Source organism: Oncorhynchus nerka, linkage group LG13, assembly GCF_034236695.1.
Source record: "Oncorhynchus nerka isolate Pitt River linkage group LG13, Oner_Uvic_2.0, whole genome shotgun sequence".
NCBI classification, from domain to species: Eukaryota; Metazoa; Chordata; class Actinopteri; order Salmoniformes; family Salmonidae; genus Oncorhynchus; species Oncorhynchus nerka.
The window spans coordinates 50,551,741-50,695,919 of record NC_088408.1 but is presented as its reverse complement, the minus strand read 5'-3'; positions in this window follow the sequence as shown (position 1 = coordinate 50,695,919).

Sequence of the window (144,179 nt, the reverse complement as noted above, 5' to 3'; positions counted from 1 at the left end):
ATTTCAATGTTGCAACTTGCTGAAAATTGTCCACAGTGTTCATATCATATCAAATAAACAGCACAGCAAAAATTGTACATCCAGAGTGCATCAAACATGATTTAGACCTTGTTTATGGAAAAGTGTTTATTTCTGTATTTCAATGTTGCAAATTGCTGAAATTGTCCACTGTGTTCATATCATATCAAATAAACAGCACAGCAAAAATTGTACATCCAGAGTGCATCAAACAAGATTTAGACCTTGTTTATGGAAAAGTGTTTATTTCTGTATTTCAATGTTGCAACTTGCTGAAAATTGTCCACAGTGTTCATATCATCTCAAATAAACAGCACAGCAAAAATTGTACATCCAGAGTGCATCAAACATGATTTAGACCTTGTTTATGGAAAAGTGTTTATTTCTGTATGTTGCTGCAAATTGCTGAAAATTGTCCACAGTGTTCATATCATCTCGAAAAAACAGAACAATTTTTTTTTACATCCAGAGTGCATCAAATATGATTTAGACCTTGTTTATGGAAAAGTGGTTATTTCTGTATTTCAATGTTGCAACTTGCTGAAAACTGTCCACAGTGCTCATTCAGTCTCGAATACACAGAACAGCAAAAATTGTACATCCAGAGTGCATCAAACATGATTTAGAGCTTGTTTATGGAAAAGTGGTTATTTCTGTATTTCAATGTTGCAACTTGCTGAAAACTGTCCACAGTGTTCATTTAATCTCAAATAGACAGCACAGCAAAAATTGTACATCCAGAGTGCATCAAACATGATTTAGAGCTTGTTTATGGAAAAGTGGTTATTTCTGTATTTCAATGTTGCAACTTGCTGAAAACTGTCCACGGTGTTCATTTAATCTCAAATAGACAGCACAGCAAAAATTGTACATCCAGAGTGCATCAAACATGATTTAGAGCTTGTTTATGGAAAAGTGCTTATTTCTGTATTGCAATGTTGCAACTTGCTGAAAACTGTCCACAGTGTTCATTTAATCTCAAATAGACAGCACAGCAAAAATTGTACATCCAGAGTGCATCAAACATGATTTAGACCTTGTTTATGGAAAAGTGTTTATTTGTATTGTATTGCAATGTTGCAACTTGCTGAAAATTGTCCACAGTGTTCATTCATCTCAAATAAACAGCACAGCAAAAATTGTACATCCAGAGTGCATCAAACAATGATTTAGAGCTTGTTTATGGAAAAGTGTTTATTTCTGTATTTCAATGTTGCAACTTGCTGAAAATTGTCCACAGTGTTCATATCATCTCAAATAAACAGCACAGCAAAAATTGTACATCCAGAGTGCATCAAACATGATTTAGACCTTGTTTATGGAAAAGTGTTTATTTCTGTATTTCAATGTTGCAACTTGCTGAAAATTGTCCACAGTGTTCATATCATCTCGAATAAACCGCACAGCCAAACTTGTACATGCAGAGTGCATCAAACATGATTTAGACCTTGTTTATGGAAAAGTGGTTATTTCTGTATTTCAATGTTGCAACTTGCTGAAAACTGTCCACAGTGTTCATTCATCTCAAATAAACAGCACAGCAAAAATTGTACATCCAGAGTGCATCAAACATGATTTAGACCTTGTTTATGGAAAAGTGTTTATTTCTGTCAATGTTGCAACTTGCTGAAAATTGTCCACAGTGTTCATATCATATCAAATAAACAGCACAGCAAAAATTGTACATCCAGAGTGCATCAAACAAGATTTAGACCTTGTTTATGGAAAAGTGTTTATTTCTGTATGTTGCTGCAAATTGCTGAAAATTGTCCACAGTGTTCATATCATCTCGAAAAAACAGAACAATTTTTTTTTACATCCAGAGTGCATCAAATATGATTTAGACCTTGTTTATGGAAAAGTGGTTATTTCTGTATTTCAATGTTGCAACTTGCCAAAAATTGTCCACAGTGTTCATATCATATCAAATAAACAGCACAGCAAAAATTGTACATCCAGAGTGCATCAAACATGATTTAGACCTTGTTTATGGAAAAGTGGTTATTTCTGTATTTCAATGTTGCAACTTGCTGAAAATTGTCCACAGTGTTCATATCATCTCAAATAAACAGCACAGCAAAAATTGTACATCCAGAGTGCATCAAACATGATTTAGAGCTTGTTTATGGAAAAGTGCTTATTTCTGTATTTCAATGTTGCAACTTGCTGAAAACTGTCCACAGTGCTCATTCAGTCTCGAATACACAGAACAGCAAAAATTGTACATCCAGAGTGCATCAAACATGATTTAGAGCTTGTTTATGGAAAAGTGCTTATTTCTGTATTTCAATGTTGCAACTTGCTGAAAATTGTCCACAGTGTTCATATCATATCAAATAAACAGCACAGCAAAAATTGTACATCCAGAGTGCATCAAACATGATTTAGACCTTGTTTATGGAAAAGTGTTTATTTCTGTATTGCAATGTTGCAACTTGCTGAAAATTGTCCACAGTGTTCATATCATCTCGAAAAAACAGACAGCAATTTTTTTACATCCAGAGTGCATCAAACATGATTTAGACCTTGTTTATGGAAAAGTGGTTATTTCTGTATTTCAATGTTGCAACTTGCTGAAAATTGTCCACAGTGTTCATATCATCTCAAATAAACAGCACAGCAAAAATTGTACATCCAGAGTGCATCAAACATGATTTAGAGCTTGTTTATGGAAAAGTGGTTATTTCTGTATTTCAATGTTGCAACTTGCTGAAAACTGTCCACAGTGCTCATTCAGTCTCGAATACACAGAACAGCAAAAATTGTACATCCAGAGTGCATCAAACATGATTTAGAGCTTGTTTATGGAAAAGTGTTTATTTCAGTATGTTGCAACTTGCTGAAAATTGTCCACAGTGTTCATATCATATCAAATAAACAGCACAGCAAAAATTGTACATCCAGAGTGCATCAAACATGATTTAGACCTTGTTTATGGAAAAGTGTTTATTTCTGTAGTATGTTGCAACTTGCTGAAAATTGTCCGTGTTCAAATCATCTCAAATAAACAGCACAGCAAAAATGTACATCCAGAGTGCATCAAACATGATTTAGAGCTTGTTTATGGAAAAGTGTTTTATTCAATGTTGCAACTTGCTGAAAATTGTCCACAGTGTTCAAATCATGTCAAATAAACAGCACAGCAAAAATTGTACATCCAGAGTGCATCAAACATGATTTAGACTTGTTTATGGAAAAGTGTTTATTTTGTATTGCAATGTTGCAACTTGCTGAAAATTGTCCACAGTGTTCATATCATCTCAAATAAACAGCACAGCAAAAATTGTACATCCAGAGTGCATCAAACATGATTTAGACCTTGTTTATGGAAAAGTGGTTATTTCTGTATTTCAATGTTGCAACTTGCTGAAAATTGTCCACAGTGTTCATATCATCTCAAATAAACAGCACAGCAAAAATTGTACATCCAGAGTGCATCAAACATGATTTAGATCTTGTTTATGGAAAAGTGTTTATTTCTGTATTTCATGTTCATGTTGCAACTTGCTGAAAATTGTCCACAGTGTTCATTCATATCAAATAAACAGCACAGCAAAAATTGTACATCCAGAGTGCATCAAACATGATTTAGACCTTGTTTATGGAAAAGTGGTTATTTCTGTATTTCAATGTTGCAACTTGCTGAAAATTGTCCACAGTGTTCATATCATCTCAAATAAACAGCACAGCAAAATTGTACATCCAGAGTGCATCAAACATGATTTAGACCTTGTTTATGGAAAAGTGGTTATTTCTGTATTTCAATGTTGCAACTTAGCTGAAAATTGTCCACAGTGTTCATATCATCTCAAATAAACAGCACAGCAAAAATTGTACATCCAGAGTGCATCAAACATGATTTAGAGCTTGTTTATGGAAAAGTGTTTATTTCTGTATGTTGCAACTTGCCGAAAATTGTCCACAGTGTTCATATCATCTCAAATAAACAGCACAGCAAAAAAATTACATCCAGAGTGAATCAAACATGATTTAGACCTTGTTTATGGAAAAGTGGTTATTTCTGTATTTCAATTTTGCAACTTGCTGAAAATTGTCCACGGTGTTCATATCATCTCAAATAAACAGCACAGCAAAAATTGTACATCCAGAGTGCATCAAACAAGAATTAGATCTTGTTTATGGAATAGTGTTTATTTCATTATGTTGCAACTTGCTGAAAATTGTCCACAGTGTTCATATCATATCAAATAAACAGCACAGCAAAAAGTGTACATCCAGAGTGGATCAAACATGATTTAGACCTTGTTTATGGAAAAGTGGTTATTTCTGTATTTAAGTGTTGCAACTAGCTGAAAATTGTCCACAGTGTTCATATCATCTCAAATAAACAGCACAGCAAAAATTGTACATCCAGAGTGCATCAAACATGATTTAGAGCTTGTTTATGGAAAAGTGTTTATTTCTGTATTGCAATGTTGCAACTTGCTGAAAATTGTCCACAGTGTTCATATCATATCAAATAAACAGCACAGCAAAAATGTACATCCAGAGTGCATCAAACATGATTTAGACCTTGTTTATGGAAAAGTGCTTATTTTTATTTCAATGTTGCAACTTGCTGAAAATTGTCCACAGTGTTCAAATCATGTCAAATAAACAGCACAGCAAAAATTGTACATCCAGAGTGCATCAAACAATGATTTAGACCTTGTTTATGGAAAAGTGTTTATTTCATTGTATGTTGCAATTTGCTGAAAATTGTCCACAGTGTTCATTCATCTCAAATAAACAGCACAGCAAAAATTGTACATCCAGAGTGCATCAAACAATGATTTAGACCTTGTTTATGGAAAAGTGTTTATTTCTGTATTTCAATGTTGCAAATTGCTGAAATTGTCCACTGTGTTCATATCATATCAAATAAACAGCACAGCAAAACATTGTACATCCAGAGTGCATCAAACAAGATTTAGACCTTGTTTATGGAAAAGTGTTTATTTCTGTATGTCGCAACTTGCTGAAAATTGTCCACAGTGTTCATATCATCTCGAATAAACAGCACAGCAAAAATTGTACATCCAGAGTGCATCAAACATGATTTAGACCTTGTTTATGGAAAAGTGTTTATTTCTGTATGTTGCTGCAAATTGCTGAAAATTGTCCACAGTGTTCATATCATCTCGAAAAAACAGAACAATTTTTTTTTACATCCAGAGTGCATCAAATATGATTTAGACCTTGTTTATGGAAAAGTGGTTATTTCTGTATTTCAATGTTGCAACTAGCTGAAAATTGTCCACAGTGTTCATATCATCTCGAATAAACCGCACAGCCAAAATTGTACATCCAGAGTGCATCAAACAAGATTTAGACCTTGTTTATGGAAAAGTGTTTATTTCTGTATGTTGCAACTTGCTGAAAATTGTCCACAGTGTTCATATCATCTCGAATAAACAGCACAGCAAAAATTGTACATCCAGAGTGCATCAAACATGATTTAGACCTTGTTTATGGAAAAGTGTTTATTTCTGTATGTCGCAACTTGCTGAAAATTGTCCACAGTGTTCATATCATCTCGAATAAACAGCACAGCAAAAATTGTACATCCAGAGTGCATCAAACATGATTTAGACCTTGTTTATGGAAAAGTGTTTATTTCTGTATGTTGCTGCAAATTGCTGAAAATTTTCCACTCTGTTCATATCATCTCGAAAAAACAGATTTTTTTTTTTTTACATCCAGAGTGCATCAAATATGATTTAGACCTTGTTTATGGAAAAGTGGTTATTTATGTATTTCAATGTTGCAACTAGCTGAAAATTGTCCACAGTGTTCATATCATATCAAATAAACAGCACAGCAAAAAGTGTACATCCAGAGTGCATCAAACATGATTTAGACCTTGTTTATGGAAAAGTGTTTATTTCTGTATTTCAATGTTGCAAATTGCTGAAAACTGTCCACAGTGCTCATTCAGTCTCAAATAAACAGCACAGCAAAAAGTGTACATCCAGAGTGCATCAAACATGATTTAGACCTTGTTTATGGAAAAGTGTTTATTTCTGTATTTCAATGTTGCAAATTGCTGAAATTGTCCACTGTGTTCATATCATATCAAATAAACAGCACAGCAAAACATTGTACATCCAGAGTGCATCAAACAAGATTTAGACCTTGTTTATGGAAAAGTGTTTATTTCTGTATGTTGCAACTTGCTGAAAATTGTCCACAGTGTTCATATCATCTCGAATAAACAGCACAGCAAAAATTGTACATCCAGAGTGCATCAAACATGATTTAGACCTTGTTTATGGAAAAGTGTTTATTTCTGTATTGCAATGTTGCAACTTGCTGAAAATTGTCCACAGTGTTCATATCATCTCGAAAAACAAACAGCAAAAATTTTACATCCAGAGTGCATCAAATATGATTTAGACCTTGTTTATGGAAAAGTGGTTATTTCTGTATTTCAATGTTGCAACTTGCTGAAAATTGTCCACAGTGTTCATATCATGTCAAATAAACAGCACAGCAAAAATTGTACATGCAGAGTGAATCAAACATGATTTAGACTTTGTTAAAGGAAAAGTGTTTATTTCTGTATGTTGCAACTTGCCGAAAATTGTCCACAGTGTTCATATCATATCAAATAAACAGCACGGCAAAACTTGTACATGCAGAGTGCATCAAACATGATTTAGACCTTGTTTATGGAAAAGTGGTTATTTCTGTATTTCAATGTTGCAACTTGTTGAAAATTGTCCACAGTGTTCATATCATCTCAAATAAACAGCACAGCAAAAAATGTACATCCAGAGTGCATCAAACAAGATTTAGATCTTGTTTATGGAAAAGTGTTTATTTCAGTATGTTGCAACTTGCTGAAAATTGTCCACAGTGTTCATATCATATCAAATAAACAGCACGGCAAAACATGTACATGCAGAGTGCATCAAACATGATTTAGACCTTGTTTATGGAAAAGTGTTTATTTCAGTATGTTGCAACTTGCTGAAAATTGTCCACAGTGTTCAAATCATGTCAAATAAACAGCACAGCAAAAAATGTACATCCAGAGTGCATCAAACAATAATTAGACCTTGTTTATGGAAAAGTGTTTATTTCAGTATGTTGCAATTTGCTGAAAATTGTCCACAGTGTTCATATCATATCAAATAAACAGCAGAGCAAAAATTGTACATCCAGAGTGCATCAAACAATAATTAGACCTTGTTTATGGAAAAGTGTTTATTTCTGTATGTTGCAAATAGCTGAAAATTGTCCACAGTGTTCATTCATATCAAATAAACAGCACAGCAAAAATTGTACATCCAGAGTGCATCAAACATGATTTAGACCTTGTTTATGGAAAAGTATTATTTCTGTATTTCAATTTTGCAACTTGCTGAAAATTGTCCACAGTGTTCAAATCATCTCAAATAAACAGCACAGCAAAAATTGTACATCCAGAGTGCATCAAACATGATTTAGACCTTGTTTATGGAAAAGTGTTTATTTCTGTATTTCAATGTTGCAACTTGCTGAAAATTGTCCACAGTGTTCATATCATATCAAATAAACAGCACAGCAAAAATTGTACATCCAGAGTGCATCAAACATGATTTAGAGCTTGTTTATGGAAAAGTGGTTATTTCTGTATTTCAATGTTGCAACTTGCTGAAAACTGTCCACAGTGTTCATTCATCTCAAATAGACAGCACAGCAAAAAATGTACATCCAGAGTGCATCAAACATGATTTAGAGCTTGTTTATGGAAAAGTGCTTATTTCTGTATTTCAATGTTGCAACTTGCTGAAAATTGTCCACAGTGTTCATATCATCTCAAATAAACAGCACAGCAAAAATTGTACATCCAGAGTGCATCAAACATGATTTAGAGCTTGTTTATGGAAAAGTGGTTATTTCTGTATTTCAATGTTGCAACTTGCTGAAAATTGTCCACAGTGTTCATATCATCTCAAATAAACAGCACAGCAAAACTTGTACATCCAGAGTGCATCAAACATGATTTAGAGCTTGTTTATGGAAAAGTGGTTATTTCTGTATTCAATGTTGCAACTTGCTGAAAATTGTCCACAGTGTTCATTTCATCTCAAATAAACAGCACAGCAAAAATTGTACATCCAGAGTGCATCAAACATGATTTAGACCTTGTTTATGGAAAAGTGGTTATTTCTGTATTTCAATGTTGCAACTTGCTGAAAATTGTCCACAGTGTTCATATCATCTCAAATAAACAGCACAGCAAAAATTGTACATCCAGAGTGCATCAAACATGATTTAGAGCTTGTTTATGGAAAAGTGGTTATTTCTGTATTTCAATGTTGCAACTTGCTGAAAACTGTCCACAGTGCTCATTCAGTCTCGAATACACAGCACAGCAAAAATTGTACATCCAGAGTGCATCAAACATGATTTAGAGCTTGTTTATGGAAAAGTGCTTATTTCTGTATTGCAATGTTGCAACTTGCTGAAAACTGTCCACAGTGCTCATTCAGTCTCGAATACACAGAACAGCAAAAATTGTACATCCAGAGTGCATCAAACATGATTTAGAGCTTGTTTATGGAAAAGTGGTTATTTCTGTATTTCAATGTTGCAACTTGCCAAAAACTGTCCACAGTGTTCATTCATCTCAAATAAACAGCACAGCAAAAATTGTACATCCAGAGTGCATCAAACATGATTTAGACCTTGTTTATGGAAAAGTGGTTATTTCTGTATTTCAATGTTGCAACTTGCTGAAAATTGTCCACAGTGTTCATATCATCTCAAATAAACAGCACAGCAAAAATTGTACATCCAGAGTGCATCAAACAAGATTTAGAGCTTGTTTATGGAAAAGTGTTTATTTCTGTATTTCAATGTTGCAACTTGCTGAAAATTGTCCACAGTGTTCATATCATATCAAATAAACAGCACAGCAAAAATGTACATCCAGAGTGCATCAAACATGATTTAGACCTTGTTTATGGAAAAGTGTTTATTTCTGTATTTCAATGTTGCAACTTGCTGAAAATTGTCCACAGTGTTCAAATCATGTCAAATAAACAAACAGCAAAAATTGTACATCCAGAGTGCATCAAACAAGAATTAGATATTGTTTATGGAAAGGTGTTTATTTCAATATGTTGCAACTTGCTGAAAATTGTCCACAGTGTTCAAATCATGTCAAATAAACAGCACAGCAAAAAATGTACATGCAGAGTGAATCAAACATGATTTAGACTTTGTTAAAGGAAAAGTGTTTATTTCTGTATGTTGCAACTTGCCGAAAATTGTCCACAGTGTTCATATCATCTCAAATAAACAGCACAGCAAAAAAATTACATCCAGAGTGAATCAAACATGATTTAGACCTTGTTTATGGAAAAGTGGTTATTTCTGTATTTCAATTTTGCAACTTGCTGAAAATTGTCCACGGTGTTCATATCATCTCAAATAAACAGCACAGCAAAAATTGTACATCCAGAGTGCATCAAACAAGAATTAGATCTTGTTTATGGAATAGTGTTTATTTCATTATGTTGCAACTTGCTGAAAATTGTCCACAGTGTTCATTCATATCAAATAAACAGCACAGCAAAATTGTACATCCAGAGTGCATCAAACATGATTTAGACCTTGTTTATGGAAAAGTGGTTATTTCTGTATTGCAATGTTGCAACTTGCTGAAAATTGTCCACAGTGTTCATTCATCTCAAATAAACAGCACAGCAAAAATTGTACATCCAGAGTGCATCAAACATGATTTAGACCTTGTTTATGGAAAAGTGGTTATTTCTGTATTTCAATGTTGCAACTTGCTGAAAATTGTCCACAGTGTTCAAATCATCATCAAATAAACAGCACAGCAAAAATTGTACATCCAGAGTGCATCAAACATGATTTAGAGCTTGTTTATGGAAAAGTGTTTATTTCTGTATTTCAATGTTGCAACTTGCTGAAAATTGTCCACAGTGTTCATATCATATCAAATAAACAGCACAGCAAAAATTGTACATCCAGAGTGCATCAAACATGATTTAGAGCTTGTTTATGGAAAAGTGGTTATTTCTGTATTTCAATGTTGCAACTTGCTGAAAATTGTCCACAGTGTTCATATCATCTCAAATAAACAGCACAGCAAAAATTGTACATCCAGAGTGCATCAAACATGATTTAGAGCTTGTTTATGGAAAAGTGCTTATTTCTGTATTGCAATGTTGCAACTTGCTGAAAACTGTCCACAGTGCTCATTCAGTCTCGAATACACAGAACAGCAAAAAATTGTACATCCAGAGTGCATCAAACATGATTTAGAGCTTGTTTATGGAAAAGTGGTTATTTCTGTATTGTATGTTGCAACTTGCTGAAAATTGTCCACAGTGTTCATATCATCTCAAATAAACAGCACAGCAAAAATTACATCCAGAGTGCATCAAACATGATTTAGAGCTTGTTTATGGAAAAGTGGTTATTTCTGTATTTCAATGTTGCAACTTGCTGAGAACTGTCCACAGTGCTCATTCAGTCTCGAATACACAGAACAGCAAAAATTGTACATCCAGAGTGCATCAAACATGATTTAGAGCTTGTTTATGGAAAAGTGCTTATTTCTGTATTTATGTTGCAACTTGCTGAAAATTGTCCACAGTGTTCATTCATCTCAAATAAACAGCACAGCAAAATTGTACATCCAGAGTGCATCAAACATGATTTAGACCTTGTTTATGGAAAAGTGGTTATTTCTGTATTTCAATGTTGCAACTTGCTGAAAATTGTCCACAGTGTTCATATCATCTCAAATAAACAGCACAGCAAAAAATGTACATCCAGAGTGCATCAAACAAGAATTTAGAGCTTGTTTATGGAAAAGTGTTTATTTCAGTATGTTGCAACTTGCTGAAAATTGTCCACAGTGTTCATATCATATCAAATAAACAGCACAGCAAAAATGTACATCCAGAGTGCATCAAACAAGATTTAGACCTTGTTTATGGAAAAGTGTTTATTTCTGTAGTCAATGTTGCAACTTGCTGAAAATTGTCCACAGTGTTCAAATCATGTCAAATAAACAGCACAGCAAAAATGTACATCCAGAGTGCATCAAACATGATTTAGACCTTGTTTATGGAAAAGTGTTTATTTCTGTATTTCAATGTTGCAAATTGCTGAAAATTGTCCACGGTGTTCATATCATATCAAATAAACAGCACAGCAAAAATTGTACATCCAGAGTGCATCAAACATGATTTAGACCTTGTTTATGGAAAAGTGTTTATTTCTGTCAATGTTGCAACTTGCTGAAAATTGTCCACAGTGTTCATATCATATCAAATAAACAGCACAGCAAAAATTGTACATCCAGAGTGCATCAAACATGATTTAGACCTTGTTTATGGAAAAGTGGTTATTTCTGTATTTCAATGTTGCAACTTGCCAAAAATTGTCCACAGTGTTCATATCATATCAAATAAACAGCACGGCAAAACTTGTACATGCAGAGTGCATCAAACATGATTTAGACCTTGTTTATGGAAAAGTGGTTATTTCTGTATTTCAATGTTGCAACTTGCTGAAAATTGTCCACAGTGTTCATATCATCTCGAATAAACAGCACAGCAAAAATTGTACATCCAGAGTGCATCAAACATGATTTAGACTTGTTTATGGAAAAGTGTTTATTTCTGTATTGCAATGTTGCAACTTGCTGAAAATTGTCCACAGTGTTCATATCATCTCAAATAGACAGCACAGCAAAAAATGTACATCCAGAGTGCATCAAACATGATTTAGAGCTTGTTTATGGAAAAGTGGTTATTTCTGTATTTCAATGTTGCAACTTGCTGAAAACTGTCCACAGTGTTCATTTAATCTCAAATAGACAGCACAGCAAAAATTGTACATCCAGAGTGCATCAAACATGATTTAGAGCTTGTTTATGGAAAAGTGCTTATTTCTGTATTGCAATGTTGCAACTTGCTGAAAACTGTCCACAGTGCTCATTCAGTCTCGAATACACAGAACAGCAAAAATTGTACATCCAGAGTGCATCAAACATGATTTAGAGCTTGTTTATGGAAAAGTGGTTATTTCTGTATTTCAATGTTGCAACTTGCTGAAAACTGTCCACAGTGCTCATTCAGTCTCAAATACACAGCACAGCAAAAAATGTACATCCAGAGTGCATCAAACAATGATTTAGAGCTTGTTTATGGAAAAGTGTTTATTTCAGTATGTTGCAACTTGCTGAAAATTGTCCACAGTGTTCATATCATATCAAATAAACAGCACAGCAAAAATGTACATCCAGAGTGCATCAAACATGAATTAGACCTTGTTTGTGGAAAAGTGTTTATTTCAGTATGTTGCAACTTGCTGAAAATTGTCCACAGTGTTCAAATCATGTCAAATAAACAGCACAGCAAAAATGTACATCCAGAGTGCATCAAACATGATTTAGACCTTGTTTATGGAAAAGTGTTTATTTTGTATTTCAATGTTGCAACTTGCTGAAAATTGTCCACAGTGTTCATTCATATCAAATAAACAGCACAGCAAAAATTGTACATCCAGAGTGCATCAAACAATGATTTAGACCTTGTTTATGGAAAAGTGTTTATTTCTGTATTGCAATGTTGCAACTTGCTGAAAATTGTCCACAGTGTTCATATCATCTCAAATAAACAGCACAGTAAAAATTGTACATCCAGAGTGCATCAAACATGATTTAGACCTTGTTTATGGAAAAGTGTTTATTTCTGTATTTGTTGCAACTTGCTGAAAATTGTCCACAGTGTTCATATCATATCAAATAAACAGCACAGCAAAATTGTACATCCAGAGTGCATCAAACATGATTTAGACCTTGTTTATGGAAAAGTGGTTATTTCTGTATTTCAATTTGCAACTTGTGAAAATTGTCCACAGTTTTCAAATCATCTCAAATAAACAGCACAGCAAAAAATGTACATCCAGAGTGCATCAAACAATGATCCTTGTTTATGGAAAAGTGTTTATTTCGGTATGTTGCAACTTGCTGAAAATTGTCCACAGTGTTCATATCATATCAAATAAACAGCACAGCAAAACTTGTACATCCAGAGTGCATCAAACATGATTTAGACCTTGTTTATGGAAAAGTGGTTATTTCTGTATTTCAATGTTGCAACTTGCTGAAAATTGTCCACAGTGTTCATATCATCTCAAATAAACAGCACAGCAAAAAATGTACATCCAGAGTGCATCAAACATGATTTAGAGCTTGTTTATGGAAAAGTGTTTATTTCAGTATTGCAATGTTGCAACTTGCTGAAAATTGTCCACAGTGTTCATATCATATCAAATAAACAGCACAGCAAAAATGTACATCCAGAGTGCATCAAACATGATTTAGACCTTGTTTATGGAAAAGTTATTTCTTATTTCAGTATGTTGCAACTTGCTGAAAATTGTCCACAGTGTTCATTTCATGTCAAATAAACAGCACAGCAAAAAATGTACATCCAGAGTGCATCAAACAATGATTTAGAGCTTGTTTATGGAAAAGTGTTTATTTCTGTATGTTGCAACTTGCTGAAAATTGTCCACAGTGTTCATATCATATCAAATAAACAGCACAGCAAAAATTGTACATCCAGAGTGCATCAAACAAATGATTTAGACCTTGTTTATGGAAAAGTGTTTATTTCTGTATTTCAATGTTGCAACTTGCTGAAAATTGTCCACAGTGTTCATATCATCTCAAATAAACAGCACAGCAAAAATTGTACATCCAGAGTGCATCAAACATGATTTAGACCTTGTTTATGGAAAAGTGGTTATTTCTGTATTTCAATGTTGCAACTTGCTGAAAACTGTCCACAGTGTTCATTTAATCTCAAATAGACAGCACAGCAAAAATTGTACATCCAGAGTGCATCAAACATGATTTAGAGCTTGTTTATGGAAAAGTGGTTATTTCTGTATTTCAATGTTGCAACTTGCTGAAAACTGTCCACGGTGTTCATTTAATCTCAAATAGACAGCACAGCAAAAATTGTACATCCAGAGTGAATCAAACATGATTTAGACTTGTTTATGGAAAAGTGTTTATTTCTGTATTTCAATGTTGCAACTTGCTGAAAATTGTCCACAGTGTTCATATCATCTCAAATAAACAGCACAGCAAAAATTGTACATCCAGAGTGCATCAAACATGATTTAGAGCTTGTTTATGGAAAAGTGGTTATTTCTGTATTTCAATGTTGCAACTTGCTGAAAATTGTCCACAGTGTTCATATCATCTCAAATAAACAGCACAGCAAAAATTGTACATCCAGAGTGCATCAAACATGATTTAGATCTTGTTTATGGAAAAGTGTTTATTTCTGTATTGCAATGTTGCAACTTGCTGAAAATTGTCCACAGTGTTCATTCATATCAAATAAACAGCACAGCAAAAATTGTACATCCAGAGTGCATCAAACATGATTTAGACCTTGTTTATGGAAAAGTGGTTATTTCTGTATTTCAATGTTGCAACTTGCTGAAAATTGTCCACAGTGTTCATTCATATCAAATAAACAGCACAGCAAAAAGTGTACATCCAGAGTGCATCAAACATGATTTAGAGCTTGTTTATGGAAAAGTGGTTATTTCTGTATTTCAATGTTGCAACTTGCTGAAAATTGTCCACAGTGTTCATATCATCTCAAATAAACAGCACAGCAAAATTGTACATCCAGAGTGCATCAAACATGATTTAGACTTTGTTAAAGGAAAAGTGTTTATTTCTGTATTGCAATGTTGCAACTTGCTGAAAATTGTCCACAGTGTTCATATCATCTCAAATAAACAGCACAGCAAAAAAATTACATCCAGAGTGCATCAAACATGATTTAGAGCTTGTTTATGGAAAAGTATTATTTCTGTATTTCAATGTTGCAACTTGCTGAAAATTGTCCACAGTGTTCATATCATCTCAAATAAACAGCACAGCAAAAATTGTACATCCAGAGTGCATCAAACATGATTTAGATCTTGTTTATGGAAAAGTGTTTATTTCTGTATTTCAATGTTGCAACTTGCTGAAAATTGTCCACAGTGTTCATATCATATCAAATAAACAGCACAGCAAAAAATTGTACATCCAGAGTGCATCAAACATGATTTAGACCTTGTTTATGGAAAAGTGGTTATTTCTGTATTTCAATGTTGCAACTTGCTGAAAATTGTCCACAGTGTTCATATCATATCAAATAAACAGCACAGCAAAACATGTACATCCAGAGTGCATCAAACATGATTTAGAGCTTGTTTATGGAAAAGTGGTTATTTCTGTATTTCAATGTTGCAACTTGCTGAAAACTGTCCACAGTGCTCATTCAGTCTCAAATACACAGCACAGCAAAAATTGTACATCCAGAGTGCATCAAACATGATTTAGAGCTTGTTTATGGAAAAGTGCTTATTTCTGTATTGCAATGTTGCAACTTGCTGAAAACTGTCCACGGTGTTCATTTAATCTCAAATAGACAGCACAGCAAAAAATTGTACATCCAGAGTGCATCAAACATGATTTAGAGCTTGTTTATGGAAAAGTGCTTATTTCTGTATTGCAATGTTGCAACTTGCTGAAAACTGTCCACAGTGCTCATTCAGTCTCGAATACACAGCACAGCAAAAATTGTACATCCAGAGTGCATCAAACATGATTTAGAGCTTGTTTATGGAAAAGTGCTTATTTCTGTATTGTATGTTGCAACTTGCTGAAAACTGTCCACAGTGCTCATTCAGTCTCGAATACACAGAACAGCAAAAATTGTACATCCAGAGTGCATCAAACATGATTTAGAGCTTGTTTATGGAAAAGTGGTTATTTCTGTATTTCAATGTTGCAACTTGCTGAAAACTGTCCACGGTGTTCATTTAATCTCAAATAGACAGCACAGCAAAAATGTACATCCAGAGTGCATCAAACATGATTTAGAGCTTGTTTATGGAAAAGTGCTTATTTCTGTATTGCAATGTTGCAACTTGCTGAAAATTGTCCACAGTGTTCATATCATATCAAATAGAACAGCAAAAACTTGTACATCCAGAGTGCATCAAACATGATTTAGACCTTGTTTATGGAAAAGTGGTTATTTCTGTATTTCAATGTTGCAACTTGTTGAAAATTGTCCACAGTGTTCAATCATCTCAAATAAACAGCACAGCAAAAATGTACATCCAGAGTGCATCAAACATGATTTAGACCTTGTTTATGGAAAAGTGTTTATTTCTGTATTGTATGTTGCAACTTGCTGAAAATTGTCCACAGTGTTCATTCATATCAAATAAACAGCACAGCAAAAATTGTACATCCAGAGTGCATCAAACATGATTTAGACCTTGTTTATGGAAAAGTGGTTATTTCTGTATTTCAATGTTGCAACTTGCTGAAAATTGTCCACAGTGTTCATATCATCTCAAATAAACAGCACAGCAAAAAATGTACATCCAGAGTGCATCAAACAAGAATTTAGAGCTTGTTTATGGAAAAGTGTTTATTTCAGTATGTTGCAACTTGCTGAAAATTGTCCACAGTGTTCATATCATATCAAATAAACAGCACAGCAAACAATGTACATCCAGAGTGCATCAAACAAGATTTAGACCTTGTTTATGGAAAAGTGTTTATTTCTGTATGTTGCTGCAACTTGCTGAAAATTGTCCACAGTGTTCAAATCATGTCAAATAAACAGCACAGCAAAAAATGTACATCCAGAGTGCATCAAACAATGAATTAGACCTTGTTTATGGAAAAGTGTTTATTTCAATATGTTGCAATTTGCTGAAAATTGTCCACAGTGTTCATATCATATCAAATAAACAGCACAGCAAAAATTGTACATCCAGAGTGCATCAAACATGAATTAGACCTTGTTTATGGAAAAGTGTTTATTTCTGTATTGCAATGTTGCAAATGCTGAAAATTGTCCACAGTGTTCATATCATATCAAATAAACAGCACAGTAAAAATTGTACATCCAGAGTGCATCAAATATGATTTAGACCTTGTTTATGGAAAAGTGGTTATTTCTGTATTTCAATGTTGCAACTTGCCAAAAATTGTCCACAGTGTTCATATCATATCAAATAAACAGCACGGCAAAACTTGTAAATGCAGAGTGCATCAAACATGATTTAGACCTTGTTTATGGAAAAGTGGTTATTTATGTATTTCAATGTTGCAACTAGCTGAAAATTGTCCACAGTGTTCATATCATATCAAATAAACAGCACAGCAAAAAGTGTACATCCAGAGTGAATCAAACATGATTTAGACTTTGTTAAAGGAAAAGTGTTTATTTCTGTATTTCAATGTTGCAACTTGCTGAAAATTGTCCACAGTGTTCATATCATCTCAAATAAACAGCACAGCAAAAAAATTACATCCAGAGTGAATCAAACATGATTTAGACATGGTTTATGGAAAAGTATCTATTTCTGTATTTCAATTTTGCAACTTGCTGAAAATTGTCCACAGTGTTCATATCATCTCAAATAAACAGCACAGCAAAAATTGTACATCCAGAGTGCATCAAACATGATTTAGATCTTGTTTATGGAAAAGTGTTTATTTCTGTATTATGTTGCAACTTGCTGAAAATTGTCCACAGTGTTCATTCATATCAAATAAACAGCACAGCAAAAATTGTACATCCAGAGTGCATCAAATATGATTTAGACCTTGTTTATGGAAAAGTGGTTATTTCTGTATTTCAATGTTGCAACTTGCCAAAAATTGTCCACAGTGTTCATATCATATCAAATAAACAGCACGGCAAAACTTGTACATGCAGAGTGCATCAAACATGATTTAGACCTTGTTTATGGAAAAGTGGTTATTTCTGTATTTCAATGTTGCAACTTGTTGAAAATTGTCCACAGTGTTCATATCATCTCAAATAAACAGCACAGCAAAAAATGTACATCCAGAGTGCATCAAACAAGAATTAGATCTTGTTTATGGAAAAGTGTTTATTTCAGTATGTTGCAACTTGCTGAAAATTGTCCACAGTGTTCATATCATATCAAATAAACAGCACAGCAAACAATGTACATCCAGAGTGCATCAAACAAGAATTAGACCTTGTTTATGGAAAAGTGTTTATTTCAGTATGTTGCAACTTGCTGAAAATTGTCCACAGTGTTCAAATCATGTCAAATAAACAGCACAGCAAAAAATGTACATGCAGAGTGAATCAAACATGATTTAGACTTTGTTAAAGGAAAAGTGTTTATTTCTGTATGTTGCAACTTGCCGAAAATTGTCCACAGTGTTCATATCATATCAAATAAACAGCACAGCAAAAATTGTACATCCAGAGTGCATCAAACAATAATTAGACCTTGTTTATGGAATAGTGTTTATTTCTGTATTTCAATGTTGCAAACAGCTGAAAATTGTCCACAGTGTTCATATCATATCAAATTAAAAATTGTACTGGCAGAGTGCATCAAAAGAATCAGACCTTGTTTATGGAAAAGTGTTTATTTTTATTTCAATGTTGCAACTTGCTGAAAATTGTCCACAGTGTTCATATCATATCAAATAAACAGCACAGCAAAAATTGTACATCCAGAGTGCATCAAACATGATTTAGACCTTGTTTATGGAAAAGTGGTTATTTCTGTATTTCAATGTTGCAACTTGTTGAAAATTGTCCACAGTTTTCAAATCATCTCAAATAAACAGCACAGCAAAAATGTACATCCAGAGTGCATCAAACAAGATTTAGACCTTGTTTATGGAAAAGTGTTTATTTCTGTATGTTGCAACTTGCTGAAAATTGTCCACAGTGTTCATATCATCTCAAATAAACAGCACAGCCAAATTGTACATCCAGAGTGAATCAAACATGATTTAGACTTTGTTAAAGGAAAAGTGTTTATTTCTGTATTGCAATGTTGCAACTTGCTGAAAATTGTCCACAGTGTTCATATCATCTCAAATAAACAGCACAGCAAAAATTACATCCAGAGTGAATCAAACATGATTTAGACATGGTTTATGGAAAAGTATTATTTCTGTATTTCAATTTTGCAACTTGCTGAAAATTGTCCACGGTGTTCATATCATCTCAAATAAACAGCACAGCAAAAATTGTACATCCAGAGTGCATCAAACAAGAATTAGATCTTGTTTATGGAAAAGTGTTTATTTCTGTATTGCAATGTTGCAACTTGCTGAAAATTGTCCACAGTGTTCATATCATATCAAATAAACAGCACGGCAAAACTTGTACATGCAGAGTGCATCAAACATGATTTAGACCTTGTTTATGGAAAAGTGGTTATTTCTGTATTTCAATGTTGCAACTTGTTGAAAATTGTCCACAGTGTTCATATCATCTCAAATAAACAGCACAGCAAAAATGTACATCCAGAGTGCATCAAACATGAATTAGATCTTGTTTATGGAAAAGTGTTTATTTCAGTATGTTGCAACTTGCTGAAAATTGTCCACAGTGTTCATATCATATCAAATAAACAGCACAGCAAACAATGTACATCCAGAGTGCATCAAACAAGAATTAGACCTTGTTTATGGAAAAGTGTTTATTTCAGTATGTTGCAACTTTCTGAAAATTGTCCACAGTGTTCAAATCATGTCAAATAAACAGCACAGCAAAAAATGTACATCCAGAGTGCATCAAACAATAATTAGACCTTGTTTATGGAAAAGTGTTTATTTCAATATGTTGCAATTTGCTGAAAATTGTCCACAGTGTTCATATCATATCAAATAAACAGCACAGTAAAAATTGTATTGGCAGAGTGCATCAAATATGATTTAGACCTTGTTTATGGAAAAGTGGTTATTTATGTATTTCAATGTTGCAACTAGCTGAAAATTGTCCACAGTGTTCATATCATATCAAATAAACAGCACAGCAAAAAGTGTACATCCAGAGTGCATCAGACATGATTTAGACCTTGTTTATGGAAAAGTGGTTATTTCTGTATTTCAATGTTGCAACTAGCTGAAAATTGTCCACAGTGTTCATATCATCTCGAATAAACCGCACAGCCAAAATTGTACATGCAGAGTGAATCAAACATGATTTAGACTTTGTTAAAGGAAAAGTGTTTATTTCTGTATGTTGCAACTTGCCGAAAATTGTCCACAGTGTTCATATCATCTCAAATAAACAGCACAGCAAAAGAATTACATCCAGAGTGAATCAAACATGATTTAGACATGGTTTATGGAAAAGTATCTATTTCTGTATTTCAATTTTGCAACTTGCTGAAAATTGTCCACGGTGTTCATATCATCTCAAATAAACAGCACAGCAAACATTGTACATCCAGAGTGCATCAAACAAGAATTAGATCTTGTTTATGGAAAAGTGTTTATTTCTGTATGTTGCAACTTGCTGAAAATTGTCCACAGTGTTCATATCATATCAAATAAACAGCACAGCAAAACTTGTACATGCAGAGTGCATCAAACATGATTTAGACCTTGTTTATGGAAAAGTGGTTATTTCTGTATTTCAATGTTGCAACTTGTTCAAAATTGTCCACAGTGTTCATATCATCTCAAATAAACAGCACAGCAAAAAATGTACATCCAGAGTGCATCAAACAAGAATTAGATCTTGTTTATGGAAAAGTGTTTATTTCAGTATGTTGCAACTTGCTGAAAATTGTCCACAGTGTTCATATCATATCAAATAAACAGCACAGCAAACAATGTACATCCAGAGTGCATCAAACAAGAATTAGACCTTGTTTGTGGAAAAGTGTTTATTTCAGTATGTTGCAACTTGCTGAAAATTGTCCACAGTGTTCAAATCATGTCAAATAAACAGCACAGCAAAAAATGTACATCCAGAGTGCATCAAACAATAATTAGACCTTGTTTATGGAAAAGTGTTTATTTCAGTATGTTGCAATTTGCTGAAAATTGTCCACAGTGTTCATATCATATCAAATAAACAGCAGAGCAAAAATTGTACATCCAGAGTGCATCAAACAATAATTAGACCTTGTTTATGGAATAGTGTTTATTTCTGTATGTTGCAAATAGCTGAAAATTGTCCACAGTGTTCATATCATATCAAATAAACAGCACAGTAAAAATTGTACTGGCAGAGTGCATCAAACTAGAATCAGACCTTGTTTATGGAAAAGTGTTTATTTCGGTATGTTGCAACTTGCTGAAAATTGTCCACAGTGTTCATATCATATCAAATAAACAGCACAGCAAAACTTGTACATGCAGAGTGCATCAAACATGATTTAGACCTTGTTTATGGAAAAGTGGTTATTTCTGTATTTCAATGTTGCAACTTGTTGAAAATTGTCCACAGTTTTCAAATCATCTCAAATAAACAGCACAGCAAAAAATGTACATCCAGAGTGCATCAAACAAGAATCAGACCTTGTTTATGGAAAAGTGTTTATTTCGGTATGTTGCAACTAGCTGAAAATTGTCCACAGTGTTCATATCATCTCGAATAAACAGCACAGCCAGAATTGTACATGCAGAGTGAATCAAACATGATTTAGACTTTGTTAAAGGAAAAGTGTTTATTTCTGTATGTTGCAACTTGCCGAAAATTGTCCACAGTGTTCATATCATCTCAAATAAACAGCACAGCAAAAAAAATTACATCCAGAGTGAATCAAACATGATTTAGACATGGTTTATGGAAAAGTATCTATTTCTGTATTTCAATTTTGCAACTTGCTGAAAATTGTCCACGGTGTTCATATCATCTCAAATAAACAGCACAGCAAAAATTGTACATCCAGAGTGCATCAAACAAGAATTAGATCTTGTTTATGGAATAGTGTTTATTTCTGTATGTTGCAACTTGCTGAAAATTGTCCACAGTGTTCATATCATATCAAATAAACAGCACGGCAAAACTTGTACATGCAGAGTGCATCAAACATGATTTAGACCTTGTTTATGGAAAAGTGGTTATTTCTGTATTTCAATGTTGCAACTTGTTGAAAATTGTCCACAGTGTTCATATCATCTCAAATAAACAGCACAGCAAAAAATGTACATCCAGAGTGCATCAAACAAGAATTAGATCTTGTTTATGGAAAAGTGTTTATTTCAGTATGTTGCAACTTGCTGAAAATTGTCCACAGTGTTCATATCATATCAAATAAACAGCACAGCAAACAATGTACATCCAGAGTGCATCAAACAAGAATTAGACCTTGTTTATGGAAAAGTGTTTATTTCAGTATGTTGCAACTTGCTGAAAATTGTCCACAGTGTTCAAATCATGTCAAATAAACAGCACAGCAAAAATGTACATCCAGAGTGCATCAAACAATAATTAGACCTTGTTTATGGAAAAGTGTTTATTTCAATATGTTGCAATTTGCTGAAAATTGTCCACAGTGTTCATATCATATCAAATAAACAGCACAGTAAAAATTGTATTGGCAGAGTGCATCAAATATGATTTAGACCTTGTTTATGGAAAAGTGGTTATTTATGTATTTCAATGTTGCAACTAGCTGAAAATTGTCCACAGTGTTCATATCATATCAAATAAACAGCACAGCAAAAAGTGTACATCCAGAGTGCATCAAACATGATTTAGACCTTGTTTATGGAAAAGTGGTTATTTCTGTATTTCAATGTTGCAACTAGCTGAAAATTGTCCACAGTGTTCATATCATCTCGAATAAACCGCACAGCCAAAATTGTACATGCAGAGTGAATCAAACATGATTTAGACTTTGTTAAAGGAAAAGTGTTTATTTCTGTATGTTGCAACTTGCCGAAAATTGTCCACAGTGTTCATATCATCTCAAATAAACAGCACAGCAAAAAATTACATCCAGAGTGAATCAAACATGATTTAGACATGGTTTATGGAAAAGTATCTATTTCTGTATTTCAATTTTGCAACTTGCTGAAAATTGTCCACGGTGTTCATATCATCTCAAATAAACAGCACAGCAAAAATTGTACATCCAGAGTGCATCAAACAAGATTTAGACCTTGTTTATGGAAAAGTGTTTATTTCTGTATGTCGCAACTTGCTGAAAATTGTCCACAGTGTTCATATCATATCAAATAAACAGCACAGCAAAAACTTGTACATGCAGAGTGCATCAAACATGATTTAGACCTTGTTTATGGAAAAGTGGTTATTTCTGTATTTCAATGTTGCAACTTGTTCAAAATTGTCCACAGTGTTCATATCATCTCAAATAAACAGCACAGCAAAAATGTACATCCAGAGTGCATCAAACAAGAATTAGATCTTGTTTATGGAAAAGTGTTTATTTCAGTATGTTGCAACTTGCTGAAATTGTCCACAGTGTTCATATCATATCAAATAAACAGCACAGCAAACAATGTACATCCAGAGTGCATCAAACAAGAATTAGACCTTGTTTGTGGAAAAGTGTTTATTTCAGTATTATGTTGCAACTTGCTGAAAATTGTCCACAGTGTTCAAATCATGTCAAATAAACAGCACAGCAAAAATGTACATCCAGAGTGCATCAAACAATTTTAGACCTTGTTTATGGAAAAGTGTTTATTTCAGTATGTTGCAATTTGCTGAAAATTGTCCACAGTGTTCATATCATATCAAATAAACAGCACAGCAAAAATTGTACATCCAGAGTGCATCAAACAATAATTAGACCTTGTTTATGGAAAAGTGTTTATTTCTGTATTGCAAATGTTGCAAATAGCTGAAAATTGTCCACAGTGTTCATATCATATCAAATAAACAGCACAGTAAAAATTGTACTGGCAGAGTGCATCAAACTAGAATCAGACCTTGTTTATGGAAAAGTGTTTATTTCGGTATGTTGCAACTTGCTGAAAATTGTCCACAGTGTTCATATCAATCAAATAAACAGCACAGCAAAACTTGTACATCCAGAGTGCATCAAACATGATTTAGACCTTGTTTATGGAAAAGTGGTTATTTCTGTATTTCAATGTTGCAACTTGTTGAAAATTGTCCACAGTTTTCAAATCATCTCAAATAAACAGCACAGCAAAAAATGTACATCCAGAGTGCATCAAACAAGAATCAGACCTTGTTTATGGAAAAGTGTTTATTTCGGTATGTTGCAACTTGCTGAAAATTGTCCACAGTGTTCATATCATCTCGAATAACAGAACAGCCAAAATTGTACATGCAGAGTGAATCAAACATGATTTAGACTTTGTTAAAGGAAAAGTGTTTATTTCTGTATGTTGCAACTTGCCGAAAATTGTCCACAGTGTTCATATCATCTCAAATAAACAGCACAGCAAAAAAAATTACATCCAGAGTGCATCAAACAATAATTAGACCTTGTTTATGGAAAAGTGTTTATTTCAATATGTTGCAATTTGCTGAAAATTGTCCACAGTGTTCATATCATATCAAATAAACAGCACAGTAAAAATTGTACATCCAGAGTGCATCAAATATGATTTAGACCTTGTTTATGGAAAAGTGGTTATTTATGTATTTCAATGTTGCAACTAGCTGAAAATTGTCCACAGTGTTCATATCATATCAAATAAACAGCACAGCAAAAAGTGTACATCCAGAGTGCATCAGACATGATTTAGACCTTGTTTATGGAAAAGTGGTTATTTCTGTATTTCAATGTTGCAACTAGCTGAAAATTGTCCACAGTGTTCATATCATCTCGAATAAACCGCACAGCCAAAATTGTACATGCAGAGTGAATCAAACATGAATTAGACTTTGTTAAAGGAAAAGTGTTTATTTCTGTATGTTGCAACTTGCTGAAAATTGTCCACAGTGTTCATATCATATCAAATAAACAGCACGGCAAAAATTGTACATCCAGAGTGAATCAAACATGATTTAGACATGGTTTATGGAAAAGTATCTATTTCTGTATTTCAATTTTGCAACTTGCTGAAAATTGTCCACGGTGTTCATATCATCTCAAATAAACAGCACAGCAAAAATTGTACATCCAGAGTGCATCAAACAAGAATTAGATCTTGTTTATGGAATAGTGTTTATTTCTGTATGTTGCAACTTGCTGAAAATTGTCCACAGTGTTCATATCATATCAAATAAACAGCACGGCAAAACTTGTACATGCAGAGTGCATCAAACATGATTTAGACCTTGTTTATGGAAAAGTGGTTATTTCTGTATTTCAATGTTGCAACTTGTTGAAAATTGTCCACAGTGTTCATATCATCTCAAATAAACAGCACAGCAAAAATGTACATCCAGAGTGCATCAAACAAGAATTAGATCTTGTTTATGGAAAAGTGTTTATTTCAGTATGTTGCAACTTGCTGAAAATTGTCCACAGTGTTCATATCATATCAAATAAACAGCACAGCAAACAATGTACATCCAGAGTGCATCAAACAAGAATTAGACCTTGTTTGTGGAAAAGTGTTTATTTCAGTATGTTGCAACTTGCTGAAAATTGTCCACAGTGTTCAAATCATGTCAAATAAACAGCACAGCAAAAAATGTACATCCAGAGTGCATCAAACAATTATTAGACCTTGTTTATGGAAAAGTGTTTATTTCAGTATGTTGCAATTTGCTGAAAATTGTCCACAGTGTTCATATCATATCAAATAAACAGCAGAGCAAAAATTGTACATCCAGAGTGCATCAAACAATAATTAGACCTTGTTTATGGAATAGTGTTTATTTCTGTATGTTGCAAATAGCTGAAAATTGTCCACAGTGTTCATATCATATCAAATAAACAGCACAGTAAAAATTGTACTGGCAGAGTGCATCAAACTAGAATCAGACCTTGTTTATGGAAAAGTGTTTATTTCGGTATGTTGCAACTTGCTGAAAATTGTCCACAGTGTTCATATCATATCAAATAAACAGCACAGCAAAACTTGTACATGCAGAGTGCATCAAACATGATTTAGACCTTGTTTATGGAAAAGTGGTTATTTCTGTATTTCAATGTTGCAACTTGTTGAAAATTGTCCACAGTTTTCAAATCATCTCAAATAAACAGCACAGCAAAAAATGTACATCCAGAGTGCATCAAACAAGAATCAGACCTTGTTTATGGAAAAGTGTTTATTTCGGTATGTTGCAACTAGCTGAAAATTGTCCACAGTGTTCATATCATCTCGAATAAACCGCACAGCCAGAATTGTACATGCAGAGTGAATCAAACATGATTTAGACTTTGTTAAAGGAAAAGTGTTTATTTCTGTATGTTGCAACTTGCCGAAAATTGTCCACAGTGTTCATATCATCTCAAATAAACAGCACAGCAAAAAAATTACATCCAGAGTGAATCAAACATGATTTAGACATGGTTTATGGAAAAGTATCTATTTCTGTATTTCAATTTTGCAACTTGCTGAAAATTGTCCACGGTGTTCATATCATCTCAAATAAACAGCACAGCAAAAATTGTACATCCAGAGTGCATCAAACAAGAATTAGATCTTGTTTATGGAATAGTGTTTATTTCTGTATGTTGCAACTTGCTGAAAATTGTCCACAGTGTTCATATCATATCAAATAAACAGCACAGCAAAACTTGTACATGCAGAGTGCATCAAACATGATTTAGACCTTGTTTATGGAAAAGTGGTTATTTCTGTATTTCAATGTTGCAACTTGTTGAAAATTGTCCACAGTGTTCATATCATCTCAAATAAACAGCACAGCAAAAAATGTACATCCAGAGTGCATCAAACAAGAATTAGATCTTGTTTATGGAAAAGTGTTTATTTCAGTATGTTGCAACTTGCTGAAAATTGTCCACAGTGTTCATATCATATCAAATAAACAGCACAGCAAACAATGTACATCCAGAGTGCATCAAACAAGAATTAGACCTTGTTTATGGAAAAGTGTTTATTTCAGTATGTTGCAACTTTCTGAAAATTGTCCACAGTGTTCAAATCATGTCAAATAAACAGCACAGCAAAAAATGTACATCCAGAGTGCATCAAACAATAATTAGACCTTGTTTATGGAAAAGTGTTTATTTCAATATGTTGCAATTTGCTGAAAATTGTCCACAGTGTTCATATCATATCAAATAAACAGCACAGCAAAAATTGTACATCCAGAGTGCATCAAATATGATTTAGACCTTGTTTATGGAAAAGTGGTTATTTATGTATTTCAATGTTGCAACTAGCTGAAAATTGTCCACAGTGTTCATATCATATCAAATAAACAGCACAGCAAAAAGTGTACATCCAGAGTGCATCAAACATGATTTAGACCTTGTTTATGGAAAAGTGGTTATTTCTGTATTTCAATGTTGCAACTAGCTGAAAATTGTCCACAGTGTTCATATCATCTCGAATAAACCGCACAGCCAAAATTGTACATGCAGAGTGAATCAAACATGATTTAGACTTTGTTAAAGGAAAAGTGTTTATTTCTGTATGTTGCAACTTGCCGAAAATTGTCCACAGTGTTCATATCATCTCAAATAAACAGCACAGCAAAATAATTACATCCAGAGTGCATCAAACAAGAATTAGATATTGTTTATGGAAAAGTGGTTATTTCTGTATTTCAATGTTGCAACTTGTTCAAAATTGTCCACAGTGTTCATATCATCTCAAATAAACAGCACAGCAAAAATTGTACATCCAGAGTGCATCAAACATGATTTAGATCTTGTTTATGGAAAGTGTTTATTTCTGTATGTTGCAACTTGCTGAAAATTGTCCACAGTGTTCATATCATATCAAATAAACAGCACGGCAAAACTTGTACATCCAGAGTGCATCAAACATGATTTAGACCTTGTTTATGGAAAAGTGGTTATTTCTGTATTTCAATGTTGCAACTTGTTCAAAATTGTCCACAGTGTTCATTCATCTCAAATAAACAGCACAGCAAAAATTGTACATCCAGAGTGCATCAAACATGATTTAGATCTTGTTTATGGAAAAGTGTTTATTTCTGTATGTTGCAACTTGCTGAAAATTGTCCACAGTGTTCATATCATATCAAATAAACAGCACAGCAAAACTTGTACATGCAGAGTGCATCAAACATGATTTAGACCTTGTTTATGGAAAAGTGGTTATTTCTGTATTTCAATGTTGCAACTTGTTGAAAATTGTCCACAGTGTTCATATCATCTCAAATAAACAGCACAGCAAAAATGTACATCCAGAGTGCATCAAACAAGAATTAGACCTTGTTTATGGAAAAGTGTTTATTTCAGTATGTTGCAACTTGCTGAAAATTGTCCACAGTGTTCAAATCATGTCAAATAAACAGCACAGCAAAAAATGTACATCCAGAGTGCATCAAACAATAATTAGACCTTGTTTATGGAAAAGTGTTTATTTCAGTATGTTGCAACTTGCTGAAAATTGTCCACAGTGTTCATATCATATCAAATAAACAGCACAGCAAAAATTGTACATCCAGAGTGCATCAAACAATAATTAGACCTTGTTTATGGAAAAGTGTTTATTTCTGTATGTTGCAAATAGCTGAAAATTGTCCACAGTGTTCATATCATATCAAATAAACAGCACAGTAAAAATTGTACTGGCAGAGTGCATCAAACAAGAATCAGACCTTGTTTATGGAAAAGTGTTTATTTCTGTATGTTGCTGCAAATTGCTGAAAATTGTCCACAGTGTTCATATCATATCAAATAAACAGCACAGCAAAAATTGTACATGCAGAGTGCATCAAACAATAATTAGACCTTGTTTATGGAAAAGTGTTTATTTCTGTATGTTGCAACTTGCTGAAAATTGTCCACAGTGTTCATTCATCTCAAATAAACAGCACAGCAAAAATTGTACATCCAGAGTGAATCAAACATGATTTAGACATTGTTTATGGAAAAGTATTATTTCTGTATTTCAATTTGCAACTTGCTGAAAATTGTCCACAGTGTTCATATCATCTCAAATAAACAGCACAGCAAAAATTGTACATCCAGAGTGCATCAAACAAGAATTAGATCTTGTTTATGGAAAAGTGTTTATTTCTGTATGTTGCAACTTGCTGAAAATTGTCCACAGTGTTCATATCATATCAAATAAACAGCACAGCAAAATTGTACATCCAGAGTGCATCAAACATGATTTAGACCTTGTTTATGGAAAAGTGGTTATTTCTGTATTTCAATGTTGCAACTTGCTGAAAATTGTCCACAGTGTTCATATCATCTCAAATAAACAGCACAGCAAAAATGTACATCCAGAGTGCATCAAACATGATTTAGATCTTGTTTATGGAAAAGTGTTTATTTCTGTATTGCAATGTTGCAACTTGCTGAAAATTGTCCACAGTGTTCATATCATCTCAAATAAACAGCACAGCAAACAATGTACATCCAGAGTGCATCAAACAAGAATTAGACCTTGTTTATGGAAAAGTGTTTATTTTATGTTGCAATTTGCAACTTGTTGAAAATTGTCCACAGTGTTCAAATCATGTCAAATAAACAGCACAGCAAAAAATGTACATCCAGAGTGCATCAAACAATAATTAGACCTTGTTTATGGAAAAGTGTTTATTTCATTATGTTGCAACTTGCTGAAAATTGTCCACAGTGTTCATATCATATCAAATAAACAGCACAGCAAAAAGTGTACATCCAGAGTGCATCAAACATGATTTAGACCTTGTTTATGGAAAAGTGGTTATTTCTGTATTTCAATGTTGCAACTAGCTGAAAATTGTCCACAGTGTTCATATCATATCAAATAAACAGCACAGCAAAAAGTGTACATCCAGAGTGCATCAAACATGATTTAGACCTTGTTTATGGAAAAGTGGTTATTTCTGTATTTCAATGTTGCAACTAGCTGAAAATTGTCCACAGTGTTCATATCATCTCGAATAAACCGCACAGCCAAAATTGTACATGCAGAGTGAATCAAACATGATTTAGACTTTGTTAAAGGAAAAGTGTTTATTTCTGTATGTTGCAACTTGCCGAAAATTGTCCACAGTGTTCATATCATCTCAAATAAACAGCACAGCAAAAAAATTACATCCAGAGTGAATCAAACATGATTTAGACATGGTTTATGGAAAAGTATCTATTTCTGTATTTCAATTTTGCAACTTGCTGAAAATTGTCCACGGTGTTCATATCATCTCAAATAAACAGCACAGCAAAAATTGTACATCCAGAGTGCATCAAACAAGAATTAGATCTTGTTTATGGAAAAGTGTTTATTTCTGTATGTTGCAACTTGCTGAAAATTGTCCACAGTGTTCATATCATATCAAATAAACAGCACGGCAAAACTTGTACATGCAGAGTGCATCAAACATGATTTAGACCTTGTTTATGGAAAAGTGGTTATTTCTGTATTTCAATGTTGCAACTTGTTCAAAATTGTCCACAGTGTTCATATCATCTCAAATAAACAGCACAGCAAAAAATGTACATCCAGAGTGCATCAAACAAGAATTAGATCTTGTTTATGGAAAAGTGTTTATTTCAGTATGTTGCAACTTGCTGAAAATTGTCCACAGTGTTCATATCATATCAAATAAACAGCACAGCAAACAATGTACATCCAGAGTGCATCAAACAAGAATTAGACCTTGTTTGTGGAAAAGTGTTTATTTCAGTATGTTGCAACTTGCTGAAAATTGTCCACAGTGTTCAAATCATGTCAAATAAACAGCACAGCAAAAAATGTACATCCAGAGTGCATCAAACAATTATTAGACCTTGTTTATGGAAAAGTGTTTATTTCAGTATGTTGCAATTTGCTGAAAATTGTCCACAGTGTTCATATCATATCAAATAAACAGCAGAGCAAAAATTGTACATCCAGAGTGCATCAAACAATAATTAGACCTTGTTTATGGAAAAGTGTTTATTTCTGTATGTTGCAAATAGCTGAAAATTGTCCACAGTGTTCATATCATATCAAATAAACAGCACAGTAAAAATTGTACTGGCAGAGTGCATCAAACTAGAATTAGACCTTGTTTATGGAAAAGTGTTTATTTCAGTATGTTGCAACTTTATGAAAATTGTCCACAGTATTCAAATCATGTCAAATAAACAGCACAGCAAAAAATGTACATCCAGAGTGCATCAAACAATAATTAGACCTTGTTTATGGAAAAGTGTTTATTTCAATATGTTGCAATTTGCTGAAAATTGTCCACAGTGTTCATATCATATCAAATAAACAGCACAGCAAAAAGTGTACATCCAGAGTGCATCAAACATGATTTAGACCTTGTTTATGGAAAAGTGGTTATTTCTGTATTTCAATGTTGCAACTAGCTGAAAATTGTCCACAGTGTTCATATCATATCAAATAAACAGCACAGCAAAAAGTGTACATCCAGAGTGCATCAGACATGATTTAGACCTTGTTTATGGAAAAGTGGTTATTTCTGTATTTCAATGTTGCAACTAGCTGAAAATTGTCCACAGTGTTCATATCATCTCGAATAAACCGCACAGCCAAAATTGTACATGCAGAGTGAATCAAACATGATTTAGACTTTGTTAAAGGAAAAGTGTTTATTTCTGTATGTTGCAACTTGCCGAAAATTGTCCACAGTGTTCATATCATCTCAAATAAACAGCACAGCAAAAGAATTACATCCAGAGTGAATCAAACATGATTTAGACATGGTTTATGGAAAAGTATCTATTTCTGTATTTCAATTTTGCAACTTGCTGAAAATTGTCCACGGTGTTCATATCATCTCAAATAAACAGCACAGCAAAAATTGTACATCCAGAGTGCATCAAACAAGAATTAGATCTTGTTTATGGAATAGTGTTTATTTCTGTATGTTGCAACTTGCTGAAAATTGTCCACAGTGTTCATATCATATCAAATAAACAGCACGGCAAAACTTGTACATGCAGAGTGCATCAAACATGATTTAGACCTTGTTTATGGAAAAGTGGTTATTTCTGTATTTCAATGTTGCAACTTGTTCAAAATTGTCCACAGTGTTCATATCATCTCAAATAAACAGCACAGCAAAAAATGTACATCCAGAGTGCATCAAACAAGAATTAGATCTTGTTTATGGAAAAGTGTTTATTTCAGTATGTTGCAACTTGCTGAAAATTGTCCACAGTGTTCATATCATATCAAATAAACAGCACAGCAAACAATGTACATCCAGAGTGCATCAAACAAGAATTAGACCTTGTTTGTGGAAAAGTGTTTATTTCAGTATGTTGCAACTTGCTGAAAATTGTCCACAGTGTTCAAATCATGTCAAATAAACAGCACAGCAAAAAATGTACATCCAGAGTGCATCAAACAATTATTAGACCTTGTTTATGGAAAAGTGTTTATTTCAGTATGTTGCAATTTGCTGAAAATTGTCCACAGTGTTCATATCATATCAAATAAACAGCAGAGCAAAAATTGTACATCCAGAGTGCATCAAACAATAATTAGACCTTGTTTATGGAATAGTGTTTATTTCTGTATGTTGCAAATAGCTGAAAATTGTCCACAGTGTTCATATCATATCAAATAAACAGCACAGTAAAAATTGTACTGGCAGAGTGCATCAAACTAGAATCAGACCTTGTTTATGGAAAAGTGTTTATTTCGGTATGTTGCAACTTGCTGAAAATTGTCCACAGTGTTCATATCATATCAAATAAACAGCACAGCAAAACTTGTACATGCAGAGTGCATCAAACATGATTTAGACCTTGTTTATGGAAAAGTGGTTATTTCTGTATTTCAATGTTGCAACTTGTTGAAAATTGTCCACAGTTTTCAAATCATCTCAAATAAACAGCACAGCAAAAAATGTACATCCAGAGTGCATCAAACAAGAATTAGATATTGTTTATGGAAAAGTGTTTATTTCAGTATGTTGCAACTTGCTGAAAATTGTCCACAGTGTTCATATCATATCAAATAAACAGCACAGCAAACAATGTACATCCAGAGTGCAACAAACAAGAATTAGACCTTGTTTATGGAAAAGTGTTTATTTCAGTATGTTGCAACTTGCTGAAAATTGTCCAGTGTTCAAATCATGTCAAATGAACAGCACAGCAAAAAATGTACATCCAGAGTGCATCAAACAATAATTAGACCTTGTTTATGGAAAAGTGTTTATTTCAATATGTTGCAATTTGCTGAAAATTGTCCACAGTGTTCATATCATATCAAATAAACAGCACAGCAAAAATTGTACATCCAGAGTGCATCAAACAATAATTAGACCTTGTTTATGGAATAGTGTTTATTTCTGTATGTTGCAAATAGCTGAAAATTGTCCACAGTGTTCATATCATATCAAATAAACAGCACAGTAAAAATTGTACTGGCAGAGTGCATCAAATATGATTTAGACCTTGTTTATGGAAAAGTGGTTATTTATGTATTTCAATGTTGCAACTAGCTGAAAATTGTCCACAGTGTTCATATCATATCAAATAAACAGCACAGCAAAAAGTGTACATCCAGAGTGCATCAAACATGATTTAGACCTTGTTTATGGAAAAGTGGTTATTTCTGTATTTCAATGTTGCAACTAGCTGAAAATTGTCCACAGTGTTCATATCATCTCGAATAAACCAGCACAGCAAAAATTGTACATCCAGAGTGAATCAAACATGATTTAGACTTTGTTAAAGGAAAAGTGTTTATTTCTGTATGTTGCAACTTGCCGAAAATTGTCCACAGTGTTCATATCATCTCAAATAAACAGCACAGCAAAAAAATTACATCCAGAGTGAATCAAACATGATTTAGACATGGTTTATGGAAAAGTATCTATTTCTGTATTTCAATTTTGCAACTTGCTGAAAATTGTCCACAGTGTTCATATCATCTCAAATAAACAGCACAGCAAAAATTGTACATCCAGAGTGCATCAAACAAGAATTAGATCTTGTTTATGGAATAGTATTTATTTCTGTATGTTGCAACTTGCTGAAAATTGTCCACAGTGTTCATATCATATCAAATAAACAGCACAGCAAAAAACTTGTACATGCAGAGTGCATCAAACATGATTTAGACCTTGTTTATGGAAAAGTGGTTATTTCTGTATTTCAATGTTGCAACTTGTTGAAAATTGTCCACAGTGTTCATATCATCTCAAATAAACAGCACAGCAAAAAATGTACATCCAGAGTGCATCAAACAAGAATTAGATCTTGTTTATGGAAAAGTGTTTATTTCAGTATGTTGCAACTTGCTGAAAATTGTCCACAGTGTTCATATCATATCAAATAAACAGCACAGCAAACAATGTACATCCAGAGTGCATCAAACAAGAATTAGACCTTGTTTATGGAAAAGTGTTTATTTCAGTATGTTGCAACTTTCTGAAAATTGTCCACAGTGTTCAAATCATGTCAAATAAACAGCACAGCAAAAAATGTACATCCAGAGTGCATCAAACAATAATTAGACCTTGTTTATGGAAAAGTGTTTATTTCAATATGTTGCAATTTGCTGAAAATTGTCCACAGTGTTCATATCATATCAAATAAACAGCACAGTAAAAATTGTACATCCAGAGTGCATCAAATATGATTTAGACCTTGTTTATGGAAAAGTGGTTATTTATGTATTTCAATGTTGCAACTAGCTGAAAATTGTCCACAGTGTTCATATCATATCAAATAAACAGCACAGCAAAAAGTGTACATCCAGAGTGCATCAGACATGATTTAGACCTTGTTTATGGAAAAGTGGTTATTTCTGTATTTCAATGTTGCAACTAGCTGAAAATTGTCCACAGTGTTCATATCAAATAAACAGCACAGCCAAAATTGTACATGCAGAGTGAATCAAACATGATTTAGACTTTGTTAAAGGAAAAGTGTTTATTTCTGTATGTTGCAACTTGCCTGAAAATTGTCCACAGTGTTCATATCATCTCAAATAAACAGCACAGCAAAAAATTACATCCAGAGTGAATCAAACATGATTTAGACATGTTTATGGAAAAGTATTATTTCTGTATTTCAATTTGCAACTTGCTGAAAATTGTCCACGGTGTTCATATCATCTCAAATAAACAGCACAGCAAAAATTGTACATCCAGAGTGCATCAAACAAGAATTAGATCTTGTTTATGGAATAGTGTTTATTTCTGTATGTTGCAACTTGCTGAAAATTGTCCACAGTGTTCATATCATATCAAATAAACAGCACAGTAAAAATTGTACATCCAGAGTGCATCAAACAGAATCAGACATTGTTTATGGAAAAGTATCTATTTCTATATTTCAATTTTACAACTTGTTGAAAATTGTCCACAGTGTTCAAATCATCTCAAATAAACAGCACAGCAAAAAATGTACATCCAGAGTGCATCAAACAAGAATCAGACCTTGTTTATGGAAAAGTGTTTATTTCTGTATGTTGCAACTTGCTGAAAATTGTCCACAGTGTTCATATCATATCAAATAAACAGCACAGTAAAAATTGTACTGGCAGAGTGCATCAAATATGATTTAGACCTTGTTTATGGAAAAGTGGTTATTTATGTATTTCAATGTTGCAACTAGCTGAAAATTGTCCACAGTGTTCATATCATATCAAATAAACAGCACAGCAAAAAGTGTACATCCAGAGTGCATCAAACATGATTTAGACCTTGTTTATGGAAAAGTGGTTATTTCTGTATTTCAATGTTGCAACTAGCTGAAAATTGTCCACAGTGTTCATATCATGTCAAATAAACAGCACAGCAAAAAATGTACATGCAGAGTGAATCAAACATGATTTAGACTTTGTTAAAGGAAAAGTGTTTATTTCTGTATGTTGCAACTTGCCGAAAATTGTCCACAGTGTTCATATCATCTCAAATAAACAGCACAGCAAAAAAATTACATCCAGAGTGAATCAAACATGATTTAGACATGGTTTATGGAAAAGTATCTATTTCTGTATTTCAATTTTGCAACTTGCTGAAAATTGTCCACGGTGTTCATATCATCTCAAATAAACAGCACAGCAAAAATTGTACATCCAGAGTGCATCAAACAAGAATGAGATCTTGTTTATGGAATAGTGTTTATTTCTGTATGTTGCAACTTGCTGAAAATTGTCCACAGTGTTCATATCATATCAAATAAACAGCACAGCAAAACTTGTACATGCAGAGTGCATCAAACATGATTTAGACCTTGTTTATGGAAAAGTGGTTATTTCTGTATTTCAATGTTGCACCTTGTTGAAAATTGTCCACAGTGTTCATATCATCTCAAATAAACAGCACAGCAAAAAATGTACATCCAGAGTGCATCAAACAAGAATTAGATCTTGTTTATGGAAAAGTGTTTATTTCAGTATGTTGCAACTTGCTGAAAATTGCCCACAGTGTTCAAATCATATCAAATAAACAGCACAGCAAACAATGTACATCCAGAGTGCATCAAACAAGAATTAGACCTTGTTTATGGAAAAGTGTTTATTTCAGTATGTTGCAATTTGCTGAAAATTGTCCACAGTGTTCATATCATATCAAATAAACAGCACAGCAAAAATTGTACATCCAGAGTGCATCAAACAATAATTAGACCTTGTTTATGGAATAGTGTTTATTTCTGTATGTTGCAAATAGCTGAAAATTGTCCACAGTGTTCATATCATATCAAATAAACAGCACAGTAAAAATTGTAATGGCAGAGTGCATCAAACCAGAATCAGACATTGTTTATGGAAAAGTATCTATTTCTATATTTCAATTTTACAACTTGTTGAAAATTGTCCACAGTGTTCAAATCATCTCAAATAAACAGCACAGCAAAAAATGTACATCCAGAGTGCATCAAACAAGAATCAGACCTTGTTTATGGAAAAGTGTTTATTTCGGTATGTTGCAACTTGCTGAAAATTGCCCACAGTGTTCATATCATCTCAAATAAACAGCACAGCAAAAAAATTACATCCAGAGTGAATCAAACATGATTTAGACATGGTTTATGGAAAAGTATCTATTTCTGTATTTCAATTTTGCAACTTGCTGAAAATTGTCCACGGTGTTCATATCATCTCAAATAAACAGCACAGCAAAAATTGTACATCCAGAGTGCATCAAACAAGAATGAGATCTTGTTTATGGAATAGTGTTTATTTCTGTATGTTGCAACTTGCTGAAAATTGTCCACAGTGTTCATATCATATCAAATAAACAGCACAGCAAAACTTGTACATGCAGAGTGCATCAAACATGATTTAGACCTTGTTTATGGAAAAGTGGTTATTTCTGTATTTCAATGTTGCAACTTGTTGAAAATTGTCCACAGTGTTCATATCATCTCAAATAAACAGCACAGCAAAAAATGTACATCCAGAGTGCATCAAACAAGAATTAGATCTTGTTTATGGAAAAGTGTTTATTTCAGTATGTTGCAACTTGCTGAAAATTTCCCACAGTGTTCATATCATATCAAATAAACAGCACAGCAAACAATGTACATCCAGAGTGCATCAAACAAGAATTAGACCTTGTTTATGGAAAAGTGTTTATTTCAGTATGTTGCAATTTGCTGAAAATTGTCCACAGTGTTCATATCATATCAAATAAACAGCACAGCAAAAATTGTACATCCAGAGTGCATCAAACAATAATTAGACCTTGTTTATGGAATAGTGTTTATTTCTGTATGTTGCAAATAGCTGAAAATTCTCCACAGTGTTCATATCATATCAAATAAACAGCACAGTAAAAATTGTACTGGCAGAGTGCATCAAACCAGAATCAGACATTGTTTATGGAAAAGTATCTATTTCTATATTTCAATTTTACAACTTGTTGAAAATTGTCCACAGTGTTCAAATCATCTCAAATAAACAGCACAGCAAAAAATGTACATCCAGAGTGCATCAAACAAGAATCAGACCTTGTTTATGGAAAAGTGTTTATTTCGGTATGTTGCAACTTGCTGAAAATTGCCCACAGTGTTCATATCATCTCAAATAAACAGCACAGCAAAAAAATTACATCCAGAGTGAATCAAACATGATTTAGACATGGTTTATGGAAAAGTATCTATTTCTGTATTTCAATTTTGCAACTTGCTGAAAATTGTCCACGGTGTTCATATCATCTCAAATAAACAGCACAGCAAAAATTGTACATCCAGAGTGCATCAAACAAGAATGAGATCTTGTTTATGGAATAGTGTTTATTTCTGTATGTTGCAACTTGCTGAAAATTGTCCACAGTGTTCATATCATATCAAATAAACAGCACGGCAAAACTTGTACATGCAGAGTGCATCAAACATGATTTAGACCTTGTTTATGGAAAAGTGGTTATTTCTGTATTTCAATGTTGCAACTTGTTTAAAATTGTCCACAGTGTTCATATCATCTCAAATAAACAGCACAGCAAAAAATGTACATCCAGAATGCATCAAACAAGAATTAGATATTGTTTATGGAAAAGTGTTTATTTCAGTATGCTGCAACTTGCTGAAAATTGCCCACAGTGTTCATATCATATCAAATAAACAGCACAGCAAACAATGTACATCCAGAGTGCATCAAACAAGAATTAGACCTTGTTTATGGAAAAGTGTTTATTTCAGTATGTTGCAATTTGCTGAAAATTGTCCACAGTGTTCATATCATATCAAATAAACAGCACAGCAAAAATTGTACATCCAGAGTGCATCAAACAATAATTATACCTTGTTTATGGAATAGTGTTTATTTCTGTATGTTGCAAATAGCTGAAAATTGTCCACAGTGTTCATATCATATCAAATAAACAGCACAGTAAAAATTGTACTGGCAGAGTGCATCAAACCAGAATCAGACCTTGTTTATGGAAAAGTATCTATTTCTATATTTCAATTTTACAACTTGTTGAAAATTGTCCACAGTGTTCAAATCATCTCAAATAAACAGCACAGCAAAAAATGTACATCCAGAGTGCATCAAACAAGAATCAGACCTTGTTTATAGAAAAGTGTTTATTTCGGTATGTTGCAACTTGCTGAAAATTGCCCACAGTGTTCATATCATATCAAATAAACAGCACAGCAAAACTTGTACATGCAGAGTGCATCAAACATGATTTAGACCTTGTTTATGGAAAAGTGGTTATTTCTGTATTTCAATGTTGCAACTTGTTGAAAATTGTCAACAGTGTTCATATCATCTCAAATAAACAGCACAGCAAAAAATGTACATCCAGAGTGCATCAAACAATAATTAGACCTTGTTTATGGAATAGTGTTTATTTCTGTATGTTGCAAATAGCTGAAAATTGTCCACAGTGTTCATATCATATCAAATAAACAGCACAGCAAAAAATTGTACTGGCAGAGTGCATCAAACAAGAATCAGACCTTGTTTATGGAAAAGTATCTATTTCTATATTTCAATTTTACAACTTGTTGAAAATTGTCCACAGTGTTCAAATCATCTCAAATAAACAGCACAGCAAAAAATGTACATCCAGAGTGCATCAAACAAGAATCAGACCTTGTTTATGGAAAAGTGTTTATTTCGGTATGTTGCAACTTGCTGAAAATTGTCCACAGTGTTCATATCATATCAAATAAACAGCACAGCAAAACTTGTACATGCAGAGTGCATCAAACATGATTTAGACCTTGTTTATGAAAAAGTGGTTATTTCTGTATTTCAATGTTGCACCTTGTTGAAAATTGTCCACAGTGTTCATATCATCTCAAATAAACAGCACAGCAAAAAATGTACATCCAGAGTGCATCAAACAAGAATTAGATATTGTTTATGGAAAAGTGTTTATTTCAGTATGTTGCAACTTGCTGAAAATTGTCCACAGTGTTCAAATCATGTCAAATAAACAGCACAGCAAAAAATGTACATCCAGAGTGCATCAAACAATAATTAGACCTTGTTTATGGAAAAGTGTTTATTTCAATATGTTGCAATTTGCTGAAAATTGTCCACAGTGTTCATATCATATCAAATAAACAGCACAGCAAAAATTGTACATCCAGATTGCATCAAACAATAATTAGACCTTGTTTATGGAATAGTGTTTATTTCTGTATGTTGCAAATAGCTGAAAATCGTCCACAGTGTTCATATCATATCAAATAAACAGCACAGTAAAAATTGTACTGGCAGAGTGCATCAAATATGATTTAGACCTTGTTTATGGAAAAGTGGTTATTTATGTATTTCAATGGTGCAACTAGCTGAAAATTGTCAACAGTGTTCATATCATATCAAATAAACAGCACAGCAAAAAAGTGTACATCCAGAGTGCATCAAACATGATTTAGACCTTGTTTATGGAAAAGTGGTTATTTCTGTATTTCAATGTTGCAACTAGCTGAAAATTGTCCACAGTGTTCATATCATCTCGAATAAAGCACAGCCAAAATTGTACATGCAGAGTGAATCAAACATGATTTAGACTTTGTTAAAGGAAAAGTGTTTATTTCTGTATGTTGCAACTTGCCTGAAAATTGTCCACAGTGTTCATATCATCTCAAATAAACAGCACAGCAAAAAAATACATCCAGAGTGAATCAAACATGATTTAGACATGGTTTATGGAAAAGTATCTATTTCTGTATTTCAATTTTGCAACTTGCTGAAAATTGTCCACGGTGTTCATATCATCTCAAATAAACAGCACAGCAAAAATTGTACATCCAGAGTGCATCAAACAAGAATGAGATCTTGTTTATGGAATAGTGTTTATTTCTGTATGTTGCAACTTGCTGAAAATTGTCCACAGTGTTCATATCATATCAAATAAACAGCACAGCAAAACTTGTACATGCAGAGTGCATCAAACATGATTTAGACCTTGTTTATGGAAAAGTGGTTATTTCTGTATTTCAATGTTGCAACTTGTTGAAAATTGTCCACAGTGTTCATATCATCTCAAATAAACAGCACAGCAAAAAATGTACATCCAGAGTGCATCAAACAAGAATTAGATATTGTTTATGGAAAAGTGTTTATTTCAGTATGTTGCAACTTGCTGAAAATTGTCCACAGTGTTCATATCATATCAAATAAACAGCACAGCAAACAATGTACATCCAGAGTGCATCAAACAAGAATTAGACCTTGTTTATGGAAAAGTGTTTATTTCAGTATGTTGCAACTTGCTGAAAATTGTCCACAGTGTTCAAATCATGTCAAATAAACAGCACAGCAAAAATGTACATCCACAGTGCATCAAACAATAATTAGACCTTGTTTATGGAAAAGTGTTTATTTCGGTATGTTGCAACTTGCTGAAAATTGTCCACAGTGTTCATATCATATCAAATAAACAGCACAGCAAAACTTGTACATGCAGAGTGCATCAAACATGATTTAGACCTTGTTTATGGAAAAGTGTTTATGTCAATATGTTGCAATTTGCTGAAAATTGTCCACAGTGTTCATATCATATCAAATAAACAGCACAGCAAACAATGTACATCCAGAGTGCATCAAACAAGAATTAGACCTTGTTTATGGAAAAGTGTTTATTTCAGTATGTTGCAATTTGCTGAAAATTGTCCACAGTGTTCATATCATATCAAATAAACAGCACAGCAAAACTTGTACATGCAGAGTGCATCAAACATGATTTAGACCTTGTTTATGAAAAAGTGGTTATTTCTGTATTTCAATGTTGCACCTTGTTGAAAATTGTCCACAGTGTTCATATCATCTCAAATAAACAGCACAGCAAAAAATGTACATCCAGAGTGCATCAAACAAGAATTAGATATTGTTTATGGAAAAGTGTTTATTTCAGTATGTTGCAACTTGCTGAAAATTGTCCACAGTGTTCAAATCATGTCAAATAAACAGCACAGCAAAAAATGTACATCCAGAGTGCATCAAACAATAATTAGACCTTGTTTATGGAAAAGTGTTTATTTCAATATGTTGCAATTTGCTGAAAATTGTCCACAGTGTTCATATCATATCAAATAAACAGCACAGCAAAAATTGTACATCCAGAGTGCATCAAACAATAATTAGACCTTGTTTATGGAATAGTGTTTATTTCTGTATGTTGCAAATAGCTGAAAATTGTCCACAGTGTTCATATCATATCAAATAAACAGCACAGTAAAAATTGTACTGGCAGAGTGCATCAAATATGATTTAGACCTTGTTTATGGAAAAGTGGTTATTTATGTATTTCAATGTTGCAACTAGCTGAAAATTGTCCACAGTGTTCATATCATATCAAATAAACAGCACAGCAAAAAGTGTACATCCAGAGTGCATCAAACATGATTTAGACCTTGTTTATGGAAAAGTGGTTATTTCTGTATTTCAATGTTGCAACTAGCTGAAAATTGTCCACAGTGTTCATATCATCTCGAATAAACCGCACAGCCAAAATTGTACATGCAGAGTGAATCAAACATGATTTAGACTTTGTTAAAGGAAAAGTGTTTATTTCTGTATGTTGCAACTTGCCGAAAATTGTCCACAGTGTTCATATCATCTCAAATAAACAGCACAGCAAAAAAAATTACATCCAGAGTGAATCAAACATGATTTAGACATGGTTTATGGAAAAGTATCTATTTCTGTATTTCAATTTTGCAACTTGCTGAAAATTGTCCACGGTGTTCATATCATCTCAAATAAACAGCACAGCAAAAATTGTACATCCAGAGTGCATCAAACAAGAATGAGATCTTGTTTATGGAATAGTGTTTATTTCTGTATGTTGCAACTTGCTGAAAATTGTCCACAGTGTTCATATCATATCAAATAAACAGCACAGCAAAACTTGTACATGCAGAGTGCATCAAACATGATTTAGACCTTGTTTATGGAAAAGTGGTTATTTCTGTATTTCAATGTTGCAACTTGTTGAAAATTGTCCACAGTGTTCAAATCATGTCAAATAAACAGCACAGCAAAAATGTACATCCAGAGTGCATCAAACAAGAATTAGATATTGTTTATGGAAAAGTGTTTATTTCAGTATGTTGCAACTTGCTGAAAATTGTCCACAGTGTTCATATCATATCAAATAAACAGCACAGCAAACAATGTACATCCAGAGTGCATCAAACAAGAATTAGACCTTGTTTATGGAAAAGTGTTTATTTCAGTATGTTGCAACTTGCTGAAAATTGTCCACAGTGTTCAAATCATGTCAAATAAACAGCACAGCAAAAATGTACATCCACAGTGCATCAAACAATAATTAGACCTTGTTTATGGAAAAGTGTTTATTTCGGTATGTTGCAACTTGCTGAAAATTGTCCACAGTGTTCATATCATATCAAATAAACAGCACAGCAAAACTTGTACATGCAGAGTGCATCAAACATGATTTAGACCTTGTTTATGGAAAAGTGTTTATGTCAATATGTTGCAATTTGCTGAAAATTGTCCACAGTGTTCATATCATATCAAATAAACAGCACAGCAAACAATGTACATCCAGAGTGCATCAAACAAGAATTAGACCTTGTTTATGGAAAAGTGTTTATTTCAGTATGTTGCAATTTGCTGAAAATTGTCCACAGTGTTCATATCATATCAAATAAACAGCACAGCAAAAATTGTACATCCAGAGTGCATCAAACAATAATTAGACCTTGTTTATGGAATAGTGTTTATTTCTGTATGTTGCAAATAGCTGAAAATTGTCCACAGTGTTCATATCATATCAAATAAACAGCACAGTAAAAATTGTACTGGCAGAGTGCATCAAACCAGAATCAGACCTTGTTTATGGAAAAGTATCTATTTCTATATTTCAATTTTACAACTTGTTGAAAATTGTCCACAGTGTTCATATCATCTCAAATAAACAGCACAGCAAAAAATGTACATCCAGAGTGCATCAAACAAGAATTAGATATTGTTTATGGAAAAGTGTTTATTTCAGTATGTTGCAACTTGCCTAAAATTGTCCACAGTGTTCATATCATATCAAATAAACAGCACAGCAAACAATGTACATCCAGAGTGCAACAAACCAGAATTAGACCTTGTTTATGGAAAAGTGTTTATTTCAGTATGTTGCAACTTGCTGAAAATTGTCCACAGTGTTCAAATCATGTCAAATAAACAGCACAGCAAAAAATGTACATCCACAGTGCATCAAACAATAATTAGACCTTGTTTATGGAAAAGTGTTTATTTCGGTATGTTGCAACTTGCTGAAAATTGTCCACAGTGTTCATATCATATCAAATAAACAGCACAGCAAAAATTGTACATCCAGAGTGCATCAAACAATAATTAGACCTTGTTTATGGAATAGTGTTTATTTCTGTATGTTGCAACTTGCTGAAAATTGTCCACAGTGTTCATATCATATCAAATAAACAGCACAGCAAAACTTGTACATGCAGAGTGCATCAAACATGATTTAGACATTGTTTATGGAAAAGTGGTTATTTCTGTATTTCAATGTTGCAACTTGTTGAAAATTGTCCACAGTGTTCATATCATCTCAAATAAACAGCACAGCAAAAAATGTACATCCAGAGTGCATCAAACAAGAATTAGATCTTGTTTATGGAAAAGTGTTTATTTCAGTATGTTGCAACTTGCTGAAAATTTCCCACAGTGTTCATATCATATCAAATAAACAGCACAGCAAACAATGTACATCCAGAGTGCATCAAACAAGAATTAGACCTTGTTTATGGAAAAGTGTTTATTTCAGTATGTTGCAATTTGCTGAAAATTGTCCACAGTGTTCATATCATATCAAATAAACAGCACAGCAAAAATTGTACATCCAGAGTGCATCAAACAATAATTAGACCTTGTTTATGGAATAGTGTTTATTTCTGTATGTTGGAAATAGCTGAAAATTCTCCACAGTGTTCATATCATATCAAATAAACAGCACAGTAAAAATTGTACTGGCAGAGTGCATCAAACCAGAATCAGACATTGTTTATGGAAAAGTATCTATTTCTATATTTCAATTTTACAACTTGTTGAAAATTGTCCACAGTGTTCAAATCATCTCAAATAAACAGCACAGCAAAAAATGTACATCCAGAGTGCATCAAACAAGAATCAGACCTTGTTTATGGAAAAGTGTTTATTTCGGTATGTTGCAACTTGCAGAAAATTGCCCACAGTGTTCATATCATCTCAAATAAACAGCACAGCAAAAAAATTACATCCAGAGTGAATCAAACATGATTTAGACATGGTTTATGGAAAAGTATCTATTTCTGTATTTCAATTTTGCAACTTGCTGAAAATTGTCCACGGTGTTCATATCATCTCAAATAAACAGCACAGCAAAAATTGTACATCCAGAGTGCATCAAACAAGAATGAGATCTTGTTTATGGAATAGTGTTTATTTCTGTATGTTGCAACTTGCTGAAAATTGTCCACAGTGTTCATATCATATCAAATAAACAGCACAGCAAAACTTGTACATGCAGAGTGCATCAAACATGATTTAGACCTTGTTTATGGAAAAGTGGTTATTTCTGTATTTCAATGTTGCAACTTGTTTAAAATTGTCCACAGTGTTCATATCATCTCAAATAAACAGCACAGCAAAAAATGTACATCCAGAATGCATCAAACAAGAATTAGATATTGTTTATGGAAAAGTGTTTATTTCAGTATGCTGCAACTTGCTGAAAATTGCCCACAGTGTTCATATCATATCAAATAAACAGCACAGCAAACAATGTACATCCAGAGTGCATCAAACAAGAATTAGACCTTGTTTATGGAAAAGTGTTTATTTCAGTATGTTGCAATTTGCTGAAAATTGTCCACAGTGTTCATATCATATCAAATAAACAGCACAGCAAAAAATTGTACATCCAGAGTGCATCAAACAATAATTATACCTTGTTTATGGAATAGTGTTTATTTCTGTATGTTGCAAATAGCTGAAAATTGTCCACAGTGTTCATATCATATCAAATAAACAGCACAGTAAAAATTGTACTGGCAGAGTGCATCAAACCAGAATCAGACCTTGTTTATGGAAAAGTATCTATTTCTATATTTCAATTTTACAACTTGTTGAAAATTGTCCACAGTGTTGAAATCATCTCAAATAAACAGCACAGCAAAAAATGTACATCCAGAGTGCATCAAACAAGAATCAGACCTTGTTTATAGAAAAGTGTTTATTTCGGTATGTTGCAACTTGCTGAAAATTGCCCACAGTGTTCATATCATATCAAATAAACAGCACAGCAAAACTTGTACATGCAGAGTGCATCAAACATGATTTAGACCTTGTTTATGGAAAAGTGGTTATTTCTGTATTTCAATGTTGCAACTTGTTGAAAATTGTCAACAGTGTTCATATCATCTCAAATAAACAGCACAGCAAAAAAATGTACATCCAGAGTGCATCAAACAATAATTAGACCTTGTTTATGGAATAGTGTTTATTTCTGTATGTTGCAAATAGCTGAAAATTGTCCACAGTGTTCATATCATATCAAATAAACAGCACAGTAAAAATTGTACTGGCAGAGTGCATCAAACAAGAATCAGACCTTGTTTATGGAAAAGTATCTATTTCTATATTTCAATTTTACAACTTGTTGAAAATTGTCCACAGTGTTCAAATCATCTCAAATAAACAGCACAGCAAAAAATGTACATCCAGAGTGCATCAAACAAGAATCAGACCTTGTTTATGGAAAAGTGTTTATTTCGGTATGTTGCAACTTGCTGAAAATTGTCCACAGTGTTCATATCATATCAAATAAACAGCACAGCAAAACTTGTACATGCAGAGTGCATCAAACATGATTTAGACCTTGTTTATGAAAAAGTGGTTATTTCTGTATTTCAATGTTGCACCTTGTTGAAAATTGTCCACAGTGTTCATATCATCTCAAATAAACAGCACAGCAAAAAATGTACATCCAGAGTGCATCAAACAAGAATTAGATATTGTTTATGGAAAAGTGTTTATTTCAGTATGTTGCAACTTGCTGAAAATTGTCCACAGTGTTCAAATCATGTCAAATAAACAGCACAGCAAAAATGTACATCCAGAGTGCATCAAACAATAATTAGACCTTGTTTATGGAAAAGTGTTTATTTCAATATGTTGCAATTTGCTGAAAATTGTCCACAGTGTTCATATCATATCAAATAAACAGCACAGCAAAAATTGTACATCCAGATTGCATCAAACAATAATTAGACCTTGTTTATGGAATAGTGTTTATTTCTGTATGTTGCAAATAGCTGAAAATCGTCCACAGTGTTCATATCATATCAAATAAACAGCACAGTAAAAATTGTACTGGCAGAGTGCATCAAATATGATTTAGACCTTGTTTATGGAAAAGTGGTTATTTATGTATTTCAATGGTGCAACTAGCTGAAAATTGTCAACAGTGTTCATATCATATCAAATAAACAGCACAGCAAAAAAGTGTACATCCAGAGTGCATCAAACATGATTTAGACCTTGTTTATGGAAAAGTGGTTATTTCTGTATTTCAATGTTGCAACTAGCTGAAAATTGTCCACAGTGTTCATATCATCTCGAATAAACCGCACAGCCAAAATTGTACATGCAGAGTGAATCAAACATGATTTAGACTTTGTTAAAGGAAAAGTGTTTATTTCTGTATGTTGCAACTTGCCGAAAATTGTCCACAGTGTTCATATCATCTCAAATAAACAGCACAGCAAAAAAAATACATCCAGAGTGAATCAAACATGATTTAGACATGGTTTATGGAAAAGTATCTATTTCTGTATTTCAATTTTGCAACTTGCTGAAAATTGTCCACGGTGTTCATATCATCTCAAATAAACAGCACAGCAAAAATTGTACATCCAGAGTGCATCAAACAAGAATGAGATCTTGTTTATGGAATAGTGTTTATTTCTGTATGTTGCAACTTGCTGAAAATTGTCCACAGTGTTCATATCATATCAAATAAACAGCACAGCAAAACTTGTACATGCAGAGTGCATCAAACATGATTTAGACCTTGTTTATGGAAAAGTGGTTATTTCTGTATTTCAATGTTGCAACTTGTTGAAAATTGTCCACAGTGTTCATATCATCTCAAATAAACAGCACAGCAAAAAATGTACATCCAGAGTGCATCAAACAAGAATTAGATATTGTTTATGGAAAAGTGTTTATTTCAGTATGTTGCAACTTGCTGAAAATTGTCCACAGTGTTCATATCATATCAAATAAACAGCACAGCAAACAATGTACATCCAGAGTGCATCAAACAAGAATTAGACCTTGTTTATGGAAAAGTGTTTATTTCAGTATGTTGCAACTTGCTGAAAATTGTCCACAGTGTTCAAATCATGTCAAATAAACAGCACAGCAAAAAATGTACATCCACAGTGCATCAAACAATAATTAGACCTTGTTTATGGAAAAGTGTTTATTTCGGTATGTTGCAACTTGCTGAAAATTGTCCACAGTGTTCATATCATATCAAATAAACAGCACAGCAAAACTTGTACATGCAGAGTGCATCAAACATGATTTAGACCTTGTTTATGGAAAAGTGTTTATGTCAATATGTTGCAATTTGCTGAAAATTGTCCACAGTGTTCATATCATATCAAATAAACAGCACAGCAAACAATGTACATCCAGAGTGCATCAAACAAGAATTAGACCTTGTTTATGGAAAAGTGTTTATTTCAGTATGTTGCAATTTGCTGAAAATTGTCCACAGTGTTCATATCATATCAAATAAACAGCACAGCAAAAATTGTACATCCAGAGTGCATCAAACAATAATTAGACCTTGTTTATGGAATAGTGTTTATTTCTGTATGTTGCAAATAGCTGAAAATTGTCCACAGTGTTCATATCATATCAAATAAACAGCACAGTAAAAATTGTACTGGCAGAGTGCATCAAACCAGAATCAGACCTTGTTTATGGAAAAGTATCTATTTCTATATTTCAATTTTACAACTTGTTGAAAATTGTCCACAGTGTTCATATCATCTCAAATAAACAGCACAGCAAAAAAATGTACATCCAGAGTGCATCAAACAAGAATTAGATATTGTTTATGGAAAAGTGTTTATTTCAGTATGTTGCAACTTGCCTAAAATTGTCCACAGTGTTCATATCATATCAAATAAACAGCACAGCAAACAATGTACATCCACAGTGCATCAAACAAGAATTAGACCTTGTTTATGGAAAAGTGTTTATTTCAGTATGTTGCAACTTGCTGAAAATTGTCCACAGTGTTCAAATCATGTCAAATAAACAGCACAGCAAAAAATGTACATCCACAGTGCATCAAACAATAATTAGACCTTGTTTATGGAAAAGTGTTTATTTCGGTATGTTGCAACTTGCTGAAAATTGTCCACAGTGTTCATATCATATCAAATAAACAGCACAGCAAAAATTGTACATCCAGAGTGCATCAAACAATAATTAGACCTTGTTTATGGAATAGTGTTTATTTCTGTATGTTGCAACTTGCCGAAAATTGTCCACAGTGTTCAAATAATGTCAAATAAACAGCACAGCAAAAAATGTACATCCAGAGTGCATCAAACAATAATTAGACCTTGTTTATGGAAAAGTGTTTATTTCAATATGTTGCAATTTGCTGAAAATTGTCCACAGTGTTCATATCATATCAAATAAACAGCAGAGCAAAAATTGTACATCCAGAGTGCATCAAACAATAATTAGACCTTGTTTATGGAATAGTGTTTATTTCTGTATGTTGCAAATAGCTGAAAAATGTCCACAGTGTTCATATCATGTCAAATAAACAGCACAGTAAAAATTGTACTGGCAGAGTGCATCAAACAAGAATCAGACCTTGTTTATGGAAAAGTATCTATTTCTATATTTCAATTTTACAACTTGTTGAAAATTGTCCACAGTGTTCAAATCATCTCAAATAAACAGCACAGCAAAAAATGTACATCCAGAGTGCATCAAACAAGAATCAGACCTTGATTATGGAATAGTGTTTATTTCGGTATGTTGCAACTTGCAGAAAATTGTCCACAGTGTTCATATCATATCAAATAAACAGCACAGCAAAACTTGTACATGCAGAGTGCATCAAACATGATTTAGACCTTGTTTATGGAAAAGTGGTTATTTCTGTATTTCAATGTTGCAACTTGTTGAAAATTGTCCACAGTGTTCATATCATCTCAAATAAACAGCACAGCCAAAAATGTACATCCAGAGTGCATCAAACAAGAATCAGACCTTGATTATGGAATAGTGTTTATTTCTGTATGTTGCAACTTGCTGAAAATTGTCCACAGTGTTCATATCATCTCAAATAAACAGCACAGCAAAATTTGTACATGCATCAAACATGATTTAGACCTTGTTTATGGAAAAGTGTTTATTTCTGTGTTGCAACTTGCTGAAGATTGTCCACAGTGTTCATATCATCTAAAATAAACAGCACAGCAAAAATGTTACATCCAGAGTGCATCACACTTGATTTAGATCTTGTTCATAGAAAAGTTTATAATTTCTGTATTTCAATGTTGCAACTTGCTGAAAATTGTCCACAGTGTTCCTATCATCTAGTTTAAACAGCTCTGCAAAAAAACATTTTTACATCCAGAGTTCATCAAACATGATTTAGACCTTGTTTATGGAAAAGTGTTTATTTCTGTATTTCAATGTTGCATCTTGCTGAAAATTGTCCACAGTGTTCATATCATCTTGAAATAACAGTACTGCAAAACGGAATAGCTGCACTGTTTGTATTCAGTCATGTTTCCAGTTGTTGATTAAAAACGGTTGTTCGTGCTTTCAGTTTTGCGCGAATGCTGTCATCAATCGACGTTTTCTGGTTAGGAAAGGTTTTAATAGTCACAGTGGGTAGAACATCTCCAATGCACTTGCTAATAAACTCGCTCACCGAGTCAGCGTATGCATCAATGTTATCGTCTGAGGCTATCCGGAAACCTTTGTCAGTCTACGTGATTGAAGCAATCTTGAGGCGTGGAATCCGATTGGTCAGACCAGCGTTGGATATACCTGAGCACTGGTGTTTCCTGTTTTAGTTTCTATCTATAGGCTGGGAGCAACAAAATAGAGTCATTATCAGATTTCCCGAAGGCTGGGCGAGTGATAGCTTTGTAGACATTGCGGAAGTTATAGTAGCAATGATCCAGAATGCTAACAGCTCGTGTCGCGCATTCGGTATGCTGATAGAATTGAGAAAGTCTTGGTCTCAGGTTAGCTTTGTTAAAATCCCCAGCTACAATAAATGCAGCCTCAGGATGCATGGTTTCCAGTTTACATAGAGTCCAGTGTAGTTCTTTCAGGGCCGACGAGGTACCTGCTTGGGGTGAGGGGATATACACGAAGAGAATTCTATTGGAAGATAATGCGGTCGGACTTTGATTGTAAGGAATTCTAGGTCAGGTGAACAAAAGGACTTTGTTCCTGTATGTTGCTGTGTTTACACCATGAGTCGTTAATCATAAGGCATACCTTCTTCTTACCAGAGAGATGTTTGTTTCTGTCGGAGCGATGCATGAAGAATCCGGGTGGCTGTATCGACACATATCCCGAGTGAGCCATGTTTCTGTGAAACAGAGAATATCACAATCTCTGATGTTTCCCTGGAAGGCAACTTGTGCCCTAATTTCATCCACCTTGTTATCTAAAGAGTGGACATTGGCGAGTAATATGCTCAGAAGTGGTGGATGGTGTTCTGAGTCTGACCATGTGTTTCCTGTGTGTGCCAGGAATCTGAGTTCTATAAAATTATAAAAAGTGTGTAGATGTTTCAATAGCTATGGTGTGTCTGGGAGGCCGTCTGTATAGCTGGGGAAGATGGGTTGGATATACGGTTGTAGAAGTGGTGAGGTTTTGGTTATTGTGGGGTAGAGGGCAATGTGAGTATGCAGCACAGGGGATATAAAGGGGTTGTGGGTGGTGAGGTTTTAATGAAATGAGGATCTATCATTAAAGAAAGACAAAAAAAGTCTCTCTCTCTCTCTGTCTGTCTTTCTCTCTCTCGCTGTCATCTCCTCTTGATGAATTCTCTCTGTAGTACTCACATAAATGGTGTTGTTATTTATCCTAACACCTAAATCAACCGCCTGGTAAAGTTTGTGTAAAGGTGTGCCTGTGTGTACCTGTGTGACCGTGTGTATGTGTGTATGTTTAAATATGTATGTGTGTGCATTTATACAGTATCTTCTGAGATGAATCAGCCAGCTGATTCAAATTGAAATAATCTAAGAAACGGATGATATTTAACTGAAGGAGAAAATTACACACTGCGCTCTATAGATATTAAAAACCATGAGGAAGTTGATACTGTAAATTACATACGTTTGATAATATGGAAATGTGAAGTACACATTTAGACACACGGGTTTGTGGTTTGCTTGTATGATATCAAAGCCTTATTTACTTTAATCCTCAGTGTTTCATCTTTAAATGTTTCTTACATTAAAAGGATCACATACATTCGCACATCACACACATTTAAGCCAGTCAGTCCATCATACTGCATACACTGAAAACATGATACATTAACTCAGAACTGGCCGCTTCCCTGCACTGTTAAAATAGATAAATAGATAAGCACATATACTGATAAAATGTACGTTGCATTTAGTAGTCCAACAACACCAGGAACACGTTTTTGGCCATGGGCATTCTGAAGCGCCGGCCAGAGGAAGCCTCTTGAACTGAGGGTGTAGAGGGGTCACCCTTAGGCTGTGTATGTAGCCAGGTATACAAATGAGAAATACAAACCTGTGTGTTTGTGTGTGTAAATGTGTGTGTGTGTGTAAACGTAGTTTCAGCTGCTGAAGATGTGAGCTTCGTCTGCTTAGTAGAGCTGCTGTGGTAGAGTACTGTAACTCTGTTTCTAAAACTACACCAGGCAAGCAAGTGTGTAAAGTACCCATTTGCTATTGTTTTACTGCGGGATCCATACCTTTACTCTCTTTTACATTGTGTGTGTGTATGAAATTAAAAGGACTGGTAGAGAACATTAGTTTTATTTTAGCTCATTAAAAAATATAATCTAGGCCGTTGTATAGCATGCCTGGCTGACAAATGGTTCACACTTGGTGCCATAAGCACATTTTTTTCTTCTTTATTTAACCTTTATTTAACCAGGTAGACAAGTTGAGAACAAGTTCTCATTTACAATTGCGACCCGGCCAAGATAAAGCAAAGCAGTTTGACACATACAACAACACAGAGTTACACATGGAGTAAAACAAACATACAGTCAATAATACAGTTGAAAAATAAGTATATATACAATGTGAGCAAATGAGGTGAGATAAGGGAAGTAAAGGCAAAAAAAAGAAGGCCATGGTGGCGAAGTAAATACAATATAGCAAGTAAAACACTGGAATGGTAGATTTGCAGTGGAAGAATGTGCAAGTTAGAGATAGAAATAATGGGGTGCAAATGAGCAAAATAAATAAATAAATACAGTAGGGGGAGAGGTAGTTGTTTGGGCTAAATTATAGATTTATTTAATTTTTTACCTTTATTTAACCAGGCAAGTCAGTTAAGAACAAATTCTTATTTTCAATGACTGCTTAGGAACAGTGGGTTAACTGCCTGTTCAGGGGCAGAACGACAGATTTGTACCTTGTCAGCTTGGGGGTTTGAACTCGCAACCTTCCGGTTTCTAGTCACACGCTCTAACCACTAGGCTACCCTGCCGCCCCGATAACTGTAGATGGGCTATGTACAGGTGCAGGTGCAGTAATATGTGAGCTGCTCTGACAGCTGGTGCTTAAAGCTAGTGAGGGAGATGAGCATTTCCAGTTTCAGAGATTTTTGTAGTTCGTTCCAGTCATTGGCAGCAGATAACTGGAATATATGTCTGAGGGATGCCATGGCTTTGTTCATCATTTTATTACATCATGAAAATTAAAGGCCATTCTCTTCAAAATAATTACCATCTAACAGAGCTAATCAGAGTAACAGCTTCTGTTTTATTGCATATGCCTGTCATCCCAAATAGTGTTCCCCTGCAAAAATGAGATTTTATTTAATCTTTCCAACCAGGTGAAGTACTATGAAGGCACCACTGATCTCGACAAGAGGCGCAACGTTCAGAGAAATGCACAATTCATGGTACTGTTAAGCAGTTAACTTCTATTTGATTACTGTATGAATTTAGCTATGTACAACCATTTTTCAACAACCATTTTCCATCTAGCTAGTTGGTTTATATATTGCTAACTATACATGTAGTTTATTTGATTTATTTCACCTTTATTTAACCCAATCCAGCCAGAGAAATATCCACCATTTTGGAGTCAACAGAAGTTAGAAATAACACTATAAATATTCACTTACCTTTGATGATCTTCATCAGAAGGCACTCCCAGGAATCCCAGTTCAACAATAAATGACTGATTTGTTCCATAAAGTTCCATAAAGACCATCATTTATGTCCAAATAGCCACTTGTTGTTAGCGTGTTCAGCCCAGTAATCCAACTTCATGAGGCGCGAGCACTTCGTCCAGACAAAAACTCGAAAAGTTCCATTACAGGTCGTAAAACATGTCAAACGATGTATTGAATCAATCTTTAGAATGTTTTTAACATAAAACATCAATAATGTTCCAACCGGAGAATTCATATTTCTGAAGAAAAGCAATGGAACGAGCCTGAGACACTCTGCCAGACCACTGACTTAAACAGGTCTCATGAGCCCCTCCTTTATAGTAGAATCCTCATTCAAGTTTCTAAAGACGGTTGACATCTGGTGGAATCCGTAGGAAGTGCAACTTTATCCATATCCGACTGTGTATTTGGTTGGTGAAGCTTTGAAAAACTACAAACCTCAGATTTTCCACTTCCTGGTTGGATTCTTCTCAGGTTTTCGCCTGCCATATGAGTTCTGTTATACTCACAGACATCATTCAAACAGTTTTAGAAACTCCAGAGTGTTTTCTATCCAATACTACTAATAATATGCATATATTAGCATCTGGGACAGAGTAGGAGGCAGTTCACTCTGGGCACGCTATTCATCCAAAAGGGAAAATGCTGCCCCCTATTCCAAAAAGGTTAAAGCTAGTGAGGGAGATATGAGCCTCCAGCTTCACAGATTTTTGCAGTTTGTTCCAGTCATTGGTATCAGAGAACTGGAAGGAAAGGCGGACAAAGGAGGTGTTGGCTTTGGGGTTGACAAGTGAATGACCAGGGTTGGCAGCATCATGTTGTGTGAGTGCTTTGCTGAAAGAGGGACTGGTGCACTTTAGAAAATAGTTGGTATCATGAGGGAGGAAAATTATGTGGAAATATTGAAGCAACATCTCAAGACATCAGTCAGGACGTTAAAGCTTGGTTGCAAATTGGTCTTCCAAATGGACAATAACCACAAGCATACTTCCAAAGTTGTGGCAAAATGGCTTTAAGGACAACAAAGCCAAGGTATTGGAGTGGCCAACACAAAACAATTTAAATGCAATGCTATCAAATACTAATTGAGTGTATGTAAACTTCAGACCCACTTTGAATGTGATATAAGAAATAAAAGCTGAAATAAATCACTTTTTACTATTTTTCTGACAAATAATTCTTAAAATAAAGTGGTGATCATAACTGACCTAAGACAGGGAATGTTTACTAGGATTAAATGTCAGGATATGTGAAAAACTGAGTTTAATGTATTTGGCTAAGGTGTATGTAAACTTCCGACTTCAACTGTATATATAGAGAGAAAAAGAGTCGGCCCGAGAATTGAACCCTGTGGCACCCCCATAGAGACTGCCAGTGAAGGATGTCTGGAATGCAGTAAATGGAATGGTATAAAACACGTGTGTGGTTGATATCATTCCATTGACTCCATTCCAGCCAGGAAGGGTGGGAGAACAACGTGAAGGTAATTTGCTTTGCACTCAACAGCAGCATCCAAGCCTCCACTGAGTATGGATGGGAGCCGCAGCTGTTGACTGAGGTGAACAATGCAATTGTATATATAATTATCGCATGTATTGTATCTTTCAAATTTGTGATTAACTTTGTGTTTTTATTTGTCAATTGCTATTTTTGAATAAAGTACTTTCAGATCACTGAAAGCTCACCTGATGTGGTGGAAGTTGTCGAACCAGATCGGAACGCTTTTGAAGACCACCTTCAGGCATGGACTGAGAAATATGTGGAGGTTTTTGACCAAGTAAAAATAATTGTCCACTGTTAATTTATGTTCTGGCCCTCCAAGAGATATGTAAGAAATGTATTTGTAATATGAAATATAATTGCCTTTATTCCTGTTATCAATCAAGGTGAGACTAAACATTGTCAAGGTGCAGGAGAAACAGAAGGAGAGCTACCGGAGCAGAATCAAGAAGGGGGCCAAGTGCTACGACGTTCCGGGCGAATTACTTGGTTTGGAAGAAGGACAAAAGGAAGGCGAGACCTGGGAAACCTTGCTGCTCTGGGGTCACGATCTGTTAAGGTAAATATTTAAAAAATCAGATGATAACTATTTGCATTTGCACACAAAATAACCTGAAGCTAGTTTTAGTTTCTCTAGCACTGATATTTTTAGCTTTGTCTACCTAGGGTTACCTCGGTGGAAACAAACAATCTTCTCCAGTTTTAGCAGTTGGACGGTTGACCACTGAAGCACTGGCGCCCTACACTTCAGTGAAGCCCAATATACAAAGTATGTTAAGCTTTGGTTGACATTTGAGAAAGCAAGAAATGGTAGATATGCTGAGCTTATAAAAATGTACCTATTCAATTTACCTCTACAAAGGACCATCGACTGTCTGAGCCCTGCAGGAGGTATCCCATCCACCAGAACCCCTCTGAGTCAGAGGGGGGCCAGCTTGGGGTAGGCTATACCTTCCACAATTGTTGAAAAGTACATACAGTGCCTTGCGAAAGTATTCTTATTCAGCCCCTTTACTTTCAGTGCAGCAAACTCTCTCCAGAAGTTCAGTGAGGATCTCTGAATGATCCAATGTTGACCTAAATGACTAATGATGATAAATACAATCCACCTGTGTGTAATCAAGTCTCGTATAAATGCACCTGCACTGTGATAGTCTCAGAGGTCCGTTAAAAGCGCAGAGAGCATCATGAAGAACAAGGAACACACCAGGCAGGTCCGAGATACTGTTGTGAAGAAGTTTAAAGCGGATTTGGATACAAAAAGATTTCCCAAGCTTTAAACATCCCAGGAAGCACTGTGCAAGCGATAATATTGAAATGGAAGGAGTATCAGACCACTGCAAATCTACCAAGACCTGGCCGTCCCTCTAAACTTTCAGCTCATACAAGGAGAAGACTGATCAGAGATGCAGCCAAGAGGCCCATGATCACTCTGGATGAACTGCAGAGATCTACAGCTGAGGTGGGAGACTCTGTCCATAGGACAACAATCAGTCGTATATTGCACAAATCTGGCCTTTATGGAAGAGTGGCAAGAAGAAAGCCATTTCTTAAAGATATCCATAAAAAGTGTTGTTTAAAGTTTGCCACAAGCCACCTGGGAGACACACCAAACATGTGGAAGAAGGTGCTCTGGTCAGATGAAACCAAATTGAACTTTTTGGCAACAATGCAAAACGTTATGTTTGGCGTAAAAGCAACACAGCTCATCACCCTGAACACACCATCCCCACTGTCAAACATGGTGGTGGCAGCATCATGGTTTGGGCCTGCTTTTCTTCAGCAGGGACAGGGAAGATGGTTAAAATTGATGGGAAGATGGATGGAGCCAAATACAGGACCATTCTGGAAGAAAACCTGATGGAGTCTGCAAAAGACCTGAGACTGGGACGGAGATTTGTCTTCCAACAAGACAATGATCCAAAACATAAAGCAAAATCTACAATGGAATGGTTCAAAAATAAACATATCCAGGTGTTAGAATGGCCAAGTCAAAGTCAGACCTGAATCAATCGAGAATCTGTGGAAAGAACTGAAAACTGCTGTTCACAAATGCTCTCCATCCAACCTCACTGAACTCGAGCTGTTTTGCAAGGAGGAATGGGAAAAAATGTCAGTCTCTCGATGTGCAAAACTGATAGAGACATACCCCAAGCGACTTACAGCTGTAATCGCAGCAAAAGGTGGCGCTACAAAGTATTAACTTAAGGGGGCTGAATAATTTTGCACGCCCAATTTTTCAGTTTTTGATTTGTTAAAAAGTTTGAAATATCTAATAAATGTCGTTCCACTTCATGATTGTGTCCCACTTGTTGATGTGGCAAAAGGTCGCAAACTTCAAGGGGGCCGAATACTTTCGCAAGGCACTGTATCTCCCATTTATAACACTGCGCCAATCCATCACATTTTCTCACAGTACAGTGTAACTTGTGTGCTTGTTTACGTCTCTGTCTCCTAACCTGTTCCCTTTAACGCTGCTCCTGTTCTCCAGGACCTAGGGGTTCTGCCTAACACCCAGAGGTGGATCCACCTGATGTCCTCCATTACCAATCACCCTTCAATTTTTCATTACATCATCTACAGCTACTGTTATTGTCATGATGTTAAAATAGTGTTCTTGCTCTATTATACTGGGCACATAATATGTGAGATTCACAGATTAACTAAAAACACTAGCACTGCAAACACTCAGAAAGCAGCAGTGCCTGGACTTTGCAGTCTCCCACTTTAAGTCCCCTTTCGAGACTGACAGGCAGAACCTCTCACCCACAAAGCAACCACCTCAATATTCCACACACCAGAATTCAGTATTTTAGTCTATGATTGCCATGTGAGTGAGTGTACAAAAAAAATTGAAAATATACTGACACAACTGTACCAAAAAATCTCAAAGTTTATGTATTAAAATCTTAAATATTGCCAGGTTGGTTTTCACAACTGTTTCACAAGGTGTTTATTATTGTAAGTTGAACGGTATCCTTTTGTTGGGGTAGGTTCCTTGTCAGTCGTTGGCTTATTGGTGAATTCAGTAGTCAGACAATATCTTCTTTAAGTAAATCAATCAAACTTTTATTATTGCAATTTGAGACAGAAGTTGACATTGGAAACAGCATGTATGTTTCAGAGCAAGTTCTGCACCCCACCTAAGGGCACAGCTGATTTTATACATGTGATCACTCCCTAGTGGTATGAGCACCTACGTCAATGTACTGTGTGTGTGTATCAAGAAGCTGAGGTTACCTTCTAAGGAAACCTAGTACAGTAGCTTCTCTGAATTTATTTGCATTGTCCACTGTCACACAAGATCAAAATGTCAAAACCAGACAGTGGTTACTTCTCTTTATCTAGTTTCGATCTGACTCAGGCCTAGCCTGCAAGCACACTCTTGCAACAGCCAAGGCCTAACCACAAAGACTAATAGCTTGTGCAACATATAGTGGCAGAGTTTTTAGACACATAGCAACAGTATCTTATTATAAGGCCTGCAGCAACACATATGAATCTTAAGGTCCCCTTAATCAATAATGGGGAGGTCCTTGGGACCCTAAGCCCTTCACTTTGATGGTATTTATTTCTTCCACATTATTCATTGTTGTATCCTAGGACCAACGATACATATATAGTCAACCACAAGGGTGTACTAATGAGCTATGCAAGATAGAAAAAAATGAATCATAATAAAATAAAAACATGACAGTGTATGAATCAATATGATTTGCATATGAATGGAGTGGAAATTAGCTGACTTATTGATCTGTAAAGTAAGTAACTTTAATGTGTCAAGCAGATTACACGTTTTCTTTGCCACTTCTGAAACGTAGCAACGTTTAAGACATGGATTTAATGTTGTAATGTTAACAAAGTACCCAAAAGTAGTTCAAAGTAATGTTTTAATTTTATTCTCTGAACAAAACTTGAGAAATCATCCTTGTTTGCATAGCAAAGATGAAAATAACATCATTTTTGGCTGTAATAATCATCAAAATTCGAATCATTAGGTCATCACACTGAATATAGCAGTGGACGGTAATAGTTTATCGAATCCCATTGTGACGCAGAGGGGACACTTTTTAGTCGGGGGGCATTATTTGTCATGACAGGCCCAGGCTTTACTAGGGCTTCAGAATAAAGACTTCAGCGTAAAGACACGTGTATGCGCACGTGTGTCTGTATGTGTGTGTGTGACTGTGTGTGTCTGGTTATTGTAGGATAATTACAGTGTATTCCCCAGGTTGTTTTTCTGTCTATTAAGCCGATCTGTCTAGAACAAAACACTGTAATGGTTAGTCTTTAATTCCTCTGTTTTATCAGGAATATAGTGATCTGATTGGTGGCAAATTGCAGCCATTTCATGAGGATGACACAATCATTTGCTTTGCCTAATAGAACTCATTGTTCAAGCGCAAGGGATGCATGTAGATGAACTCAAACCAACAGTTCCCAAATGGGATCTGGTCAAAAGTAGTGCACTGTATAGGGAATAGGGTGTTATTTGAGATGCAGGCTAGTCTAGTTAGTATCAATCAGGAAATGATGCTACTGTATATTATACAACTTTAAACCAGATATAGAGTACATTCCAAGCTATTGGATCTGCTTAGAACACTAGTAGAGTCCAGCACGAAACAGTTTTATGGAGCCGCACCGGGCCAGCGCCAGCCACAACAATTCCGAGCCCCACCCGATAGCCGACATCAGGACAGATTTTTTTCCCGCAACCCGACCCACCAGGATAGAATTGTTCTGAGAGCCGATCCGTGACCCGCCAAATAACATCAACATGTTGTTTTTACTCCTATTAGTCTATTCGACTCCCTACATTAATTCATTTGTCTGCATGTCTATTTAACATTTGAATAAGGAAACCATGCGAACGATAGGCCTATCTTCTTATTTTTACAATGTGATGTGGCACATTGGCAACTAAAATCTCTTTGAAAAAGAGCCTTCTATTAGCCTTCTTCTTACCTAATGAAAGCCTATAGCTAACATAAAACAATACATTAATATTAAATATTGTTTTGATAATCAAATAGTTTAATTGAAACTGAAACAAACAATTCCCAGACTCAAATAGGCTATAGGCTGCAAAAATAGCTCAAACTTTTACCAGCTGCGCAGGTTTACACTTGATATGGTATGTTTATGGTCTGAATGAACAAAAGTCTTAATGTAATAATTAACTGATTATTAACTGAATAATCATAAACAAATACCCGCTTTCACATTTGCAGGCTGTGTATCCATCTACCAGGTTGTTCTCCTCCTTGTCCACAAAATGACTCCAAAATGCTTCCAAACAGGGGATTACAATTGTGCACCACCTTTTTTCACGATGGTGTATTCAACCATCATAACCTTTCTTTGTATTGCTTCTGTTATGTTAGCCATTTTCGTGTGAGCTAGAAGTCAGGGAAAATTAATTTGGCAACGTATTGCCCCGTAAAGGAAGGGAACATAAATTCTGCACATGGACAAATAAGGAATGTTTCAGCATCACACAAATAATAGACAGTTCCCTACTCCACTCTTTCGCTGAGTGGCTGGATATCCTAGGCTACGTCTGCCTAATGGAATACAAAACACAATTCAACACAACAAGCTCCTTTGTAAAAATGTTTCCGACCTGCAATATGAATGCTCTGAACTGCGAGCCGACCCTCGGTTTGAAATAATGTTTTCATTCTAGCCGCCAGCTGATTTCTTTTGTGGGGGAACCGTGGGTATCCGACCCTATGCAAGACTTTACACCACATAGGTCCATTCCATAGAAATATAATGAGTTCTGAGTTATATATGATATAATTTTAGTTTTGTGGTCCATACTCCATACTCTAACACTAACACACTGAACGGGATCTACATGAAGGAACCCATCTTAGAGGTTACAATTTATCAGCTTTATAGAGATGGTGCTGACCTACTATCTGAGCCCAACACATGCATATAGCTCATTTTCAACCTCATCTCCCTCCTGACAGGCCATACAGTAGATTTAGAGTCTGGATCTACCTGCTAGCTGACAGTAAATCAGAGAAGAATCTGGACGTGAGGACAATGCAGACAGACAGACCTGCCTGGAGATTATGCTGCTGCCTTCAGAACACCTCCCCAGGGAGTAGGAGAGGTTAATGTGTGTGTGTGTGTGTGTGTACACCTCCTCAGAGACCAGGTGAGTTTTTTTTAAAGGCAGACTGTTAGAGAAAGAAGCTAGAAGACAACACCAGAGTCCCTGGTGGACCGCTTCTATGCTAGTCAAATTTAAACAGATAAGGTGAAAGGCGTTTTACCGGTCTGATGCTGTAGTCACTAGAGCAGGGGTGGGCAACTCCAGTCCACCAATCACTTTTCCGACCCTTCGTCTCAGCCATTTAGTGCAGCCTGAGACAGTCTTCTCCTCTGGGAGACTGGGGTTGTCAGTTGAACATGTAGGGTCACCACAACAGGAGACACTACATATAATCTCTGACTCTTTGTCACAGCACATCACTGGAGAATTACATTGATCCTGAACGTTTTAATACACTTTTCCCCATAATTTCGTACATCATTGTCACTATCTTTGTAGCCAGGGTTGGCGAGCAGCTGATTACATAAACAAAAATTGCAAAAGAAAGTACTGTAATCGGTTATGTTACCAGCGAAAATAATATATAAAACTTGATTATTAGTTATTGGATTACTTTTAAATTCAGAAAGGATATCGATTATTTTAAAATAATAATTACATTCACACCTTTCTGTTTTCTCAAATGACATCAAATTCAGCATTGAAAAAAGGTGCAAGTTTAAGTTTGTTCCACCTGAGCGAGTCTGACTACAAGTCAGAGACCACTATTTTGACATAACAAATGTGTTTGATGGATTATTTTTGTCTTCTTCTAATGCCTCTTAAAGTGAAAGTAATCCAAGTAATCAGATTACATTACTGAGTTTGGGTAATCCAAAAGTTACGTTACTGATTACGATTGTGGACAGGTGACTAGTAAATGTTATGGATTGCATTTAGAAAGTAACCTACCCAACCCTGTTTTAAGTAGTACTTTCAAAGACATGAACAGACTTCACTTCAGTTGCATCCCCTGGTTTTAACAATGGTGGAAACTCCCTACAGCCATTGCTTACACGATCCTATGCTTTTAAATCCACGAAGGGAAGTGTGCAAGTGTACACTTCTGGAAAACGGTAGAGAATTGGGATGCAGTCAGATCTACAGTGCATTCGAAAAGTATTTTGAATTTCTGTTTTATCAATGACATTAAATTAGACAGGAGCCAAGACAATGCAGGAGTGGCATCGGGACAAGTATTTGAATGTCCTTGAGTGGCCCAGCCAGAGCCACTTATTGTTCCACTTATTTTGAAATATATTTGCAAAAAAAATTTAAAAAATGTTTTTTTGCTTTGTCTATATGGGGTATTGTGTGTAGATTGATGAGGGGAAAAAACAGTTCAATCCATCTTAGAATAAGTCTGTAATGTAACAAAATGTGAAAAAAGTCAAGGGGGTCTGAATACTTTCCGAATGCACTGTATATACAGTACCAGTCAAAAGTTTGGACACACCTACTCATTCAAAGGTTTTTCTTTATTTTTACTATGTTCTACATTGTAGAATAATAGTGAAAATGTCAAAACTATGAAATATAACATATGACAAACATTTCGATGCACTCGCAATAACATCTGCTGCCCATGTGTATGTGACCAATTATTTGATTTAGTAACCAAAAAGTGTTAAAAAAAATCTAAATATATTTTATATTTGAGATTCTTCAAAGTAGCCACCCTTTGCCTTGATGACAGCTTTGCACACTCTTGGCATTATCACAACCAGCTTCATGAGGTAGTCACCTGTAGTGCATTTCAATGAACAGGTGTGCTTTGTCTATCCTTCTTAATGCGTTTGAGCCAATTAGTTGTGTTCTGACAAGGTAGAGGTGGTGTACAGAATATAGCCCTATTTGGTAAAATACTAAGTCCATATTATGGCAAGAACAGCTCAAATAAGCAAAGAGAAACGACAGTCCATCATTACTTTAAGACATGTCAGTCAATCTAGAAAACGTCTAGAACCTTGAACATTTCTTCAAGTGCAGTCGCAAAAACCATCAAGCGCTATGATGAAACTGGCTCTTATGAGGACCGCCACAGGAAAGGAAGACCCAGAGTTACGTCTGCTGCAGAGGATACGTTCATTAGAGTTACCAGCCTCAGAAATTCACAGAGTTCAAGTAACAGACACATCTCAACATCATCTGGTCAGAGGAGACTGCGTGAATCAGGCCGTCATTGTCGAATTGCTGCAAAGAAACCACTACGAAAGGACACCAAAAAGAAGAAGAGGCTTGTTTGGGCCAAGAAACACAAGCAATTGACATTAGACCAGTGGAAATCTGTCCTTTGGTTTGATGAGTCTAAATTTGAGATTTTTGGTTCCAACTGCCGCCTCTTTGTGAGACGTAGAGTAGGTGAAAGGTTGATCTCCGCATGTGTGGTTCCCACCGTGAAGCATGGAGGAGGAGGTGTGATAGTGTGGGGTACCTCAGAATTCTGCAGAGATACACCATTCCATCTGGTTTGCACTTAGTGGGACTATCATTTGTTTTTCAAAAGGACAATGAGCCAACACACCTCCAGGCTGTGTAAGGGCTATTTGACCAAGGAGAGTGTTGGAGTCCTGCATCAGATGACCTGGCCTCCACAATTACCCAACCTCAACCCAATTGAGATGGTTTGGGATGAGTTGGACAACAAAGTGAAGGAAAAGCAGCCAACAAGTGTTCAGCATAAGTGGGAACTCCTTCAAGACTGTTGGAAAAGCATTCTTTGAGGAAGAATCTCAAATATAAAATATTCATTTGTTTAAAACCTGTTGTGCCTATAGGTTCCCAAGCGGGAACTACACCCCCCCGTTCAACTCAAACGGTCGCGCAGGGAATGCAAAAAAAAATATTGAAATATTTAACCTCCACACATTAACAAGTCCAATACCTCAAATGAAAGATAAACACCTTGTTCATATACCCAGCGTGTCAGATTTCTAAAATGTTTTACGACGAAAACACAGCATATATTTATGTTAGACCACCACCAAAACAAAGAAAAAACATAGCCATTTTGTCCAACAAAAGATAAAATGACAAAAGCAGGATTAAAAGAAAAATCATTCACTAACCTTTTGAAAATCTTCATCAGATGACAGTAATATCACATGTTACACAGTACATTTATGTTTTGTTCGATAATATGCATTTTATATCCATAAATCTCGGTTTACATTGACGCCATGTTCAGAAAATTCTCCAAAATGCCCGGAGAAATTATAGAAAGCTACGCCAGATAACGCCAGATTACAGAAATACTCATCATAAACTTTGACTAAAGATACATGTTCTACATATAGTTAGAAAGATACACTGGTTCTTAATGCAACCGCTGTGTCACATTTTTTTTTAACGTTACGGAATTAGTTTACTATGCAATAATCTGAGACGGCGCTCAGACGTAACAATATTTCTCCGCTATGTTGGAGTCAACAGAAATACAAAATTACAACATAAATATTCCCTTACCTTTGATGGTCTTCTATCAGAATGTAGTGGAAGGAGTCATACTTACCCAATACATTGTTTTGTTTCATAATGTTAAATTCTAGTGGCCATGTAGTAGCATATGCTACCACTTTCAGCTCAAATGCCCAAAAAATGACTTCTGGTCCAGCATCAAAACTTCCAAATGACATATTACAGGTCGACGAAACTGGTCAAACTAAGTGCAGAATCAATCTTTAGGATGTTATAATCATACAGATCGAATATTATTCCAACCGAGACATCCGTGTTCGTCTGATGTTGATTGGAACAAAGGAAGCACTCTTCACCAAGCGCGCCTTCACGCACATGAAAATCCTCGCGACACTTACAGTTTTTCACCCCATTAGGTCAAAGTTCACAGCACATGCTGCATTCCTCGTTCTACTGAATGAGGACATCTAGTGGAAGACTAGTTTCCAGATCCATAACTGTTTGGGAAGGGATGGGGCGATGACGTTAAAGTTGCCCCAACTTTCAGGATCCCAAAACTAGTTTGGAAGAATGCCTGCCCTGTGAGTTCTGTTATACTCACAGACATAATTCAAACGGTTTTAGAAGCTTCAGAGTGTTTTCTATCCAATAATACTAATAATATGCATATATTCGCAATTTAGGACAGATTATTATGCAGTTTACTATGGGCACGCAATTCATCCAAAGGGGAAATACCGCCCCCTATCCTGAACAAGTTTTAACACTTTCTTGGTTACTACATGATTCCATATTTGTTATTTCATTGTTTTGATGTCTTCACTATTATTCAATAATGTAGAAAATAGTAAAAATAAAGAAAAATCTTTGAAAGAGTAAGTTCTGTATATATAACACATCGGTCGCGATATGATTCTGAAAGGTTATATATCACTAATATATTACCATAAATAATTAGTACCCCCAACATGGGTCCCAAGCGATTATCTAGCAATTTGTCTATTTTTCCACATTAAAATGTAGAGATGGAACTCTGTGTTATGTGTTGAATTTGGTGTAACTGGCATTATCATTGCTTGAATGGCAAATGTGAGAAAGGACAGACATGCTACTATAAATATACACATTTCTGATATTCTGAGAATATAGTAACCATGTTCTGGGTTTGTTTCTATCAGAAGCAAAGAGTGCAGTGTATAAAGTCAGAAAATCTGCTGTCTCAGCCTCTGCCTGTCACCAAGGGAGTACCCCAAGGCTCAATCCTAAAATTTCGCTACCCTTAACCTTGTTCTGAACACCTCCAAAACAAAGGTAATGTGGTTTGGTAAGAAGAATGCCCCTCTCCCCACAGGTGTGATTACTACCTCTGAGGGTTTAGAGCTTGAGGTAGTCACCTCATACAAGTACTTTGGAGTATGGCTAGACAGTACACTGTCCTTCTCTTAGCACATATCAAAGCTGCAGGCAAAAGTTAAATCTAGACTTGGTTTCCTCTATCGTAATCGCTCCTCTTTCACCCCAGCTGCCAAACTAACCCTGATTCAGATGACTATACTATGCTAGATTACAGAGACATAATTTATAGATCAGCAGGTAAGGATGCTCTCAATCGGCTAGATGTTCTTTACCATTCGGCCATCAGATTTGCCACCGATGCTCCTTATAGGACACATCACTGCACTCTATACTCCTCTGTAAACTGGTCATCTCTGTATACCTGTCACAAGACCCACTGGTTGATGCTTATTTATAAAAACCCTCTTAGGCCTCACTACCCCTTATCTGAGATATCTACTGCAGCCATCTCCCTCCACATACAACACCTGTTCTGCCAGTCACATTCTGTTAAAGGTCGCCAAAGCACACACATCCCTGGGTCGCTCGTCTTTTCAGTTCGCTGCAGCTAGCGACTGGAACGAGCTACAAAAACACTAAAACTGGACAGTTTTATCTCACTCTTTTCATTCAAAGACTCAATCATGTACACTTACTGACAGTTGTAGCTGCTTTGCGTGATGTATTGTTGTCTCTACCTTCTTGCCATTTGTTGTCTGTGCTCAATAATGTTTGTACCATGTTTTGTGCTGCTACCATGTTGTGTTGCTACCATGCTGTGTTGTCATGTGTTGCTGCCTTGCTATGTTGTTGTCTTAGGTATCTAAAGGTCTCTCTTTAGGTAGTGTTGTCTCTCTTGTCGTGATGTGTGTTTTGTCCTATATTTCTATGTTATTTATGTTACATTTTTAAATTTTTAATCCCAGCCCCTGTCCCCGCAGGAGGTCTTTTGCCTTTTGGTAGGCCGTCATTGTAAATAAGAATTTGTTCTTAACCTGTTGCGTCGAGCAATCCCGTATCCGGGAGCGTAATTATAGCCTCAAGCTCATTACCATAACGCAACGTTAACTATTCATGAAAATCGCAAATGAAATGAAATAAATATATTGGCTCACAAGCTTAGCCTTTTGTTAACAACACTGTCATCTCAGATTTTCAAAAATTGCTTTTCAACCATAGCTACACAAGCATTTGTGTAAGAGTATTGATAGCTAGCATAGCATTAAGCCTAGCATTCAGCAGGCAACATTTTCACAAAAACAAGAAAAGCATTCAAATAAAATCATTTACCTTTGAAGAACTTCGGATGTTTTCAATGAGGAGACTCTCAGTTAGATAGCAAATGTTCAGTTTTTCCCAAAATATTATTTGTGTAGGAGAAATCGCTCCGTTTTGTTCATCACGTTTGGCTAAGAAAAAAAAAAGAAAATTCAGTCATTACAACGCAAACTTTTTTCCAAATTAACTCCATAATATCGACAGAAACATGGCAAACGTTGTTTAGAATCAATCCTCAAGGTGTTTTTCACATATCTATTCGATGAAAAATTACTCATTCCAGTTTGGTTTCTCCTCTGTTCAAAATGGAAAAATGCACGCACCTGGAGATTACGCAATAGTTTCGACGGAGGACACCGAGCGGACACCTGGTAAATGTAGTCTCTTATGGTCAATTTTCCAATGATATGCCTACAAATATGTCACAATGCTGCAAACACCTTGGGGAAACAACAGAAAGTGTAGGCTCATTCCTTGCGCATTCACAGCCATATAACGAGACATTGGAACACAGCGCCTCCAAAATCTGGCTCACTTCCTGTATGAAATTTCATCTTGGTTTCACCTGTAGCATTAGTTCTGTGGCACTCACAGACAATATCTTTGCAGTTTTGGAAACGTCAGAGTGTTTTCTTTCCAAAGCTGTCAATTATATGCATAGTCGAGCATCTTTTCGTGACAACATATCTTGTTTAAAACGGGAACGTTTTTCATCCAAAAATGAAATACTGCCCCCAGAGGTTCAAGAGGTTAAACTTGTTTTTCAACCACTCCACAATTTTCTTGTTAACAAACTATAGATTTGGCAAGTTGGTTAGAGAATCTACTTTGTGCATGACACAAGTACTTTTTCCAACGATTGTTTACAGACAGATTATTTCACTTATAATTCACTGTATCACAATTCCAGTGGATCAGAAGTTTACATACATTAAGTTGACTGTTACTTTAAACAGCTTTGAAAATTCCAGGAAATGATGTCATGGCTTTAGAAGCTTCTGATAGGCTAATTGACATCATTTGAGTCAATTAGAGGTGTACCTGTGGATATATTTCAAGGTCTACCTTCAAACTCAGTGCCTCTTTGCTTGACATCATGGGAAAATCAAAAGAAATCCGCCAAGACCTAAGAAAAAAATTGTAGACCTCCACAAGTCTGGTTCATCCTTGGGAGCAATTTCCAAACACCTGAAGGTACCATGTTCATCTGTACAAACAATAGCACGCAAGTACAAACAACATGGGAACATGCAGCCGTCATACCGCTCAGGAACGAGATCCGTCTCCTAGAGATGAATGTACTTTGGTGCGAAAAGTGCAAATCAATCCCAGAACAACAGCAAAGCACCTTGTGAAGATGCTGGAGGAAACAGGTACAAAAGTAACTATATCCACAGTAAAATGAGTCCTATATCGACATAACCTGAAAGGCCTCTCAGCGAGGAAGAAGCCACTGCTCCAAAACCGCCATAAAAAGCCAGACTACGGTTTGCAACTGCATATGGGGACAAAGATCCTTGTGACAGTCGTCGGTGGTAGAAGGTGAGGACCAAAGCACAGCGTGGTACTTGTTCATGTTATTTATTTAAACTGAACACTTTCAAACAAAGAAACAAAAAGCACAACCAAAACAGCTCCGTCAGGTGCAAAACACACTAAACAGAAAAATAATCACCCACAACTCAAGGGTGAAAACCGGCTGCCTAAGTATGGTTCTCAATCAGGGACAACGGCCAAACACAGAAATACCAAATCATAGAAAAAAGAACATAGACTGCCCACCCACCCAACTCACGCCATGACCATACTAAAACAAAAGACATCACAAAGGAACTAAGGTCAGAACGTGACAATCGTACTTTTTGGAGAAAGGTCCTCTGGTCTGATGAAACAAAAATAGGACTGTTTGGCCATAATGACCATCGTTATGTTTGGAGGAAAAAGGGGGAAGTTTGAAAGCCGAAGAACACCATCCCAACCGTGAAGCACGGGGGTGGCAGCATCATGTTGTGTCATGTTTCCTTTGCTGCAGGAGGGGAAGTGTTGTTTCTCATGGTCTGAGAGTACTCTAGGTGCCTTTTTGGCAAACTCTGAGTGAGCTGTCATTTGCCTTTTACTGAGGAGTGGCTTCCGTCTGGCCACTCTACCATAAAGGCCTGATTGGTGAAATGCTACAGAGATGGTTGTCGTTCTAGAAGGTTATCCCATCTCCACAGAGGAACTCTGGAGCTCTGTCAGAGTGACCATTGGGTTCTTGGTCACCTCCCTGACCAAGGCCCTTCTCCCCCGATTGCTCAGTTTGGCCTGGCAGCCAGTTTTGGTAATTCCAAACCTCTTCCATTGAAGAATGATTGAGACCACTGTGTTCTTAAAGACCTTCAATGCTGCAGACATTTTTTGGTACCCTTCCCCAGATCTGTGCCTCAACAAAATCCTGTCTCAGAGTTCTACGGACAATTCCTTCGACCTCATGGCTTGGTTTTTGCTCTGACATGCACTGTCAACTGTGGGACCTTATGTAGAGAGGTGAGTGCCTATTATTTGTAGATTGACGAGAGAAAATAAATATTTAATACATTTTAGAATAAGGCTGTAAAGTAACAAAATGTGGTAAAAGTCAGGGGGTCTGAATAGTTTCCAAATGCACTGTATGTTGTAGGCTACAGTAGGCTACTAAATAAACTTTCCAGTGGCATTGACTCACCCAATGATGGTGATGAAGCCTTGGCTAATCACCGGTGAAGGCTGAGGCGCTCTTGCCAATAGCCTATCTCAAGGTCTACTTTGAAAAACAGTGCTGCTCATCCTGAATCGCTCAAAAGACAGATTAGTCTTCTCTTTAAAGCAGCAGGCATTTGCTTTCCTAAACTGTTCATTTTTGTTGTGATTGTATTTTTACATTTGCAAAAGACAAACTGACAGATGGCAGTTCAATCTGACAGATGGCAGACATTACTAGTTTAACCATGAGTTTAACAGTCAAATTGCCATGTTTAGAGGTTAACAACCCTTCCATTAATTATATGTCTATGGGCTCAACGTAACAAGCTGTTCTGTATTTGGCCCACATGCTGCCCATATTGCAGCCTTCCCGACTATAAGTGCTTGTGATATAAACTTAATTCACAGGTATTTTTTAGAAGCTATTGATCCTCTGTGGCTAAATCTATGGTGTAGTATTTTGAATGATTGTATTTATGTCTGTTCGGAAAGGAGTAATATAATTTTGGGCAAAATTATTTGTTATACAATTTTGGTAAATAGTTTTAATTATCAAGGGGTGCTGCACCACCTCCAGCACCCCTGCTTCCCGTGGCTATGTATAAAAGACACTGGAATCGGTATGTTTTTTCAGCACTGCAGTTTTTCTTCCTAAAGAATCCACAACCTTGACCTAATTAAAAGAGAAGGACAGAGTAACCTTTCTCACAGAACTGGTGAAGTGAGTACTAGATTGAGCGGTAGAACGTGAGAACACATTGATACAATGAGGTCAAAGAAAACCAGAGAGCAGCTTTTCGAGGCAAGGATGTGGTACTTCATCATTATTTCTCTCTAAAGGAGAGAAAGAGACTCTACCGTCTACCTGTTCTCTACCCCAATCCATTAATAGAAGTACAGAGGAATAAACTCAACTACCTAAGCCACAGACTGTTCTCTCCGCTACCGCATGGCAAGTGGTACCAATGCACCAAGTCTGGAACCAACAGGGCCTTGAACAGCTTCTACCCCTAAGTCATAAGACTTCTAAACAAGACTAAATAGCTAATTAAATGGCTACCTGGACTACCTTCATTGACACTTTTTTGCACTAACTCTTTTTCACTGACTCTATGCACACCCACTGGACTCTACCCATACTTACGCTGACACCCCAACACACAAATACACACACACACATACATAACATGTACACACATGCATACTGTTGCCACACACTCACACGCACGCACACCTTCACACTCAACACACATGTACAAAACATTGGGAACACCTGCTCTTTGCATTACATAGACTGACCAGGTGAATCCAGGGGAAAGCTATGATCCCTTATTGATGTCACTTGTTAAATCCACTCCAATCAGTGTAGATGAAGGGGAATAGACAGGTTAAAGAAGGGTTTTTAAGCCTTGAGACAATTTAGACATTTTTGCCATTCAGAAGGTGAATGGGCAAGACAAAAGATTTAAGTGCCTTTGAACAGGGTATGGTTGTCACGACTTCTACCGAAGTCGGTCCCCCTCCTTGTTCGGGCGGAGTTCGGTGGTCGACGTCACCAGTCTTCTAGCCATTGTCGCTCCATCTTTCATTTTCCATTTGTTTAGTCTTATTTTCCTGCACACCTGGTTTACGTCTCCTCATAATTACTATGTGTATTTAGCCCTCTGTTCCTTACATTTCTGTGTGGGGTATTGTTTATTTGTTGAGGTTGGCACGCTTCCGGCTGGTTAGCGCCAGGTTTTATGTATACCTGTGTTTTGTGGCAGCCTGTACTTTGTACTTTGTTGGTGTTACTTTGTGCTGCCTTACTTGTTTTGGGCATTTGTACATTACTGTAAATTACTGTAAAGTTTCATTCGCCTGCTTCAAAACGGTATACGTATGGATACTTTTTTCAATTAATTAATGAATCCCCGCCTTATTATGTCAATGTCACTAACAAGATGTCAAAAGAAGATGAAGCCAAACCTAATTTCCCGGCTGTGTGTAATCCTCCATTCTCTCCTCTACCATAATGCCCTAGCAGGCTTGATGTTTGTCATTGGGGTTGGTTGGCCGTTACACAGCCAGTGATCAAAGCCCTAATTCAATTGATTAACTGCTGATGGCTATCAATAACGATGTAACATGTAGATGAAATGCTCACTTCCCTATTTGTAATGAGATCTTATCCAGCACACTCTGCTCTTTAACCGTTGCACAATGTTCCATCAGAACATTCCAATTGGAGCTAAACCAGCCCCCATGCTTGGTTTGGGCTCTCTCTCCCTCTTTCTCTCTCTCTCTCTCTCAAATTGAATTTGCTTTATTGGCATGACGTAACAATGTACATATTGCCAAAGCTTACTTTGGATATTTACAATATGAAAATAATAAGAATCAAAATTGTCAACAAAACAACAGTAATAACAATAACCAGGGTCAATGTAAACATAAAATGAACAATAACAATAAGCATACAGCAGAGGACATGTGCAGGTTGATTTGTCTGTCAGACAGTGTCTCTCAACTTATTTATTTATTTTATTTATTTTTATTTCACCTTTATTTAACCAGGTAGGCAAGTTGAGAACAAGTTCTCATTTACAATTGCGACCTTGCAAAGATAAAGCAAAGCAGTTCCATCACATACAACAACACAGAGTTACACATGGAGTAAAACAAACATACAGTCAATAATACAGTAGAAATAAGTCTATATACAATGTGAGCAAATGTGGTGAGATAAGGGAGGTAAAGGAAAAAAATAAAAAGGCCATGGTGGCAAAGTAAATACACTGGAATGGTAGATTTGCAGTGGAATAATGTGCAAAGTAGAAATAAAAAATAATGGGGTGCAAAGGAGCAAAATAAATAAATAAATAAAATAAAATAAATACAGTAGGGAAAGAGTTAGTTGTTTGGGATAAATTATAGATGGGCTATGCACAGGTGCAGTAATCTGTGAGCTGCTCTGGCAGCTGGTGCTTAAAGCTAGTGAGGGAGATAAGTGTTTCCAGTATCAGAGATTTTTGTAGTTCGTTCAGTCATTGGCAGCAGAGAACTGGAAGGAGAGGCGGCCAAAGAAAGAATTGGTTTTTGGGGGTGACCAGAGAGATATACCTGCTGGAACGCGTGCTACAGGTGGGTGATGCTATGGTGACCAGTGAGCTCAGATAAGGGGGGACTTTACCTAGCAGGGTCTTGTAGATGATATGGAGCTAGTGGGTTTGGCGACGAGTATGAAGCGAGGGCCAGCCAACGAGAGCATACAGGTCGCAATGGTGGGTAGTATATGGGGCTTTGGTGACAAAACGGATGGCACTGTGATAGATTGCATCCAATTTGTTGAGTAGGGTATTGGAGGCTATTTTGTAAATGACATCGCCGAAGTCGAGGATTGGTAGGATGGCCAGTTTTACAAGGGTATGTTTGGCAGCATGAGTGAAGGATGCTTTGTTGCGAAATAGGAAGCCAATTCTAGATTTAACTTTGGATTCGAGATGTTTGATGTGGGTCAGGAAGGAGAGTTTACAGTTTAACCAGACACCTAAGTATTTGTAGTTGTCCACGTATTCTTAGTCAGACCCGTCCAGAGTAGTGATGTTGAACAGGCGGGCAGGTGGAGGCAGCGATTGGTTGAAGAGCATGCATTTAGTTTTACTTGTATTTAAGAGCAATTGGTGGCCATGGAAGGAGAGTTGTATGGCATTGAAGCTTGCCTGGAGGGTTGTTAATTAACACAGTGTCCAAAGAAGGGCCAGAAGTATACAGAATGGTGTCGTCTGCGTAGAGGTGGATCAGAGACTCACCATCAGCAAGAGCGACATCATTGATGTATACAGAGAAGAGAGTCGGTCCAAGAATTGAACCCTGTGGCACCCACATAGAGACTGCCAGAGGTCCGGACAACAGACCCTCCGATTTGACAAACTGAACTCTATCAGAGAAGTAGTTGGTGAACCAGGCGAGCAATCATTTGAGAAACCGAGACTGCCGAGTCTGCCGATGAGGACGTGGTGATTGACAGATTCGAAAGCCTTGGCCAGATCAATGAATACGGCTGCACAGTAATGTTTCTTATCGATGGCGGTTAAGATATCGTTTAGGACCTTGAGCGTGGCTGAGGTGCACCCATGACCAGCTCTGAAACCAGATTGCATATCAGAGAGGGTATGTTGAGATTCAAAATGGTCGGTAATATGTTTGTTGACTTGGCTTTCGAAGACCTGAGAAAGGCAGGGTAGGCTAGATATATGTCTGTAGCAGTTTGGGTCAAGAGTGTCCCCCCCTTTGAAGAGGGGGATGACCGCAGCTGCTTTCCAATCTTTGGGAATCAGATGACACGACACAAAAGAGAGGTTGAACAGGCTAGTAATGGGGGTGGCAACAATTTCGAGAGATCATTTTAGAAAGAAAGGGTCCAGATTGTCTAGCCCGGCTGATTTGTAGGGGTCCAGATTTTGCAGCTCTTTCAGAACATCAGCTGACTGGATTTGGGAGAAGGAGAAATGGGGAAGGCTTGGGCGAGTTGCTGTGGGGGGTGCAGTGCTGTTGACCGGGGTACCGGTAGCCAGGTGGAAAGCATGGCCAGCCGTAGTAAAATGCTTATTGAAATTCTCAATTATCTTGGATTCATCAGTGGTGACAGTGTTTCCTATATTCAGTGCAGTGGGCAGCTGGGAGGAGGTGTTCTTATTCTCCATGGACTTTACAGTGTCCCAGAAATGTTTTGAGTTAGTGTTGCAGGAAGCAAATGTCTGATTGAAAAAGCTAGCCTTGGCTTTTCTAACTGCCTGTGTATATTGGTTTCTAGCTTCCCTGGAAAGCTGCATATCACAGGGTCTGTTCGATGCTAATGCAGAATGCCATAGGATGTTTTTGTGTTGGTTAAGGGCAGTCAGGTCTGGGGAGAACCAAGGGCTATATTTGTTCCTGGTTCTGCATTTCTTGAATGGGGCATGCTTATTTAAGATGGTTAGGGAGGCATTTAAAAAGAATAACCAGCATGCTCTACTGACGGGATGACATCAATATCCTTCCAGGATACCCCGGCCAGGTCGATTAGAAAGGCCTGCTCGCTGAAGTGTTTCAGGGAGCGTTTGACAGTGATGAGTGGAGGTTGTTTGACCGCTGACCCATTACGGATGCAGGCAATGAGGCAGTAATCACTGAGATCTTGGTTGAAGACAGCAGAGGTGTATTTAGAGGGAAAGTTGGTTAGGATGACATCTATGAGGGTGCCCGTGTTTACGGCTTTGGAGAGTTACCTGGTAGGTTCATTGATAATTTGTGTGAGATTGAGGGCATCAAGCTTAGATTGTAGGATGGCTGGGGTGTTAATTAAAGCATGTTCCAGTTTAGGTCGCCTAGCAGCACGAGCTCTGAAAATAGATGGGGGGCAATCAGTTCACATATGGTGTCCAGAGCACAGCTGGGGACAGAGGGTGTTCTATAGCAGGCGGCAACGGTGAGAGACTTGTTTTTAGAGAGGTGGATTTTTAAAAGTAGAAGTTCAAATGGTTTGGGTACAGACCTGGATAGTAGGACAGAACTGATGTTGTAGTTAGGCATGAAAATTTCAGAATTTTTGGTGGTCTTCCTAAGCCAGGATTCAGACACAGCTAGAGTGTGCTCAAGCAGTGAATAAAACAAACTTAGGGAGGAGGTTTCTAATGTTAATAACATGCATGAAACCAAGGCTATTACGGTTACAGAAGTCATCAAAAGAGATCGCCTGGGGAAAAGGAGTGGAGCTAGGCACTGCAGGGTCTGGATTCACCTTTACATCACCAGAGGAAAAGAGGAGGAGGAGGATAAGGGTACGGCTAAAAGCAATGAGAATTGGTCATCTAGAACGTCTGGAACAGAGAGTAAAAGGAGGTATCTGGGGGCGATGAAATAGCTTCAAGTTATAATGTACAGACAAATGTATGGTAGGATGTGAATACAGTTGAGGTAAACCTAGGTATTGAGTAATGATGGGAGAGATATTGTCTCTAGAAACATCATTGAAACCAGGAGATGTCATCGCATGTGTGGGTGGTGGAACTAATAGGTTGGATAAGGTATAGTGAGCAGGACTAGAAGCTCTACAGTGAAATAAGACAATAAACACTAACCAGAACAGGAATGGTCAAGACATATTGACATTAAGGAGAGGCATGCTTAGTCAAGTAATCAAAAGGGTCCAGTGAGTAGTGAGGTTGGTTGGGGTCACAACGATTCAGACAGCTAGCCGGGCCATCAGTAGCAAGCTAGCATAGGATGGAGGTCTGTTTTTAGCCACCTCGTTCGTTTCCGTCGGTAGGATCCGTGTGGTTCCGTGTGGTAGAGGGGATCAATCCAAATCGCAAAAAAAATAGATATAGTTATAGAGGCCGAAGAAAAAAGAAAAAATTATCCGATAGATCTATTCAGATAGCAGCCGATAAGACAGCTAACGATTAGCGGGCCGCACATGGGCGTTCAGGTAACGTCGCGACGGAGGAGCCAGCTGGATAACTCCCTCGGGCAGATAACGTCGGTAGTCCAGTTGTGAAGGCCCGGTGGGGCTCCGCGTTGGCAGTAAAACGGGTCCGGATAGGTGATTGTAGCCCAGGAGTGGCTGTTACTAAAGCACCTTATACCACCCACCACTGCGACCTGTATGGTCTAGTCGGCTGGCCCTCGCTACATATTCGTCATCAGACCCACTGGTTCCAGGTCATCTACACGTCCATGTCAGGTAAAGCTCCGCCTTATCTCAGTTCACTGGTCACGATGGCAACACCAACCCGTAGCACGCGCTCCAGCAGGTGTATCTCACTGATCATCCCTAAAGCTAACACCTCATTTGGCCGCCTTTCCTTCCAGTTCTCTGCTGCCTTTGACTGGAACGAATTGCAAAAATCGTTGAAGTTGGAGACTTTTATCTCCCTCACCGACTTTAAACATCTGCTATCTGAGCAGCTAACCGATCGCTGCAGCTGTACATAGTCCATCGGTAAATAGCCCACCCAATTTACCTACCTCATCCCCATACTGTTTTTATTTACTTTTCTGCTCTTTTGCACACCAGTATCTCTACCTGCACATGACCATCTGATCATTTATCACTCCAGTGTTAATCTGCAAAATTGTAATTATTCACCTACCTCCTCATGCCTTTTGCACACAATGTATATAGACTCTTTTTTTATTTTCTTCTACTGTGTTATTGACTTGTTTATTCCATGTGTAACTCTGTGTTGTTGTCTGTTCACACTGCTATGTTTTATCTTGGCCAGGTCGCAGTTGTAAATGAGAACTTGTTCTCAACTAGCCTACCTGGTTAAATAAAGGTGAAATAAAAAAAATAAAAAAATAGCTTCTGATTAGCTTCTGGTTAGCTTCAAGCTAGCTTCTGGTTAGCTTCTGGCTAGCTTCTGGTTAGATTCTGGCTAGCTACTGGTTAGCTTCTATGGAGGATGACAGATTTGAGGTAAATTATACTTTCTTTTTTATATAAATTGGTGAGGCGGGTGGCAGGAGAGTGTTTTGAAGTTGAGTTTATGGAAAATAAAAAATATATATATAAAAAGGTATGCAAAGAAAGTTGTAATATATACATATACGGGACACGACAAGACGAGGACAAAGGACATCTGACAAAGGACGTCTGACTGCAATGCCATCTTGGCACTTATGGCAACTTATGGCAGGCAGCAATGTAGTGCGCTGCCAACCCACAGCTCTCTGCATCCTCCGCCAACAAGACGTGTAGCCTACTCTCATCAGAGAGGTCGTTGAAACCTTGAATAAGGGTTTCAAATTTGGGGTGTCTACCTGTGTCGACCCTTCTCAATGGCAAGGCTGTACTCACTGAGCCTGTACATTGTCAAGGTTTTTCTAAGGTTTTGATCAGTAACCATGGTCAAATAGTTAGCCACGGTGTACTGTCGATCTAGGGCCAGATAGCACTGCATTTTGCTTTGTGCTTGTGTTTCCCAATCAGCAATGTAGTTTTGTTTTGACTGTGTTGTAATTTGGTTTATTCTGATTGATTGATTGGATGTTCTGGTCCTGAGGCTTCAGTGTGTTAGTAGAGCAAGTTTGTGAACTCAGCCCCAGGACCAGCTGGATAAGGGGACTCGTTTCTTTGCTCAGCTCTTGGCATTGCAGGGCTTGGTAATGATATGAGAGGGGGTCATGTATTTTAGATGTTTCCAAAACTTAATTGCTCCTTTTTTATTTTTATTATTATTAGTGGATATTGGCCTAATTCTGCCTTGCATGCCTTGTTTTGTTTGTAGGAGAATCTTACAGAACTCTGCATGCAGGGTTTCAATTGGATGTTTGCCCCATTTGATGAAATCTTGTTTTGCAAGTGCACCCCACACCTCGCTGCCATCAAGTGCAATTGGTTCAATGACACATTCAATTAGTTTTAGCAAAATTTTGATAGGTATTTCAATATGAATTTGTTTTTTTAATGGTGTAGAATGCCCTGCGTGTTTTCTCTCTCAGTTCATTCACTGCCTCGTTAAGGTGTCCTGTTGAGCTTATTTTTTCAACCTAAGTGTGTGCAGTACTCTATATGTTTTGTACCAATTGAGAACTTTGGTCTAATTCTCTGAGATCTGGATCTTCTCTGGAATTTTTTTGGGTTTACTGCCAGGGCCCAGGTCTGGCAGTACTGATCTAGCAGGTCCAGGCTCTGCTGTAGGCCATGTGCTGTGGGTGGCAGCAGGCATAGGTCATCTGTGAAGAGTAGGTATTTAACCTGTGAATTGTGGAGACTAACACCAGGGGCTGAGGATTTTTCTAGAATAGTGGCCAATTCATTGATGTAAATATTGAAGAGTGCAGGGCTCAGACTGCAACCCTGGCGAAGGCCCCGCCCCTGGTTAACGAATTCTGTTATTTTCTTGCCAATTTTAATGCTGCACGTATTGCCAGTATACATTGATTTAATTATGCAATATGTGTTACCCCCTACACCACTTTCAATAACTTTGTAGAACAGCTAACAGAAGTTAAGAACTCTTACATTTATAATACTGCAGAAAACCTTCCCCAGGTTACTGTTTACACAAATGCCTCTGTAATTTTTAGGGTCAAATTTCTCTCCGTTCTTAAAGATTGAGGTTATGAGTCCTTGATTCCAGATGTCAGGGAAATAACCTACACTCAGGATCAAATTAAACAGTTTTAATATAGCCAATTGAAATTTTGCACTAGTGAGTTTGAGCATCCCATTAACCTGTTGGGACGAGCCATCCCGGATCCGGGATCGTGAATACAGCCTCAAGCTCATTACCATAACGCAACGTTAACTATTCATGAAAATCGCAAATGAAATTAAATCAATATGCTAGCTCTCAAGCTTAGATTTTTGTTAACAACACTGTCATCTCAGATTTTCAAAATATGCTTCTCAACCATTGCAAAACAAGCATTTGCGTAACACTATTGATAGCTAGCATAGCATTTAGCGTAGCATTTAGCGTTAGCATTCAGCAGGCAACATTTTCACAAAAAACCAGAACAACATTCAAATAAAATCATTTACCTTTGAAGAACTTCAGATGTTTTCAATGAGGAGACTCTCAGTTAGATAGCAAATGTTCAGTTTTTACAAAAATATTATTTGTGCAGGACAAATCGCTCCGTTCTCTGCATCACGTTGAGCTACGAAAGAAACCTGTATCCAGGATTGTGTAAATCTATCCGCAAGCTCATTAGCATAACGCAACATTAACTATTCATGAAAATCGCAAATGAAATGAAATAAATCTATTTCCTCTCAAGCTTAGCCTTTTGTTAACAACACTGTCATCTCAGATTTTCAAAAATATGCTTCTCAACCATTGCAAAACAAGCATTTGTGTAACACCATTGATAGCCTAGCATAGTATTAAGCCTGACATGCCTGACATTCAGCAAGCAACATTTTCACAAAAAAACAGAAAAACATTCAAATAAAATAATTTACCTTTGAAAAACTTTGAAGAACTTCAGATGTTTTCAATGAGGAAACTCTCAGTTAGATTGTAAATGTTCAGTTTTTACAAAAAGATTTGTGTTGACAAATCGCTCCGTTTTCTCCATCACATTTGGGTAAGAAAAAAAACGAAAATTAAGTCATTAAAACGCGAACTTTTTTCCAAATTAACTCCATAATATCGACAGAAACATGGCAAACCGATGTTTAGAATCAATCCTGATAGTGTTTTTCACATATCTATCGACGATAAATCCATCGTGGCAGTTGACTTTCTCTTCTGAAGAAATGGAACGCACATGGACCTAGAGATTACGCAATAATTTCGACACAGGATACCGGGCGGACCCCTGGTAAATGTAGTCTCTTATGGTCAATCTTCCAATGATATGCCTACAAATACGTCACAATGCTGCAGACATCTTGGACGAACGGCAGAGAGCTCAAGTTCATTCATGGCACATTCACAGCCATATAAGGAGACGATGGGAAACAGAGCCTCAAAAATTCTGCTCATTTCCTGTTTGAGGTTTCATCTTGGTTTCGCCTGTAGCATGAGTTCTGTGGCACTCACAGATCATATCTTTGCAGTTTTGAAAACGTCAGAGTGTTTTCTTTCCACAGCTGCCATTCTCGACTATATGCTCGACTATATACATAGTCGAGCATCTTTTCGTGACAAAATATTGCGCTTAAAACGGGCACGTTTTTTTTATCCAATAATGACATAGCGCCCCCATAGGTTGAAGAGGTTAAGATGCCGCCAGGTCCACATGTTTTTTTTTTTTTTGAGGGCCTGAAGTTTCTTATAGAGCTCTTGGTCAGTAATTGGGGAGTCCAATGGATTTTGATTGTCCTTTAGAGCTTTTTCTAATCCATTCAACTTCCCATGAATTTGGAGTTGGTCTGCGTTTTTGTCAATTTGAATGGTGTTGTGTTTTAAAATAGGTTGTCCATATGTGACCATTTTGTGTCGCTAATTCCTCGTTTCGATTTTTTATTTTTTTTCCAATTTTGCCAGAAGTTGTTTGTGTTTATGAACTCCTCAATTGGTGTCAGCTGCTTACTGTTGTAATGTACTATTTTGTACGTTTATAGAGTTTTAAAGTCTCACATGTGGAAGAACCACCAGAGGGCAGGCTGGGCTCATGGATAGTAGCCCAACAAGGCATGGGAGACAAGGTAACCAGAGGCAATTAAGCACAGCTGACGGTACTAATGACATACTCTCCTTCCCCTATAAGAGAGAGAATGGAACCAACAGAGAGAGGGGGGAAAACTATCTCTGGAAGATGACCACCGAGAGAGAGGAGCTATCCAGGAAGAACCACTAAGACGGTGACAATCCTGTGACTTTTTGTTGTAGTTTAAAGATAATCCTATTGTGTTCCTGTTTCATCTGGAGAAGAAGATGTATGTTTTTCCTTGGAAGATTTTCATTGATTATGTTGGAGTGTTTGTGTTGACCAAATGCCCTCAATAGAGAACTGTGTTCAATCAAGAAAACCTACTCCTGACTCGTTTATTCCACCTTCCCGCTTTAGAGTGACGCCCAATTACTTGGTCCGCTCACATTGGTGGAGGATGCGGGCATTAGGTGGACGAGTGACACAAGGATAAGTGAGTAAATCAAGATTCTTCCAGTAGACCCGGAGGAACCATTCAAGAACGATGGATAACATCCTACTACAACAATTGATCACGGCACAGCAGACAACCATAGAACTCCTGCAACAACAGCTGAGCCGACGAGAAGAACCTAGAGTTAAGCCAAGAGCGGCTGTTCACGCCATCTTACCTCGTCTCTCCAAGGAGGATGATATTGAGGCCTTCCTCATGACCTTCGAAAGGACGGCCACCTTGGAAGAGTGGCCGCCCACAGAATGGGCGAGCGCATTAGCCCCTCTTTTGACCGGGGTGGCTCAGGAAGCCTATTTTGACCTGGATTCCCGCGAAGCTGCGGACTATGGGCGACTAAAAACCGAGGTCCTGTCCCGGTACCAGCTGACTGCCAGAGATAGGGCTGTAAAGTTCCATCAATGGACCTATACAGCTGATCAACCCGTCCGTGCCCAGATCTTCGCATTAATACGACTGACGAAACAGTGGCTAGAACCTGGATAGGGAGTAGGACATGTGATAGAGACTCTCGTAGTGGACAAGATATTGAGAGAATTACCCAGTGACTTAAAAAAGGTTGTGGGGCAAGCCAACCCGTTGTCAGTCGACGACATAGCCCAGGAGGTGGAAACATATCGGTCTACAGGGGAGTTGTTAAAAAGTGACAAGGAGGAACGGAAGGAGTCTTCCAATCCCGTACCACGACTCATCCCGGAGGTGGGAGAAGTCAGCCACCACACAGCAGGGTCGGTGTTATAAATGTCTCCTAACCATTATGCCCCACAATGTCCTAACAAGGATGAGCCCATGGTCACGGAGTCATCACTGCCTACCCCCACACATCCCGTTTTGAGGGGGCAGGATCAACACTGTTGGTTAGCAGAGATAGCCCCAGCCTCAGAGATTCCGGTGCGAGTCGAAGGACAAGATGTGGTAGCTATTCTCGACTCGGGATGTATGGTTACGTTAGTAGAGGAGCGGATGGTGACCTCCGCAACACTGCTACCAGACAAAGTAGCCGTATCCTGTATCCATGGAGACACCCACTATTACCCCACTGTGAATCTGCCAATTCTCACTCCAAAAGGAAGGTGTACAGTCAGGGCAGGGAAAGTGCCCCAGCTGAAGGTGCCATTATTGATCGGGAGAGACTGTCCCTTATATAAGGAGCTTCGGCAGATGACGTTATGCACGGGAAGAAGGGGGACAGGAAAGAAGAGAAAATCCAAGCCCGAGGTAGTAGTCCTACAAGGAGACGTAGCCGCGTCCTCGTCCTCTGCAGCAGAGGAAGAAATAGCGACCCAACGTTTACGACAGATATTCCAGGAAACCACAGATGAAGACACATGTGAAGGGTTATACACAACGCAGGAAGGAAGGAGCAACCAGGCGCTAAGGGATATATTTGAAGCTCCATCCGAGGAGGGAACCTGGAAGGGATTCTCCTCGGTCACCCCTGATGGGGATGTGGAACAACCTCCACATCCATCTACCGAGGTCGACCTGCCCCAGGAATTAAAGGGACAGTTCGGCACCTCGCAGCATAGAGACCCAGACCCAAGGGAGGCCATGAGGAAGGTGAAGGTGATCGACGGGAGGAACGTTGACGGATCAGGTGAGCCCCCTCTTCCTTACTATGCAATCAGGCGGCGTCTCTTATACTGGGTCGTACGACGAAGGGGGGAAAACCAGGAATTACTAATGGTGCCTAGGCCATACAGGGATACAGTTGTACAGTTAGCCCATTCCCACGTCCTAGGAGGACACCTGGCACGAGACAAGACTATTGACAGAATCATGCAGAGATTCTATTGGCCCCGGGTCACCCGGGATGTGGCCAGGTATTGTAGGACGTGTGATCAATGTCAACGTACAGTCCCACGGCCACACCTACGTAACCCTTTGATTCCTCTCCCCATCATAGAGACTCCCTTTGAACGCATAGCTATGGACCTCGTAGGACCCCTCCCAAAATCCGCCAGAGGACACGAGTACATCCTAGTGGTTATAGATTACGCTACCAAGTTTCCGGAAGCCATACCCCTGCGTAACATGTCGTCAAAGGGAATTGCCAAGGAGTTATTCCTGATCTCTCGTGTGGGCCTCCCCAAGACTATCTTAACTGATCAAGGAACCCCATTCATGTCCCGGTTGATGAAGGACTTGTGTCGGTTATATCAGGTTCAACAGATACGTACAAGCATATTCCACCCTCAAACAGACGGGTTGTGTGAACGCTTGAACAAAACGATTAAAAGCATGTTGAGAAGAGTGGTGTCCCGAGACGGGAAAAACTGGGACATGCTTCTCCCACACTTAATGTTTGCCCTGCGAGAAGTACCCCAGGCATCCACTGGATTCTCTCCGTTTGAATTGCTCTATGGCAGACCCTGTCGAGGAATCCTCGACTTAGCCAAGGAGACCTGGGAGACCCAACCATGCCCCTTTCGATCCACAATAGAACATGTTACCCTGATGAGAGACCACCTGTCAGCAGTGTGGCCCATAGTCAAGGAGCATGTGGAGAAGGCCCAAAGGACCCAAGTCTGCGACCCCCCCGTGAGTTCACCGTGGGAGAGAAAGTGATGGTGCTTGTGCCCACGGCCGAACATCGCTTGCTGGCGCAGTGGAGGGGGCCCTACGAGGTAATGAAAAGGGTCTCACCGGTCAATTACCTTATCAAGCAACCTGACAGGAGGAAGAAGGTCCAACTCTATCACATAAACCTGCTGAAGACGTACCATGGACGAGAGGAGGAGGTGGCTTTGATGGCCCTGGAGGGCAAAGGAAAAGAGGAGGCTCTACCACAGGTGCGCCGTGGCCAAACTCTCCTAACGGAGCAGTCAAGACAGCTAGACAAGCTGATTATGAACTTCGGTCGAATATTCTCTCCATTCCCAGGACAAACAGATGTCCTGTTCCACCATATCCACACTGAACCTGGCAAGAAGGTGCATATCCGCCCTTACAGGATTCCTGAGGCTCGCAGAGTTATCGCTAAGAAAGAGGTGAGGGAGATGTTGAGGATGGGCGTGATCGCGCCCTCGACGAGTGAGTGGTCCAGTCCCATAGTCCTGGTCCCCAAATCCGATGGTAGTATGAGACTCTGCAACGACTTTAGGGGCGTGAATGCCATCTCTACATTCGATGCGTATCCCATGCCCCGCGTGGATGAATTCTTGGAGCGCTTAGGAAAGGCCAAGTTCATCACTACCCTGGATTTGACGAAGGCATATTGGCAAGTGCCGGTGGCCCCGGAGGATCGCCCAAAGACTGCCTTCGCCAACCCAGAGGGGCTTTTCTAGTATGTGAGGATGCCCTTCAGACTGCACGGTGCCGCTGCAACTTTCCAACTCCTCATGGATGCCATTCTACGGCCCCATCAAGAGTATGCAGCGGCGGACATAGACGATGTGGTCATCCACAGCGAGGACTGGGATAGTCACCTCCTGCGAGTACGGGCGGTGCTCATGAGTTTGGAAGCCACAGGGTTGACAGCCAATCCAAATAAATGCTGCCTGGGCCTGTCCGAAGCGGAATATCTGGGGTACACCGTGGGGAATGGGAAAATACGCCCACAGGCAGAGAAGACCAGGGCAATTCGTGACTGGCCTCAACCCCGGACCAAGCGAGACGTTCGGGCCTTCTTAGGGATAACAGGATATTATCGCCGTTTTATCCCGGGATATGCAATCATTGCCAACCCCCTCACAAACCTCATCAGGAAAAACCTGCCAAACCAGGTAGAGTGGAAAGACGAGACGGAAGAGGCCTTTCAATTGCTAAAAGATGGCCTGTGTTCTGATCCCGTTCTACAGGCTCCGGACTTCTCACAAGAGTTCATTGTGCAGGTCGACGCCTCGGATACAGGGCTCGGGGCCGTACTAGCTCAGGGTAAAGTTGAAGCAGAGAAGCCGATTCTCTTCATTAGTAGGAAGCTCAGCGATTGGGAACAGAGGTATGCGACCGTAGAGAAAGAGGCCTTAGCCATCAAGTGGGCCCTCGATTATCTCTGGTACTACCTACTGGGTCAGAGGTTTGCATTAGTTACTGACCATGAGCCCCTCACGTGGATGGCTGGTAAGAGAAACAATAACAACAGAATAGCCAGATGGTTTTTGTCTTTACAACCGTTCTCTTTCCATGTCATCCACAGGGCCGGATCGAGGAACGGGAATGCAGACGCGCTGACCCGACGGGTTCGGTCCTGGGGGGGAAGGTATGTGGAAGGACCACCAGAGGGCAGGCTGGGCTCATGGATAGTAGCCCAACAAGGCATGGGAGACAATGTAACCAGAGGCAATTAAGCACAGCTGACGGTACTAATGACATACTCTCCTTCCCCTATAAGAGAGAGAATGGAACCAACAGAGAGAGGGGGGAAAACTATCTCTGGAAGATGGCCACCGAGAGAGAGCAGCTATCCAGGAAGAACCACTAAGACGGTGACAATCCCGTGACTTTTTGTTGTAGTTTAAAGATAATCCTATTGTGTTCCTGTTTCATCTGGAGAAGATGTATGTTTTTCCTTGGAAGATTTTCATTGATTATGTTGGAGTGTTTGTGTTGACCAAATGCCCTCAATAGAGAACTGTGTTCAATCAAGAAAACCTACTCCTGACTCGTTTATTCCACCTTCCCGCTTTAGAGTGACGCCCAATTACTTGGTCCGCTCACACACAGTAATGAAGGAATAATTCACCATTATTTGGGTCTCTGTGCTTTTGGTTGGATAGTGTTCTAAGTTTTTTCCTTATAGTTTAATTAACAATCTGCATCAAACCAGTTGTCATCTGTGGTCTTTAAAAAAAAAATCAATTTCAATTGTGCTTCTTTTGCCATTTGCCTGAATATATAGTTGATGTACTTTACTGCTAGATCGATGCCTTATTTACTTTCCAGAAAGTTATCTAAGAGTGTTTGGATATTTTGGTTACAGGTTGCTTTCTGGTATTCTTCTGTGATGTTTTGGGCCCATCTGTATGCATTTCTGATGTTGTACAGCTTACTGGGCTGTGAATGTGTGGTTGTTTCCATGTCTGTTCTTTTGAGGAACTACGTAATTTGGCTTAGATCAGACAGAGGTGTTAGTGGCTTGACAGTGAATGAGCTGAGAGAGAAAAGGTCAGTGTCTGTACTCATATAGTCTACTGTACTGTGCCAAGAGGTGATCAGTAGAATCTCCCCAAAGAGTCCCCCCATTGACAAAGTACAGACCCAGACTTCTACAGAGCTGCAACAGATCCCTTCTGTTTTTGGTGACCTCTCTCTCTCTGAAAATATATGCAGTATGCCACAGCTGATTGGCTGAGTAGGTGGGGCGTGGAAATTCAATATCGATGCATCGCATTAACCAGCTTGATAATAGCTAATTTCCAATGTGATTAATTTCTCTAAACTCTGAATGGAGTTACAGTGACTTAATTAATAACCTCTTGAAGCTAGGGGTTACTATTTTATGTGTGGAAAAATAATGTTCCCTAGGTAAACGGCCTATTTCTCAGGACCAGATGCTAGAATATGCATATAATTGACAGATTAGAATAGAAAAAAACTCTAAAGTTTCCAAAACTGTCAAAATATTGTCTGTGAGTATAACAGAACTGATATAGCAGGCGAAACCCTGAGAAAAATCAAACCAGCAAGTGGCTTCTATTTTGAAAACTACATGTTCCAGAGCCTCCCATTGCTCCATTTAACCTCTTGCGTCCCCCCGACACGCAGACGTCCCATCTAGACATCTGGAAATGCAAATGCGCTACGCTAAATGCTAATAGCACTCGTTAAAACTCAAACGTTCATTAAATCACACATGCAGGGTACTGAATTAAAGCTACACTCGTTGTGAATCCAGCCAACAAGTCAGATTTTTAAAATGCTTTTCGGCGAAAGCATGAGAAGCTATTATCTGATAGCATGCAACACACCAAAAGACCCGCAGGGGACGTAAACAAAATAATTAGCATAGTCGGCGCTACACAAAATGCACAAATAAAATATAAAACATTCATTACCTTTGACAATCTTCTTTGTTGTCCCATAAACATCACTATTGGGTCTTTTTTTCAATTAAATCGGTCCATATATAGCCTAGATATCGATCTATGAAGACTGTGTAATCAAGGAAAAAAACTGCGTTTTATAACGCAACGTCATTTTTTAAAATAAAAAAAGTCGATGATAAACTTTCACAAAACACTTCGAAATACTTTTGTAATGCAACTTTAGGTATTAGTAAACGTTAATAATCGATCAAATTGATCACGAGGCGATGTATATTCTATAGCTGTACGTCTTGAAATAATGTCCGGGTAAATCTCAACCAAAATATAAGACCGGAAGAAATGGGATGTTTCTTGTTCGTTTGACCAAGAAACAAAGCCCATTCAAATGACAAGACTGTTGACATCGTGTGGAAGCTGTAGGTATTGCAACCTCGGCCCCATTTAATGTGGTTTCTAATCAACAATACGTTCAAGTGGCGCATGGATATATTTCCCATTTTCAGTGATCAGATTTTCCTGCGCTTTTCGATGAAACGCACGTTCTGTTATAGTCACAGCCGTGATTTAACCAGTTTTAGAAACGTCTGAGTGTTTTCTATACACACATACTAATCATATGCATATACTATATTCCTGGCATGAGTAGCAGGGCGCTGAAATGTTGCTCGATTTTTAACAGAATGTTCAAAAAAGTAAGCCCTAAGCTTAAGTGGTAATCCACCTGGCATGTCAGATTTCAAAAAAGCTTTTCGGCGAAAGCATACCATGCGTTTATGTAAAGACATCGCTCTCAGCAGACAAAACATTACAAACAGCTAGCAGCCAAGTAGATTGGTCACGAAAGTCAGAAAAGCAATAAAATGAATCGCTTACCTTTGATGATCTTCGGATGTTTGCACTCACGAGACTCCCAGTTACACAATAAATGTTCCTTTTGTTCCATAAAGATTATTTTTATATCCAAAATACCTCCATTTGGTTGGCGCGTTATGTTCAGAAATCCACAGGCTTGAGCGGTCACAACCGCAGGACTGTAGTAAGCTTCTTCAATAGGAGAGAGAGAGAAAATGTCTGCTCCAAGCTGTTGTGCATGCAAAAATGCAGCTGGCACCCAGCCATACAATGACGCGATGTGATCTTTCTCGCTTATAATAATTTTTTTAAGCATGAAACTATGTCTAAAGACTGTTCACAACATGTAGAAGCCATAGGAAAAGAAATCTGGTTGACATCCCTTTAAAATGGAGCGAAGGCAGGCAATGGAACAGAGAGGTTTCAGGAAAAACAGCACTTCCGTGTTGGATTTTCCTCAGGTTTTCACCTGCAATATCAGTTCTGTTATACTCACAGACAATATCTTGATAGTTTTGAAAACTTTAGAGTGTTTTCTATCCTAATCTGACAATTATATGCATATTCTAGATTCTGGGCCTGAGAAATAAGCAGTTTTATTTGAGTACGTTTTTCATCCAAACATCAAAATACTGCCCCCTACACTAAACAGGTTAAATCACTCATGCAAGATAGCAAATTAAAGCTACACTTGTTGTGAATCCAGCCAACATGTCAGATTTCAAAAATACTTTTCGGCGAAAGCAAACAATGCTATTATCTGAGGATAGCACCTCCGTAAACATTTACATTTACATTTAAGTCATTTAGCAGACGCTCTTATCCAGAGCGACTTACAAATTGGTAAACAAACTGAGAAAAGCATATTTCAACCCTGCAGGCGCGACACAAAACACAGAAATAAAAATATAATTCATGCCTTACCTTTGAGGAGCTTCTTTTGATCTGTGTTCAATGCAGGAGGAAAACTAACTGTAGCTAGCTTTCTAGTCACGCGCCTCTATCTAACAGTACACTTCAAGTGACCCTCGTTCAAGATGGTGTACTTCTTCATTACACAAAGGAAAAACCTCGACCAATTTCTAAAGACTGTTGACATCCAGTGGAATCGATAGGGAGTGCAAGAAGGTCCCTTAGAAATCTGGAATCCCAATGAAAAATCATTGAAAAGAGAGTGACCTCAACAACAACAAAAAATCATCTGAATGGTTTGTCCTCGGGGACGCCTGCTAAATTAGTTCTGTTTTACTCACAGACATGATTCAAACAGTTTTAGAAACTTGCGTGTTTTCTATCCACAGCTACTAATAATATGCATATCCTATCTTCTGGGGATGAGTTGCAGGCAGTTGAATTTGGGCATGCATTTCATCCGGACGTGAAAATACTGCCCCCTGTCACCAAGAAGTTAATCTATGTTACCCCTTGGCAGCGTTATCAGAAAGCACAGCATTGATTTTAATTTATTGAATTTATTAGTGATTTACAGTAAGTACTTGGATGGCTCACAACTTCCTCCAGCTAAATCAAGACAAGACCGATGTACTTATTGTTGGAGCCAAAGCACAGAGAAAGAATCTGGCCACACATTTTAATTCATGGGCAATAAAGATAAAACACCAGGTAAAAAACCTAGGTGTTATTTATAATCACACAATAGGAACGTGACCAAAATAGTAGCTTTTTAACACCTGAGGAATGTTTTTCTCTCAGGCTGATACAGATAGACTCATCCATGCTTTTGTTACAAGCAGGCTTGACTAGTGTAATGCTCTCCTGTATGGTCTACCCAATAAAGCCATTGGTTAAGTGCAAACCATACAGAATGCTTCAGCACAGGTACTGACCAAGACAAGACGGAGAGCACACATTACACCAGTTTAAACAATTAGTTTTAAGATTTTTATATTCGTTTTTAAATCAATCCACGATCGTGCACCCCAATACATGTCAGACAAGCTTTTAAGTTATGTACCCAGTAGGTCCCTCAGGTCCTCTGGCACTGGCCTTTTAAATAATACCCACCCCAAAACCCGAACAAGGAACAGGTGAAAACAATTAGAACAAAACAAATGAAAAGGAAAAAGGGATCGGTGGCAGCTAATAGACCGGCGACGACGACCACCGAGCGCCGCCCGAACAGGAAGGGCAGCCACCTTCGGTGATATTCGTGACAGTACAGTATATGTTTCTCCTAATATTGTACAATTTGTGTGTTCCTTCATTGGTCTGGGCTATTGTTTTCGCTCAAGACCAGGTCGTTTTTATTGCTCTCAATTTGTCACTGTCGGAGTAGCCTGTATTTTCAGTCATTTGTGTGGTATTAAAATATTCTGCCAACGTCTTCTATCACGTAAACGACATCGAATTGCATGACATTTGTTTATATGATATCCAGACGCTGAAATACATTTTTTACTCATGTGTGGTAGTCTTAAAAGGGCCTCTGCTCAACTGTATGTTACTATGCATGTGTGATTATAGATGCTGCAATGCTTTTTTCTTTTTCCACCCCGCCCTCATAGGGCTCTTGTCAAAAGTAGTGCACTAGGGAATACTGTGTTATTTGGGACACAGATACATTTTCTCTGTCCTGATATTATTATGTGCAATTACGTGCAAACTATTAATAATAATATAAACTGTCACTCAAATGGCCACAATAAGTATCAGTCGTAGAGCACTAGCTACACTCAAACTGTCATCCGGAAACATCATTCAGGGTCAAGGTTTAATCTGTTCATTCTGATTTGCCCATACACCCTAGCGGGTATTTTGTAACACCCCCCCCCCCCCCCCCCCCCAACGGGCATCTGAGCCATTAGGAGGGGACCACTGGTGACCTATTCTTGCTTTCTGTACAGCTGGGTTATATGGGGAGCTCATCAAACTTATGAAGCTTTAAGCAGCAGAGAAATAAACAGATGTAATTGGCCCAACAAAAGCCCTCAGTCCCTCAAGGCCAGTTCAGTGGACGGACCAGTCCCAGACCCTGGACCTCCAAGCGCCTCTGAAGGCCCACCAGTCAGGGGGGTTCCCATGCTGTCTCCCTGTCACCCAGGCCTCAGTGTTGACAGTCCCATCACTCTGTGCCACAGACCCCATCTGCATCCCAAATGGCACCCTATTCTCTACATAGTGAACTACTTTTGACCAGGGCCCATGGGGATGCAACCCCTATCACTTCTCTCTGAGGTTACAAGGACCAGACAGACACAGCTGCCCCCCAATCCATTTCAATCAAGGGGAAATGTTTCATTTTTTATTAGTTTCAATGCCCCCCTGTCGTGATAGCAGAACTATTAGCTCTTTGCATCAATGCGTTTATATTTTCTCTTCCTCTGTCCAGCCTCCTTTCTTTCTTTCTTTCTTTCTTTCTTTCTTTCTTTCTTTCTTTCTTTCTTTCTTTCTTTCTTTCTTTCTTTCTTTCTTTCTTTCTTTCTTTCTTTCTTTCTTTCTTTCTTCCTCCTCCTCCCTTCACCACCTATCCCATGGTCGTATTGGATATCGGGAAAAAATGAATGACTTTATCTCCTGTCCCCTGGGAGGCTGGGCTGGTAGAAAAGTTGATATGCTACACCCTCCTCCTATTGGCTCTGTCTCTTTATCCTTGATAGAACCAGCAAGCCAGCTCCCTGCCATGACACAGCGGAAGAGCCAATCATGCGCAGGGACAATGGGATGAGCTATCTGGGGCGGCAGGAGAGGAGGAGGATGACGACAAGATGTATGCGTCCCAAATAGCACCCTATTCCCAATATAGTGCACTACTTTTGACCGGTGCCCATAGAGCTCTTGTATGGACCCTGGTCAAAAATAGTGCACTGTATTAGGAAAAGGGCGCCATTTGGGATGAAGAAATAATTAGATGTCCGGTAGGCGCAAGATGGCAGGGGATGGATCAGGAGACCTCATATTGAGAGCCTGAGGAAAATATAGGAGACACAGGGTCTATTGTCTCTCTCTCTTTCCCCCCCCCCCTCCTTCCCTCTACTCCCTCCTACCATCACCACTTCCCTCCATCTCCCAGAATTAGTCATTTATCAGTCTGTGAACAAAAATTATCAGCTCACTCCTTTAGCTCACACTAGCCCCACCTCTACCCTGTCCACACACACAAACACACACGTGACCCACTCTCAAAGGGTGTCTCAGGGAGAGTTGGGATATGCAAGCACGCACGCACACACACACACACACGCACAAATACACTACAACACGAACGCACACGTACACACACACAACCTCCCATTCACACACCTAGGGTTGGGTAGGTTACTTTCTAAATGTAATATGTTACAGTTACTAGTTACCTGTCCCAAATTATAATCAGTTATGTAACTTTTGGTTTACCCAAACTTAGTAATGTAAGCGGATTACTTTCACTTACTTTTGGATTACTTTCCTTTTAAGAGGCATTAGAAGAGACAAAAAGGACACATCAAATGCATTTAGTGTCATCATATAGTTTCTGACTTGTGGTCAGACTTGACTTGCTCAGATGGAACAAACTTAAACGTGCACCTTTTTCAATGCTGAAATCAATGTAATTGAGAAAACAGAACAGTGTCATAATGTACTTTTTAGCAAACATCTTTTCGGAATTATAAGTAATCCAAGAAGTAATAATCTAGTTTTTCAAAAGGATCTGTAATATGATTACAAAATGTTTGCTGGTAATGTAACTGATTACAGTTACAGTTTTTATTGGAATCAGTTATTCCACAACCCTGCACACACCATCACCGCCAGACACAATTTAATAGCAGCAGAATGGGCCCAGAATGAAGGTCAGGGAGAACGTTCATTAAAACACTGTAACTTGGCTAATTGAAGCTTACCCAACGCTTTGCATGGATGAGTGGCCATCAATAGCACAAAGGAGGCCCATTGTGGAGACACAGATGTGTGCAAAACCAGGCAGGGATTTTTTATTTTACCTTTATTTTACTAGGCAAGTCAGTTAAGAACAAATTCTTATTTTCAATGACGGCCTAGGAACAGTGGGTTAACTGCCTGTTCAGGGGCAGAACGACAGATATGTACCTTGTCAGCTCGGGGGATTTGAGGGATGAATGACGGGACTGGGGGGACTGGGTGTGAGGCTGGGGCTGTGGGGACTATCCCGTGTGTGTGTGTATGTATGTGCACATGCGTGTGAGTGTGCATGTGTGTGGGTGTGTTACACTTGCCAATGTTGTGGCCATTATCTGCTGAACCCTATGGCAGCAGCCTCTCATTAATACGGAGGGAGCCAAGCGATGCTCAGCTAGATTCACTCCAAACTTGTTTTCCTCCAATCATCCCGCAGCCTTTTGTTGGTGTGAATGGTGAAAGTACTTGTGTTGTTGCATTGTGTTATTTTGCTCGGCTGCGCGACAGATTGACAATAAACATATTCAAAACTGATTAAATCCACCACACTTTAAATGTATTACTAAACATGGTGAATGAATGGGATTGTTTTTATTTGTTTGTTTGGTATGTTGTTTGGTGGTGGTTTCATGCCTGTTTTTATGGAATAATTACAACTGACTTGGGATCTCTCATTTGAGAATAATTAGCATTTGACACTACATGTAATTAGCTAGCCTGTTGATAGATTAATTGGGAGGCCTCCAGCATCAATGAATGGCCATACAGAGGATGTATGGATTCAGTAGGAACACTCGGAACGCTGATTAATTCCAAGTGGTTCTGGATCAGAAATCAGTTATCCTGGCAGGACCAATTGGAACCTCATGGACATACCTGCTTCAGGCGATTAGATTTAACCTCCCTCTGTCTTTGTAGGTGTCATGGGCCAAATTCCCATTACTGTCAATACACCAATACACCTGGATATATAGGATATCACCTATAGCACATATAGCCCACCTCAGCCTTAAAAAGCAATGTTAGACTTTTCTTGCTTTAATCGTTTAATTTGAATTCATGTCACAATTAACCCTCGGTGGTGGGTTGAGCCAATAGCCAACTCTTAACTCTTTCCTAGTGATATTGATCACATCACATGTTCACTGGTTACTAGTCCAGTGACCCCATGATCTGAAGCAATACATTTTGCTTTCATATCCATAAAATAGTTTATTTGAGTTCCTCTCAGTGCATATTAGGGGTGTTCTTGTTCGTTAAAAAAATACAGCTTTCAGATGTGTTATAGATAGATTATGATGGGAAGATAATTAAGACAGAGATAGAAACCTCTGTCCCAGGTCCTTCTACTCCTGACATAAACATCCTGGAAGACAGACAGGCACCTGGGAGGGCCTTATGCCTCACCTGTTTCATCGTCTTAGAAATGTTGTGATGATTTAACCCCTGCTCTCTATCCATGCTCCTGGATTTCCCGAGAGATACACACATGGGTTGTGTCTAAAATGGCACCTTGTTTCCTATGTAGTGCACTACTTTTGAACAGGGCCCATAACGCTCTTATCAAAAGTTGTGGACTAAATAGGGAACATGGCCATTTGGAATGGATCCATGGCCTAGTCAGTGATCCGTTTCAGAACCGCTGCCCTGGGCTAGGCTGAGTGATGGGGATGGAGGGTGGAAGGTAGAGGAGTGGAGGGGGACTGGGGTGTGCTGTAGGAACACAGGTTAGATCAGCGATTAGATGCAGTGTGACACTGGGCTTATTGCTCTGGCGCACGGGAGGATGTGAGATTGGATCTGTGATATGAACACCCAGGCTTCCATCCATCTCCTCTAGGGCTAGCTCTCTCCGTCCACAGATTGGCCTGGTCTGGCAGCTAGCTAGAGCTGCACATACCACCTTTTTGCTTCTCAACCACTCCATTCACCCAAACACACAACACATACAGTATGTCAGTCTGTATTTCTCATTTCATCCTATGTAAAATGTTAGTCTGGCAGAATCTGTGAAGAGACCACTGCCACGTGCCAGGGCCCGGTTTACAAAAAGCATCTTAAGGTTATGTTCATCGTTGGAACCACATGGAAACCAGAGCCATAGCTAGGGAGGGTTCAGAGCTAGGAGAGTAGAGCTAGGAGAGTACAGAGGCTCAGTGAGACAAACTGAGGCATTATCATATAATTTTACAAACAGAAATTCTCAAGAATAAGGAACTTAAAGTATGCTTCAGTTAGCTGAAAGTCTTTTAGCTCCAATCCTGTCTGCCGTTGTCTCCAGTTATTTCTCTCTGAATGTGAGCAGCATCAGCCTATTCAACTGTTTGGGCTGGTTGTCCACCCGATCACACACTTGATTAACTAATGAACCTCAGCTGGGCTCCTACCTGATAAGGTACTGGAAGGAGGTGGGAAGGTGTTGGAAGGATGTAGTAAGAGGATTTGCCCTTTAAGCACCACCGTTAGAATAAAACGTAGCTTGTATTTAGATACAACTAGCTAATTTACTTCATAATGAGAAATGAGCAACCAGAAGCTCTGTGAATGTGTTCTATTGTACTTCAGACCGGACTATTAGCATTATGGAACCCATCGTTTAGCCATATCTATTGCTTTGTTCTATTGTAATACAGGAAAAGACAACTCTGCACTAGTTAAAAAAGCAAATTACAGTTGTGAGTAATACAGTTGCACAAGAGAGTATTGGACAGTGGAGCTTAGAAAACAATAAAAAATACATAAACACCTACTTGTTGATATTGCTTTCTTCCTTATGATTGCCGGATCATTTTATCTCCACCAAACAGCAATAATAGGCAGGACCTGGTTTCCCAAAGCATCTTAAGGCTAAGTTTACATTTACATTTACATTTAAGTCATTTAGCAGACGCTCTTATCCAGAGCGACTTACAAATTGGTGCATTCACCTTATGACATCCAGTGGAGCAGCCACTTTACAATAGTGCATCTAAATCTTTAAGGGGGGTGAGAAGGATTACTTTATCCTATCCTAGGTATTCCTTAAAGAGGTGGGGTTTCAGGTGTCTCCGGAAGGTGGTGATTGACTCCGCTGTCCTGGCGTCGTGAGGGAGTTTGTTCCACCATTGGGGGGCCAGAGCAGCGAACAGTTTTGACTGGGCTGAGCGGGAACTGTACTTCCTCAGTGGTAGGGAGGCGAGCAGGCCAGAGGTGGATGAACGCAGTGCCCTTGTTTGGGTGTAGGGCCTGATCAGAGCCTGGAGGTACTGAGGTGCCGTTCCCCTCACAGCTCCGTAGGCAAGCACCATGGTCTTGTAGCGGAGATCATGGAACTTGGGAAGGTTGGACGGAGTCTGGATGAGTTGTAGGGTTTAATCCCGGGAGGAAGAGTGCCTGGATTAGACCTGCGCCGCTTCCTTGAGGCCGAGATGTTCATGAACCTACAGGAACGGGGTGATGTTATCCAGGGTGTTGTCAGGATCACGCCAGGTTCACTGAGTGGAGTTGTCTGGCGAGATCAGAACGGGCATGCAGAGCAGCTCCGTCTTGCCGAGGTTCAGCTTGAGGTGGCGATCCGTCATCCACACTGATATGTCTGCCAGACATGCAGAGATGCGGCCACCTGGGAAGGGGGAAGGAGAAGATTAATTGTGTGTCGTCTGCATAGCAATGATAGGAGAGACCATGTGAGGTTATGACAGAGCCAAGTGACTTGGTGTATAGCGAGAATAGGAGAGGGCCTAGAACAGATCCCTGGGGGACACCAGTGGTGAGAGCACGTGGTGAGGAGACGGATTCTCGCCACGCCACCTGGTAGGAGCGACCTGTCAGGTAGGACGCAATCCAAGCGTGGGCCGCGCCGGAGATGCCCAACTCGGAGAGGGTGGAGAGGAGGATCTGATGGTTCACAGTATCGAAGGCAGCCGTTAGGTCTAGAAGGATGAGAGCAGAGGAGAGAGAGTTAGCTTTAGCAGTGCGGAGCGCCTCCGTGATACAGAGAAGAGCAGTCTCAGTTGAATGACTAGTCTTGAAACCTGACTGATTTGGATCAAGAAGGTCATTCTGAGAGAGATAGTGGGAGAGCTGGCCAAGGACGGCACGTTCAAGGGTTTTGGAGAGAAAAGAAAGAAGGGATACTGGTCTGTACTTGTTGACATCGGAGGGATCGAGTGTAGGTTTTTTCAGAAGGGGTGCAACTCTCGCTCTCTTGAAGACGGAAGGGACGTAGCCAGCGGTCAGGGATGAGTTGATGAGCGAGGTGAGGTAAGGGAGAAGGTCTCCGGAAATGGTCTGGAGAAGAGAGGAGGGGATAGGGTCAAGCGGGCAGGTTGTTGGGCGGCCGGCCGTCACAAGACGCGAGATTTCATCTGAGAGAGAGGGGAGAAAGAGGTCAGAGCACAGGGTAGGGCAGTGTGAGCAGAACCAGCGGTGTCGTTTGACTTAGCAAACGAGGATCGGATGTCGTCGACCTTCTTTTCAAAATGGTTGACGAAGTCATCTGCAGAGAGGGAGGAGGGGGGGAGGGGTGGAGGATTCAGGAGGGAGGAGAAGGTGGCAAAGAGCTTCCTAGGGTTAGAGGCAGATGCTTGGAATTTAGAGTGGTAGAAAGTGGCTTTAGCAGCAGCGACAGAAGAGGAAAATGTAGAGAGGAGGGAGTGAAAGGATGCCAGGTCCGCAGGGAGGCGAGTTTTCCTCCATTTCCGCTCTGCTGCCCGGAGCCCTGTTAATCTTACTACCTTAAGATCCTATGGTTCTAATGATGAACGTAGCCTTATCTAGCTAACTTTTGGTAAACTGGGGCTTGCTCTTTATTGCTATTCAGTGTAAATAAAATTATCCGGGCTCTGTATAGTACACTGCGTCCCAAACGGCACCCTATATAGTACACTACTTTTGACCAGTGTCCATAGAGCATAGAGTACCATTTGGGACGCAGAAGATACAATGACATTCCGCATCTGTTGTGCTGACTCTGAACTTTCTGAACCTAATTTGTTATGTTGTAACTTGAGTCTCTGTAATTTATGCTTGTCACTTATTATACCTTTACTTCAAGTTGACTGAAATCAATAGCAATTGCAGGATCCTGAGGGAAAACAGACAAGGCGGAGCTAAACACTGACCTTTGGGTTGGTAAATGAGATGCATGTGTGGAAGTGAGTTTGCTTGGGTGATGCTTAGGTAAACTGTTGTATCACTTGAAAAAAATAAAAAATGTATACGAGGCAACAAAAATAACTCCAATCCTACCTTAGAGTAAGGATACAACTTTAGCCTACCAGAGCCAAAATCAGGTGCTAAATCATAACAAAACGAGATTCCCAAATGAATCCTCCGCACTAACAAAACATCTCAATCTAAGTCGATCCAATGCTAGCTAGCTTACCATATTGTTCCAAATGACACAATGATTGAGTCCCAAATGGCACCCTATTTCCTATATAATGCACTGCTTTTGACCAGAGCTCTATAGTCCAAATACAGTATTCCCTTTGGGCCCTGGTCAAAAGAAGTGCACTACATCAGGAAAAGGGTGCATTTTGGAATGTGCCCAGATAGATACTGCAGCCTGGGTGCCTCAGCAGGATCCTGTCTGTCTGCTGGAGCTAATTAGGCTTTACTTCCTGTTACATGTCCTGTTACTTACTGCAACCACTTCCCTTTCACAATACACATTGGCACCTGCCAGATGGAAGACTGGAGGAGAGAGGAGAGAAAGAGATAAAAACATGTGTGAAGACATATGAAGAAGCAGTGGACTGGGTCCAAGCCAGCTGGTGAGGCTGGAGAATAAAGAAATGCTTTGGTTCACTCAAATGAAATGACAAAGAAAGGGCACACTAGGTTTGGTGGTTTGTTATTCAAGTTTTTTTGTGCATGGTGTGGCACACAGTGATCATATACTGTACTTTGAGACAGGGGCATCATTTCAGCTAAACCTACGGTATGGAACAGTGGGGTGTGTGGGATTTTTGTTGTTGTTGTTGAATCTCATTTACTGAATTTCTACACAACTCTAAAATTATATTTGGACAACAGAAAAACTAAACAAAAAAGACCCTAGCCATTAATTATCACTGAAATAAACGGCTGTGGAAAGGCATGTACAATGTCATCAACTACTCTACCTCATCATAAATTGAGTCATTTACTTGTTGAAGGCACATACAGTGCAACGTGAAATAGATGCATAATGCACGCTATCAAGCCACAAAAAGGTTGACTTCAAATGTATACATCCATTTTCAACGCATGAGTTTCAAGTTTGCAGAAGCAATTATTTCACCATACAATTTCACCTTTATAATACATGATTGCATGCATCTATCAACGGATTTTCAGACAAATGTAATGTAGGCTAAGATAATCATCATTTAGGCTAATAATATAACTCAACCACTGTTAGCAAAACAGAACAATGCATGCCTGAGCGCATAGTGACCTCAGAGATGTTTTTTCTCCTTTCTTTGCACTGGAAAATGTTGGCCTTTTACAAACACTTTTCTTTCAATTATACGACACTTTATATGGTTGGAAGCATAAGAAACAATGTTTAATACGACACAAATTAGTAGCCTACTTTTGCTGACACTGACTAACAGATCAGTAAAAACAACCTTGTCTCGAATGCAACAAACTAATCTAGGCCTATGAAAAGGGGAGATTGTACAATATGACATCCATCTAGCCTGGAGGAGGAAATTATTATCCCAGCATTTTTTCCCCAGTGGTACTGATCCAATGATAAAGACAGTGAATATGTGCACTCACAAGGGATACGGCCGATGCCGCTGGTGCCAGTAAAATAGGTTGTTTTGGAGTTTTTCTGCAATAGCCATTTGCATTCTGAACTATGTTTTTCCTATGATTTTATTTAAAAATGATTGCCATGGCCTAGGCTTATTTAACCGATTTTCACTGACTGCTGCTACTCAACAATCAGATATTTGGTAGCCTATTTGCCTCGTACTCTGCCCAAATTGCACGCTTAAAACAATCCACAGCTTATTTTTTTAAAGAAGCTAATGATACTCTGTGGCCAAGTCATGCTCTTTGGTGTAGAATTTTGGTGTAGAGGTTTCATTACATACAGTCGAGAAGAACTACTGAATATAAGAGCAGCGTCAACTCACCATCAGTACGACCAAGAATATGATTTCGCGAAGCGGATCCTGTGTTCTGCCTTTCACCCAGGACAACGGAATGGATCCCAGCCGGCGACCCAAAACAACGACTTCGTAAAAGAGGGAAACGAAGTGGTCTTCTGGTCAGACTCCGGAGACAGACACATCGTGCACCACTCCCCAGTATACTTCTCGCCAATGTCCAGTCTCTTGACAACAAGGTTGATGAAATCCGAGCAAGGGTAGCATTCCAGAGGGACATCAGAGACTGTAACGTTCTTTGCTTCACGGAAACATGGCTCACTGGAGAGACGCTATCGGAGTCGGTGCAGCCAGCTGGTTTCTCCACGCATCGCGCCGACAGAAACAAACATCTTTCTGGTAAGAAGAGGGGCGGGGGCGTATGCCTTATGGCTAACGAGACGTGGTGTAGTCACAAAAACATACAGGAACTCAAGTCCTTCTGTTCACCTGATTTAGAATTCCTCACAATCAAATGTCGACCGCATTATCTACCAAGGGAATTCTCTTCTATTATAATCACAGCCGTATATATTCCCCCCCAAGCAGACACATCCATGGCTCTGAACTAACTTTATTTGACTCTTTGCAAACTGGAATCCATACATCCTGAGGCTGCATTCATTGTAGCTGGAGATTTTAACAAGGCTAATCTGAAAACAAGACTCCCTAAATTGTATCAGCATATCGATTGTGCAACCAGGGCTGGCAAAACCTTGGATCATTGCTATTCTAACTTCCGCGATGCATATAAGGCCCTGCCCCGCCCTCCTTTCGGAAAAGCTGACCACGACTCCATTTTGTTGATCCCTGCCTACAGACAGAAACTAAAACAAGAAGCTCCCACGCTGAGGTCTGTCCAACGCTGGTCCGACCAATCTGATTCCACACTCCAAGACTGCTTCCATCACGTGGACTGGGATATGTTTCGTATTGCGTCAGACAACAACATTGACAAATACGCTGATTCGGTGTGCGAGTTCATTAGAACGTGCGTTGAAGATGTCGTTCCCATAGCAACGATTAAAACATTCCCAAACCAGAAACAGTGGATTGATGGCAGCATTCGCGTGAAACTGAAAGCGCGAACCACTGCTTTTAATCAGGGCAAAGTGACCGGAAATATGACCGAATACAAAGTGTAGCTATTCCCTCCGCAAGGCAATCAAACAAGCTAAGCGTCAGTATAGAGACAAAGTAGAATCTCAATTCAACGGCTCAGACACAAGAGGTATGTGGCAGGGTCTACAGTCAATCACGGATTACAAAAAGAAAACCAGCCCCGTCACGGACCAGGATGTCTTGCTCCCAGGCAGACTAAATAACTTTTTTGCCCGCTTTGAGGACAATACAGTGCCACTGACACGGGCCTGCAACCAAAACATGCGGCCTCTCCTTCACTGCAGCCGAGGTGAGTAAAACATTTAAACGTGTTAACCCTCGAAAGGCTGCAGGCCCAGACGGCATCCCCAGCCGCGCCCTCAGAGCATGCACATGTGTTTACGGACATATTCAATCAATCCCTATCCCAGTCTGCTGTTCCCACATGCTTCAAGAGGGCCACCATTGTTCCTGTTCCCAAGAAAGCTAAGGTAACTGAACTACACGACTACCGCCCCGTAGCACTCACTTCCGTCATCATGAAGTGCTTTGAGAGACTAGTCAAGGACCATATCACCTCCACCCTACCTGACACCCTAGATCCACTCCAATTTGCTTACCGCCCAAATAGGTCCACAGACGATGCAATCTCAACCACACTGCACACTGCCCTAACCCATCTGGACAAGAGGAATACCTATGTGAGAATGCTGTTCATTGACTACAGCTCGGCATTTAACACCATAGTAGCTTCCAAGCTCGTCATCAAGCTCGAGACCCTGGGTCTCGACCCCTCCCTGTGCAACTGGGTACTGGACTTCCTGACGGGCCACCCGCAGGTGGTGAGGGTAGGCAACAACATCTCCACCCCACTGATCCTCAACACTGGGGCCCCACAAGGGTGCGTTCTGAGCCCTCTCCTGTACTCCCTGTTCACCCACGACTGCGTGGCCACGCTCGCCTCCAACTCAATCATCAAGTTTGCAGACGACACAAGGCTAGGCTGGGCTTGATTACCAACAACGACGAGACGGCCTACAGGGAGGAGGTGAGGGCCCTCGGAGTGTGGTGTCAGGAAAATAACCTCACACTCAACGTCAACAAAACTAAGGAGATGATTGTGGACTTCAGGAAACAGCAGAGGGAACACCCCCTATCCACATCGATGGAACAGTAGTGGAGAGAGTAGCAAGTTTTAAGTTCCTCGGCATACACATCACAGACAAACTGAATTGGGCCACCCACACAGACAGCATCGTGAAGAAGGCGCAGAAGCGCCTCTTCAACCTCAGGAGGCTGAAGAAATTTGGCTTGTCACCAAAAGCACTCACAAACTTCTACAGATGCACAATCGAGAGCATCCTGGCGGGCTGTATCACCGCCTGGTACGGCAACTGCTCCGCCCACAACCGTAAGGCTCTCCAGAGGGAAGTGAGGCCTGCACAACGCATCACCGGGGGCAAACTACCTGCCCTCCAGGACACCTACACCACCCGATGTTACAGGAAGGCCATAAAGATCATCAAGGACAACAACCACCCGAGCCACTGCCTGTCCACCCCGCTATCATCCAGAAGGTGAGGTCAGTACAGGTGCATCAAATCTGGGACCGAGAGACTGAAAAACAGCTTCTATCTCAAGGCCATCAGACTGTTAAACAGCCACTACTAACATTGAGTGGCTGCTGCCAACACACTGACTCAACTCCAGCCACTTTAATAATGGGAATTGATGGGAAATGATGTAAAATATATCACTAGCCACTTTAAACAATGCTACCTAATATAATGTTTACATACCCTACATTATTCATCTCATATGTATACGTATATACTGTACTCTATATCATCTACTGCATCTTTATGTAATACATGTATCACTAGCCACTTTAACTATGCCACTTTGTTCACATACTCATCTCATATGTATATACTGTACTCGATACCATCTAATGTATCTTGCCTATGCCGCTCTGTACCATCACTCATTCATATATATTTATGTACATATTCTTTATCCCCCTCCACTTGTGTGTATAAGACAGTAGTTTTGGAATTGTTAGTTAGATTACTTGTTGGTTATTACTGCATTGTCGGAACTAGAAGCACAAGCATTTCGCTACACTCGCATTAACATCTACTAACCATGTGTATGTGACAAATAAAATTTGATTTGAGTTTTGAACCATACACAAACATTATTACATTCATGTTCAGTAAATTCATAATGTTTGTTTTATATCATTAACACTTTGCATGCAGTTCCTTACAAGCTTCGACGAGGTAGACCTATTCGCTCAGCACTTTCAAAATGGACACCGACAGAAACTCAGAAAGTCTGATAGATGTTAGTACAGATAAATTCAGCAAGATATAGAGGCCTTAACTTTACTCTTCTTTAAGTCATCACAGAGAGAGACACGATTAGCCTACCGTTTGAAGTATTTTATTAGGCCTGTGTGGTCAAAACAAAATACAATCATGAGGATCCACTTTTATAGACAACATACAGAGGCACAGACAGCACATTTTGCAAATAAAACAACCCTCGCAATTTCAACTGGAATTATTTACTGAACCTTTTGTTGAAAATAAATAATTGAATGGGAAGAGACTGTCACTGGCAAACATGGTTGCAGACCCAACAATATTACATAGTATCCCTCCTCATGAAGAAAATCATATGAGCTAATTATAATACACAAAGTAACATAGTTTCCCCCCTATCGGGGCACCACGGCCCCTTTATGGGGCGTTTGCCCCAAACATACTTACTTAAACTTTTTTCTCTCTCTAACCAGTTGGAATATTTATCTGTACAGTGTTTCTCATTAGATAATTTTTTTCTAAATGACAAATTATTAGATCAATGTACCTCAAAATAATTTTGTTGGAGTGACTTAAAAAGTTGGGATGAGACAGATGACATTTGACGCCTATCCCTCTTAGGGATAGGTGGGACGCAAATGTCTCAACTGGCCAATTGCCAGGGCAAATGCAGAGCGCCAGATTCAAATAAAATGCTATAAAATTCAAACTTTCATTAAATCACACATGTAAGATACTCAATTAAAGCTACACTCATTGTGAATCCAATGTAGACGGGGAAATCTGTATTCAATACAGGAAAGAAAACAAACCAGCGCTGCTTTTCACGTCTTGCGGAACTCACAAAAGTGTCCCCAGTTCCGAGTTGGCCTACTTCTTCATTGCACAAAGGAATAACCTCAACCAAATTCCAAAGACTGGTGACATCCAGTGGAAGCGGTAGGAACTGAAAATAGGTTCCTATGAAATATCCCTTGGCAAAGACAATTCAGGGAACAGAGAGGGGGGAGAAAAAAAATTCTGAACAGTTAGTCCTCGGGGTTTTGCCTGCTACATAAGTTATGTTATACTCACAGACATGATTCAGTTTTAGAAACTTCAGAGTGTTTTCTATCCATATCTATTAATAATATGCATATCTTATATTCTTGTCATGAGTAGGAGGAAGTTGAAATTGGGCACGCTATTTATCCAAAAGTGAAAATTCTGCCCCCTAGCCTCAAGAGGTAGACTAGTGGCATCCAGCGAAAGTGTTGAAAAGAAAATTGCGATATAAAGTGGTGAGAATGACGGGAGAAGGGGGTTAACCCCAAGCCACCTTAACATGGGGCTTAAAGGTATAAAACATAAACTCTTACATCCATTTCTACTGGACCTCAGACTACTGTGTTGTTTTGTTTCCGTTACTATCCACATCATCAGAACTGCTTAGATAGAATATGTTGGTAAATTGGAACTGACAAGTATCTCTCCACCTCTGAAGGAAACACATGGTGTGTCCAAAATGGCACCCTACTCCCTATCTAGTTCACTTCTTTTGACAAGTGCCCTGAATAGGTGGTAATTTGGGACTCAGACCAAAACTGAACAAAAAAACTTGCTCCCTACTGTAAATGTACCGAACAGCAACATGAACAGTGCCACAGGCAAGGCTACGTTTTGAACCTGCCAATAGCTCAGAATTCCAGACACCATGTATAATTTAAAGCTTGGTGAGGCACACACCGGTCTGCCTGCACAGCCGTAAGAATGAAGTCTGGCTTTAGGGAAAGTTAGAGTCCCAAATGGCAAGCTTTTTCATTTATAGTGGGACTCTGGTCAAAAATAGTGCAATATAAAGGGAACGAGGCGCCATTTGGGGTGCAGGTAAGTCTGGCTTTTAGTGGTTCTCTGTGTCGTTGTTGGTACTTCTGCTCCCCAAAACCTCCATGTCTCTCACCCAGACAGACCCAGGCCCTCCCGTGGGTCTCCACAACCCAGCTAACGAGCACCAAAGTGTAGAAAATATTGGAGAGAAGGAAGAGCATGCATGGGACTTTATCTCCACAGTCTGCAGTGTACTGATGAACTTCATTAACTGATAACAGACGGCACAACAAGTATTAATCAGCTAGCCTCTGACAGGATCTGAGATAGGAAACCACTGTGTAATCTATGCCATGGCACAGATCTGATATGTTACACAACCACTGATATCCATTTGGAATGAGTGCATATTGCTTGATTTCAGATTAGAAGCGATCTCACCACGTGAATGAAAGACTTTTGAGGTGAAATTAACATCAAATGAAGTGAAAGCTACCATCATTCATGGCTGTGTGCAACCAAACAGTCCTTACCCAAACAACTTAACACCTATGGGTCATTACAAAAAATCCCTTAGGAGTACATGTTAGGAATTATGTTCCCCTCACCAGATACACTACATTACCAAAGGTATGTGGACATCTGCTCATCGGACATCTTATTCCAAAATCATGTGCATTAATATGGAGTTGGTCCCCACTTTACTGCTATAACAGCCTCCACACTTCTGGGAAGGCTTTCCACTAGATGTTGGAACATTGCTGCAGGGACTTGCTTCCATTCAGCCACAAGAGCATTAGTGAGGTCAGGCACATGGTGAACTTGTTGAAAAGGTGGCATCCTATGACGGTGCCACGTTGAAAGTCACTGAGCTCTTCAGTTAGGCCATTCTACTGCCAATGTTTGTCTATGGACAGTGAATGTCTGTGTGCTCGATTTTATACACCAGTCAGCAACGGATGTGGCTGAAACAGCCAAATCCACTAATTTGAAGGGGTGTCTTTTTTTTAATATAGTGTACTAACATCTAAGTTCTAAATGGCACCCTACACCCTACATAGTGTAATACTTCCAGAGTCCTGTTTCCTGGTCAAAGGTAGTGCACTATACAGGGAATAGGTTGCCATTTGGGACGTAGCCAACATCCTTCATAAGCTGACCTTCACTTCAAAGAACTGATTTTCTGTATTCTAATCATATGAGATTTACAAAGTTGTGTATGTAGTTTATGAACATGTTTGGACTGTTGACAGGCACTTAGGCAGTTGAGATCTCTGTGGAGTTTTAGTGTCAGAGTACTCGATATGGCCCTAAGGCAGAGGTGATCGTTTTAGCTGCTTGAGCCTGATGATGTTATCAACAAACAATTTACTAAGAGCATGAGATCTTATTTCACCCTTAACGTTGTTTATTACGTTATTTGTTACAGCTGACACAGTGTGTTAACTGTAATAGAGGAGGTAATACACACACATCAAATCGTATTGGTCACATACACATGGTTAGCAGATGTTAATGCGAGTGTAGCGAAGTGCTTGTGCTTCTAGTTCCAACAGTACAGTTAATATCTAACAAGTAATCAAACAATTCCCAACCACTACCTAATACACACAAATCTAACAAGTAATCTAACAATTCCCAACCACTACCTAATAGACACAAATCTAACTAGTAATATAACAATTCCCCAACAACTACCTAATACACACAAATCTAAAGGGATGAATGAGAATATGTACATATAAGTATATGGATGAGCGATGGCCGAGCGACATAGGCAAGGTGCAGTAGATGGTATAAAATATAGTATATACATGTGATATGAGTCATGTAAGATAGGTAAACATTATTAAAGTGGCATTATTTAAAGTGGCATTGTTTAAAGTGACTAGTAATCCATTTATTAAAGTGTCCATGCACACACACACACACACAGTCTTGTATAACAAACCTTGTGGGAACACACAATTCAGTCTCATACAAAATTTTATTTTCCATAACCCTAAACCTAACCCATACCCTTATTCAAGCTGATTCAGAGCATTTCTCCCACCGCAGGAGTATATTGGCTTTCTGCTCCTCCATGTTTGACCCTGGTGCCCCACATTTTGATAGGAAATATGAGGAACAACAACTCAGCAGGTTAGAGAGCTGCAGCTGGTTCTGTCTCTGTCTGTCTGTCTGTCTGTCTGTCTGTCTGTCTGTCTGTCTGTCTGTCTGTCTGTCTGTCTGTCTGTCTGTCTGTCTGTCTGTCTGTCTGTCTGTCTGTCTGTCTGTCTGTCTGTCTGTCTGTCTGTCTGTCTCTGTAAATCCAAATTGATGTGGATGGTGGAACAACACCCAGTTTGAATGGAATATGTGGGTATGATTTAGGAGCAGTTACATGTACATGTACATGCTTGAAATAACAAAATAAAGCAGAGATCAGCAGAGTCCTTCCCTCAGGGGGAAGGGCAACTTTTTATTGCCCAAGTTTCAGTCACCTATTCTTTATACAGGCTGTGAAAGGAAGACAGCGTAGTCAAAACATTTGTAATAAATTGTGCTTTTCCAGCTACAGTTGTGTTGTTTTAGGATCAACTAATTCCAAAGAATTATATCATTAACACAAGCATTTAGATTATCCTAAAACAACACAACTATAGCTGGAACCCTACTATAACAAAACAGAATTGATTCAAAATTTGAATCACATCCAATGTCTCAGGTCACTACTGTATGTTGAATTCACAAAACAATTAGACAATTCACCCTAGTGGATGTAACACCCCAAACCAGCTGTGTTGTCTACTGCACAGTACTTATCCTGTTAATTGCCATTACATTGTCAAATCACACAGCTGACCTATTGTGAATTTCTCTGTGATTTATGAAGCTCCCATAACTTCACATACAGTGGGGCAAAAAAGTATTTAGTCAGCCACCAATTGTGCAAGTTCTCCCACTTAAAAAGATGAGAGAGGCCTGTAATTTTCATCATAGGTACACTTCAACTATGACAGACAAAATAAGAAAATCACATTGTAGGATTTTTAATGAATTTATTTGCAAATTATGGTGGAAAATAAGTATTTGGTCATCTACAAACAAGCAAGATTTCTGGATCTCACAGACCTGTAACTTCTTCTTTAAGAGGCTCCTCTGTCCTCCACTCGTTACCTGTATTAATGGCACCTGTTTGAACTTGTTATTAGTATAAAAGACACCTGTCAACATTTCATTGTCTCTCTTTGGAATGTTTCCAGGGACTATACTCTTGGGGAGAGTGAGTGAGATTGAGGCCATAAACTACCACATTGAAAAGGGCATGGAAGTTTTTGTTTTACAAAAGGTATCTTAAAGGGGCACTCACCATATGGGATTTTAATGAGTTTTTATTTTCTGAGTTTTCATTACACACGCTAATTCTTTTGATAGAGGAATGTTCTGGGAACATGGAAATACAACATGTTGGAACTAGTTGACTATTGTTTGCAATTTGTTTAATATAGTGAAAAACACTGCTTTGAAGGGTTCTGTATGACCTATGACCTTCTGATGACCTTCCGTTGTGGCTTGATCACCCACATTGGAAAGCCATTTGGATAATGAATTTATGGTCATTTGTAATACTGCTTTCAAGATCATTTGTGTAATTGGTAAATATGTTTCTTAGCCATATTTGTAATTTGGACCACTGTGAAGAGGGAGAGGGCATTGCTTTTAACTAAGGGTATGCTGCTTTAAGTCTATTTTCCTATGACCATAGGGGTTAAATCATTTTTCTTTGTGGAGTTTTTTTTCAGTTTAGTGATTTTAATTTGATTAGGTTAGTTGAAATTTTGTTTTATATTTTTTTCAGTTTTTGTTTTACATTACTCTCATACGGGGAGATATGTGTAAAACATGGGGGAGGATTCAGTTTTTTGAGGGTTTGAAGTTATACACCTTAAGTGATATGTGAAGGAGTGTATTGTATTGTCGAGTGTATTGTATTGTTGTGTTTGTTTTGTTCTATATTCCCGAGGGGTATAGGTCTAACTTCTTGATCCTTGGCTCTACGATGGAGTTGACAGTGAGACGGGGAGTATAAACGAATTTGAAAGAATAGTTTCAATAGAATGTTTTGATATTCTCTGTGAAATATGTTTAGATGTGTGTATTAAGAATAATTGGTAAAAGTAATAATTTATCATGTAGTTGTTTAATGAACTGAACTTAACTGTTGTTCTGATCTGTTCTTTCGAGGTTATCATGAAAAGTGACATCAGACGGTATCTTAATGCATGGAAGAGATAATTGGACCAAATAGTGTGTGTACCTCAAAACCCCCTCTAACTGGCTGAAGAAGAGTGACAAAGGCGTTGAAGAAGGCTTTCCGAACCACTTCTACCGAGAGAAAAGAACCAAGCCAGAAATTGGTGTACAGTATCAGATCTAAGCTATCAACTGCTTTTCTTTCATGTTTTTCTCATACTGTGAGAGTCCACTTGGAGTGAGCATGGAGAGAGATCAGTTCTAACATTTTCTTATGATGCTGGTATATTGGTTGACGAATGGACAAAACATGAGTGGTAAAGATGAGACATTGAAATTGGGACATTTCCATGGGCCGTCCACTTTGAACTGTAAAGCTATCTGAAGAAGAACGAAAGAGACGCCAGAAGAATCAGTGCCTGAGAGGGGGGGTTGGTCAACTGTGCCAATAAAATTGTTTATACTTTTGTGGTATCAGGTTGATTGAAGAGGTCTACACCATGTAAATTGTAGTAATTTAGATTAAGAATGCATTGAGATACTGATCTGTATTATAATCATGATTAAAAAAGTTAATAGTAGAATTATGGGATAAATATACTGAATGTAAATCTGCTAATATTGATGTGTGTTAAATTGAAGTTTTTACTTTGAGTGATAAGACAAATTTGAATCACTGAGGAATGCCATTCTAAATATTGGTTGGATAAATAGTTGGGTTGTTACTTATGATTTGGAATATGAATGATTTCCCTGACCTATTCTCTATTCCTGAGTATATTTCTGAGCATGAGGACTTAGAGGGATGTCTGTCCTATATATTTTGTGAGGAGGCCTATGTTTAGATACTGGTTCTCATGTAACTTAGGGAGCATTTCTATGTTATGTTTTTATTTTCCTCAAATGGATTATTCTGTGTTATTAATCATGTGCAAGTTTGTTTTGTAGAATAAAGGTTGTAAACTTAGTTTCAGAAGGGAGAAAGCTTACATATAAGCTAAGGTATTTGACATTGAGGGGATTTGATTTTTGATTTGATTTTAAATATTGAGTATGTAATTAATATTCTGATTCTTTAGAAGGGACAATGTCCCTGAGAGGGGAATGTCATGGCGGAATCAGAATTATTTAGGTAACATTTATAAATAATATGTTTTATTTATATTATTGCATGCTTATGTGAGATATGTCATTATAATGTCTATATTTTTGATAATACTGTTGGCTGGTTGCAGTTATCTGTTCTCTGTCAGGTTTCAGTAACTTGGGCCGCAGAGAGGGGAGAGGTCAAGCGTGTCTTCATATGTAAGCATATCTTTTAAACCAATTATCTCTTGGCTCCACAATGTCTGTGTGCTAGTCACTGTGTTACTGTGATCTTGTCCAGGAGGGGTGTATTTGATATATGCCTGTTGATGAGGTTTTGTTTTATGGTCCCGAGAGCAAGATAAGAACATAGTTTAGGAGACAAAGCTGAACGATAATTTATAGCCAATGCTGTCTGGCTATGTGTGTCTTTGCTATAAAGGATCTCAGTTGCAATGTTTAAGGACTCCCAGAGTATTCATTTATAGACACTGAATTGATCTGAGAGTCACAGGGTTGTGATGGAGCTCATATAATTAAAGATGGACTTTATGATAACTCTGACTTGTGTGTGGTTTGCTCTCATGATTTGGTAAATACAGGACATTTCCACGACACTTGTGTCGTGAATTCCGTCTCATTCCATTTTCAATGACACATTCCAGGTAAATAACCCACACAGAACGTGACTTTTCCAGTCATGTTTGATTTCACTGCATTCAACTGGTTTGTTTTTAACACAATCAAACATGATGGGCCATTTCGCGGGACGTATTGACTGAAAGAAACCGATTTGAAGACAACAAGTCATGACATCATTGTGCACCAATGATTTGCCCGCTGTTTCGTTGATTGACTGTCTTTTAACCCAATGACCACTGATCGTCTTGAAATCAAGCTGGGTAGATAGCCAATGAGCTGAGCTAAATGGCAAATGGCCATGTTTATGTGTTGCAAGACCAACCCATGTAGTAAGCTCCAGCATAAAGTGAGTCATTCGCTATTGAAGTTTCATACCGGAAGGAGAAACACATATTACGCATTGCATTGTTTGGTAAACGCGTAGAATCAGCTGTTTATATATCAATCATTATGGTGACTAAGTCAGGGAAAGCTAAATCTAAGTCTAGATATACAGATGTACACATAATTTTAGAATAAATTGATTGGGAAAGTGAGACAGAGATTGTTGTAGGACGATTAATTTAGTGATTGTGGAGGAATATTTTTGGAACGGGAGAGGACATCGTTTTGGACTGGTAAGTTCTTATCATGCTTATGCACTTGTTTGAAATTAATAATATAAAATATTATTTGTGATTTTTTCTCAATTTTAGAAGCAATATATAAACATGTAATGTCATGAAATGTGGCCTTGCCGCTGTTCCAGTTTAAACTGTTCTGCCTGCGGCTATGGAATCCTAGACTGTTCATTTTTACTCTTGAGGTGATGTCCTGTTGCACCCTCTACAACCACTGTGATCTCCACCCGGCGGAGTCAGAAGAGGACTGGCCACCCCTCATAGCCTGGTTCCTCTCTAGGTTGCTTCCTAGGTTTTTGCCTTTCTAGGGAGTTTTTCCTAGCCAGCGTGCTTCTAAACCTGTATTGCTTGCTGTTTGGGGTTTTAGGCTGGGGATATTTAAATATATTTGATTTGATAGAGGACTGAGGGTCTTCCAAATATTGAAAGTGTGTAAATAGTTACCCGTGTTATTTTGTAAATGTATATATATATTTTTTTCATATATTTTTTAATCAATAATTATTTTTTTCCCATTTATTTATTTTATTTATTTTTCTCAATTGTTTTGGGGGGGGTGGTGTGTTAGAATACCATTTTGGTATTTTGTATATAGTTATTAGTTTCAAAATATATACCTTCACCAATTTGGCCACTTGGGTACATTTGGGCTACTTGTGTGGGACACCTGGGTGACTTCATGATAAATGTCATGTAAGCACACTCATTTTGGAAGTTATCATTCTGAAACTTTGCACAAGTACTGTTGCCCTCTGTTACGGATACAGTTATCCTGTGTGTGTGTGTATCCTGTGTGTGTTTCTTTTCTCTCCTTCTCCACTCACAGGTGAAAACCATCACTCCCCAATCAGTCAACAATCAATCATCAATCAGAAGACACACCTCCTCCTATTTCCTACCCTATCACAGTTCCTTCCCCATGGTTTAAAAAACCCCATCATTTGTTTGCTCTAGAGCAATCTCTAGCTCAATCTCTCTGTAAATGCCATGTCTGTAGGTCTCTGTGTTTCACTCTCGCTTTGTGTCGTAACCTCTCTTTTGTTTAAGCACCTCCATAGCACTTTGTCATCACCTGTGAGTATTGTTTTTGGTTATGGTGTTTGTTTGTTGCTGGTGGGAAAAGGGGAAACCAAGACAAGTCGCCCATGGGCATACACTACCCGTAGGTGAACTTTGTTAAATACACTAGTTAGAACTGGGCGGACCACCCACTGTATTTTTGGTTAGTTAGCTGTTGTTAAAGTAGGCTAGTCTAGCTTAGGGGTGTTTTTGAATACTTATTGTTTCTTTCCTTGGGTCCAGCTCAGCCCCTTTTCCTGCTCCCCCCATTACTGTGTGTTTATAAATAAACCTAGAGTTTGACGGTAGATTTCTGTTGTTGTGGTTATTTCGTTCACACTTTTACTTTGTCACAATAATAATTTGCATGAGTTATGTTACGGGTCTCATTACCATCCCCCCTAGACTGTCGGGCCAAAAGGGATTCGTAACATAAGTGGGGGCTCGTCCGGGATCTGTCATAACTGACACCCATGCCGCTCATGTAGATTGTTGTAGTGGTATAGTTCAGTGTTGAGCGTCATAGCTGAAGTAGCATTAGTGTTTGCTATTTTCTTTGGCACTTGTGAAGTAGTGTAAAATGACTACTTTTGATTTGAAATCCTTTTTGGATAACCCTTCGTGGGAGGTTTTTGACAAATGTCGTAGAGTTGATTTAATGACCTTGGCTGACCATTATTCAGTATCGATTCCGCAGAGTTTAGTTAAGGCGGAGGTTAAACAGCTAGTGTTAAATGTATTGTTGGAAGGGCAGGTGTTTGTGTTACCGCTGCCTGAGTCTACTACCCCTGTAGCGGATGTTGCTGCTCCTGTAAGCCCATTGGTGTCTGATAATGAGGGAGAGGCTAAAACATCAGCCACATTGTCCCGTTTTGATCCACTCTCCCCACTGTCAAATGGTGATGCCAGGAGGGATGTCCGTTTAGCACAGTTCCAACTGGAGGTGGAAGAGAGCCCAAATTAGGCGAGAGACTCTCCAGTTGGAGATATGTAAAATAGAGGCAGAAAAAGAACGAGAACAACGGCATTTGGAGATGTGTAAAATTGAGGCAGACGGAGAACAAAGACAGTTGGAGTTCAAAATGCGCCAGATGGAACTGGAGGCAGAGACAGCGAGGCTAGCCTCCGGTCCTACTGTGCCTGTTTGTGAGCCGTCCTCACCTACTGTGTCATCAAACACGTTTGACATTAGTAGGCAGATTGCCTTAGTACCTTTGTTCAGAGAGTCAGAGGTTGACTCCTATTTTTGTGTATTTGAGCGTATAGCCGTAGCATTGAAATGGCCTGAAGAGGTATGGTGCCTATTACTTCAGTGTAAATTAACTGGTAAAGCCCAAGAGGTTTTGTCAGCGTTACCTCTGGAGGACAGTTTGAATTACGAAGTGGTCAAAGCTACTGTTCTTCATGCCTATGAGCTTGTGCCTGAGGCATACCGACAGAGATTTAGGTCTCATAGAAAGTCTTCTAGTAAGACTTATGTGGAATTTGCTAGAGACAAGGGAAATCTGTTTGATAAATGGCATGCTGCTAGTAAGGTAACTGATTTCAACTCTCTCCGGGAGTTAATCTTGTTGGAAGAGTTTAAAAATTGCTTACCCGAACGCATTGTAGTTTACCTAAACGAACAAAGTATCCTCCCTGGCAGAAGCGTCTGTGTTGGCAGACGAGTTTGTGTTGACGCACAAGAGTGTGTTTTCGGCTCAAACTGAGAGTAGAGCCACTGAGTTTCCTACCTTTAGCCCTAGTCGGCCAGCAGTAGTATATCAAGCACGCCAGAAGAATGAGCGTCCCTGTTTCTATTGTCATAAAGTAGGACATATGATTAATGATTGCTTCCTGCTTAAACGCAAACAAGGGATGCCTCTTCGTGCCAAGCCACCAACAGGTGTTGCTCTAATTCGTACGGTTGTGAGGTCTGCAACAAAACAGGTGCCTCAGGGTAACTGTAGTTTGAAAGTCTCAATCCCCGACCGCAGTTATGAACCATTCATTTTCGAGGGGTTTGTGTCCCTAACGAATGACGAAGCGTCTCAACAACCGGTTAAAATCCTTAGAGATACTGGTGCGGCGCAGTCGTTTATATTGTCAGATGTGTTGTCCTTATCTGACGATACATACTGTGGTTCCAGTGTGTTAGTGCAGGGTATTGAAATGGGTTTTGTCCCAGTGCCATTGCACTTTGTGAAAGTACACTCTGAGTTAATCAGTGGAATATTCAGAGTGGGGGTACGCCCTATGTTGCCAGTGAAAGGTGTGACCTTTATAATGGGTAACGATATTGCCGGAGGAAAGGTAGTACCCGTATTGGAAGTAATGGATAAAAGTGACCACTCTCTCTCTAATGAGCTGGCACAGAGTTATCCACATGTGTTCCCCGCTTGTGCTGTCACTCGTGCTCAGGCACTACAAGAGGGTGACGTGATAGATTTGTCGAACACTGTTCTGTTCAAAGAGGTTGATCAAGAAGATGGATTGTGTGATACCTCTGAGAAGCTGATCACCTCTGACAAACAGCCCAAGAAAGAATCAAAGAACGTTGAACTTATTGCTGATGCAATACAGTTACCAGTCACTCGTGAGCAGCTGATTGCTAACCAAAAGGTTGACAACAAGCTTGCTAAATGTTTTTCTAGTGTTGTCTCATTGGAAGATGTGAAGAAGAAGAACGTGGCTTACTTCATTGATGGTAATCTCCTCATGCGTAAATGGAAATCCCATGTTGACGCGGATGGAGATTGGAATGCTGTTTACCAAATAGTGATTCCTACAGCCTTTCGACAAAATGTGTTATCCCTTGCTCATGATCACCAGTGGTCTGGTCATTTAGGAATCACAAAAACTTATGATCGGATCCTTCAACATTTCTTTTGGCCGGGTTTAAAACAAGATGTGGCTCAGTTCTGTCGGACATGCCACACATGTCAGATAACAGGAAAACCAAATCAGGTTATTCCTCCCGCTCCTCTTTGTCCCATACCTGTCATAGGTGAACCATTCGAGCATGTGGTGGTTGATTGTGTCGGACTGTTACCGAAGACAAAATCGGGTAAGCAGTTTTTGTTAACGATAATGTGTATGGCTACAAGATACCCTGAGGCCATTCCTCTGAGAAGGATTACAGCCCCGGTAGTGAGTAAAGCCTTAATAAAATTATTCACGACATTCGGGTTACCTAGGGTGGTACAAAGCGATCAAGGAACCAATTTCCTATCCAAGCTCTTCAGGCAGGTGTTAAAATCCTTGTCAATTACGCACCGTGTGTCAAGCGCCTATCACCCAGAGTCTCAGGGTGCACTTGAAAGATGGCATCAGACACTGAAGTCTATGCTATGTAAATATTGTTTGGAATCTGAGAAAGATTGGGATGAGGGAGTTCCTCTAGTTTTGTTTGCTGCTCGTGAAACTGTGCAGGAGTCCCTAGGTTTCAGCCCGGCTGAACTGGTGTTTGGTCACACAGTGAGAGGACCAATGAAAGTCCTTAAAGAACAGTTCTTGTCCCAAGAGTTGTGTACCAGAGATGAGAATGTGTTGGACTACGTTAGTCGCTTTCGTGAGCGCCTACACCAAGCTTGTGCTCTCGCAAAGGAAGCTCTGTCTTCCTCACAGAGGAGCATGAAAAGACACTATGATAGAGGCTGTTTCTCGTCCACTACAGCCAGGTGACCAAGTACTGGTGTTCTTACCTGTTCCAGGATCTTCACTGTCAGCTCGTTTCCCGGGTCCTTATTTAATTGAAAAGAAAATAAGTGAAACTGACTATGTGCTTCAAACTCCTGATAGACAACGCCAATCTCGTGTGTGTCACATTAACATGTTGAAAGCTTACCACACCCGACCCATCACACAGTTAGAGAGTTCAAAAACAGAGGAAGGTACTGCTGTCTCCTCTGCTACTACTGCTATGATAGTGGACTGTCATATTGATGATGTTGATGGCTTGGAGTTGCGCAATACTCAGCAGCAGTGTGTTAGATTGCCCAACTCAGAAATGCTGCTGTCTATCCAATCCGGTCTGATTCATTTAACGGATGGACAGGCCAATGATATTGTGAGGCTACTACACAGTTTTCCATGTCTCTTTAATGACGTTCCTACTCGCACAAATGTGTTGGAACATGACATTAATGTTGGAAATGCTACACCTATCAAGCAACACCCATATCGTATCAACGCTTCCAAGAGGAAGATAATGAGGGATGAGGTGAGATATTTGTTGGAGAATGACCTGGCTAAGCCAAGTTCAAGCCCTTGGAGTTCTCCTTGCATTTTGGTTCCTAAACCTGATGGTACGTCCAGGTTATGTACGGATTATCGAAAGGTAAATTCTGTCACAATGCCAGATTCGTTCCCGTTACCCCGACTGGACGACTGTATCGACACTATTGGTGCTGCTAAGTATGTAACCAAGTTAGACCTCTTAAAAGGTTACTGGCAGGTTCCGTTAACTTCACGTGCTTCTGAGATTTCTGCCTTTGTGACCCCAGACAACTTCCTACAGTACTCAGTCATGGCTTTGGGATGCGAAATGCACCAGCCACTTTCCAACGACTGGTTAACTCCGTATTAGCTGGCGTTCCTAATTGTAGTGCATACCTTGATGACCTAGTGATTTATTCGTCTGAGTGGTCAGATCATGTTGACTCGCTAAGGGTAGTATGTGAACGGTTGGCAGCTGCTTCTCTAACCCTGAACTTGGCAAAGTGCGAGTTTGGGAAGGCTACTGTTACCTATATCTCGGTAAAGAGGTTGGCCATGGACAGGTGCGCCCTGTTGAGGCCAAGGTCTTGGCTATAACTGCATTCCCTGCACCTACCACCAGACGAGAGCTACGCCGCTTTTTAGGGATGGTTGGCTACTACCGTAGCTTCTGTAAAAATTTCTCTGCGGTAGTTGCTCCATTGACCGATTTGCTTAGTCCGGCTAGATCATTTGTGTGGTCCCCTGATTGTAAGAGAGCTTTTGAATCAGCGAAAGCACTCTTATGTAGTACACCTGTACTTGCTGCTCCAGATTTTGAACAACCGTTCAAACTTGAGGTAGATGCTAGTGCCAGAGGTGCTGGTGCTGTTCTACTGCAGCAGGACAAGAGTGGAGTGGATCATCCCGTTTGTTATTTTTCACGTAAATTTAATAAATGTCAAACAAACTATGCGACAATAGAACAAGAAGCTCTTGCTTTGTTGTTGGCTCTGCAATACTTTGAAGTATATATTGGTTCCAGTGCCCTACCCGTGATTGTATATACTGACCATAACCCCTTAGTTTTTCTCCACCCAATGTACAACCAGAACCAGCGCCTTATGCGTTGGGCGCTGATTGTACAAAATTATAATTTGGAGATCCGCCACAAAAAGGGTTCTGATAATGTGTTGGCAGATGCTTTGTCTCGTGTGTGAAAATGATTTCTGTATGTTTTGCAAGGTTGTGAGTATTCATTGAAATACTGTAGTCGCAACCCCTAGGGTTGCTCTTTTAAGGGTGGGAGTGTTACGGATACAGTTATCCTGTGTGTGTGTGTATCCTGTGTGTTTCTTTTCTCTCCTTCTCCACTCACAGGTGAAAACCATCACTCCCCAATCAGTCAACAATCAATCATCAATCAGAAGACACACCTCCTCCTATTTCCTACCCTATCACAGTTCCTTCCCCATGGTTTAAAAAACCCCATCATTTGTTTGCTCTAGAGCAATCTCTAGCAATCTCTAGCTCAATCTCTCTGTAAATGCCATGTCTGTAGGTCTCTGTGTTTCACTCTCGCTTTGTGTCGTAACCTCTCTTTTGTTTAAGCACCTCCATAGCACTTTGTCATCACCTGTGAGTATTGTTTTTGGTTATGGTGTTTGTTTGTTGCTGGTGGGAAAAGGGGAAACCAAGACAAGTCGCCCATGGGCATACACTACCCGTAGGTGAACTTTGTTAAATACACTAGTTAGAACTGGGCGGACCACCCACTGTATTTTTGGTTAGTTAGCTGTTGTTAAAGTAGGCTAGTCTAGCTTAGGGGTGTTTTTGAATACTTATTGTTTCTTTCCTTGGGTCCAGCTCAGCCCCTTTTCCTGCTCCCCCCATTACCGTGTGTTTATAAATAAACCTAGAGTTTGACGGTAGATTTCTGTTGTTGTGGTTATTTCGTTCACACTTTTACTTTGTCACAATAATAATTTGCATGAGTTATGTTACGGGTCTCATTACCATCCCCCCTAGACTGTCGGGCCAAAAGGGATTCGTAACACCCTCTTATATTTTTCACTGAAATTGTCCCCATCATCCTATCTGAATGTTTGTTTTATCTTGGTCATTTTAAAGATGATGATATAAAAATAAAAAACATGCTTTTTTTTCATTGTTTTATCTAAACCAGATCTATTGTGTTATATTCTCCTACATTCAATTCACATTTCCACAAACTTCAGAGTGTTTTCTTTCATATGGTACCAAGAACATGCATATCCTTGGTTCTGTTAGATTTTTGGTATGTCTTCAGGTGGAAATTTCACAAAGTAGGGGGGGAGCTCTAAGAGGTTTTAAGGGCTTGTAAGTAAGCATTTCAAGTTCAGAATCAAATCAAATTTATTTATAAAGCCCTTCTTACATCAGCTGATATCTCAAAGTACTGTACAGAAACCCTAAAACCCCAAACAGCAAGCAATGCATGTGTAGAAGCACGGTGGCTTGTAAAAACTCCCTAGAAAGGCCAGAACCTAGGAAGAAACAGAGCGGAACCAGGCTATGAGGAGTGGCTAGTTCTCATCTGGCTGTGCCGGGTGGAGATTATAACATAACATGGCCAAGATGTTCAAGTGTTCATAGATGACCAGCAGGGTCAAATAATAATAATTACAGTGTTTGTCGAGGGTGCAACAGGTCAGCACCTCAGGAGTAAATGTCAGTTGGCTTTTCATAGCCGATCATTCAGAGTATCTCTACCGTTTCTGCTGTCTCTAGAGAGTTGAAAACAGCAGGTCTGAGACAGGTAGCACATCCGGTGAACAGGTCAGGGTTCCATAGTCGCAGGCAGAACAGTAGAAACTGGAGCAGCAGCACGGCCAGGTGGACTGGGGACAGCAAGGAGTCATCAGGCCAGGTAGTCCTGAGAGGGAAAGAAAGAAAAACAATTAGAGAGAGCATACTTAAATTTACACAGGACACCGGATAAGACAGGAGAAATACTCCAGATATAACAGACTGACCCTAGCCCCCCGACACATAAACCACTGCAGCATAAATACTGGAGGCTGAGAAAGGAGGGATCGGGAGACACTGTGGCCCCATCCAACGATACCCCCGGACAGGGCCAAACTCTAGGGACAGTTAGGAGGCCTGCATCTTGTGACCACAGCGTACGTGTAGGTATGTACGGCAGGACCAAATCGCTTTACAGCGAAAGCAATTCAAGCATTTGTGTAAGTTTATCGATCGCTCGACAAAACAATAAGTACACTTAGCATCAGGTAACTTGGTCACGAAAATCAGAAAAGCAATCAAATTAATCGTTTACCTTTGATCTTCGGATGTTTTCACTCACGAGACTCACAGTTAGACAACAAATGTTCCTTTTGTTCCATAAAGATATTTTTAGTATCCAAATACCTCCGTTAGTTTGGTGCGTTATGCCCAGGAATCCACCGGAAAGAGTGGTCATGACAACGCAGACAAAAATTCCAAATTATATCCATAATGTTCACAGAAACATGTCAAACATTTTTTCTAATCAATCCTCAGGATGTTTTTCAAATATCGATTCGATAATATATCAACCGGGACAGTTGGCTTTCCACTAGGACCGGGAGTAACAATGGCCGCCTTTCTCTTTTGCACACAACTCACTCTGCGTAAGTGGAGAGTTGGGGGCTCTCAATGTGGTCGTTCACGCTCATTCTTCAAAATAAAAGCCTGAAACTATGTCTGAAGGCTGTTGACACATTAGGGAAGCCATAGAAAAAGAATAGAATCTGGTTGATATCCTTTTAAATGGGCAATAGGGATGCATAACAACAGAGAGGTTTAAAAAACAGGGGCACTTCCTGATTGGATTTTCCTCCTCAGTTCTGTTAACTCACAGACAAATTTTTGACAGTTTTGGAAACTTTGGAGTGTTGTCTATCATCATCTGTCAATTATATGCATATTATAGCATCTGGTCCTGAGAAATAGGTTGTTTACTTTGGGAACGTTATTTTTCCAAACATAAAAATAGTGCCCCCTAGCTTCAAGAGGTTAAAGGTAATTTACTACCTTCACGAGTGCAGTCTCAGTGCTATGATGGGGTCTAAAACCACACTGAAGCGTTTTGTATACATTGAAGGCAGTGAGTTGCTGTGCAACAGCTTATTTTTTTAAATGAGAGGAATGAGAGATTCTGCTTTTTAAAAAGAGGCTTTGTTACTGCCAGATTTAGTGAGTTTGGTACACATCCGGTGGATAGAGAGCCATTTATTATGTTCAACATAGGAGGGCCAGCTACAGGAAGCAGCTCTTTCAGTAGTTTAGTTGGAATAGAGTCCAGTATGCAGCTTGAAGTTTTAGAGGCCATGATTATTTTCATCATTGTGTCAAGAGACACTTGAGTGTCTCCCTTGATCCTAGGTCCTGGCAGAGTTGTGCAGACTCAGGCCAGCTTTGGAGGAATACGCAGATTTAAAGAGGAGTCCGTAATTTGCTTTCTAATGATCATGATCTTTTCCTCAAAGAAGTTCATGAATTTATCACTGCTGAAGTGAATGCTGCTTTTTAGTTAGCTTTGTGACAGTATCAAAAATACATTTTGGATTGTTCTTATTTTTCTCAATTAAATTGGAGAAATAGGATGATCGAGCAGCAGTGAGGGCTCTTCCGTACAGCACGGTACTGTCTTTCCAAGCTAGTCGGAAGACTTCCGGTTTGGTGTGGCGCCATTTCCATTCCAATTTTCTGGAAGCTTGCTTCAGACCTAGGGTATACCAGGGAGCTAGTTTCTGAAAACAAATGTTTTTTTTGTTTTTAGTGATGCGACTGCATATAGGGTATTGCGCAAGGTTAAATTGAGTTCCTCAGTTAGGTGGTTAACTGATTTTTGTACTCTGGCATCCTTGGGTAGGTGGAGGGAGTCTGGAAGGGCATCTTGGAATCTTTGGTTTGTCCGAGAATTTATAGCACGACTTTTGATGATCCTTGTTTGGGGTCTGAGCAGATTCTTTGTTGTGATTGCAAATGTAATAAAATGTGGTCTGATAGTCCAAGATTATAAGGAAAAACATTAAGATCCACAACATTTATTCCATGGGACAAAACTAGGTCCAGAGTATGACTGTGGCAGTGAGTAGGTCCAGAGACATGTTGGAAAAAAGCCACTGAGTCGACGATAGCTCAGAAAGCCTTTTGGAGTGGGTCTGTGGAGTTTTCCATGTGAATATTAAAATCACTAAAATTAGAATATTATCTGCAAGGTCTGACAGGAATTCAGGGAACTCAGTGAGTGGTGTTTGTAAGGATGGTACATTAATACTGAAAAGAAGTGGTTGTTTTCTATGTCATTTGATATATATATATATATATATTTAATTTGATGTGGATCTTTTTGTCTTTGTCCATAACTTTGCACATTTTGATGTAAACAATTGAGGACAGGGTTTTGTTATTTCTGTATTGCATTAGAATGACAATTTCAGAGATAGGGACAGCGCAAAAACTCTTACAATTCCAACTAGTTTACAGTGGTCAGTTGTGGAAAAAGAGAGTGATACACTCTTAGAAACAAAAGGTGATATCTAAAACCTAAAGGGTTTTTCAGCTGTCCCCATAGGAGAACCCTTTGAATAACTCTTGCTGGTTCCAGATAGAACCCTTATGGGTTCCATGAAGAACATTTTACACAGGGTTCTACATGGAACCCAAAAGGGTTATACTCAGAACCAAACAGGGTTCTCCTATGGGGAGTGTAGTTAGACTACAGAAAGCGAATTCAGGATGCGTGTTTAATATCTGCATCATATTGTTAAAACACAAAGGCCACTGAGTACATCAATATTTGAATAGTTGAATGTGTAAAGGATCTATGTTACTATTTTATATTCTTATTCTAAAAACAAATCACTGATGCATTCTATTCCATCAGGATTCTATTTGGCATGACAACAATGGCATCAGGTGCATGCATTCAGCACTTCATTGAATGGGACAGTATAAAATGCACATATCGCCTGGGCCCATGCTATTAATTTAGTATTGAGAGTATATACCATATATCTCAGAGAGGAACCAGTCACCTGTCTGCACAGGAAGATTGGCTGCGACGGCGCTGTAATTCCAAACCAGCCAGGCGTTTGAATAATAGCATATAGGATAGCAAGCAAGGTGGTGGGAGGTATAAGAGTTGAATAGGGTTGGAGGGCTGACAGCCATATCCATAGGTAATAACATGGAGCATATGTCCAGACTGACAAAGGTTTCTTGCTCCCTCCGACATTCCTTTATCCTCCATCCCTCCTCCTCCTCCTCATCATCATCTTCATTATTATTCCCTTATTATTCCCTTACAGGGGAATAGCAATCTTACACACAGAGAGGAGGTGTTTTTGATCTGCTCTGCGTTATCCTGATGATTCCACTACCTCCAACCGCTGTGGATTGGCACTGCAACGTTTGATCAAATGTGTCCTGTGAGGTTCGATGTAAATGTTATTCCTGAAAATCCCCAGGGAAATAACGGTGGGAGAGGCAGAGGCAGGGACCGGCCCCGAGTGGAGGTTACTACCGTGCTACTGAGGGAGAGTGAGAGAGAGATAGTTTCCCGTTAGGCAAAGCAACATCCTCAGCCCATTAGGCAGAGCAATAATCCAACACAGGCCCATGTGGAGTCAGAGGAGGAGGGAGATAGGTTGTCTCAGCCACCGGGATGTTAAAGGTTGCATCCCAAATGCCACCTTATTACTTAAATAGTGCACAACTTTTGAGCAGGGACCTAGAAAGAAGTAGAGCAGTATTTAGGGAAAAGAGTGCTATTTGGGACGCAACCTTGGAGATTCAGAGCAGAGCAGCATACAGACAGACACCCAGGGAGAAAGCCTGCTGTCTTTTATTAGGTCATTGTCATAGACTGGTCACACACTGACTCCATGTCCCAAAGTGGGTCCCTGTAAAATGGACTAAACCCTCTCCCTCCATCCCCCTCCAGGCATGTTTAAGGAGGCAGCAGCCATGTCTGTCTGGCAAGCAGAGGGAGAAGTACCATGGATACTAGTAAATGATCCCTCATCATATGTGGGATGCAGTTAGACGTGCCAGATAGAGTGTGGGGACTTTCCAGAAGAGGGACGTAAATGTAGCTTGATACAGTGGAAGTTCCTGATAATCACTGATGATCAAACAGACATATGGCGTTATAGCTCCCCCATGGAGATCATAAGCCAACCATGGAGATGGGGCCGTCTGGGACAAACGAGACAAGACAGCAGACATGTAGATCTGGACTGGATCATAGAGATCCTATGAAATTTTAGTCAATAGATTTATTAATAAACTAAGGGAACAACAATGGGTATGTCCAAATGGCAACCTATTCCCTATGCATTGCATTACTTTTGACCAGGGCTCATAGTAGTGGACTATATAGGGAATGGGGTGCAATTTGTGACACCAACACTTTCATATCTGTATGTGACAGTTGTATTATAGGCCTTTTAAAACTGAGGGGGAAATAATGTTCCTGCTCTCAAATGTATCATTATATCAAATAAAAGATGGTGATGTATTCAGAACAGGATCATGTATCATGCCACAAGGAGAGACCCGGGAGGCAGATGGTTGGAGTCTTACAATGTTAATTATTCCAAAGTGGTAGGCAAGAGAATGGTTGTGGACAAGCAAAAAGGTCAAAACCAGATCAGAGTCCAGGAGGTACAGGGTGACAGACAGGCTCGTGGTCAAGGCAGTCAGAATGGTCAGGCAGGTACAAGGTCCAGGAACAGGCAAGGATCAAAACTGTGAGGACTAGTAAAATGAGATTGCAAAAAGCATGAGAACGGGGAAACTGCTGGTTGACTTGGAAACATACAAAATGAACTGGCACAGAGAGACAGGAAACACAGGGATAAATACACTGGGGAAAACAAGCGACACCAGGAGGGTTGGAGACAATAACGAGGACAGGTAAAACTGATCAGGGTTTGATATCATGTCTGAAAATGTGGGGTTGGGGACACAAAAACTCTGTATACTGTAGGTGACAAAGATAAAACCTGATGGTTTAGAGAAGATAAAGTTCTCAATATACAATATTTTTTATAAGTCTTGTTTCAATTTCCAGTTTAAATGTGTAAGTGGAACGACAGAGCCCTGATAGACCATTAAAGGTGTAGCCTGAGAGAGGACGTCCGCAGGGAGCTGGCTTGTCGGAACACTACACTCAGCCTGGATGAGCTAATAGACATGTCGATCCGGCTAGACCATCTGCGGGTTGCTCGCGGACGTTCTGAAAGGGTCCTGTCAGTTCCACCTCCTGGCCCTCCCGCTCCCATCCCGATGGAGCTAGGGGGGGGCTGCATCTAGGGAGACCGGAGGAGGAGGCTCCTCCTGTGCCAGTTGTGGCCCGAGAGGGCACACTTCCAGTCGGTTCTGGGAGTCGAGAGGGCAGGCAGAACACTCCTCGGTCACCCCAGGTGAGTCAGCACCACACTCTCCCAGAGCTTCCTGTTGGTCACATGTTTTTATTAATTTGTTTCCTTAAGTTTTCTCCCTCTCTCCAGCATAAGGCACTAGTCGATTCAGGCACAGCGGGGAACTTTATAGATCGCGGACTCGCCCAGAGGTTGACGATTCCGTTAGTCAAGGTAGACCCCCCCTTCCCCGTGCACTCCTTAGATAGTCGACTGTTAGGGTCAGGGCTGGTCAGGGAGGCCACGATTCCTCTGGAGATGATTATGCGGGGGCATCATAAGGAGCGGATTAGTCTGTTCCTTATCGATTCACCTGCGTTTCCAGTGGTGCTGGGGATTCCCTGGCTGGCTATTCACAATCCTAAGATTTCGTGGAGACAGGGTGCTCTCCAGGGGTGGTCTGATGAGTGTTCAGGCAGGTGTGTAGGAGTTTCCATCGGTGCAACAATGGTGGAGAGTCCAGACCAGGTTTCCACCGTGCGCATTCCCGCTGAGTATGCCGATTTGGCTATCGCCTTCAGTAAGAAGAAGGCGACCCAATTACCACCCCATCGACAGGGGGATTGCGTGATAACCCTGCAGGTAAATGCTGCACTACCCAGGAGTCACGTGTATCCTTTGTCCCAGGAGGAGACGTTGGCTATGGAGACATATGTCACGGAAGCCCTGGGACAGGGGTACATTCGGCCCTCCATGTCACCCGTCTCCTCAAGTTTATTTTTCGTGAAGAAAAAGGAGGGTGGTTTGTGTCCGTATATTGATTATCGGGGTCTCGATTCCATCACTGTGGGATTTAGTTACCCACTACCTCTCATCGCTACGGCGGTGGAATCATTCCACGGGGCGCGATTCTTCACGAAACTGGACCTCAGGATCGTGTATAATCTGGTGCGTATTTGGGAGGGAGATGAGTGGAAAACCGCGTTTAGTACCACATCTGGCCATTATGAGTACCTCGCCATGCCGTACGGGTCAAAGAATCCTCCAGCCATCTTTCAATCCTTCGTCGACGAGATTCTCAGAGACCTGCACGGACAGGGTGTGGTTGTGTATATTGACGATATCTTGATCTACTCCGCTACACGCACCGCGCATGTGTCTCTGGTGCTCAAGGTTCTTGGGCGACTGCTGGAGCATGACCTGTACGTGAAGGCGGAGAAATGTGAGTTTTCCTAACGAGCCGTTTCCTTCCTGGGTTATCGCATTTCCACCTCGGGGGTGGTAATGGAGGGTGACCGCGTCAAGGCCATGCGTAATTGGCCGACTCCGACCACGGTAAAAGAGGTGCAGCGGTTCTTAGGGTTTGCCAATGACCACCGGAGGTTTATCCGGGGTTTTGGCCAGGTAGCGGCTCCTATTAACTCACTGCTGAAGAGGGGGGCTGGTGCGTTTGCAGTGGTCAGCAGAGGCGGACGGAGCTTTCCGGCGTTTGAAGGCGCTGTTCATCGATGCGCCAGTGTTGGCGCATCCGGACCCTTCTTTGGCGTTCATAGTAGAGGTGGACGCACCTGAGGCTGGGGTTGGAGCCGTGCTCTCACAGTGCTCGGGTACGCCACCGAAGCTCCGCCCCTGTGCTTTTTTTTCAAAGAGGCTTGGGCCAGGGGAGCAGAATTATGATGTGGGGGACATGGAGTTGTTGGCTATGGTTAAGGCCCTGAAGGTGTGGAGACATTGCCTTGAGGGGGCTAAGTACCCTTTCCTCATCTGGACTGACCACCGTGTCTTCCGGCACTACGGGGTGCCCGAGGACATCGTTTCTCATCGGGGTCCCCAGTTTACATCCCGAGTTTGGCGGGCGTTTATGGAGCATCTGGGGGTCTCGGTGGAGAGTAATGGGCAAGTGGAGAGAGTGAACCAGGAAGTGGGTAGGTTTCTGCGGTCGTATTGCCAGGACCGGCCAGGGGAGTGGGCGAGATACATCCCCTGGGCTGAAATGGCCCAGAACTCACTAAGCCACTCCTCTACCAACATGTCACCGTTTGAGTGTGTGTTGGGGTACCAGCCGGTTCTGGCACCATGGCATTAGAGCCAGACCGAGGCTTTGTCTTTGCTTATTTGAGCTGTTCTTGCCATAATATGGACTTGGTCTTTTACCAAATAGGGCTATCTTCTGTACACCACCCCTACCTTGATAAAACTCAACTGATTGGCTCATATGCATTAAGAAGGAAAGATATTCCACAAATTAACTTTTAACAAGGCACGCCTGTTAATTGAAATGCCTTCCAGGTGACTACCTCATGAAACTAGTTGAGAGAATGCCAAGAGTGTGCAAAGCTGTCATCAAGGCAAAGGGTGACAACTTTGAACACTTGGTGTGATTTCATAGTTTTGATGTCTTCACTATTATTCTACATTGTAGAAAATAGTAAAAATAAAGTTGGTGTGCCCAACTCATACTGTACTTCTGGTCCTGTGCTTCCATACATGTTTTCTACTGGTACTGGGGGATCTTCAGTCTCACATTTAGTGTGTAGTCCAAACTGTTTGGATGATACAGATAGATGTTGGCAGATTGGCTGTACCAACTTCAGATGAGTCCCAAAACGTTTGTGGGGGTTGTAGAGCAAAATGGAGAACACCATAGTGTTCTTGAGAGTCTCATCTTCCAAATCGTTTGGATGCTGCAGACGATTTAGTGAGAAAACCGATTCACGGGGTTTCTCATGGACTTACAACATCGCTCTAGCTCTGTTACCTTTCACTGCAGATGAGGAATTGTGACATCATCGGATGTGGTGGATTGAGATGCATCCAATGCAAAAAAGATATCTCAAGCTTAAACTGACAGATTGTTATGGGGATGTTTTTATTATGCTACTTAGATTTCCGCAGGGGCGTAGACATCGACTCTAGGGGGTTAAATCCACTTCAAACAGTGGAGATGAAGGGGACGAGACAGGGTAAAGAAGGATTTTTAAGCCTTGGGACAATTGTGACATGGATTGTGAACGGTATGTGTGCCATTCAGAGGGTGACTGGGCAGGACAAAATACTTAAGTGCCTTTGAACATGGTAGGTGCCAGGTGCACCAGTTTGACTGTGTCAAGAACTGCAATTGCTGGGGTTTTCATGCTCAACAGTTTCCCGTGTGTATCTAGGTCATCATGGCCCACCACCCAAAGGTCATCCAACTTAACACAACTGTGGGAAGTGTTGGAGTCAACATGGGCCAGCATCCCTATGGAACACTTTTCGACACTTTGTAGTGTCGAATTAGGAAGGTGTTCCTAATTTTTGTACACTTAGTGTATAATATAGGCTACAGTAGGCTACTAAATAAAATTCCAGTGGCACTGACTCACCCAATGATGAAGATGAAGCCTAGGCTATTTAAGCTATAAGGCATAAGAACCTGGGAATTATCGTGTGATAACTCACCAGTTTTGTTAATTCTATTCTCATGTTTAGACCCAGTCATTCATTCCACGTTGCTATGCTAAATAAGGGCTTTATTTAGGCCCGAGGCGAAGTGTATTAAAAAAAAAAATTCATCAAACATTTATTTTAATAATGAGTAAATTAGTTTTGTTTCATCCTTCCGCCAGATTATATAGTCTGGACAAAAGCCAGTTGTTAGTTTTGTTAATTCTATTCTCATGTTTAGACCCAGTCATTCATTCCACGTTGCTATGCTAAATAAGGGCTTTATTTAGGCCCGAGGCGAAGTGTATTAAAAAAAAAAATTCATCAAACATTTATTTTAATAATGAGTAAATTAGTTTTGTTTCATCCTTCCGCCAGATTATATAGTCTGGACAAAAGCCAGTTGTTAGTTTTGTTAATTCTATTCTCATGTTTAGACCCAGTCATTCATTCCACGTTGCTATGCTAAATAAATCATTAGCATGTAGCTAGCTAAATGCTAATGTAGATAGCGGAGGTGAAAATGTTGACGTAAGACAAGAACTTCAATGAATAATTAATAAATAAATTATAAATATGCAACAACCAGCTGACTGTTGAGTCAATAAGGTCGTGATTGTGTAGTCAATAAGATCGTTATGGGATAGCTAGGCTAACATTACTTCTCCTTTGTTAGCTAGCCAACTAAAACAAACACACAATCACATAAAGCAGCTGAAATGACAACAAATTATGTGCATTTTCATTTGTTTTACCTTTGTTTCTATTGCCAATTCTTTGGATATATCCGTTATAATGATCCTGATATATACTGTACATTTGACTAGATCACAGAAGCTGTCAGTCTCATTGCGTTCATATCCATGTCACAGTGGAGATAGAAACAATGCAAATAAATGAAACATGTTGCACAGGTCCGATAGGCACACAGTGAGGCTTGTATTAACACCCGCTGTACCAGACCAAATGCTAGGCTAGAAGAATGGGGAAATCAAATCCAATTGTATTTGTCACATGCGCAGAAAAAAACAGCAGAATACAACAGGAATACAACTTTTCACCTTACAGTGAAATGCCTACTTACTACAAGCCCTTAACCAACAATGCAGTTTTATGAAAAATAAGTTTTAAGTAAAGTATAGATAAGTAAAAAATAACAGCAGTAGAATAACAGTAGTGACGCTATACACAGTGTACCGGTACAGAGTCAATGTGAGGGGACAGAGGTTAGTCGATGTAATTGAGGTAATATGTACATGTGGGTAGAGTTAAAGTGACTATGCATAGATAATAACCAGAGAGTAGCAGCAGTGTAAAAGATGGGAGAACAATGCAAATAGTCTGGATAGACATTTGATTAGCAGTTCAGGAGTCTTATGGCTAGTGGGTAGAAGCTGTTAAGAAGCCTTTTGGACCTACACTTGGTGCTCAGGTTCAGCTTGCCGTGCAGTAGCAGAGAGAACATTATATGACTAGGGTGGCTGGAATCTTTGACCATTTCTATGGCCTTCCTCTGACACTGCCTGGTATAGAGGTCCTGGATGCCATATCAGGTAGCGATGGTACAACTGTAGAACTTTTTGAGGATCTGAGGATCCATGCCAAATCTTTTCAGTCTCCTGAGGAGGAATAGGCTTTGTTGTGCCCTCTTCAAGAATGTCTTGGTGTGTTTGGACCATGATAGTTTGTTGGTGATGTGGACGCCAAGGAACTTGAAGCTCGCAACCTGTTCCACTACAGTCCTGTCGATGAGAATGGGGGCGTGCTCAGGCCTCCTTTTCCTGAAGTCCACAATCATCTCCTTTGTCTTGATCACATTGAGGGAGAGGTTGTTGTTCTGGCCCATCAGGAAGTCCAGGAAGAAGTTGCAGAGGGAGGTGTTTAGTCCCAGTGTCTTTAGCTTAGTGATGACTTTTGAGGGCACTATGGTGTTGAACGCTGAGCTGTAGTCAATGAATAGCATTCTCACGTAGGTGTCATTTTTGTCCAGGTGGGAAAGGGCAGTGTGGAGTGTAATAGAGATTGCATCATCTGTTGATCTGTTGGGGCGGTATGCAAATTGAAGTGGGTCTAGGGTTTCTGAGATAATGGTGTTGATGTGAGCCATGACCAGCCTTTCAAAGCACTTCATGGCTACAGACGTGAGTGCTACGGGTCGGTATTCATTTAGGCAGGTTACCTTAGTGTTCTTGGGCACAGGGACTATGATGGTCTGCTTGTTGCATGTTGGTATTACAGACTCAGTCAGGGACAGGTTGAAAATGTCAGTGAAGACACTTGCCAGTTGGTCAGCGCATGCTCAGAATACACATCCTGGTAATCCGTCTGGCCCCGTGGTCTTGTGAATATTGACCTGTTTACTCACATCGGCTACTGAGAGCATGATCACACAGCCGTCCAGAACAGCTGATGCTCTCATGCATGCTTCAGCGTTGCTTGCCTCGAAGCAAGCATAGAAGTAATTTAGCTCGTCTGGAAGGCTCGTGTCACTGGGAAGCTCGTGGCTGTGCTTCCCTTTGTAGTCTGTAATAGTTCGCAATTGCTGCCACATCCGACGAGCGTCGGAGCCGGTGTAGTATGATTCAATCTTAGTCCTGTATTGATGCTTTGCCTTTTTGGTGGTTAGGTCTGAGGGCATAGCGGATTTCTTAAAAGCTTCCGTGTTAGAGTCCTGCTTCTTGAAAGCGGCAGCTCTACCCTTTAGCTCAGTGCAAATGTTTCCTGTAATCCATGGCTTCTGGTTGGGGTATGTACATACGGTCACTGTGGGGATGACGTCATCGATGCACTTATTGATGAAGCCAATGACTGATGTGGTGTACTCCTCAATGCCATCGAAAGAATCCTGGGAACATATTCCAGTCTTTGCTAGCAAAACAATTCTGTAGCTTAGCATCTGCGTCATCTGACCACTTCTTTATTGACTGTCACAGGTGCTTCCTGCTTTAGTTTTAGCTTGTAAGCAGGAATCAGGAGGATAGAATTATGATCCGATTTGCCAAACGGAGGGCAAGGGAGAACTTTGTACACTTCTCTGTCTGTGGAGTAAAGGTGGTCTAGAGTTTGTTTTCCCTCTGGTTGCACATATAACATGCTGGTAGAAATGAGGTAAAACAGATTTAAGTTTCCCTGCATTAAAGTCCCTGGCCACTAGGAGCGCCACTTCTGGATTCCTTTTTTCCTGTTTGCTTATGGCCTTATACTGCTCATTGAGTGCGGACTTGGTGCCAGCATCGGGTTGTGGTGGTAAAAAAATATAGGTGAAAACTTCTCATGAGATACTCTACCTCAGGTGAGCAAAACCTTGAGACTTCTGAGATGTGTGCAACTTGGTTGCCAACTACAAGAAACGTCTGACCTCTGTGATTGCCAACAAGGGTTTTGCCAACAAGTACTAAGTCATGTTTTGCAGAGGGGTCAAATAGTTATTTCCCTCTTTAAAATGCAAATCAATTTATAACATTTTTGATTTGCATTTTTCGGGATTTTTGTTGTTGTTATTCTGTCTCTCACTGTTCAAATAAACCTACCATTAAAATTATAGACTGATCATTTCTTTGTCAATGGGCAAACGTACAAAATCAGCATGGGCTCAAATAATTTTTTTCCCTCACTGTAACAGCCTCCAATCTTCTGGGAAGGCTTTCCACTAGATGTTGGAACACTGTTGTGGGGACTTCCATTCAGGTGGCATCCCCCAAAACCAGATTAGTCCATCGGACTGCCAGATGGTGAAGCGTGATTCATCACTCCAAGGAGTGCATTACCACTGCTCCAGAATCCAATTGCGACGAGCTTTACACCACTCCAGCCAACGCTTGGCATTGAGAATGGTGATCTTAGGCTTGTGTGGGCGGCTGCTTGTCCATGGATACCCATTTCATGTAGCTCCCGAAGAACAGTTCTTGTGCTAACGGTGGAACTCGGTAGTGAGTGTTGCAACCGAAGAGAGGCGATTTTTACGTGCTACATGCTTTTCAGCACTCGGCAGTCCCGTTCTGTTAGCTTGTGTGGCCTACCACTTAGCAGCTGAGCTGTTGTTCCTCCTAGACATTTCCACTTCACAATAACAGCACTTACAGTTGACCGGGGCAGCTCTATCAGGGCAACATTTTTGTGAAGGTGGCATCCTATGACAGTCATGGGATGCCACATTGGAAGTCACAGAGCTATTCAGTAAGGCCTTTTTACTGACAATGTTTGTCTATGGAGATTGCATGGCTGTGTGCTCAATTTTATACACCTGTCAGCAATGGGTGTGGCTGAAATAACCGAATCCACTAATTTTAAGGGGTGTCCATATACTTTTGGTATATATAGTGTATGTATATGGCCTCAACGCAACTGTTCTATATTTGCCGTATGTGACCTTAAGTGGTTGTGATAAATCTTAATTCACAGCTATTTTTTAGAAGCTATTGATCCTCTTTGGCTAAATTATGTTCTCTGGTGTAGCATTTTTAATGATTTTATTTATGTTTTTCAGACAGGAGTAATATAATTTTTGTTTTGGCATGTATCATGGGTGATGCAGCATGTCCAGCACCCCTACTTTCCGCAGCTATGCTATATAGGGAATAGGTTGCCATTTGGGACACAGCCCGAGAATGTTTCCAGGTTGACTTTTGAAAAGCAATAGTGCCTGGAGGGAAGTATACAGTAAGACAAACAAAAGAGATATTTCCCTGACTTAATTGTTTGTAAATTGTTTGATTAAAATGTTCAGTAAGCTAAGTAAAATTATATGTATTGTGGCTCGCTCTCTGGATTTTGCTGTCTGTGGTGCTGAAACAGTGTTTTGGCTGGGCTTTAAAGGCTTTCAGGCTTTCAAGGGGAAATAGGTCGTAGACGTAAGCATTTTTTAGTGTGTCAATGTTTGTGACGTTTATATATTATTTGCTGTTTTCTAGAACAGTGTTTCCCAACTCCAGTCCTCAAGTACCTCCCAACAGCACACATTTTTGTTGTAGACCCAAACAAACTCACCTGATTCAACGCATCGAGGGCTTTATAATTAGTTGACAAGTTGAATCAGCTGTGCCTGTCCGGGGATAAAACTAAAATGTGTGCTATTCGGGGTACTTGAGGACTAGAGTTGGGGCACACTGTATCTAGAATGATGACAATGACAGACACATCCATAGTGAATTGAAGGGAAGTACAGTAAGACAAACAAAATTCAAATTGATTTAGCAAAGAAAAAGAGAAACCACAATTCCTTGACTTAATTGTTTGTAAAGTGTTTTATTAAAAGATTCAATAAGCTCGGTAGAAGTTAATGTCTTGTTGCTTGTTTTCTCTCTCTTTCTCTCTGGATTTTGCTGTCTGTTGCGCTGAAACAGTGTTTTGGCTGGGCTCAGATTGGGCTCTCTGAAGGACAGGCTTGCAGGGAAAAATACACTGAAAACAAGCAACCTTATAACAATGACAGATACATCCATAAGGAATTTATTTACCTAGGAACACACACACACAAACACTCATGCACGCACAGGTATTGCTGGAAAAGTGATTTAATCTTCTACAACAGCCCACATAAATCAGCCACAAAATCAATGGAGAGATGTGGAACAAGTTGCCTTATGCAGTAATTGGACATATTACAACACATTTCACATGTTCCCTTTCTGGGATGATGAGAGTTGGAAAAATTAAATAAGCCCTTTCAATCAAACTCCATCTAAAATGTAATTTACTTTTGCTTTCATGTCAATTTGCAAATCAACTCTCATGCATTGCCTTTGTCTTCTCATGCTGGTGGCAAAGTCGAGGGTATATTTTAGACATGAGACGTGATGTTTCAAACCACAAACCACATGGCATGAGTTAAGGTCTGCATCCCACATGGCACCCTATTCCCTTTATAGTGCACTACTTCTGATCAGAGCTTGTGGCACCCTATTCCCTTTGTAGTGCCCTGCTTTATCCCGGTTTGTCTTGGTGATGTCCCTGAGGACCTTTTTTGGGATGTTGTGTCATGGTCTAAAAATGTGTCTATTTCTTAGCTTGTTCTGGGGACGTCACGTGATGGTTGCAAAGTAACATTGTCCCCTCCCCCTAAAAATACATTATATCCAGGGCACCCTAGTTTCAATACACAACACCCCTTGTTACCGTTGCCAAGCCCATTACTGCCCTGATTGGTGAACCACTGATCCATGCACAGCTCTCTCTGTTGGTAATGTTCAGGACACAAACAGAGTGCTTTTAAGATATGTTTCCAACTTACATATTTGACATTTGATTTGAATATCCACATTTCAGGAAATCGTTTGCGAGCTATTGACGTTTGATGGCCCGAATGTCTGACGAATATCGGATCTCAAGGACATTTTACCACTGTTTTTCAACAAGCTTTTTGCTCAGGATGTTTTTATCTGCTCTACCAAGCACCTGTCGGGAAAGGTTGAATGCCTCCTCTCCTACTCAGCCTCCTGAAAAAAGCTTCTTCCAAGCGGGTGTGACACCTACTCCTGTTGCCTGCTGCACTGCTGCTTGGATCCTACCTGGCGATCTGTTCCCTGTCTGCCCTGGCCTGTCTCCCCCCTGTCTGGTACAGGTACCCCTGCCACACTCCCCCCTCTCTCCCGAGCTTTCGCTCAACTCCAGCACACATGCGCATACACACACACCACAGAGTTTGGACTGATCTGAATTTTATGTGGGCTTTACCCGGCCGTGGGACAGATAACTTGTGAAGCTTATTATGTGAGCTTACTCAGAAATGATTCAATGAATTAGTATAGGCCTACTATTTATTTATTTATTTTCTCACTTTTATAGCCTACTGGACTCAAAGAGAACTGCTCTCTCGAGTTATTTTGTTGGAGCGAGGGACTCTTTGAACTTACAATGGCTGGCTCCAAGTCATTTAATTTCTTTAATGTGCTTTATGCTATTTTCCCCCTGACTCCTGCTTGCTTTGTTGACTAAGAACTTGTTTGTTTACCCGACCATGGGATAGATAATGTTTGTTCCCACACTTGCAACTCATTAAAAAAAAATCTGAATCGAATTTATTTACAAAGCCCTTCTTACATCAGCTGATATCTCAAAGTGCTGTACAGAAACCCAGCCTAAAACCCCAAACAGCAAGCAATGCAGGTGTAGAAACACGGTGGCTAGGAAAAACTCCCTAGAAAGGCCAGAACCTAGGAAGAAACCTAGAGAGGAACCAGGCTATGAGGGGTGACCAGTCCTATTCTGGCGGCTGTGCCGGGTGGAGATCACAGTGGTTGTAGAGGGTGCAACAGGACAGCACCTCAAGAGTAAAAATGAACAGTTTAGGATTCCATAGCCGCAGGCAGAACAGTTGAAACTGGAACAGCAGCAAGGCCAGGTGGACTGGGGACAGCAAGGAGTCATCATGCCAGGTAGTCCTGATGCATGGTCCTAGGGCTCAGGTCCTCCTCCGAGAGAAAGAGAGAATTAGAGAGAGCATACTTAAATTCACATAGGACACCGGATAAGACTCCCATTCGGAGTCAGTGTCACTGTGAAAGAAAATGTTCAGTTAGAATAGTTTCACATATGAGCCCTGTATCAACAGGTATAATAAACAGACATATATATAGAGTAGAGGGAACATAAGGTTGAATATATTATTATGACCTGCTAGATCTACTGTCTCTTTTATATTATGACATTTCAGCTAGATCTACTGTCTCTAGTATATTATGACAGACCAACTAGATCTACTGTCTTTATTATATTACAACAGACCAGCTGTATCTACTGTCTCCATTTCACTTTGGCCATTGTTGTGGGCCTGCCCTCCCCTCAACAACCTCAAATAGGCAATTTCATGTGGGTTGGGGTGGGGCGGCAGACACAAGCATCTCACATTTCATGACATTACATGTTTATATATTGCTTCTAAAATTAAAAAATAATCAAAAATAATATTTTATATTATTAATTTCAAACAAGGGCATTAGCATGATAAGAACTTACCAGTCCAAAACGATGTCCTCTCCCGTTCCAAAAATATTCCTCCACAATCGCTAAATAAATCCTCCTACAACAATCTCTGTCTCACTTTCCCAATCAATTTATTCTAAAATTGTGTACATCTGTATATCTAGACTTAGATTTAGCTTTCCCTGACTTCGACATACTGATTGATATAGAAACAGCTGAATCTGCGAGTTTACCAAACAATGCAGTGCGTAATATGTGTTTCTCCTTCCGGTATGAAACTTCAATAGCGAATGACTCTCTTTCCGCTGGAGCTTACTACATGGGTTGTTCTTGCAACACATAAAAAGGACATATTGCCATTGACCTCAGCTCATTGGCTATCTACCCAGCTAGATTTCAAGACGATCAGTGGTCATTGGGTTAAAAGACAGTCAATCAATGAAACAGCGGGAAAATCATTGGTGCACAATGATGTCATGACTTGTTGTCTTCAAATCGGTTTCTTTCAGTCAATACTCTCGCGAAATGGCCCATCACGTTTGATTGTGTTACAAACAAACCAGTTGATTGCAGTGAAACCAAACATGACTGGAAAAGTCACGTTCTGTGTGGGTTATTTACCTGGAATGTGTGGTCAAAAATGGAATGAGACGGAATTCACGACACAAGCGGTTCACAAAATGTTTCGTGTTTGGCTGAGCGTCCCTCCCACCCCTCCTTCACCCAGCTTTGAGCCTTTCCTCCCTTGTTCCCTCCATGCAGCTCTAAGCATCAACGTCTCCTTACTTCCCATTGATCTCTCCCCTCCCCAGAATCAAAAATATTCCCTAATATTGAGATTAGTTTTTTTTACCATTCCTCTCCCTTAGGGAACGGTTTGTCCTGTGTCTGAACTTGTTTCATTTGATCATTCATTGTGTAACAATGAGCATTTGAATTGCAAACAGACGAATATCGTCAAAGGTAATCAATTTATTTTAATGCAGTTTGTGAATATGTTACGCCTGTGCTGGTTAAAAATATATATATAATTATGGGGCTCTATGCTCAGATAATCGCATCGTATTCTTTCGCAGTAATTCCTTTTTTAAATCTGACAATGCAGTTGGATTAGCAAGATTCTAGGCTTTCGATACATGTGAGACACTTGTATTTTCATGAATGTTTAATATGACTATTTATGTAGCGATCACCGTATGTTGTGGAATTTCAGCCCGCTAGTGGGTTCCGTGCGCAGAGAGGTTAAGAAAGAGTGTTTTGAACACTGATGTTACCCTTTCTGTTTATAACCTTTTTGACAAGACAGATATTCCAAAGATGTTGGAGTGGAAATCTTTACCAAGGAACTGTCACGTTCTGACCGTAGTTATTTTGTTATGTCTTTGTTTTAAGTATGGTCGGAGTTGGGTGGGTTGTCAATGTACTTTTTTCTATGATTTGGGATTTCTGTGTTTGGCCTGGTATGGTTCTCAATCAGAGGCAGCTGTCAATCGTTGTCCCTGATTGAGAATCATACGTAGGTAGCCTGGTTTCACTTTTGAGTTGTGGGTGCTTATTTTCCGTGTCAGTGTTTTGTTCCACATGGAACTGTTTCGGTTTTGTTTTTTCACGTGGTCGTTTATTGTTTTGTTCAGGGTTCATTATTCTTATTAAAAATCTAAGATGAACACTTACAACGCTGCGTATTGGTCCGATCCTTGCAAGCCGTTACCGGAACACCTTCAGTGCTCTGTTGTTTCTACCAAGTCTGTCCCCAAACAATTTGATTTGCTGGTTTTTAGCATTAAGCTTTCAAATAGCGCTTTGTTGATTGTTGCTGGGTGTTATCGTCCACCATCAGCACCGGCCTGTACCCTACCTGCTCTGTGATGGAACATTTTATGTTTGTGCTTTTCTAATAACCAATGTCTGTGTTCCTGCAAGTGACTGATTGAAATAATCCTCAATATCAGTATCTGCAATTTGGCAGTACACCCAGAACCTTGTTTTGAGATCGAAAGGATATCTCAGTTTCAAGATCTAAGCTTGGAGAGAAGAAGCCTTGTGAGGTATTGGTCTGTCACATACATAATCCAGTATTGGTTGGTCACATGCATGAACCAAACGTTAATGATTAATTAATTATGAATGATGAATAGGCTAAATCATGCCTATGTAATGTGTCTGTAAGCAGTATATACGATATCTAACGGGACTGCCCCGACAGAGCTCCTGACAGACGTGTACCTTGGTGCATCACGTTTGTTGGATCCTCTCCAGTTATCTTTTAATAAACAATGATTCATTTATGATTCATCTTGTGTGTCGCTGTGTAGAATTTCCACGACAGCTCTCTCTTGGACCTTTACACGAAATCTTAATTTGTCCTGCTAGGTGACCTAAACTGGGACAAGGTTAACTTTTTGTGGCAAGGGGTTCCGCTAGCGCCCCCGCCCCCAACATTCCGCTGAAAAGGCAGCGCGGGATATTCAAAAATATATTTTTTAAATATCTAACTTTCACACATTGACAAGTCCAATACAGCAAATGAAAGATAAACATCTTGTTAATCTACCCATCGTGTCCGATTTTTTAAATGTTTTACAGCGAAAACACACAGCCATTTTCCCCAGCCAAAGATAGTCACAAAAGCAGAATTAGAGACTAAATGAATCACTAACCTTTGATAATCTTCATCCGATGACACTCATATGACATCATGTTACACAATACATTTATGTTTTGTTCGATAATATGCATATTTATATCCACAAATCTCGGTTTACATTGATGCCATGTTCAGAAATTCCTTCAAAATATCCGGTGGAATTATAGAAAGCTACGCAAGACAACAGAAATACTCATCAATACTTTGACTAAAGATACATGTTTTTTTTAACGTTACGGAATAGGGATAGGGATATCAGGGGGCAGCATTTTCACTTTGGATGAATTGCATGCCCATAGTGAACTGCATCCTACTCTGTCCTAGATGCTAATATATGCATAGTATTCTGACGTTTCTAAAACTGTTTGAATTATGTCTGTGAGTATAACAGAATTCATAGGGCAGGCAATCTTCCAAACAGGAAGTGGAAATTCTGGGGCTGGTCGAATTTCAAGTCATCACCTGTCCACATCCAAACAAGATATGGATCTGTTCGCACTTCCTATGCCTTAGATGTCAAAAGTCAGTAGAACACAGAATGAAGCCTCTAGTGTGATGTATGACCGGATGTGAGGGGATTGAGTCAGTGGTCTGTCAGAATGCCAGTTCTTGGTTGCGCAAATTACTGTTGATATCGCCTGCGTTCCATGACTCTGTAGACAAAACCGAATGCTACGGTTGGAACGTTATGAATTTATATGAAAATAACATCCTGAAGATCGATTCTCTACTTATTTTGACCAGTTTATTCGACCTGGAATATAACTTTTTGAAGTTCGCCTGGACCAGCTAATTGGACACTAGTAATGGACATTATGGAACAAAACAACGATTTATTGTGGAACTAGGACTCCTTGCATTGCATTCTGATGAAAGATCATCAAAAGTAAGGGAATATTTATGATGTAATTTCGTATTTCTGTTGACTCCAACATGGCGGAGAAATATTGTCTTAGCGCCGTTTTAGATTATTGCATGGTATGCTTTTTTCGTAACGTTTTTTAAAAATCTGACAGAGCGGTTGCATTAAACCACCTGACAATGGGATTCCCTAAATCTTTCTCAGATTATTACCAATCCCACAAGGTATGACTCCAAACACCCAGAAAAGGCTACTCTCCTCGATGTTATCCTCACAAATAATCCTGATAGGTATCAGTCTGGTGTTTTCTGTAATGACCTTAGTGATCACTGTTTTACAGGCTGTGTTTGTAATGGCTGCCCAGTTAAATGACCTGTTATGATCTGTCAAAGACGCTTGCTAAAAAACTTTAATGAGCAAGCCTTCCTTCATGACCTGGCCTCTGTAAATTGGTATAGAATCAGCTTGATCCCCTCTGTCGAAGACACTTGGACCTTATCTTTTTATATTTTCAGTGCTATTGTTAAAACTTGTAGAGGATAAGGGGCAGTATTTTCACTTTGGATGAATTGCGTGCCCATAGTGAACTGCATCAATCTCTGTCCTAGATTGCTAATATATGCATATTATTATTACTATTGGATAGAAAACACTGAAGTTTCTAAAACTATTTGAATTATGGCAGGAAATCTTCCAGACAAGAAGTGAAATCCTGAAAGTTGGGGCAACTTTGACGTCATCGCCCCCTCCTTTCCCAACAAGATATGGATCTGGAAGCACTTCCTACGCCTTCCAGTAGATGTCCTCATTCAGTAGAAAGTGTAATGGAGCATTTGCTGTGAACTTTGACCTAATGGGAGGGAAAATAGTCAGTGTCCCGACAGAATGCCATTTTGCTGTGGTGCATTTCTCTGTGGGTGCTACGGCTGTTCCATTCGGCTCCAGATGAAAACGTATGATCCGGTTGGAACGTTATTGGATATATATGATAATAACATCCTGAAGATTAATTCTCTACTTAGTTTGACCAGTTTATTCGACCTGGAATATATATTTTTCGTGGAATATATATACCTGGAATATATACGTTTTCGTGCGAGTTATCTTGGACCACCAGTCAGTTTTTGGGCACGTGAGCTGAAAGTGATAGCAAATGCAGCTACTTGGACACTAGTATTGGACATTATGGAACAAAACAACGATTTATTGTGGAACTAGGACTCCTTCCACTACATTCTGATGAAAGATCATCAAAGGTAAGGGATTATTTATGTTGTAATTTCGTATTTCTGTTGACTCCAACATGGCAGTTACGTCTGAGCGCCCTCTCAGATTATTGCAATGTTAAGCTTTTTCCGTAACGTTTAAAAAAAATCTGACACAGCAGTTGCATTAAGAACCAGTGAATCTTTAATTATATGTAGAACATGTATCTTTAGTCAAAGTTTATGATGAGTACTTCTGTTGTCTTGCGTAGCTTTCTATAATTCCACCGGATATTTTGAAGGAATTTCTGAACATGGCATCAATGTAAACCGAGATTTGTGGATATAAAAATGCATATTATCGAACAAAACATAAATGTACTGTATAACATGTCATATGACTGTCATCTGATGAAGATTTTCAAGAGGTTAGTGATTCATTTTATTTCTAATAATTCCCTGCGTTCGAGCCGCTCCTGAGGGGAACTCCTTGCCCCAACAGGTTTTAACAAACATGCCCCGATAAAGAAAGTGAGAATTAAAAACAGGTTCAGTCCCTGGTTCGAGAAGTGATCAGGCAGAGTTACTCGACCTCAAGAATTCCATTTGGTGAATGGCTCGGCACACTCATACTCAGGCTGACTGACTCTCATTCAGTCAAATGAGAAATAAGTCCACTCAGGCTATCCGGAAGGCTAAAGTTAGTTACTTTAAAACCACTTAAGCCTACCCCCTACTTTTTCGAACATTCTGTTAAAAATCGCGCAACATTTCAGCGTCCTGCTACTCATGCCAGGAATATAGTATATGCATATGATTAGTATGTGTGGATAGAAAACACTCATTCTAAAACTGGTTAAATCACGGCGGTGACTATAACAGAACGTGTGTCTCATCGAAAAGCGGAAGAAAAATTGATCACCAAAATCTGGGAAAAATATCAATCCGCCACTTGCATGTATTGTCTATGGGGAAGCAAATTACATGGGGCTGAGATTGCAAGTCCTACAGCTTCCACACGATGTCGCCAGTGTTGTCAATTGCCTGGGCTTTGTTTCTTGGTCAAACGAGTAAGAGAGAGCCCATTCCTTCCGGTCTCCGACAGGATGTTTTGGATGAGAAATTTCCGAACATGATTTGAAGACGTGGAGCTATTCAATACACATCGCCCCGTGATCAATTTGATAGATTATTAACGTTTACTAATACCTAAAGTTGGATTACAAAAGTATTTCGAAGTGTTTTGTGAACGTTTATCATCAACTTTTTTAATTTAAAAAAATGACGTTGCGTTTTAAAACGGCGTTTTTTCCTGGATCACACACTTTTCATAGATCGATATTTAGGGTATATATGGACCGATTTAATCGGAAAAAGACCCAATAGTGATGTTTATGGGACATCTAGGAGTGCCAACAAAGAAGATCGTCAAAGGTAATGAATGTTTTATATTTTATTTCTGCGTTTTGTGTAGCGCCGGCTATGCTAATTATTTAGTTTACGTCCCCTTCAGGTATTTCGGGGTGTTGCATGCTATCAGATAATAGCTTCTCATGCTTTCGCCGAAAAGCATTTTAAAAATCTGACTTGTTGGCTGGATTCACAACGAGTGTAGCTTTAATTCAGTACCCTGCATGTGTGTTTTAATGAACGTTTGAGTTTTAACGA